The sequence below is a fragment of the Struthio camelus genome, chromosome 2, assembly GCF_040807025.1.
Source record: "Struthio camelus isolate bStrCam1 chromosome 2, bStrCam1.hap1, whole genome shotgun sequence".
Taxonomy (NCBI): Eukaryota; Metazoa; Chordata; class Aves; order Struthioniformes; family Struthionidae; genus Struthio; species Struthio camelus.
Window position 1 is genome coordinate 44,085,523 of NC_090943.1, and position 141,512 is coordinate 44,227,034.

Consider the following 141,512-nt stretch of genomic DNA (forward strand, 5'->3'; position numbering starts at 1 on the left):
GAGCGTCTTTAGTTTTTCACTTACCAAAATGAACAAGGCCATATTCCAGCAGGGGCATAAAAGAAACAGCTTACAGGTAGAATAGATATACAGTGTATATATATAGTATATACTGTATATATATATAGTGTGTGTATATATATACTTCTCCGTTTAAGCCTTTGGAATGAATTACCAGCTGTTTGGCTAAGACTTTAGTAAGGCCAAAACGCTCAGCAGGTCTGAAGTGTTTCTGCTCACAAGACAGTCTCTCAGCAAGGCCTTCAGAGACCTTCCAGGACTAGTCTTAAAAAAAAATGAAAGCAAGTAGCAAACAGCAGGGATCTGACAATGAGACCTAAACCTTTCCTCTCTGCGACTAACTCCTCTTTGGCACTGGAATAAGAGGAGAGGAAACAAGTCTTCTCCTGCTTGTGGACCCCTTCCTCCTTCTATAAGGAGTTGAAAAAGATACAATTCTAAGGATTAAGAGTCATATTGTTCAAGAGAATTACAGCAAGGGAAGTTGGAATGCATCATTAATTTATGGGAAGATAGTGGTAAGAAGGAAGCCATAGGGTAAGCCTGTAAGTTCACTACCCTTATGTCATAGAAATGAGCACTTGAGTTTCCTCTGTTACATTTTCTCTCATTTGAATACAGTTCCTCTTTTGTTCCCACTCAGAGTTTCCACCTAGCTTTATTCAAACAGCTGTGTCATAAGTCCTGAGCTAGTGAGCTAGTCATAACTTTTCCTTGCTGCCTGACATTGTATAATAGGGTCACAAAGAAAGGACAAAGTTTGTCATCACAAGTCTGCGCGAGGTATCAGTTTGTTTCAGGCATTCCTGCTTGCGAGCGTGACATTAGCAGCGAGCTGACTTTAGGAGACCCAAACAGGTGATTGTTTCTTTTCTGCTCTTCACAAAAGGCCTGATGCAAAACTCACTGGAGCTGGTGGAGAGGCTCACAGAGATGTAAGGGGCTTTGGCTCAGGCCCAAACAGACCAGCCAGCAATAATGCTGAGAATGTATCTGGAGTTGAGATAGTACAAAGGGACTAATCCTAGTCACCTTCCTTTAACAGCAGGCTCAGTGTGATTTGAATTGGCTAGCTTCTGCCGTGAATTAAGCTCAAAGCCCCAAAGGCAACTCGATTCTAGTCATCTAGCCTTGCAGCCTCCTCCAAATTTAATCCAGAGGGAAAATTGACTAATCCTATTCAGTTGCTACACTGAGCTAGTGCCATGGATTAAAAAAACTTGGGGCACAGGGAGACTGAGTAATCTGGGTCAGTTTTCCTTTGCAAGTCCTTTGCAGAACTTGACAAAGAAAAGGGGGGGGGGGGGACTGTTGAGAAGGAAAGGTCACTTGCTAAAGTGAACGCACACTTTACCAAAAAAAAAAAAAAAAAAGGCAGCAGGCAATCAGTGAGGTTTTGTCAAAATTCCCAAGATGGAAAGAGGTTGGATTAGGGGAGCTAGTCTTCCTTTTTTTCTGGAGTAAGGACCATGTCCTCGACTCTTTTCCGGTTCTTCAGTGTCCACGCAGGACTGAGAGGACAATCATGGGCTGGAGCAAGGCAAGCCGCAAAAATGCTTCTGGAGAGTGGATGGCACATTAGTTGGCTTCTTGGCTGCAGTCAAGAGAACAGCACGTTGGCTGATCTCTGAGGTGAGTCATGAAATGGAAGTTGCCCCTGTAACAGCTGCTCAAGTAATGACATTAGTAGGTGCTTTCAGAGAATGCATTTTTAGGTAAGCTTCAAAGTAAATAACCACTGCTGCTGGTCATCATTTTACTGTGAACAGGGTTACCCACGACTGTGTGCTGCAACAAAAGGTTAGTTTATTGATAACCCCCTATGAAGGTTATTAACATAAAAAAAGGAAAAAATGTGTGTGGGATTTTGTAATAATCTTTGCATTTTCTCTGCCCTCTATTACAGAAGTGGAGGGCTTTCATTATTAATCTGTTGTCTCATTTGACTTTGGTGCATGTTTCCTGTGATGACAGGAATGGACTGGAGGTTTGTTTTTAGTGAAAGTGAAGAATTTCTGTTTTTAAAAATTTGTTCCATAAGCAGTGAACTTTGTGAAGCCTGATCACCTGCTTTGTGTCCTCTTGTCTCCTGCGTTTGCTTGATACGTACCACTACATTCCCAGTTCCATCCTCCACTGCCTTCACAGGCTAGTTTGGAGAATGCTGACAGGCTGGCTGATTGCTGTTGGATATAAAGTAGCTGAATTCTGCGCCCCCCCCCCCTTCAGTGAGGAGCACTAAGTGATACAGCTCTCCCTCCTTTATCTAAATGCCAGTTTTCATGAAATTTATTTGCCTTTGAGGCCTTTGTTTAATGGCAGATATGCCAAAGCTCCAAAGTTATTGGGAGGAAGGATGACCACGAGTTCAAAAGCTTTGTTCCCATAGTTGAAAGTAGAAAGGTGGGCTCTGCTAGCAAGCTGCTTCTGGAGGCCAATTCACCACGGTCTACGTACTGCAGGTAACAAAGACTGAAGAGGAGGGTTAGCAAAAAACAACAACAACAGGAAATGTGAAATTGTAGTGGAATTCCTTATTTTGTCAGAAAGGACTCTTACAATGTCATTGGTGTATCCTCCTAATATACTGTGCTATTTAACTACACAGGAGAGTGGGCAGCAAGTTTGGGGAGAAGCTTTGGGAAACCCACGTGAAATGAGGTGCTGCTGAGTGGTGCAGAAAGAGAGAGGGGAAAGAGAAAGTGGAGAGGGAAACAGCACATGCACTGTACCAAGGAAATGGAGGGAAAGGTGACAAAAGGAAACACTGTCCTCACGTGGGTGTCCCTTCCAGGGGCGCCTCTGACCCAAGGATCACTGGATTGAAATGGTGAAAGGTCAGTGTCACGACCACAATGATTAGTTACAAACCTGTGAAGCCACGGCCTCGTGGAGGAGGGGCTCAACAGCCCCAGGCAGCTGTGCTTTCAGCTGGCCCAACACCCCTTTTCTTGAGGAAAATCCCCCAAAGTGCCCCCAAAAGAAGCCACGGGCGTTCTGCATCTGACCCAACCCAACATTTAGGTTTTCATCCCCGTTCAAGTCTGTGACCTCGCAAAAGGAGCAGGTGCCCCAGAAGAGGTCCACCGCCAGGGTCAGCTTCACATCGCCCGCCCCACCAGGGCGTCCTAGGGCAGCCCCCGCAGCAGAGCTGCCCCGGCCATTTCAACTTTGTGTTAACGCCGCAGGCTCAACGAGGCGGGATGCCCGTGCCGGCGAGCGGAGGGCTGGAGGGCTGGGTCTCGGGGGAGCCTGAGGGCAGCACCCCGAGGAGGCACCTTGCCATGGGGGGCTCCGACAAGCCGGGCGGCAGGGGGACCCACAGCGCGGGGGGCTCCTCAGGGCGCCCAACGGTCGCCCCCCCCGCCGCGCGCTGCCCCGTTAACGGCCGCCGCCCGCTGGGGCCATCTTGACGCGAGGGGGCAGGGTGCAGCACCTCCCTGCCGGCGGGGCCCGGAGCCGGCGACCGCGGCGCTGTCCCCGGGCTGGGCGGGCAGCACCGTGTCACCCAGCCGGGGTCATGCGGTGAAAGCCCGAGACGGGAAGGCTGGGTTTTCAAAAGTAGTCAGCGCCCGGCTCCCTTCCTCCTTCCTCTCCCCCCCCCCGCCCGGAGGGGCTCTAACCAGAGGTGTCCCTCGCCCCACGCCGCGCGGGGGGGGGTCGCGGTGTCCCTCCGTGCCCTGCGGGCTACGGTTATATAATGTAACCCCTTAGACTCCTGAGGCGTGACGTCGTCATGTCGCTGGCCGTGCTTTTGTCCGAATATCGCGCATTTCAGCCTGCAGATCACTTTGGAGGTCCTGGAAACCGAAAGAACGATGACAAATACGAAGCCCTATTCATTACGATGCTGGACGGTGGAGATGGTCATTATATTTTCGGCCACTAAAGATATCAAGTAATTCGATATGTGATCTCTTGATATGCTATGGAAACTGATGGCACTGAGCCAAATTTATCCCGGAAAAGTCGATAGGAATGCTCATTCCTATTGTCCCTTCAGGAATAGGTCCAGCACTTCAATTAAGAGCTATGGCAACCTACAAGGACTACAGGGAAAGGTGACCGAGTGTACTGTTCTTCTGAACATGTGGTAGGTATGGTGGGTCACTCTTGCCAAATTACTTTTTTTTCGCTTCGTGGGCAGAGAGTGAGCGAGCGACAGCAAAGATTTGGGGGAGAAGAGTAAAAAGCCTCGAAAATCCAGTACAACAGCACTCCAGTCGACTGAATGCAGCGCCCGTCATGCACACGGGCTCCCAATTTGGGGACTTAAAAAAAAAAATGAAAAAAAGAAAAAATCCCTATTACTTCTACCTTGGGAAAACCGAAGCAGCGTTTTTTCTTTTCTGTGGCTGCCAAGCCCCGAGCCCAGGATTTTGTTTTCTCTCCCAGCATGCGTTGATGACATCACGAAGTGCCCCTTCTTTGTGTGTCAGTGATGTCACCAAGTGCAGTGTGGGGGACAATGGAATCCTGAACTCCGGGCGAAGGCAAGTGGGAAGCGGCTGCTCCTGCTGTTGATCCAGGGCTGATCCAGGAGAGGGAAGGGAAGAAACAGCTGCTGCTTTAGGGCTGGAACAGGTGAGAGGTGGAAAAGCTGCTGAGGGGATCCTTTTTGGCTTGGTTGTGGTGGGGGGTTTGGACTGGGCTTCTTTCTTTCTTTCTTTCTTTCTTTCTCTTTTTTATTGCTTTCCAACTGAGACAGGTGAGAAGTTGCTGCTGCTGCTGGAGGGACAAAGCAGATGAGGAAAGGGAGAAGCTTTGGGGCTGAAACAGTTGCAAGAACAAGGGGAAAACAACCAGCCTCCCCCCCCCACACACCCTGATAATCGTCTCTCAGCCTTAAAAAAGCAGCACCAGGAGCTTGTCCCCTCTCCCTGCCACCTGCCTCGAGCTTGTCCCCTTGGGGCTTTCGCCCTGAAGCAGAAAGCACAGCCGGGGGCGGGGGGGGGAGGGTGTTTATTCCTCACCCCCCCTTCACACCTTCGCAGATTACTTTCCAGGGGGTCTCCATTACAAACTCACGTCCCTGCCCCCCTCCATTGCCCCTTTCCTCCATCGCGGCGGGGGGGTTGCGGCTGCTGGGATCCCCCCGCCAGCCCCGGAGCCGGGGCTCGGCCGCCGCCGCCGCCGCTCGGTTCCCCCTCGGCCCGGCCCGGCCCGACCCGGCTCCGTGCGAGGCCGCGGCGGATCGCGCCCCCCCCCCGCCGCCCACCGAGCCCCCGCTCGGTGTTGGGGGGGAAGGCAGCCAGGGAAGCCATTGCCTGTTTAATAGTTGCTGTTGCAGCACTTCCGCTTCTCTCCCAGCGAGAGAGACACGAGTGGCCAGGCCCAGCCGCACCGAGGAGGAGCAGCCAGACACAAAGGGAGAGGTAGGGGCACGGGGGACCCCCCGCTGCCCTCCCCGCCGGCCCGGCCGGCCCCCGGGGGCAGGGGCTGGCCCGGCGATGGGCAGGGAGGCAGGCAGGCAGGCGGCGGGCCAGAGGGATCCTGCCCGGGGCTGTCAGGTACCGCTGTCCCCCCGGCCCCGGCGCTGCCCGGCCCTGCGGGGCCCGCGGCCGGGGGGGCAGCGCGGCGGCAGCAGCCCCCGGCCGCCGGCTCCCTCCCCGCCGCCGCCCGGGTCGGCCCGTGTGCCGCCCCCCCCCCCCCCCCGCGCCCGGCCGCGGCTCGGCCGCCGGCCCCGCAGCTGCCCCCTCTGCCCGCACACGCTCCCGAGGCGCCGGCGCACCTCCCTGCCCCAGCACTTTGTGCCCCCTCTCGGGTAGGGACCTGCTTTCGGCCGCCCGCCGCGCTCGCCCTCCGGCCCTGTCCCCCGGGGGCACCGAGGTGCCCTCCGGACCCGGCTGTCCTCGCCCCGCTGCTCTCCTCGCTGCCCCCTGCCTCCCCCGGCCCTCCCCAGGCCCTCTGCTCTCACCCCTTGTAGGCCCTGGCCCTTCTGCTCTCCTCCCCCACCAGCACAGACCCTTTGCTCCCTTTCCCCTTTGCTGGCGTGCCCCCCCGGTGCCCTGGGCCTCAGTGGGTCCCCTCTGCGTACTCCAGCCCCTATTTAGCTGTTCCTTTTTTTTTTTCTCCCACCCTTCCCCCCTCTCCCCACATGCTCCTGACACCAGATCCAGCAGGCACAGGTTTCTTCCCCTGCAGGTTACAGATCCTCCTTTGGGGTGTCCCCCTGTTGCTGGTGATGCCCCACTTTTATTTTAGTGCTGGCAGCAGTGTCCTTCTTGTCCCTTCCCACCTTCCCCGCGTGCTTGCAGGGGACGCAAGAGATCGAAGCTGCTCTGTTTTTATTTCCTGCACCCCTAGGCTGGATAGTGGTGGGTGGTGATGGCTCTTCTTGTGTGTGCAGTTTCAGGGAAGATTAAAAGGAACTGCTTTGGGCTTCCCTGATCCTTGCAGTCCAGTCCCTTCTCCTCTTACTCCTCGTTTGCTTTCTGAGAGTCCCTTTAAAAGTCCCTTCCTCCTCAGTGTTGCTAGTGCAGGGGAGGCTACTGCTCCTCCTGCTTGGACTGTAGGACCTGAAGAGGCGAGGGAGACAAGAGGACCCTTTAAAAGGAACATGACCCAGACACAGAGCAAGATTGTCAGCTGCCTTTCTCTGTGTGTGTTTGTGTTCACTGTTTGTTCCCCACGCCCCATGGTGTCTCCTCTCCAGGTTGGGGTGTGTGGTGGGGGGGTCGCTATGTCGGATGACGATTCAAGGGCCAGCACCAGCTCCTCCTCATCTTCATCCTCCAACCAACAGACAGAGAAAGAGGCAAGCACACCTAAGAAGAAGGAAAGCAAAGTCAGCATGAGTAAAAACTCTAAGCTGCTATCTACCAGTGCCAAGAGGTGAGGCTGCAGCTAGATTTTTTTTTTTTTACTACTTCACTCTATCTTTTCTCCTTCCTCATTTTCTTTTGCTCCTTTTTCTTGCTGCTCCCTTGTTGCTCCCATTCCTCATCTCTAGCACTTATGTTCAACCTTTCCACAGAAAGCTGCCATCATCTCACTTTTTTCAGCATCTCTGTGCAGTAAGGAGTGTCTGCCTGACATTGCTGTTCTGTGATCTCTCTCCTTGCTTCTTCTTCCATTCCATCCCAAATATTTTTCTTTCTTTTTCTCCAGGCTGTTTTTCTATCCTCCAATTATTTTCACTGTCTTCTCCCTTTTCCTTAATAACATTGGATATAGGGATGTTTTAGGAATGACGTTTGGGAGCTTAATTCCTTTTCTGCTACTGGAAGCTATGTGGTCTTGAGTAGCATATTTAATTTCTATATCAGTTTCCCTCTCTGTAGAAAGGGGTTGATATATAATGGCTTTTTAGTTCCAGAACTACTCTGAGGATTAATTAATGTTTGTGAAGAATTTTGAGTTCTCTTAATGAAAGAAAGTGTAGATGAGTGCAAGTGGTGTAGTATAGTGCCAAATCTTTTCCACCAAATACATTACTATTTTCCTATCTGCTCATCACTTGTATTAATTTTTTTCTGTATAGCTGTACATTGACTAGAATAAATAATCCACAACACGTCCCCCTGCGGACATTCTGTTCCAAAATGTTTTTTTCTTACAAGGCAAGATGGCTTTCTTGAGGGGAAAATATTACTTTTATTCCAGAATAATGTCTATATTGGGGAGAGATGCCTGCATAGAATGCCTGCATAGTAGTAATTCCAGAACAGCTACATCAGTCAGTTTTCTTCACCTGGACAGACTGTTGGAGTCATTCAGTTAAAACGTTATTGCCCTTTCTTATTTACTCTGTGGTGCAATTTAGCACCATCCTGTTCCAGAAAGCTAAGCTGGCAAATGAAGTTCTCAAGCAAACTTTCAGTATTTCAATAAGAGTTAACAGTCTGTCTCACTGAAAAGCTTTGTCAAGCAGCACAGAAAGGTTATATCTGTAGATGTCAAAAATGACTGGGGTTTTATGCAAATGCTCTGCCATCACAACTAAGAGTTCTCTGTGGCTTTGTAGAATTTAGGCAGTTTGGTTATTCCACATCTCCATTCAGCATGTTTCCTTGGGAAACTTGTATAGATAGTGGCAAGTGGTGTTTACATGTGGTTCCCTTAGCTATTTTGAAAATAAGATAGTTTTAAAAGCCTGCTAATTGTGAAGTGTCTAATACAAAAAGACTAGGGTTCTTATTGCGTGTGACAGCTAGAAGAGAGGCAGAAGATGCTGGTTGAGTTTAAAGGGGAAGAGAGGCAGACTGAGTGCTGGGTGGGGAAATTTGGAGGGGAAGCTTGAGTGACAGTAATGGGACTCCAGGGAAGGGGATGATAGCTGGTTGGGCGTTTTGTGGCAAAAGCAGTGTGATGCTATGTGAGCCCAGAATAGGCTGGTGAGGGAGGGCAGGGTGTTGTCTGAATGTGGTGAAGAGAGGAGCGGCTGAAGTCTTGAGGGAAGGAACATGGTTGTTGTATGGTTTTTTGGAGGTGAGGAAAGGGGAGAATTGAAGGTGGCAGGAATATGCAGCAGCCGTGGAAATATGCAGATTTTCACCTTCTTTTAAGTGTCCTTGGGAATGGCTCAGTTATTCACTCCCCTGGGGCTGGTGTGTTTTCTCAGGATGGCAATGGAGAGGGGGGAAGCCAGTTTGGCAGTGAATGTTTCTCTCAATCCAGCAAAACAAAATTCCTTCTCAGATTGCAGTTTCATCCTAGCACCCTGTGTATCCTATTTGCAGAGGGTGTCCCTCATTTACAGGCAGATTGGCAAAAGTAAAGAGGACAGTCTTTTCCGCTGCACCTGTGTGGCTGGCATCTTTATGGGAGTGTTCAGTGCCCAGTGCCTGTCTGCTTTTCTGACTGTGTAATAGGATGCCTGTCCTGTTTAGTGTATTTGAACTAGTGGGAGGCTATAGCTGAGTGCACCTCTCTTACGCAGTGTTGGAAACTCATGGTGACAGTGTGTCTGGAAGGAGTACATGTTAACTGCAATCCCACACAGTGACTTACCTTTGTTCTTTCTTGCTTTTATTGCTACAGGATTCAGAAGGAATTGGCTGACATCACCTTAGATCCACCTCCCAACTGCAGGTGTGTATTGATTCCTCCCCTGGGGAGGGCAGGGGAAGGTGAGGGGCTAAAGCATGTTTTGTGTTAGTTGTAGTTATCCTCAGAGGCTCTGGAGAGAGCAGAGGAATGACCATTTAGATGGCTTAAAGTACTTTTGTGAATGCTTAGATGACATTAGTTTCCGGGGAGGTGGGGGGGGGGGGAGGGGGGGGGAGGACTGCAGAGTTGTAATGTGTTTTGATATGAGTTTTCTGGGGGTTGGGTTTTTTTCTTAATAACTGTCTTTGAATCTGTCATACTGCTTGCGTGTATGTTTCTGAAACCATCCTGTAAAGGAGAGTCTGACAACTTGCTCCTTGTCTGTTTTTTCTGGTTTATAAATCTAATGCTTGACTTCACTAATCTTATATATATAAGACTCATGCCAGAGAAGCAGAAAACAGTAAAATGCTAGGAGCTTTTTAGCTCAGAGAGTTCTGTTCTAAACAGTAGTATAGTTGGAAGAGAAGTGCGAGTTCATCACTCAGTGGGTGCCCTACAGAAGCACATGTTAGCTGATGAGGCAGGGATATGCTGTTGCCCTTTATGGAGGAGCTTGTTTTTAAGTATGTTTTAGAAACTTGTGCCTTTTGTTTCAGCATCTAGCAGGTTGATTTGGTTCACTGCCTAGTAGGCCCAAGCCTCTTTGCATTTGAGGAGGAGATTGGTCGTGTAACATCTTTGGTTGTGCCTGTTCATTCAAGAGGAAAGTTGCTTTCAGTCTAGTCTGTGTTCACTGTAGCTCCCAAAGCATGACTCTGTTCCTGTCTTCTTGCTGTGTCTGGACTAGGTTTGAGGCCTTTTGATGTTGGTAGCAGCAGCAATCAAAAGAGAATGCTGTTTTTAGATACGTTTTTAAGTTGATCTTTTCAGTATACTGAGTTGTCACCCACAAATGCACATAAACCTTTTTACTGAAGCTTTTTGCTACTGGTAGTCTACAGGGAAACGTTGGCACGAATTAGCTTAACAAGTCCCGAGCCACTCTTTCAGGACCGGTCCGAAGGATCAAAAATAATGGAACTAAGGAATGGGATGAGGCGTGTGAGTAGAATAGAAGTCTAGGCTTAAGTAGACTCATTAAAAAGCTCACCAGCTCTTCAAAAACTGCTGCAGATCTTTTGGCAGTGTTACTAGTGGGTGATGCTTAGGGGAAAGGAGAGTGGTTTAGGGTATGTTAAACTTTGACTTATTTATATAGTGAATCAGTGTCATAAAAGTATTTTCTATGGTGTATTTTAAATATTCCTCTAAATGAATTACAATGCTTGAGGAACTGGCTAGGCAAAACTGATTTTTTTTTATTTGATACTCAGATTTGGCACTATTTGGAAGATAACTAATGAGCCCTGAAGCCTTCAGTCATGACAATGTTGTTTTAGTGACAGTAGCAACTACCCTTGTAATACTGGAGCTTCCAGCTCTTGAGTTGGAAATGTTTGTCCTATCTGCATCCTGACTCTGTGTCAGGATGAAGTCCTGATGCTCCCCCCTCTTCCTCCCACCATACCCTGATTTTCTTTGGAAGAAAAAAAAAAAAAACAGCAACATGGATCAGAAAGGAACTGAGACTTGTAGTTACCCTAGTCTGGATGGTCAAGGGGCCAGGATTGCAGTTTGAACTTACCGGATCTGTCAAGGGTTGTGGTAGTGTGTAAGTATGTCAGATTGCAAGTTTCATCTGAAAGTTTGTGTAAAAAATATTAGAACCCTAATTTGTCCTTGTCTGAATTGGCATCGCTCATAGGTAAAATGAGTTAGCAGACTACCTGTCAAAATACGGTTGTGATTTTTTTTTTTTTGTTACATAGACCACTGAAGATAGGCGCTTCAAGGTGCACACAGCAACTTTGTGTTGTTTCAGCCTTTATAAATAGTTCTGGTAAAAATTAGTTCATAGTACAAGCAGTGACCATTAGTCTTTGCCCATAACGTAACTGCTGGTATTCCACCTTCCTTCCAACCTTCAAATGAACGACATTGATGATTGGCAAGTCTTAAAAAATAATACTGTGAAACTGGCATTATTCTTACTGTCTGTTAATATGTTGATAAGTAGGAAGAAGAGGACAGAGGTGTGTGTGTGTGTGTTTTTTTTGTGTGTGCCTGTGACCAAAGGTGTTTTTGGTATTGCTTATCTTGGGGTGGAAGTCATCCTACTTTATTAAAGTTAGTGGTGGGAGTGAAGGAGAACAGCTCTGCTTATGGCTACCCAGATTCAAATTGCCCAGTGGAGCACAGAAAGTTTACCTCTGTAGCAGTTGGTTTGTAAAAGGTTAGGCAGGTGCTGATCACTGCAACAGTGCGAGGAGTTTCAGTTGTTACAGTTACGGAGAAAGTTCACCTCACCTCTTGTAGAAGAAATAGAAATTGTCAATTTGTGAATGTGAGGAGATTAAGCAATTAAGAGACTCTACTTGCCAAAACTTGCTCTGGGGAAGCCTGCTAACAGTGTGACTACTTTATTCCCCCCGTCCCCCCCCCCCCCTTTATATGAATATTATTAACATGCTGTGAGTGAGATAATAAAAACATAGTTTCAGAACTTAGTTTCAATTTCCTTCCTTCCATGCTTTGCTTATCCTCACCTTTCCTCTGACCTCAGGCCCCTCATATCTGCTGTCTTTGTGCCTTTTGTTTTGCTCCTCTGCACGTTTTTTCAGGTGTTACTGTGGGAAGGTGGTGGGGGGGTTCCTTTCTTTTAGAGGAACCTCACTCCCTCCTGCAAAACTAATCTCAGCACTCACATGTTCAGGTGGCTATATAAGACACAAGGTACCCTCTATGCAGCTATCAACTTTAGGGGAGCAAAAGTCTCAAAGCCACTTTTGAAAATGAAATGGGCTCCTGCATTACTTAGGTACCTCTGAAACTGTATGTTCTTAACAGCAAACCTTCTGTGTTATTTTGGAAATGTAGGACTCCCCCCTGCCCCTTCCACCACTGGATACTTGGTCTTACACCCCTCACTACCATCCTTTTATTTTCCCCTGTTGTTTTATCCAGCACCCTGGGATTGATAGCAATCCAGTGTTGGTCATGTTTTAATGTTTGGCCTCATTGCAAAGTGCTGCTCTTCTTCCGTTCTTACTGCTGTAATGGGAGTTCAAGATATTTAACACATCCCAGAGCAACTCAGCATGTTGAACAAAAAAGCTTTAGGTTGTAAATGATTTTTGGTAAGAACTGTTTTCTATTTCTTATAAAACACCACATAGAAGATGCAATTACAAATAATGAAAACCACTTGGTATTTCAAACAAAATAACTTAAAAACAAATGAGTTTCATTTTTATTTTTGTAGCTTGCAATGACCATATTTTCATGTGTATATCCCACAGATCCTCTGTTTAAAAAAAAAAAAAAACCAAAACAAAAACAAACCAAAAAACCCCCCAAAACACACTAAACACCCTGTGACTGAGCAGCTGTGTGGGTTTTACACATGTGGGTAGTATGAGGGAAACTTATCCTAGAACTTCCTCTCCCCTCAGAAGTTTTTTTGCTTCTGATTTTCCATATCTTGCTTCTGTCCCCCAAACGCTCACCTGGTCCTGGCCTCTCATGGACTGCTTCATCATCTCCTGTAATCCCCTTGCTCCTAATATCTTCCTCCTTAGATTGTGATTCTGATTTTAATGCCGGCTAGTACTGTTATTTATACAGAGGCAAGGGTTATCTGCATGGAAATACAGCTTATGTTTGGCTTTCCTTTAAAGAAATACATTTTGTACTTACAGACTTTTTCTAAAAAATATATATTTAATACATTTCACAAATGTGCGGGTCCCTGAGGGAGACCGTGCTGTTCTCATAATGTCCTGGTGTAGCATATGTGTAGCGTTTGGTTCATTTTGAATGTTTCTTACTTCTCTTCTTTTTTTTTTTCAGTAGGCTCGCTTTCTAGACATCTTTAATTTTCTGTTGCCTGCAAGATGATTTGTTTCTCTTATTGGTGTTAAGTTATGAAAGTTAAATGTGGCTTTCAAATTCAGAAGGTGGTTAGTGGTTAATATGAATTGGAGAATAACTGTGTAGACCTAAAGTAATTCCAGTCTCTCAAGATGGTACCTGATTATTTCTCTTACTATTTTGTATTATAATGGAAAGTCATAGCTTTTGACTTAGAATTTAAAGAGGTTATCTAGAGACTTTGGACTTTTGGTTTCTGTATGTGTTTGTGATAGCAGTATATCATGCCTTTGCAGTGGATCTTGGAGGCCGGCATCCACGACTGTCCGCAGATGCTACGTTTGTAGATAACACTTGTGAATCTTGTGCCAAAGCTTTGGTTCTGTCACGATGACCAGGTTTCCAAAGCTTTAACAGGAGTTAATTAAAGCTTTAAGTACTGTTTATACTCTTTATGTCATTTATTTGACCTTCATATCTGTGCATCTCCTGATCGTAAGTCTGCTAATTGCTATGAGGTTATGAAATAAATGGTTTCTGTGTGCTGCAACTCCCCATCTGTAAAATGGGGAAAAACAAGTGACTTGTCCAAGGTCACACAGGAAGTCTGTGGCAAAGTGGAGAAATGAATGTAAATCTCCTTTGTTGCAGGCTGCCTTGAGCTTAGCTGTTGGGCTGGAACTGTGTGCATCAGTTGTGTTACGAGCAGGGCTTTGAGTTTATGCTTTATTGGGTGTCTGGTATTGTCTGTATGTAAGCACGGTAATTTAATGTCATTTTTCCCATCTGTGTAGAGGGACCAAAATGGATATTAACTGGAGTTAATGTTTTTTAATCTTTCTTACCCAAAGTGAAACAAGTTTGTCTCCACTTGGCTCATTTAAGGCCATATAGGCAAGACCAGCTGTTACTTAAGCAAAAATAATTTTCAAATCTTTATAAAAAGAGACATTTGCCTGCAAGGCTTACAGTCGCTTCAGAGTGAAATGCTATCACAAATTCATTATTTACATAATACCATACAGTTGTGTTTCCTGGCTTCTTCAGCCCAGTTTTTGTAAATTCACAGAATAAAGACCAGATCTCCCTGAGAGTCTTGTGAAAGTTAGCTGTCAGCACTTAATAAATATATGTCTGAGGGTAGATGGAGGGGAGAAGTGCTCTCTGCTCTAATATGTGGAATATTCAGAGTTTTCAAAACTTTGCAATGTGAAAGTAAGATTTCTTGGCTAGGGAAAGTCTGCAGAAAATGTGTGGCTCAAAGGCGGATTTGAACTCGATGGTTTATTTTTCTAATTAATATATTTCATCTGCATACTGCGAAAGTGTAGCATTTGTTTGGATTACAGTTGTTTTTGCAGTGCTTGGAATTTTTTGCTTTCCAAATGTACTTTCCAAATACCTCCAACTCTAATAATGCTTTAAGTGCTTTTGCTTTTAAATCTAAAGTATTATCTAATGATGTACTGTCATCATTAAACTATAATATCAAAAATTTTTTTCTTTATTTTCACACTTTGAAGAGACCTGAACATAGCCATACTCTAGCATAGACTTTCTGGTCTTATATTTTATGATTAAAAATCTTAATTTCAGTAAGACCTTTTTGTCTTTTATGTACACACTCAAATTATTAGATCAAAAATGACACAAAGGCGGGGTTTATTTCCCCATAAAAAAATAGGCATTTTTATCTTGTTACTAAAATGCAGATCATGTTTAATTCGAATTCTTGGCTTGTGAAAGTGGCTTTAGCACTCGTTGTTGTTTTTCTGAAATTGAAGCGTTTTCTGTGAGACGTTTCAAACAATAGGATAGGAAAGATCTTCATAATTAGTGCTGTGTGTGGTTGAAAAACATCTTTTGTCATATAAACTACCCGTGGTTCACCATTCTGCCCCCCCCCCCCCCTTTGTTTGGCACATGATCCCTGGAGAAATAACTCTTCCTTTTGAAACAGTGTATTAACCAATTTAGAGATCCTCAGCAGCTGCATATGGTCTATTTTGCAAACCATAAAAATAGTACTATTTATATAATTGGTGAATTCCAACTATATGTAGGTTGCAGTTCCTGCAGGCAAAGTCCTCTGCTTGATGTCTTCAGACAAGAGCTGCATAGAAGCCGCTTCTTTACTGTGGATTGATTAGTTTAATAATACAGGAATTCACACTTCTGAAGACAGTGAGCTATTTTTGTCAATTTTCTTTAAAAATCAGGAACGTTTTAATGGCAAGGCTTCTCGGATGCTGTGGCAGTAGCTGGCTGATTCTGTGGTAGATGTTGTTTGGCACGTCCTGGCACAGTAATTCCCCAAAGAACTGCATTCAGTGCTCTTGCATGCCAAATATCAGAACCATGAATCTTGAGAGTGGCTGTGAAATTGTATCATGACTGAGGACAAGGAGGATTGAAATCCCTTCTGTGCACACTGTCTTGTATACTACTTAATAATTATTATTATTTGACTTTAAGCCTTGTTGCTCTTGGAGGGCACTGCGCAACTGTATTTATTATGCTGCTCTATGTTTTAACAGACAGATATTCTAATATTTTGTTTTAGTTATGCAGTCTTTAATTTGGTTTAATTTTAATTGTGTTCCAGCTTTGCCTGTCTTGATTTTTATACTTGGATGCATACATAGCATGGGGTTATATGTCTGTTTTTGTTTTAAGAAATACTCATATGACATGTGCATGGTACTTTATAGACGTAAATAGGAAACACGGTGTGTGGCGTATTTACGCTTTAAGGGCTTGATTCTGCCTTGTCTTTTTATACGGAGACAAAATTATCCACAGAGAACTAAGAAGTCTAGGGGATTGATAATGTGATAGGGGAAGTTTTTGTGTTTTGAGGATTTCCACAAGGGCAGGCTGGTAGTGACTGAGAGTTTTATGGTTTCTGTAGAAGGGACTGGTCTCAAGGTCAGATAAGATGCAGTGTGACGCCAGATCAAGCATGGCCCCACTGGTGAAGGAGGTGCTCTGGCATGGAGACAGAACTCGCCTGCACCGGTGGAAGCATACCTTCATGGATTACGGTTATTGACGAGCTTGTGCCTAGCAAAACTTGTGCAGCCTCCACTTGTAGTTTTGTGTAATTTTAAGTGAAAGACCACAGCCTTCCGTATAGTACATCTCTAAAAGTATTTAATGTACTAAACAAGGACATATCATTTTATGTGAATGGCTTAAGAGATTATTGCACATCTATAGACTCGTACACCGTATACAAAGTTAAGGGCTATGCCTTCTCTGCCAAAGAAAGTGCTTTAGACTAAGTTAAATTAATGATATTATGTAGTCATTAGAGTAGAATCTTGCCAATCTGTACATTTATTTGAATGGAATAAGTTTATATGTATTTTTCCCTGTGAGGCTTAACACTGGAGGTCTAAATACTGACTTCATGACTTTACAAGATGAACTTGAGAACATGTATTGTCAAGTACTATAAATAAACTAAAACTGTCAAAATAAACACTGTACACTTTGGAATTCAGAGGGGGTTTCTCGATTCTCTTGCCAATTTGCAAATTTCAGCAACATGCAGTTGGTCTTCCAAGGCATTTGTGGAAAGTATAATGGTTACTACAGTGCATTTAATAAGTATTTCCTGTGCATGAGAGACTAATTGACATTACCAGGAGAATACAACACAGATCTAGATGCTTAACTACATCATCAAATGAACAGTATTCTTTTCTTTATTAACCTGGGCTCCTTGGGATGGGAAGTGGGAGAGAAGAGGAAAGCGGGACATGAGGATTGTAGCTTGTAGTAGATCTCGTGTTTGATTCTTCCCCTTCATGATTCATCCCCCCTGCATGATTTTGCATCTTAAAACGTAGATCAGGTAAGATTAAGTTGAGCTGTTTTGAGAACTGGGCCCAGGCCAAGTTTTGGCAGTTCATTTGTTTGAGAGAAAATGCAAAGTAATTGGATTAAAGAGTCTGTACCATTAATGATGTAGAGTCCTGTTAAATTTCTTTGCGTCTGTATTTCTGTGAAGCAGTGCAGAATTTAGAGCTTGATTCCTCCAAGGTCTTCAACTTTTAGAGTCAAAAGTGAGCGTAAACCAAATCAGGATGTCAGTCGATGTATTTTACGTTTTCTTTGTATGAGTATAAAAGATTGTCTGAGAGATTAGAGAACTGCATTTCTGATCTTTCCCTCTGGAGCTGTTGGACTCGCTGGAAACCGAGGCAATCTTGAACGGCTGCAGAGAATTGTAAAGGCAGTAGTAAATGTTACTGGCTAGAACAGAGGCACTCCTGTGGTGGGTGAGCTGCTACTATTTAATGTTCTTTCTGCTATGGATATCTGAGCAATAGAATTTTGCCAATGAAGCTAATTCCAGTGTGTGTTAAGGAGAAATCAGTGGTTTTTTGTCTTAATTTCTCTACTACCTGAGCTCCTGCTGAGAATGGCAAACAGGAGTGAAAAAAACCCCACAAACGTTAGAAATTGATTCTGAAGCCAGAGGTGGCTTTTCACAATAGATAAGTTGATTGGGGTGGGGGGCAGCGGATCCTTTTGGTATGGACGCAGAACTTTGTCAGAGTTTTAGGAGACGCCACAAGAGCTTCGGTGCAGTAGTGATCATTACGCAAGGAAGCCTGTCAGGGTAGCTGTCCAAAATGTTTTACCTGCAGACTGACTATCCCTGCTAAAACATTAAGGTCCTAATTTAGGTGATCACTGTTATGGATGTGTCATATGTTTGAAATTTTCAAGTGGACAACTTCCAGAAAGTTTTAATGTATTATTTGGTATTGTGAAAAAGCATAGACTATGGCTGCTCTGAGAAGTGACTTCTAAACAGTAAAAAAAAAAAAAAAAAAAAAAAAAAAAATTGCAGTATATTTTAATTAAAGCAGTGTTCAACTGTTGCAGGTGGTTTTGAAAGACTGCTAAAATGCATGCAGTTGTAATAACACAATTTTAAAGCAATTATATCAATACTGTAGTATACCACGAAAGGTCATTTCATCAGGAATTTCTGATCAATCAAGCTGATGGTTGTAATATCATATTTGCACATTAATTATTTCCTGCATGTCTTGGTAACCTTTTTAAAGGATATATATTAGATGATGCGTGCAAGCATTTATAGTTGGTGTCCTTCTTAACTGCCTTGTAAGTTGTTCATCAGCAAGAATTGCCTAGTTTTGTTTTTGGTAGTGTGTTTTTTTTTTTTAAAACTTGGGAATTGCATCATGTTTCATTATGTTCTGGTTTTTGAGAAAACTATTTATGTTACTTATACTTGGGGGGGGGAACAATGAGTGAGAGGGAGAAGACAAAATACTTTAAATGGCTATGCCAAATAAAATCTCAAAATGTCATGAATCTGATGACAGTTCTCCGCTGCATTAAACCTGTATTGATGCTTTCCCTCCTACTTAAAACTGAACTTCCACACCACACTATACTGATCTAGGAACTCAGGCAAGAAGATGTATAATAGTTGCAAGAATGACTTAGGAAGGCTGTCACTAGGAATGTAACCAGTGTCAGGTCTTCAGTTTATTCTTCAGCTGCCCTACTGTTTGCCTCTTAGTAGCATCCCAGGATTTAAGCCTCTAGTGAAATTTCAACCCTTGCTTTGAAATAACACCTTTCCAATATTTTTCCATCCCCTCACTCCCCATATGAGGTTAGCATATTGCTTGTGTTGATAAGACTAAGAGAATGAATGAGTTGCAGGTAAAAAACTGGAAAGGTGTGCTTTCCAACTGGAATTTGAGTGGAAACACAAAACCACTCTGGGCAGAAGGTATTGTGTCTTATTGTCAGCAAGACTGTGCATAGAAACATTAAGGGTGGATGTAAGGGGTGGCACAGAGAGATTGCCCATCAGGATGACTGAGACAATTTTGCACTGGTTGCAGAAAGAGATGGTTGTGGCAAAGGTGGAAGTGGAGGAAGACTGATTTTTTTTTTTTTTTCTCTGAGCTTCAGCACTTTAGCTCTGCTTTGTTACCGCTCTCTATAAGGAGCGGAAGAGATGGGATGTCCTCCTCCTGCATGGATGGAAAGGGCCATCCATGGGCCAACCTTTTCTTGGGCATGAGTGAGTTTTAAATAACAGGCAAGCATGCAAGCTGCCACAGTAGTTGTTGCTGTGTTGTTGTATTATACCCCCAGTTGGAAGGCAAAATATTCACATAGCCGTAAAGTCAACATGTTTATACAATCTTTAACCACTCACAATGCTCTGTAAAACAAGAAGGCACAACCTACTACACCTTTCAGAATGCAATGCATGTAACAGGTGCCCAACTGTATCTTTGCAGGCCTCCTCGAACTGCTGCATGAGCTGCGTGTGGCTCTTGAGCCATGGATTGTCTTCCTATATCTTTAGAAGCACATGAGTAAGAGCATGAGCAAGAAAACAACGGTGAGGAGTGGGAGAAGAAAATTAGGGGAGTGAGAGCAAGAAAGGAACAGAATGAGAGAAAGGCCAATGTAGAAATAGAGGGGAGGGGGAGGAAGGAGGAGAGGGAAATGAGTAAGCAAGACAAAAAAGGGTAGGAAAGTTCAAAAATGACTTAAAACTCAGTGGATACTTATCAATGTAGACTGGTATTAAAAGTAGGAAGCTGCAGACTTAACGTATTGAAGGCCCAGTGAACCTATGTCTCCTAAAGGAGCACAGCCTCCTTCGTTAGCAGCTGGAAGAGAAGCGTGACAAGAACTCTTACTCACTAAATCCTGTAATATTAGAAATAGGGATTATTCACTGAAAATGCTGGGGATCGCCTTAAAACAGATAAACACAGATTGTACACAATGGGCAGTGGAATTCAGGAATCTATTGCTGCGGGAGGTTGTGGAGGCAGATAGCATCAGCCCATTCAATAACGAGCTGGACAAATTTACGGGCACCAGATAAGCAGATACAAAGAGAAAAGTCAGGGATGTACGCTTTATCATCCCTAATTCGGTGGCTCTGGATGCTGTGGGATTACAAGGGGAATGGACTGGAGATGGTGGCCACAATCATGTATTCTCTCTAAATAGTATCTGCTCTTGCCAGTTAGGAACAGGGTACTAAAATTAGATGATGCAAAAGGGGCATTTTTACTTTATTAGTGGAGTACCCACCAAATACGTAGTTTCTGCACTCCTGTCCCCCTTTTCCCTGTTGTCCTGCTTACCCTCATTCTAGTCCACTAATTTTGGTCTCTCTTTTGTTACTTTGTTCCACTCGGTATTGCTTTTAGCCACACAAAATGTTCAACTTCTGCCCTTTATGGAACAGTTTCTGCCTCTTTTCCTCTCATGCTTCGCTTCCTAGAACAATCCCTCATTTCCTGTGACTCAGCCACTTCTCTTTGCCTTTGTGAAGGGTTAACCTGCATGCAGAACTGCTGAATTTAGACTGTAAAATTTTCAGGGCAAAGGACTTCTTTTCTTTTTTTCTGTTTGCAAAGCAGTATGTAAATTTCCAGCTATGTTTAAATATTCTTTAATAATAAAATAGGCTTAGTCCTTGGGCTTGTAGGTGTCTTCCTATCCTTCCCACCTCCCCAAAAAATTAAGTTCTGCTTATTTTGTGACATTGCATTTTTTTCCTATCTGATTGAAGTAAATAAGCGAGTTGTTTTATTCAGCAGCTATTATAGTATCTTGAATATGTGATTTTGTTATTTTCCGGTTTTATGCACATCAAGGTTATCACAGCTGTTACTTTGTGATATTACTATATTGTAATAGGATAATGTGTTTTGAGATATATTAGGTTTTTTTCTGGATAGTAGCAGAGAAATAATAAAGGTGTCCAACAGCTAATCTCTTTCTTTGCTGTCTTTGTGCTCCTACTTCACCTTCCACCTCAATAACTAGAAGGTCTGTAACTATTTGTTAGGGAAATATTAGTTAAATTGCAGAGCTATTACACGTGCTGAAACATTCCAATTTAAAGTACTTAGTATTCAGTGTGTGTACTTAACTCCTAATGATTATAAATATTCTGTTATATTTGAGCTTTTGCAATATATTGGGTGTCTTGTACATATTTTTTTCCACAGCAATTGTAGATTTTTCTAACCTGTAGATGATTCAAGCTGTGACTTCTGCATCATTTTACAAGGATTTTTGCTTTGTTTTTCGTAGTAGATTCTGTTCTTTATGCAGGGAGGTAAAGTTATGCATTTAGACCATTTAGCACTGAGATTGCTCAGGTACATGTTTCATTGCAGTGCCAAATATCACAGAACTAGTTATTGAGGACGTCTTCAATATCTAGTACTGGATTTTATCAGAAAAGATTAAAAAATAGGGATTGGACAGTGGAGCCTTGGGATCATAATGCTTCATACTGGAGATGCAATGAGCTGGCAGGGTCTGGGCAGGTAGAAGTGGAGTAAAAGGCTAGGGAAAGTGGGGATGTGCCATGATTTCTCTCTCACTGTGGTTGACTGAACAGCTAGACAGGATTTGTTCGTGATCAGTTTGGCTTAAAGAGAGCAAAAGAAGGAGCCTCGATTGGGATCTGGATCTGGGAAGGCGAATTGTGTGATGGCTAGTGAATTTGATTCAATTTGCAGTGGTCTTCATTGATTCAGAAAGAACAGAAAAAGAGAAAGGCACTAAAGCTGATGGCTGAACTATCACACACCGGGCAGACTGGGAATGTATGGGGTGGAGTCACATGCGGACCTTGGAAATGGAGAGCATGGAGGGGAAAAATACATTTTGCCAAATCCCTTTTCCCAGTAGCAAACCTGACCTCTTAAACAGATGCTCAGCTCTCTCCCAGGCTATTTCTTCATCGCAACCTAGCGTGTACCAAGTCACTGGTGTGGTTTAACCTTTGCAGAATAGAGCCAATCTGCCTGTTCTGGCCCATGGCAGCGGCCCTCTTCTGCAAACCATCACATACTTGTGAAGAACAGTATTAGTGTCTTCCTGCCGCCTTTTCCTGCTGCACTGATCGAGTTCTGGCCCCTTTGCTTTCCTGACACTTGCACCAATCTTTCTGCAGTAAGCCTTTGTCAAACTCTGCAGCCAGTGTCTTCCAGCAAGCTAAAGAGGCAGGGTTCTCCTGTCAACAGAAAGCAAGTGGTTATGAGGAATTTAAAAACTGAACAAATAAAATCTATCTTGTTTTATTAATTTATTTGCAAATGAAGTAGCAGTGATCAGCTAAACTACTGAATGTGTATATAGATCTTTGAATTCCGTTTTCAGATCATGAATCAGGAGAGCTTGATAAAGCAGAAAGAGAAAAGAGTGTTTTTAAAGTGCTTAAAGGGTCAATTGGGGTAATCCTGAGTGCGAGGAACACATAGGAATTGACATTTGTCATATTTACATGGTACTCTTTGGTCATTGGAAAAGTGTATTTTATTATCTTAAAAGGTTTCTGGTCAAGAGGATGCATCTAAACTTCACTTTGGGGTCATGTGAACATCTTTGTTGTGTGCGTTGGTGAGCCTATGTGAGCATTTACACAGCACACAGCTGTACACGAGGCAAATGCAACAATCCTTGGTCAATATTTTTACTAATCTTTCTCTTCTGTACTCTTTACATGACGCATATCTGGAGAATCATCTAGTTCTTCTAGCATGTGGCTTATTTTCAGAGAGAGAATCTGGTTTTCTGGATTTTAAGGTAGTAGTGGAATTGTGATGTTTGCTTAGATTGGCTTTCTGAGAAGATAATGTGTCATAAACAAGACGAGATCAAGTGCTAAATTTCTGCCCTTGCTGAAGATAGTGAATGAACTGCATCCAGAAGGAAGTGTTTGTATTTCTCTATGTTCATGTTCTTGGAGTTCAAGGTCACTACAAGAGTTGTAAATTTTAATGTATAAAATGTTTTATTTACCTATTCTTTCTTAAATGATGTTCCAAATTCATTATTGAACTGTTCGAACATCTTACTGTTTTATATATATATACAGTGGTTTTCTTTCTCTCGGCTAGTATATGCAATGAAAGTAAGCATTTTTTTTTTCTTTTTTTTTCATTTATTAATTGGACTGAGACAGCTGTATGGAAGACTGCATCTTGCTTTTGGCTTCTGTAGGAAAGATCTTTCTTTTTTTTTTTTTTTTTTTTAAATGTGCTGGGTTTTATATAGGATTATTTTCTAGTAGGGATTATATAATATGATTACGCAGTTATCACATATATGGCCCGCAGGAAGAGAAGATATCTGGTCAGCAGAGAGAAACTCGCACTTTTGACCTTTATGTCTCTTTGGACCCATTAGCTGCTGGACATAGTGGTGCTTCTAAAATTGCTTAATTGTTCCGAAGAGATCATTTGTGCTTACTCTGTTACTGCCATTTGATGCTGTCTCTGCCCACACTGCCAAAAATCTACTGTATATTAATTTTTTATTGTTATGTAAAGCAGCTGTAAAACCATATAGTTGTGTAAGTGTATTTGAAGTCTTTGCTATTGGCTCCTTAATTTTTTCCCTTTATTTCTCTGATAACTTTCATACTTTTGCCACCACAGGTAGCTAATGAAATGCAAATATATAGACTGTTTCATAATAATAATGCCATGCTCAGATTCATGGTGCTGCCTTTCTGATATTTGTTATCCTGTTACAAGTGTAAGAAATGCTCGGGCATGCTGTGTTGGGTTTTTTCTTTTGTTTGTTTGTTTTCTTTTTCCTCCATGCATTAGTTTGACTGTGACAGTCATCTACTTTTAGGAAACTTAAACAGTTGTAGAGTGAGCAAGTGCGTAGCAAACGGGGAAAGGAAGAAGACAGATGCACGTGCAGAAAGACGTTGATCTAGATGAGGGAAGGTCTGTTGAACTCTTAATACTTGCATGCCTGTGGCGAATCAGTGCCATGTGCATCCTGAGCACCCTCACAGGGATTATGAGAGGTAATTTGCTTTACATGTTGAAGTTTATCTCTTTACTTACTGAAGAAAACAAAGAGCTTAAGTTATCCTGTATTTTTTGATTCTTTCTGTAGCCGTTTCAGTCTGTAACAGAACTGCATGTCTCAGGAGTGAAATTATTAAGTGCATGTATTTATTAAGGGTCTGACTTTCAACATTAGCTGTTTACAGTAAGAGCACTTGTTGAGATGATGAGTCTCTTGATCATTCCTAGCCCTAGTGGAAAATGTGTTTAAAACCAGCACAACAGCCACTGGGCAGCCTCTGTTACTACTTTTCATCCACATTGGTCACAGCTGCTAAGACATTTTTAATAAAAAGATTGCCTTAGTTTAAGCTATTCTTCTGCTTTAATTGGAGCTTGTGTAGCTTAGATCTTGATTTCCACTCTATTCAGAAAGATATCTGAACTCCAGTTGCCACTGAGCTAACACCGTGTTCCTTCTATAGATGCCAGACTTCAACTTGGAAGTAGACTTTCGCTTAGATTTTATTTTGCTCACTCGTTCATTTTATTTTCCAGGGTAATTATAAGGTAATTATTAATAACTTGAAAATTTTAAAATCTCTATATATCAGCTGTACAACAGCTCTAAGGGAGCAGTGTTACATCTGATTTACTTTTTGTTCATAGTATGATTAGAGCATGCACATGTGTACACACCCCTTTTTAATCCAGTTATCAGAGAGCAGTTGAATTTCTGAGAAAGTAAAGTTATTTTCTGTTTACTTTTCCCATTATTGCTTTCTCCAAAATGTGCAAAAGCAGCTGTAATGGAAAATAATTGTTCTAGGATCAACTTTCCTTTTCTTTAGCATTTAACTTGACTTGCTGAAGTGGATGGAATACATAATTTCCTAAATTCTAAACATTGCATCATCCAGGAGAAGCACACATGGGAAAGTCTCTTACGTGTAGGCAAAACAGACTCCCAGGGTAATGTCGAGTTGCCACAGTTAATCCCAGAAGTATAAATGGTAAGGCCAAACGTGACATGACTGAGAGCAAAAGCTGTTAGCTTTGATTGGTGCTGCAATATTGTATATTCTGTCATCATTTTGTAGCAAAAATAAGTTGCTAAAGTGGTAATATACTTCTAGATGTGCCATCGTGGAAGACCAGGTAAAAGCATGTGTGTTCTGAACAAATACTTAAGTAAAGGGGCTGAAGCAGGCCAGTTTCATCAGTCTCATGTCAATCCTGGATGGCCTTTCTGCTTTCTTAGTGTTGTGACTGTAGCAGTAGCTGTTCATTTTAACTGTCACTGAGCTGAGTTACTACAGCTGTGGAGACATACTGATTTTGTGCGTGTTTGCGCATATACATATATGCATATTTAAACACATTTTTTGTATGAAATAAAGTGCATGTATGATCAGAACAGGATATAATTGTACCTTTATCACCTAAATTTGTTTAAAGATGTGTATCTTTTTTAAAAAAATCAATCTGAATGTCATCGCATTCGATTAAGGCACCTCTTTTTGTCTTTCACTCACCTGGGTTTCCTTTTTCAAACAGATCCTTCTGTCAGCAAGTAGGAACGAATTGTGCTCTTGTGCCCTTGGCAACTATCTGCCAATAATAGCAGACTGGTGGCTTTCCCACAGTCCTTGCAGAGTTTTAACTTGGAAAAATGGACTTCTTAACAGTGTAAAAGCTTACTTATTTTTATAAATTCTTTCATTGTCAAAAGCATACCTTTTAAAAAAATCTGGTCCAAATGACAGATATTGTCAACAACAGTTTTTCTGTTCCAGAAAATTGTTTTCAAATCCTGAAACCTGTTCACATCTAACTAATGCCTTTTTCTAAATGCATATTAATAATGCTGGTGTAAAGATCAAGGATCTCACTTTCTCCCCGGGGGGATTGTCCCATCATGATTTTGTTTCATGAAGGAAAAAGCAGACTGTGGTGGTGGTGAGGGGGGGAACCAGCACCACATCCATGATTTTGCAGAATGAAGGATTGTGACGAAAACACATTTTCCTCAAGTACAAGCTTCACGTCTCTAAACATAGAAAGAACCAGATTCTTCAAAATGAAGAGGTTGTAGTCCTCATTTAAGGAGTGTAACATAAAAGCACTCTGATCTCACTCTTCTCTGGTGCATTGGTTTTATATTTGTCCTTCTGGATTACTGCCTTCTCCCTATGTTTTTCAGTACCTGGCTTGTGAGAAAGTTTCAGCCAAACTAATGCGAATGTGCATAGAGCATGCTTGAACGATACTTGGCAGGTGGGTTAGACTTCATAGAGAAACTGCCACACTTCCTAAGTCACCTTTTTCTGTGTTCTGTGATTTTTACTTAGACAATTTGATGCTGCTTTGGATGCAGCTACCTGCAGCAGCATCTCTGTCATTGGAAGGCAAGGGAAGTTGGAATTGTGCTCGGTCAGCCACGCTGCAGGCTCTGATCCAGAGTATCTGAGAGTAACTGTTGTATTTAAGAATCAGTCCTATAGCTTAGGTAATGGAAACGCTCTGCAGTTTTTCTGACTCGTCCTTCTTTTCTGTCCTTCAATAACTTAATCAAGCAGGGTTTCCACTGAAACTGCAACACCAATGTCATCAGTTTATAATCCTATCAAGTCCCTCTGCAACCTCCTTCAATTGCTTTTGTAAATTCAGTGCCTCTCTGTAGAGATCCCTGTTTTATGAAATGTTCTGGTTGAAGTCATGCTTGTGCTTAGTGCAGCCTTCACCCTGATAATAGCAGTTACATGCAAATGCAGATATACACCCTTCCTGCAAGTTCCTTGAAATGTCATTGTAGAGTCGTGGCATCAATTCCTTTTAGACCACTCAGCCATGACGCTGATGATGGCTTCTAAGAACTTGCTAATGCTCACAAAGTGAGTTGGAACTGTTAACTGTTACTGCTTCTACAATGGGGTTTGAAATAGCATGATGAACATTGGTGGTGTCAGAGGTTAGGGTGACGTTACATGACAGGGTCTGTTTTTTAATGCTAATTCAGGAAGGGGTAGGAAGGATTATTGCCCCTCTCCCTCACTAGCATCTTCAGCCACACAGATGCTATATTTCATTTTGTTGGGGAGGGTTGTTTGTTTAATTATTTTTCAAATATAGGTTTACTAGTGTTGAACAGAGGACCATTTTTTAATGCTCCCAGTAATTGTTTTCTCATGTTTCCTCATAAGCAGCTTGCTCTGAGTTCGTAAAGTTTACCCGTTTTAGTTCCTCTATTTGTTCTTCTTTCTCAGATTCTACTAGTAGACAGGAAAGTTTACTCTGTCTGGAAGAACACAGCCAGGGTGAAATACTTAAGTTATTTATTTAACTATTTGCTTCGTACTGCATTGAAAAGTACTGTAAATGAAAATAAATTGGAAACGTGTGTTTTCCTTTTCTCATAACATAAGGACAAAGAAATGTTCTACTCAAATTAAAGGTGGCAAATACAAGAGTAGTAAAAGGAATGTATTATATGTGTCTTTCACACATATAATTAGACTGTGGAACTTACTGTCACAAGAAATTGAGGCCAAGAACATAACAGGATTTGAAATAGAATTGGGCAGACATTTAGATGTTATGAATATTCAGAGTAATTCTTATTAATTATGGTGACTTGGGAGAAATATTAAAACCGTGCTCCGTAACTTGAACAAGTTTATCTTGAGATATTCTACCAGAAGGGCAGATTTTTTGGTGTTCCCTCAAATTAAGCTTGCCTACAAACTAAAATGCGCTTGAATTCTGAACTTTGAATGGAAATCTCCCTTCCTTTTAATCCCAGCTTGCACACATACAAACATTTTCTCCTTCCCTTCCTCTAAATATACATGTATGCACTTGTGTTGCGTCTCTTTGGAGTTGGATATCCTCCTTAAATATTATCATTGTCCTTTTCCTAATAATGTTATCATCTCATCCCAGAAATGACCATTATGCACTGTGTCTGATCAGGTTGCACAGGAATGCCTGTGCAAATGGCCTATGAAGTGAGGGACAGAATCCTAAAATTGGCGTGATTAATGCCACCGCAGAGAAAGAGCCACAAAGTTGATTAAACTTAAGCACACTGTAATGAGTGAAATCACTGTGTTTCTGTAAGGGAAGTGCTGAAGGTAGCAGGCTCTTTACCATGTCTTGGCTTTTTAATAAGTGGCACTTTAAATTATGGAATAAATTCCACAGAGTGGAAAAATATAAGGAGCAAAGTAATAAATATGTTAAAAGGTTTGACTATTGTAGTTGACATTTATGCCTGCAAATCTCAGCAGGGCTTTAAACAATACAGTCCCTACTCAGGAAGGGGAGGGGGAGGTGTATCTTTTTGATATGCTGAAGTATATCACGAAAAAAGAGTAGTTGAACACAAATTTAATAGGAAAAAAAATTAGAAACCCATAGGAATTAGCCAAAATATTCACTGTCTTTATCTTTTCTTATTTGGAGTATTGGAAAGGACATTTGAATAAATCACATGATTTTATGATTTTACAAGAAATAACCTTAAAGTATCTCCCGTAGAAGAGCTCACTTTGCAGAGCTTTATGAATTGCTAAATAACGTTCCGCTGTTCTGTTGTTACCTAAAAGCTATGGTCAGATAGCGTTTAGAAGCAGAGCGTCAGCAGAGCTTGTTACTTATTTATAATATGGTCAGCTGCAGTATCAGTTGATCACAAACTCTTAGAGTTTATTCTTTCATAAAGAATACAATATTTTGTCTTTTAGAGAATGCAGAAGCAACAATGACACTTTTAAAGTGTTCTTTGCTGATAGTAAGAATGGGGGAATGACATAATTACGAACTGGGCTAAATGTGATGAAATAAACCCCCAGCCAAGTGCTTTGCAGCAATCTGGCTCTTACACTCACTGTTATTTCTTCCAGGTTCCCAAAAGAGATTTCTCTGTCCTGCATTGCACATGAAACCTTTGTTTTGCTGAATGTGATGGGAGTGTTGCCTTTGACTTCAAAAGGTCGAGTACTTTGCCTAGGCCAGCTTGATATGGAACTACTGGCTTCTAGCAACAAAACAAAAACCCTTTAGAAATGGATTTGCTGACAAGTCAGATCTTTAAAAAAGTATGGTTTGCTGCAAATTTCTTATTTTGAAAGTATGTAAGAAACTTACTCTTTCCTGGCCTAGTGCTCATAAAGGACACAGTTACGGTAATAAGCGTTCCCATTTTGAACAAGGAAGGGCAATGAGTGTTTCCAGCATGTGAATGAGTAAAAGGCTCAATGCAGATACATAAAAAGTAAAGTGTTATCTGCAAAATTTTGTGTAATGCTGCCCACTTTATCTCAAAAAGAATATTGCAGAAATAGTTGGATTTTGGAGAGGACAGATGGGAATGATAAAAAACTCTGGAAGAGTTCTCATGTGAAGATACAGAGATTGTTTACTTCATAAAGTAGACAGAATATTTTTCTTCCTTATTTTTACTCTCTACAGAAAATAGATGAGAAACTTATTTTCTTCTGTTCTGTGATGCAAGAACAAAGGCATATGGAATGAGATTAAAAGATAGAGAAATTTAATTTATTTAATTTTTGTGGCATGAAATTAGACAGTGGGATTCCATGTCATATTACGTTGCTGAAGCCAGGCATTTAGCAAGCTTCAAAAGGACTCAGACGTTTCTACAGAGAGCAAAACCAGACAGAGTTACTCTAGCTTGTTTGTAATACTCATTTCAGAAGAGAAATGTACGTGCGCGTTTAGTAACAGCCAGTTCCTGACGAGGCTGTTGCTAAGGTCGGGAAAGAAAACAACCTGGCACCAGCATTCCGAATCTTTGCGTTTGACATCCCCCACTTGACACTGGGAACCAGTCAGAGCAAGGCTATTGGAATAGGTGCGCTTCCGATCTGAACCAGCATGGTGATTCCTATGTTCCTTTTGATAAGCTAGTAGAGGAATGAAGTTTTGTGACAAAATCTGCATTTGCCTTGTGATCAGAGTCTTTGCAGTAGTACTGCTTTTATTACACTGAGTGGATTAAATAATTTTGGGGGTGTTTTGTGTGTGTGTTTTTTAAATGCTTAAAAGTCGACAGAGGAGGGAAAAATGTGTTTACAAATAATCTTATCTTTGCAAGTCATATTATAAAAGGTTTGTGCACTGTGGAACGTATATATGACAAAAGTGCCTTTAAAAGTGATTTCCAGAAACATTTTCCTTCAAAGCTTTGTTAAATTAGTATCTATCTCAAAGAATTCCGTTTTAAAGATGAAAACTGAAGTGTATCCATACTTCAGTTTCTTACTCCAGTATTTAATCTTAAGGGTGACTTTGCCTGATCAAACTTTGTTTCTGATATCATTAACTCATGGCTTGGAAATTGCATCAATGTGACATGTAGCTTTACGTATTTATACAGAATGAATAAAAAAATCATGTCAGTGTTGGTAGCTTGCTAATCTCTTAATGATATTACCATTTGGGTGATTAACATTTACCTACAATTTTTTTTGTGATCTGTTTTACCTTTCTGTGACAAGCACAAGCTCAGCAGGACAACTAGTTTCAGGTAGTTCGCCCAAACTGAAATAGATTTGTCTCATCACAACTTTTAATTATATTTGACTTAAAAACTCAATTTAAAATAAAACAGTTTATTAGAAGACTGTTTTAATGATGGGAGTGTCATCTGCCTTTGGAATTTGTCTGTTCTTACAGAATTATTAAGACGACTGCATGTGTGTGCTCTTGGGGTTTTGTTCTATTTACTGACCTTTTCAAACTGAGATCATGGTATGGAAACTTAAATGAAGGAATGTTTCTTATCATTATGTTATTTTTAAAGTTCAGATGAGATTGCTTAAACTAGCTAAGGAATTTTCTAACATGATGAAAATAGTCTAAATATATGTACATTGTAAACATATTGCTGTTTGAACATCTTTATTTCACTGAAAAGACTATTTGAAGTGTACTTTGTTTTGTCTTTTAGTGAGAAAGCTAAGTGAATCAGTCTTTTCAAATGACGCTGAAGAGACTGGAAACAAACTGTTCTGCTTTCTTCTTACAGTGCATTTTCTTACACTCCTATCAGAGAAAAACCTATGATTTGTAGCTAATGATAGATTTATTTCTCCTCTTGTGTTGATGTGTATGTAAAATTACGTCAAGCATGGGTATTAAGGCTGTCAGTTCTTCCAGGTGCTTTGCCATATTACCGTATATTATTTCGCTTTTTTTGTATTTATGCCTAGTTGTAAGTAGTGTACTCAGGTTTTCTTCAGAAAGCTAATAGTGTAAGTGCACTAATGACTAACTGCAAACTGCCGATCTATCTCTGTGTCAGTTTAAAAGTTTTATAGGCATACCTCTTCAGAAATTTCTTTTCTTTCATGAGTGTCTGTATGGAAAAATAGTTATGACATATAAAACTCTACACGCTCCTCAAAACATGCCAAGGAATTCTCTTCTAATCTTTTCACCATTGCCTTAAGGTGTTAAATGTAACAGTGGCTGGGTTATACTGTTAGAAAATGTGAAGTGCTATCTGCCTGTGTATGAGTGGTGCGCTTTCTTTCTTGTGTGTGTAATTATGAAATATTTAGGAATAGGAATAGGAAGTTGTAATGGTTACAAATTGTTAACGTTATCCAGTATAGAAATACGTGATTTTTTACTGAATGCCACTGAAGATCCTTCCCTGTGAAATGTATGGATTGTTTAGGAAGTTTATGAGAAAATAGGTATTTGTTGTGACTTGAAGAGCCTCTGGATTATGAGAGCATACCTTAAGTATTATTTAACATCCCTATTTTCAGCTGATTATAATGTACAGCAGTGCTGATGAGAATGCCTGAACTTTTTTTTGCTCCCTGGCGATTCCCTTTTACCCAACTGCCTGTGGGCTTCTGTTAGCAGAACTTAACTGCCATCCATGGGTATCTTGTTTCCAGCTTATTAAATTGTCGCTAAAGTCTTCCCTCTTCTGTGGAAACTGGGGAGGGACAGACCCCACGCTGGCTTTTATGTATGTGGTGCACTTCTTAGATGGGTGTAAGTGATGTAATGCCCTAAGTGAGTTGAAGCCCCTCTTGGCTGGCACTTCATTGTCTGTAATGTTTCCTTATGTTCTTGAGATGCTTTCAGTCAAAAACATAGTGAAATGAAGGTGTTGTGAAGTTCAAAAGTCAAAAAAGATGATTATCAAAGATGGCACTTTTTGTTTAGGGGCAAGTTACTTACCAACAATGGCTGAATAGGGTTCTGGAGAAAAAAGATAACTTGCAAAGGACTGTACCTCTCCTTTCAAGTTCAGGCATGAAAGTTGGCCCCAATACTGTATACTGTTATTTGAGACCATGGCTTAGTCTTCTTGTGACATTAAATGTGCGTTAAATTTAATATTCCTAATACTTTGAAGACCAAAAAAAAAACAAACAAACAAACAAAACTTCAGAAAGCCACCACAAATTCCTTGTCAGGCCATCCTTGTGAAAATACTGTCAAAAATCAGGAGCGTATTTTGTTTTTGAGTCCTTTTGAAAGATAACTTTTATTTCCAGCTTTGACTCTCAGTCAGCTTCAGAATAATATTTACATATGTTACTGCTACTATAAATGTTGATTAACTACAGTGATGTGGCTAATGCTTGGAACTGTTATTAATGAGAACAACTTGCAGTGGTATGTAAACAAATTTTAGTGACTGCTGTGCAACTGGCTGACAGTTGTGCTGTATTAAAGTGTAAGTAAAGTTGTTTTACTTAAAAATAGTAAACTTGCATCTCAGACCTCAGTTGGGCAAAACTTCTAGTCTTTAAATGTTACAGTCATGAAAGTCAGAGGTGGTGTTTGTCTTAAAACTGTTCTGCTGGGCAGCTTTGATAGTAGTTAAGAGCTGTGAAAATCGGTAGAGATGCTCTAGGCATTGCATAATAACAGATAATACTTTGTTGTTGTCTTGAAGAGTAAGCAAATTTTATGTTGGTATTGGGTGGTTTGTTCAATTTTGCTCTTGCCGCCCCCAGTGAAGTGGGTTAATCCAAATGCGATGATCTTGATTTGTTGAGTGAATGGCAAGGAAAAGAAGTTGATGTAGGGAGTTTATTGTAGATAAAAGAGAAGAAAACATCCAGATTAGATTTTTTTTTTCTTTCTAGGTTTCATATAGCTTTAAAATAAGTCCTTCAAAACACATATGCCATGTATTATATTTTGATTAGCAACATAATGTCATTGGTATCAGCATTGATACGCTGACTGGAAGCAGTATAGCGCCAAGATAATGTGATGACCTGGTTCTCTAGGTAAGTAATGATGATGCCACCTATCCCTGATCTAATGGGAAAGTGACTGTGTTGGTGTTCATTGGCTGGTACATTGTTTTAATCTGTAGTAGTTGCTAAGTAGTTTGCTAAGTAGTTGGCAGGACGATGGTGGAGGGATCAGTTTTGGAGCGCATGGTATATGTGACCATATATACTTTGGTTTTGTTCTCTTGGTAAGTTCAAGTTGCATATAAAGTAGTCATCTGAAGTATTGCATGATCTGGTCTGAATACAGACTTTCTACAGAATTGCTTCTGTTACAGGACAAGAGAGATTGCTGTGCACTTGTAGTCTGACAGTGCATTCTCTGTTCTCTTTAAAATAACCCTTTTCCCCCCATGGAGCTGTGACAGCTAGCTTGAGAAGACAGTTGGGTGAAGCTGCAAGAGCCATGTACTTACTAGTTTGAGGAAGTTTGAGAGTCTTTGCCTGCTTTCAATTTGCAGCGTAGCGGTGGCCTCTTGCCAAGTGTTACACGTAATTTTTAACTTTCTGGGACCATTTTTTGCAAATTGGTTTGTAGCTGACATTTCCTTTTCAGTCTAAGTTGTTCAGCATATGCATTTCTTGATCTATGGAATAAGTAGTTATAATGAAATGGACAGTGTAAACTGATGATACTGAAGTCTGCAATAATCAGGCCACTCTGTCATCTCAATGCTGGATGGGTAGACTTACTAAATAAATGGGATTCTTTTTTTAATAGAGCAAATGACTTCTGAAGAGACAGAAGCCTCCATGTCATGCGAGTCTAAACAAAGTAGTTAGCTTAGCAATTTTGCAACTGATGTGCTACAGGATATCTAAGTATTTATGATGTGCTGAGATTATTTATCTGTTTATCAAGACCACCTTTCATATTCCCACACTGATATGGTAAGACAGTAGTTTGGCGTGGCGGATGGAAACACAGATGTATGTTCTGGCTTCGTTCTGGAATGGCAGGTTAATTGTGGTGAATTTCCATTTTTCCTTGTGGATAAAACATGGTTTAGGGGAGAGCCCTCTGATTGTTTTAAAGAAGCACTGGACAGGCTGTTTCTAGGGGGAGGAAGGGGGTGACACTGGGCTGTTTTTGTTTTTAGAGGGGATAGGTTTTTTTCCTGTGTATTTAGGGACCTATTATGGCCCAGTAGGTAATAGGAGAAAGTAGAGCATTTGTTTTTGTTTTATCTCCTGAGGTGTACACCACAGCTGAGGTTAATGACCCAAGAACTTTGATATTTATTAGTAGTGTTGATATGCTGTTTCTAGGGGGAATTGATTCTCTTTGCTTGTCTCTAAATACAGGACTGTCAATTTGATGTTGGGCAACCGCTTTGAGAGTGTGTTCGCCTTGTGAAAACATTAAAGTTACGGGAATAAATATGTTTGCTAGTATACCAGCTACCAAAAACTTGTTGGAATCTGAGGTCCTGAGCAAGTGATGCAGTCACAAAAGTGTTGCATTTGTGAGAATGCTTAGTTTTGCTTACCAATTGTAAATTACACATCTGTGCCATAAATACTAAATTTGGAAATGAGGTCTGATGGGGACAGATATTCCTTCACATCATGTTGGCAGCTAATAGTCTGGCTGACAAATGGCAGGAAGGAAACGGATGGTAAAAATAACACAAGGTTAAGTTGGCAAAGCATAGCTTCTACTATCACATCTTTTTGTCATTTTAAATAAGCTACTGCTGATTATTAGCCGAGTCAGATTCTCTTCTACTCTTTCTCAGTTTATTTTATTGTTTCCTGTGCAGGGTATTATTTAGTGGGAGAAGCAAGGTCAAATATAAGCGAGTACATTTTACTTTGCAGGAGGGTAAGGTGTCAGGCAATAACTGTGAGGGGGAAAAGGAAAACAGATTTGCATACAAGAAAAGTAATTTCACTGACATTTTTAAAAGTTATGCATTTCATGTATTTGCATACTGTATATATTGAAACCGTAAACTTCCAGAAGTAGTCAGCCTCTCCGTAGTCAGGTTGGACACTTAGCGAATGTCCCTACATGTGGTGGGACAAAGTTCAATGCTTTGAGGCAGAGAAGGCTAGGAAGAATCCAGCTCCAAGGAAAGGAGCCCTTGGGAGCTGAGCCCACTGGATTTATTTTCAATTTTGGAACCAATGCTAAATGGATTAATTTTACTTGAACCTTTTTATGAGGACTTGCTTTTAAATTGAAGTGATTATTGTTAAACTAAATGGAGCTGCAGCACACTCCTGAGAATATTGTAAGTCTCCTTCTGACCTCTGCGTTAGCTGAGCTTTTATTTTAAATTTTTGAAGCCCGGTTTAGAAATCAAACTTTGCAGCAAAATTATTCAAGAGGGCTGGCCTTTTCACAAAGTTGTTTTGTAGTAACTGCCCAGTAATATATTGCTGAGACTAGAATATTTCAGGTGATGGTCCCTAAATTTGCGAGTACTCCTATTGTAATTAGAGCGAGTCCTTGGCAAGGATCAGGCCCTCTTGTTTGTGGTGTGATCTTGTTGCCAAATATTTTTGATATAAACTATTCTCACCTGGAAAGCCTACTTTATTTTTTTCCCCAAAGATTTCCCCTGTGAAACAGTTTTCCTGAAGTCTCATAAATCCCTGCATAGCACCAGATCAGATCCATTATTGGAAGTATTTAATTACTTAGTTCCTTTTTTTGTAACTTAAGAATGTGATTCACTGCACAGTTTACCATCCAGTTTAAGCTTTGTGCAATTGATGTGCAATTTTTCAAACCTCCCTGTTTTATATAATAGTCTGATACTTAAAGGAAAAGCTTTCCAGATACTAAACCAGAAATGCTGTGTGCTCTTCTCTCTTAGTAACATGGTGGGGTTTGTAAGGCGTTTACCCTTGTGCAATAATATTGTGACTGCCATTTTAAATTTAAGACAGGAAATACAATAACTATCAACAAGTTACAACAAAAATAATAATATTTACTACTTTGTATTTTAAAACCATATCCCTGAACATGGGTTAGAAAGAGAATTAAGTTTTGTTATCACAATTTTGTAGCTGGAAGTGCTATAGCAGTAGAATATTCCATCTTTGGTTACTTACCTCCCCTTTTGTTCCTTTGCTTCCTTCTTTTTTTTTCCTTTTTTTCTTTTTTTTTTCTTTTTTTTTTTGATTTAGAGCTAGCTGCAACTCTTGCCCTTACCCTCCTTTCCCTTTGCCTCTCATTGAGCTCCTAGGCATTTCACCCGTGGTCAATCCATCATTTTTAGCTAATCTTGACACAGGGGAGCAGCTTGGCTGTGTGTAGTGTCAGTGGGCAAAAATACTGCTCTGATTCACAGTCACGTGGTAATTCAGTATGTTGCCATTAACTTTCCATGGTTGCCTAGGGGAGGTTTTGTTGTCATAATTTTTTTTTCTTTTCCTTTCCTTTCTTTGACTGAAAATGAGAGGCAGAAAAGTTGTGCCTCCCATTTAAACTACTTGACTGAAAAGTCACAAATAAATGGATGGCCCAGGGTATCCTCTTAACTGTATCTGCTTGTCCGATCAAATTTCTTCCCAATAACTGTGTAATGTTTTAACACTTATTTTATAAATGAAAAATCTGTTTAAGTTGTGCACAAGTGTGTTTAGATTGCGTTGTAAGGTGCTTAGCATAGTGGGATCCTATCTGCGAATGGAGTGCCGCGGTGCTATAGTATTAGAAATAATTATCATCATAATACCCTTTAGTAGCTAAAGTGTGTGTGGGAGGTAACAATTATTTCTAAAATTACAGCTATGCCTTAATATGAAGTTTGTGATGTGACATTGTGGCCAAAGGATTTGATGCTTTTTTTTTTTTTTTTTTTTTTTTTTTAAAACTTGGCTTTGACATTCCCGTTTTTAACACAGCTTAATTAAGGGTCTGTAGAACAAAATTTCTTTGAATAAGGGATTTTGTAAGTGTGTATGTTTTCAATGGGTAAGCTAAGCTAGCTGTCCTGCTTTCTTCCAGGGACCCTGCACCTGCCTGTCCCAGTGAGTTAGGACTTCTGAGGTACCTCTGTAATTCCTGCCCCAAATTCATCCTCACAACCTAGCTTAGCAATCCTAGCATGAACCCTCTTGGTGGACTTCCAGAAAAGGCAGCATTTGTAATGTGAAGCGAGGAATTTGGTAGTTTAGGAGGGAAAATTGAGGAGCACCAGAACTTCACCTAGGGAGGCAGGATGACATCCTCATCAGCTACTAGCCAAACTCTGTTTCTAGTGCATTTTGTGCTTGCCTCTCTAAAAAGAGGAGGAAAAAAATGGTGACCTTCTAACAGTCAGCTAAATATTTCCTAAAGCTGCCTAGTAAGGTGATGACCGTGTGACCTTTGAGATGCAGTTCCTTGTTCAGTCACTCACTATTTCTAACCTACAAAACAACAAAAAAAACCAATGTTGCTATCAGTTTGTAGTGGAGCACCTTTACATTGGAGATCATTTAGGTACTGTGCTGCCTTGGCATTCCCATATACTTTTAGTATGTTCTTTCTTTCTAGTTTGAGCTATGTCTCTTGGAAAAGGTCATGTCTGCAGTGTTTTTGGAAATTACGTTTATTTTTCCACAAGCATGCAACTTCAAAACGGCATAGCTACTTACATCAGACTGTCCCTGTTCAGGACAAAATAGTCTCAAAAATAGAAGCTAGGGGTATGGAGCAGTTGAAATATGAGTTCGTAGTTTTGTTGCTTGTGGTTTTAATTGAAATGCTAGTTTTTCATTAGCTACTGTTTACTTCAGCAAACCATGAAATTGTCCTTCTCATCCTGACAGAAGGTTCTCTGGCATTTTAAACGACTCTGCTGAATTAGTTCCCTTTTAAAAGGAGCATACGCTTCTTTGGGTATCTAGTACCTATAGCGTTGACTGGTTTTGATTCATTTATCACTGCAGTGCTCTCGTATTGCATGCTTTCTGTATTTCACAGAAGAGGAACTGAAGTATTCACTGGGCTGTATTTTTACTAGAGAAGAGCTTGTGTTGTCATGGGGTCAACTCCTAGAGAGGACTAGGTAGTTTCCAAATGTATTAGCAAGCTGACACAAACAGCGAGCTCCTTCCTAGTCATTTTTTCCTGGTCCTTGCCCTGAGAACGTCAGCAATGCGTTCCCTGGCATTTTAGTACACGAGCGAAACGTGATGAACAAAAAAATCGCAGCATCTCTCCGTGACGTAGATAAACTTTGGATAGTTTTCCTAGGGATGTCTGGGCAGAGGAGGGCGCTGAGTTTGTGGGTGCAAAGTATTGGGTTTGTATCGAGTATGGGCCAGCAGTGGAGGTTGCATGTGTCGTGTTTACATGTAAAAGGCACAGGCTGGCTCTTCTTGTGCTAGACTATCCTATATGTCATTTCAGGCCTTTTTAATACATGAAAAAGTGTATGTGTTTTCTCCATGAATATTTAAGTCTCTGAGACAGAGTACTATGTTTACAACTGCTTTTCTTCCAGAGTATCAGCAAGGCATCTAAGTATGCAGCCTATTTAGCTAGGCTTTATTCCGCTCCCCAGCCTCTGCTGCAGGCATTTCTAATGCATCTGCTTTTTAAACGGAGAAGGAACACGGCATCTGCCAGCAAAGGGAGGCAGAGCAAGATGGGCTTTTTCCAAAGCAGCATGAGGCTGATTGGGACTTACCCCAGGCAGATCTTTGAACTTGGTCTCATCGCTGTGCCCAGAAATTCTCCCTGCCTTGCATTTACCAGCAGTATTCAGACTGCTGCTTCTAGACTTGAAGTTACATGGTCCTTGAATGAAAAACTACCTTTGTGCTGGCCATTTCCTAAAGGCATTAATGTTGTAGCATTTGCCCAGAGAGCAGGCTAGCAACAACTTGGGAAAGACAAGGAACAGTTGTTACAGTGGGTGCAGTGCATTCTCTCACTGAATATATTGGTGTGTTTCCAGGGAAGAGAGATGCTCAGCTGTGCTGTTGTGTAACACTGATACAATACTATGATAGTGGGTTGTGGTGGGATTCGGGTGTGTTTTTGTTGTTGTTTTTTAGTGGGGGTTGGTTTGGTTTGGTTTAGTTTTGTTGTTTTTGAGGTCATCTTTTGGTCTTCACTACCAGTCTTGTCTCGTTTCTTTCTTTGGAAGTGAAGAGGTTGTGGGTTATTGAGTTCAATACAGAAAGTTGTACCTCACATACTCTTGTCTTGAAGTGGAAAAAATTTCTATATAATTGGCTAAAATTGTCTTCACAGTGGTTGTATGCTGGGCAGCTTCAAAATGTTGCATTAGTAGATGTAGACACTTAGTATATACTGGGTAGTGGTGACACATATCAGGGAAGGTAGCAGCTGTGCCTGAGCCCTGTAACTATGTATCAGTGAACTTCTTTTTGAAGCAGATAATTGCAAGGATTTTAAACAAAGAATGTAATCTTTAACCTTTGGCAATTTTTATATCTCCACCAAAATACATGCCACTGCACTTGAGCTATGTTCCAGTATCATCACTTTTCTATTAAGTACTAGGTCGTCTTGAGCTGCTCGATGTTACCTAATCCTAATTTAAACCCGAGCAATATTGCGCTCTGAAGCTGACTTGCATCTCCCTCTTTCAGTCTTTCCTTTATAGGAAATCAATGTTAATATGTAAAAATTGGAAATCTACAGTTATTTCGCTTTGTTAATTGAATTATGGAAAGCTTAAAAGGTAAGCGTAGTACATCACTGTTAAAGCCTACTGATGTTTTACAAAGATGTTGCACCCTTTTAATACAGAGATCTGAAAGTATATTACTTGCATGCAGTGATAGCTCTAATTGGAAACCTAATAGGGTACAAGGGATTTCTAAGACCGTTATAAATAATAATACGTTATTTTTTTTTTAGTCAGTGGGATTTCTTTTATTGACAGTCCTTTGGGTTGAAGCTGGGAATAAAATGCAAAATGTTGAAATATTTCTCATTGCTTCAAAGGGCTGTATTCAGTGCTAATCGCACACTACATTTCTTGAATGTTGAAGTGCTCCCAGTTGGCAGTTCTTGTGATATAAATTCCAACAGTAAATTGGTACTAACAGATCTCGAGTACCTGTTCCATTCAGTAGCTCCATCTTTAGGGGAAGGAGGGGAGAAGGATGATCATTGGTGCAACTTGGAGTAATGATGGTGTCTCAGTAGGTTGCTAATACGTATATAGAGAGGTGATTCCTTGGAGTGGTGGCTAAGGGTGCCCAAGAGAGTCCTTTCCGGTAAGTTTTCGCAGTTAAGCTGGTGTCTTTCAAGAGCTGGAGCTTCCTATCGAGATACAGTGCTATTCCAGTCCATTGAACAAGTGGTAGCTGGAGAGTAATGAGTGTCTAAATATATGCACCTGTATAGGACATGAACAAGTCATTAAGGTGGAGGAGGATGCCAGGAATCTTCAGGGTGGAAAGGCTTTTACTTTAATTTAGTGCAGTTCTTGTGAGCGGTGGGAGGTTTTGTGTTTTGATGAGAGAAACCTTTCCCCAAAGGATGGTGCATCACTTTGCAGAGAACCTGTCTCCCTTTACTACCTTGCTACATGCTCTTTCTCCCCTAGAAGAATGCTTTTAGTCGTAGGTTCACTATTACTGACCTAGTTAGCATCAAAATATCATGAACTTTTATTTTCTGTGTTATCTGAAAATGAAATTTTAGAGAGATTTGATAACAAAACTAATTGTTTTTCTCTCCCCTGATTCCCCTGCTGTCAAGAACACCAGTATTACAAAGGGCAGGAAAAAATGGGTCTCTGATCCCAGTTGTTATGCTGAGAATTTATATTTTTGTAATTGTATTTCTGTTTGTAATACTATTACTAACACTAGCAAAACTAGCAATTACCTTGGTTCCCTTCACAGTAATCAAATGCATATTGTCATGTATATATTGAATTTATTGGATTGCCTTCCCTCTCAAGTGTTACCGCTCCATGCTTGTTATAATATGAGAAGAGCCTTTGTTTATCTCTCTGCCTCGCACGGCCTGGTTAAAAGAAAGGGGAGGGAAGAGGAAAGGCTGGCTTTCTTTGCATTAGGGATGTTAAAATCCAGCCCCTTGCAGAACAAGGAGAGAAGAGATTTCTGAAGTCACAGCACATCCATGATGGAAAAAGCTGCGTCAGCACCTCCCTTTGTGTAAAGGGAGTTTCCAGCTCTAGCATCTTGCTGATAAAATATTATTACAGCAGCACAGAAAGAAAAAGGTAGCAATGGAGTCCTAAACCGTTAATGGTATTATAGGTTGAGCTGCACTTAGAAATACTCAGAGACATATGGCACACTACAGGATGAAAGTGTCTGAGGATCTTAATAAAACTAATTTTCAACAAGCAGACATTTGTGTTCTGCAATATCTTTAGTGTGTATTGCTCTTAGAGAGGTGCTGGTAGGTTAGAGAGAATCTAGAATTAGACAAAGCTGATTTGGGAAAGCACAGTTTTAGTTTGACGGGATGAGTTTAATTCTCCTTACAAAAAGTAGTTCTGTAATGCAGACAGTATCAATGGGATCAGTCCATTTGGCTTTATTTTAGAAATCATTGTAGCAAACTGACATGAGTGAGGAAAATTTTGACATTTAAGAGTATTATCATACATTTGGATTCACTTAATTATACAAAGTGAGCAATGGTTTAGCAATAATGTAGTAATATACTTTTAATCTGATGTGCTCTTTTTTAGGATGAATAAAATCAATATCAGTCCCAAATTAATTTAATATGGTCTCTGAGGTGTTGCAGTTATAGTAAGGCTGAGCTAGAGCAGCCATTTCTAAAATACAGTAAGAATTTTTTCTTCTAAACTTTTGTGTTTGCTGTTGTGTTGAGATTGTCGTGTCGTAGTTTGTTTAGGAGAAGTTCTGGACGATGCTTCTTTTAGATGAGAGAAGCTGAAAAAAACAGCCATCTCTAGTTTCTCAGCAGACCTTTGCTAAGCAGCATGGAACACTGATTCCAGATGAGGCTTTTGAAAATTTTTGGAAGCGTTCATGAATGTCTACTTTGAATCACGCTCTTTACTCCAGGTGGTATATGAAGTGTAATATTGAAAACGTTCTGCTGTACTCGGATAATATATGAGGCCATATTTATTCAAATTGTGGTAATATTCCTAAACTATTTGGTTTTTATCTCTTAGTGCTGGCCCCAAAGGTGATAACATCTATGAATGGAGATCAACCATTCTAGGACCTCCAGGCTCAGTCTATGAGGGAGGTGTTTTCTTCCTTGACATCACATTTACACCAGAATATCCTTTCAAGCCTCCAAAGGTAAGAGACCTGTAGTTGGCATCTTACGTTATGCATGCTCAGCAGACCATTTAGTAGCAAGCAGTGTTAATGGGATTCAGCCCATTTGAAAGCCAGTCTGCTTTAAGAACAAGTTTAAGCTCTTTTCAGACACTACATTGATTTCTCTTAGCTAATGTGAATTGCTTTTCCAGTCCACTTGATCACTGTTTTAGAGCTTGTTCTCTTTTCCTTGTTTTGGTTTAAGAGAGCCTATACAATTAGTACAAGCATCAGGACAGGACCAAGAAACTGAAAAGTAAATAAATATGGGAAAGGGAGGTGAGGAGACAAGTATTTGTTTCTCTAATCACTCGCTTACTACAGACGTAGTATTTTTGTACGTTTTGACCACTAAAGCGGAATTTTTTGTTTTGTTTTTTGTTTTTTTAGGCACTTGTGGTGTTCATTTACTTGTGCAGTAGCAATCTTTTTCTGTAGGTGTATTATATGTTTGACACTCTTATTTTCCGTTGTTGTTGTGTTCTAATGCTACAAGGCAAAAACCAAGGCAAGTGAACATTATCTTGTGGTTCACGTACTTGGCCAGAGGAAGAGTGTTGCTTTACACGAAGAGGTGGTTGTACATACACTTCGTGTTTGCCTTGTATCTGAAAGCATTTATGTGCATGTTTAACTTTCTAATCAAAAGTAGTCGCACTGATGAGATAAACATCAATGACTGCAGCGTCTTCAAAGACCGTGGTCTAGTCTGGAATAGAAAAGACTTCCTGCCCCAGTTTAGGCCATTAGTCCATTTTAGTGGAGACATTGCTAATTGGTTGTAGCAGCTGAGTTAATACAAATTTCTCAAATGAAGGAAACCCAGTGTAAATACAGATTTTTTTGGTAGTGTCGAGATATTACATTCCAGCCCTAAGCTTAGGGCTCTTAATCACAAGCAGCATAGTCTACCTTGGGACATCTGTAGTGATTTCCTGCTGATACCTGTCCATCTTTCTTTGGGAGGTCTGCATGGATGGTTATGCTTCTGTGTCTCGGGTTAGAATTTAATTCAGTTTAGAGTATTTGTTCATTATTTTGTTTGTAAGTAGCTTGCATAAGAAGTATTAGATAATTTTTTGTGCAACAACATCTTATCATGTCATGAGCCCACTAAGTATTTAAAGAGGGATTTTTGGCCTTCTTGTGTGCTCTTCCACACTTTTGCCTTCCATGCTACAAGTTGGAAGCGCTTAGGGTCTCAGGCTTGTCCGGTCTGATACCTCAGCAGACCTTACTGTAACTACCAAAGTATTGAGATGGCCCTGTATGCTGAGCTCTCTGACACAGAACCAAAAATACAGTTTTGTCAGTCCAGCGCAGCCCTGCTTTAGGTTCTGGACCTCTAACTGGGATCTCTCTGTCATTATCTTTGGATCTCAATCTTCACCCAGACTAAAAGACACACGGGATTAAAAAAACAGGCATCACCTGTTAAGGCCTCAAGCTAGTTCAGTGGAGGTTCATTGTATTGTAGCAGAGTTGCATTTAAATGGAGTATTTCATCTAGCAGTGTCTAAGCTGGTTTACGAACCACATATATGTATTGCTTCAGTCCCATGGAGATGGGATGTAGGAGAAAGCATAGCAGTGATTTAACAGCATCTGCCTGTGCTACTCGTGTACTTTGGGTTCTGAATGAAGAACTTTTTCCTTGCTAAGAGCTAAAGACTGTTACAATGGCTCCTGTGCTAACATCTTTGCTGGTATTAATCAATGATAGTGTGGAAAATATAATTACCATATTAACGTGAAGCTTTTTACTCCTACTTTCTTCCCACTGATTTGTTGATTTTAGGTTGTCCAACTGCTTGGACTGACTGGTAAATATTATTTGTGGATCATTTGGAAGTTGTAAGAGTAATGTGTTTGCTATAGCTTCCCTTTATTTTAGGGCAAGAAGTGAAGAAGCAGCTAGTTCAAACAAATGCCAGTGTATCATATTGATCATAAATATTAGTAGGGTAGCAGAATGGTTGAAGGCAATTTCAAAAGCCTTGACCTCTGGAAAGATTAAGCTCACTAGAGTGAAAGGACTAGTTTCCCTTGAATCTTTCTTGGTTAAGCCTTCAAAGAGAGGTAGAGGAAAACCTGTACTGCCCCTTTAGTCCTCTGTAATTCTTAGGAGAACAGCGCTACAGTGGGCTTTCCTACGGCAAAGCGTCTATAGGAGAACACATTGCATAACTTGAAAATGAAATGTCATTAAAAGATTTGCCTCCTTAAAAGAAAAAAAGGAGGGGGGGGGGGAAGAGAGAGAGAGAGAGAGATGGAACTGGTCATCCTGGCAGGCTGCCAAGCCCTTAGGGCGATGAGCGAGAGAAGGTGCTGAAGTATAGCCACTACTGACAAATGTGGTTGACAAGAAATGTGTGGTGACAATATACAGGGTCCAGGCTTTGAGGACTGGTGCTAACTCCAACTGAGAGTTTAATACAGTCTGTTAGAGGATGTGTTGAGGCAACCTTTTGGGGGAAGATGTTGCCATAGAAGAGTCAGAGGGCCTGTGCTGTGAGTGATGTTAACAGATTCCTGGAAGGATAGAAAGAGGGACAGCTGCCTTCTGCAATGTTTTCCTCATGTTGTTTCACTTGCACAGAAAGTTTCGTTGCTGTTCCGTTGATGTCTCAATTCTTCTGTCTGCAAATAGAAAGAGTAGTTTGTCAACCTGCACTACTGTACTTGAGCCTGGAGAAGTGAGAAGTCTTAAAATTTGACTTTGAAATACATCACACAAGACAAGGAACTTCAGTGGGAGAGATCTGAAACAGGGCCAGATACGCCCTCTCTTTGTCCTAAATATGTATAATGGAGCTCTTCTGCATTCATTGAGCACTTCATACAGCACTTTGAAGATGTTAGTGTTACTCTGTTCTCTCTTTTTATTTTTTCATTTTATGTGGTATTCTGTTTTTGTCTTTATGTTTCAGATAGTGATTTAGGCAGGCATATGCTGGGGGGAGGGGGCCTGTATTCAGGGGTATCCAATAAACAAGTATAATGAGAATTTTAGAGTTCAGTATTTTGTCCTCAGGATGACTGTTACTGTTCCGTATTATTACATTGAATGCTTTCCCAAGTGTTGCATTATAGTTTGGTTAGATCTCATTTACTGAGGTGAAAACAGTAGCTTAGGTTGACCTGGTGTGTGCTTTGATCATTCATATTAATAACCTCTAACCACTTCCTTCCCCCTACTCTGATTTTGCTGGCTGTGTAAATTAACCTACACTGTCACTTCAGGATAAAGTTGAGGTTGGCTTCTTTATATCTTTTCAAAAGCTGTGCTTGACTTTGTGTAGCTACTGCATTAATGTAATCTCAGGTGAGACATTCCCAAAGGATTGTTCAGGTATTCCAGGACTGATTTTTCTGATATTCCACACAGTATTCTCTTGACCCTGAATGTGTTGTACTACCTTCTAAGTATCTCAATTTCTCCTGGTTTTGGTCTGAATCTGCTAGTTTTATGTGATTTTTTTTTCCTATAATGTATAATGAGCATTTACTCTAAACACTGTTTGTCTGTTTGTAAGTGGGCCTGCAGTTCCTCCCCCTTTCCCAGTTTCATTTGGGTTCCCTGCGCTGCTGGCTTTTGTACCATCAGCAGAAATTGTAAATGGCAAACAGCTGGACTTGCATGTGTCTAACACCATCCCAGTTCTGTCTTGCTGCTGAAGTGAAAACAAATTTAGATCTTTCCCACAGTCCTTTCAGTAGGCAGAGCTCCTCTAACTGGAGAAAAACACTTTTGGTGCCATGGTTAAAACCCTTAAGGTTTCACCAGGCTGTTCTGCACATATATGGGAGCTGTATTTCTTTCTCTTTTTCCTCTCCTTCCCTAAATAATAACAAAAAAGTAAGTCTGATTCTCGGAGGCAAATATAATTTGTGCCTTGTTATCGGTTATTAGTCCACTGGACTGAGAGACTGTCTAAAGAGATTGCTTTCTCAGATATCAAGTATTTAACTGTTGTGCTCAAATTAGAACTCTTGACCTGTCTGTTAATTTGGTCCTTATTGTATCAACTTGGAAATACTCCACACTTCCCCTCCTGGAAGTGTTTAATCTATTAAAATTATTACCTCACCTACATTTAGAAGCCTTCTTGGAAGGAGACCAAAGCTGTAGGTCAAATAGAGAAATAGTGAGCAAGCAGTGGGCTGGATTGAGGGCTGATTGGGAAACGGAGGCAAAGCCATTGCCAGCAATTGTGAATGCCACAAACTTCTCATTTGTCTTAACAGTAAACAGTGTGGGTTAGGGCAGGTATCACGGAGTCGCGTCAGCCCTCTATTCAGGCTGATGTACGTGGGCTTCCCATGTGACCGTAGAGAGCCCTTGCTGCTCTTCCCGTTGAGGATTATATGATCTAGGAAAGAAACACCATCCTGGTTTGTACAACCTGCTGTACCTCTAAGGTTCCCTATGTAGATAGCAGCAGGGGTTCTTATTTTTGGAGTTGTTGCAGCTTGTTGCAAGTTGGGGGGGGGGGGGGGGAAGCACATCTCTGGTCTCTCGCAGCTATTTTGCTGTTCCCACCCATAATGTGCAAAAAGGTAGGGATTTTTTTGCTTTTCTGTTTTAATCTAAAATCCAAGCAACTTGCAAGGAACAAAGCAGAAAGTCTCCCTAAGTGTGTACTGTGGGTGTCTCCTGTGTGACAAGTAGCTGCAGTTGTGAGACCAAAAATAGCTGGAGTGCTCTGTATGGCGGGAGCATTCTTGGAAACTTAAGAGATGCAGTACGTGGAAAACAAGAGGCGATAGGTTTTGTAGCTATGTAACCCCACCCCACGTCTGCTCCCAAAGCCTGGAAGAGGGAGGGTCCCAACCAACATTTTTGCATCAGAAAGACGATAGAAAAAATATGAGGGTTGACTGACTGACAAGTTTTATGTGTGGGCTGGTCTGATCTCAGGGGAAAACACTAGTGTGTTCTTCTTGTCATACCACACGCTTACCAAATGTGTGTTTCGCAAATACCCCTGTGACCTATAAACAGACAATAAAATTTGTGGGTGTGGATGGCTGACAAATTCTGAGGATTTAGGGCATGAACCCTACAACCTTTATTCATGCTGATAATCCTAATTCATGCAAGTTCCACCAAATTTGTTGTCACTGTTCATCAAGTGAGTCAGAATAAGGCCTTTCTACAGGTCAGATCGTATTCTTCTGAAAACAGTGTTGTCATGCTTTTGTTTCCCTTTTGGATAACTTATCTGGCAAGGTGCCCAGTTCATTCACATCTTCCAAATTTGAAAATAATAAAATCCAACTGAGTTGTATGAATGCTGAGCACTTAAAAGTGACAAGAGCTGCAATTCCAGAGTACCCTTGTGTATCCAAAGGTTTTTATAAGAGATTGGGAGCCCAAGGAGAGAAAAATGTTGGTGGATGGTGTTAAAGCGTCAGACCTCTTTGCTGCTGTGAGCAAAAGACATAACATAATAAAAAAGCTGGATTTCACAGTGACTGTAAGCACCCAAACTTGGAAAGTTGGCCGTAGTTTTGCAGTGAGATTGTAAATGTGTTGTCATTTATGACTCTCTCCTTAGACATGCTGAGACAGCACTGATTCATTCCGAGGCCTTTGATAAATCATTTAAAGGAAACTGAAATTTAGAGCTCACTTTAAAAGTGAAAACTGTAATGTGACCTTTAGTAGTATAAGCAGGGTGGCTGTTTATTAACACAGCTGAGGTGTATTGGGAGAGGCTGGAAACAGTATTGTCAGCTACACGCTTGTGAAATTTTTATTTATTTTTAGTTCAAATTAAGGCTCTTTTTATTTGCCTGTGGCTTCAAGGTTGTACTTGAGTCATATCTTTATATTTTACCCTGGAATTATCAGCTAGAAACTTCTTTTTAATAAAAGCTGAAAATCCCAGGTAATTATTTCTGTGCAGGCTCTGGGCCCCGCAGACTTCCTATAATGCATAGCTTACGGTAAAACTCCAAGATCTGACAACTCTGAAAAGGAAAGGCATTGAAAGCATTTATCAGCTCTTTGTTACTATAAATACAATTAACTTTAGCATATTAATCGCAACCAGAAACTTTTATCTGGTGGCCTTGGTGAAGTTCATGTGGCTGTTGCCTTGCCATTCCTAGTGAATGAGTAGGTACCAAACCTGGTCCAGACCAACCTGTGTACCAAACCAGCCTCAGTGATGTGGCCAAAATTTTAAAAGGGAATGAAGCGTTTTTGGTCGAATTGTTCCAAATCCTGATGGGAGGAGAAAAAGACACCCCCCCCCCCACTGATTTGACTCCTTGTTGCCAGTTCTGAGGGATTTTCCTTTAAGGGAGCAGAGGTGGCCCTTGGAGCAGGTAGCAGCAGGCCCCAAAACCTCCTTGGACAGGGGCTGGGAAGTGCTGAGGAAAGGCCATCTTGCCCCCAAGCGGAGATGCCATGGGCAGGCCCGAAATGGAGGCAGCTGGGTAGCAACAGAAAACCACCAGCGCGGCACGGGGGAGAGGGGGGGGTGAAGGGGGGCGCTAGCGAAGCGCAACCCTGGCCCCTTCCGAGTCAGTTGTTCTGTGCAAACAAAGATGTCGCCTTCCCGTGAGGTTTTTCAGCCGAACTGAACGGTCTTAAGCTAAACTGCTGGCCTTCGGGCCCGCGAGGGAGCCCGGCCGGTCCCTGCGCCTCGGCGAGCCGGGCCGAGCCGAGCGGGGCGGGCTGCCCGCGGCGGCGGGGGCGGGGCGCCGCTGCCATCTCGCCAACGGCCGCCAGAGGGCGGCAGCGCCCCGGAGAGCCCGCCCGGCCCGGCCCGGCCCGACCCGCCTCGCCTGAGGGGCCGGGGGGCGGCTGCCTCCGTCCCCGCCTCGCCCCAGCTCGGTGAGGTCGCTCTTAGCCCGAACCGAGAGCCCGCCTTCCCGTGTCCTGCCCTCTGTGACGGTGGGGTTGTTTTTTCCTTTCTGAAATAAAATTTTAACTCTGATCTGACGGTAACAATTTGTGTTTTATAACTGATGTCGTTTATCACCCTATCGCGTGTGACGTGTTAGCCCACTGTCTAATAGCCGTTTCTTGTAGGTAACGTTTCGGACAAGAATCTATCACTGCAATATCAACAGCCAAGGCGTCATCTGCCTGGACATTTTGAAAGACAACTGGAGTCCAGCATTAACCATTTCTAAAGTTCTCCTCTCCATCTGCTCCCTTCTCACAGACTGCAACCCGGGTAAGTCCCCTGCGCTGTGACAGAGGCCACCTGTAAGGTTATACCCTGCCTGGCATTTAAGTAACTCGGCCTTCCTCTACATCCTGTTGGTTTCAGCCAGTAGCTCTGGCCCCTGGCATGGCAGGTTTCTGCCCCCAGAGCAGCTGGTGAGGGGCTGGAGATGGTGAGTTTGATGCACCCTCCCTGCCCCTTGTTCACCTGTCCTCAGGCTGAGCTGCAAGGAAAGTGGCAGTGCCCCTCCTGCAAATTAAAAACCTCAAGTCAGAGTTGGTTTGGAAGGGAAGGGAGAGGGGTTAAACACTCTTCACTGGCCTGTGCCCAGCACAGGTGTGAAACTGTAGTAATTTGGTAGCAGATGGAGCTATAAAAGCCACACACACAGAGTTCTGAAAATGAGCAGAGTAGCTATTTACTTTCCACCATCTATTTAAATACAGTTATACCAACTATGCCAAAAGTAGTCCCCACCACTCCCCCCCCCTTACCCCACCCATTATCCATATCAGTTAAGAGGAATGTGTCTTTCTTTACAAAGTCAATTTTACAAGTTATATATCTGTGTCCGTAAAAGATGAGGGAAACATCAGATAGTTCATACAATGTTATGCGTATTAAAAAAAAAGTTTAGAACGATGAAACCTCTCCTTGTCATCTGATCAGTCCTAGAAGCCAGATTTGTATTGATACAAGTACACTTCGCAATAAGTATCTCCTGGAGAGTTTTGGAAAAGGTAAAATAAACCTGAAACACATGAATCAGTGAAAACCTTCATGCAAAATACGACTATTGGATTGTTGTCTTTTTTAAACTTCTTAAAAATTTAATTGATATTTGCCTCCTTATTAAGTAATGGATTAATACGGTGCCAGAAATACACACAAACCGATGAAGATAAAACAATCCAAGTGTACTAAACTGGTGTTCTGTAGTGTAGCTTACCTATGTGAATTCCTTTAGGATTATTAAACTTACACTTCAACCTTTATTTTTTAAGTTCTTATTCACTACCTTGTCTGAAATAAGTGATATATTTTTCTTTTCAGCTGACCCCCTGGTTGGAAGTATTGCCACTCAGTATATGACTAACAGAGCAGAGCATGACAGAATGGCCAGACAATGGACCAAAAGATACGCTACATAAATTGGATTTTTGTCAAACTCTTGCATTATTTGTCTGTGATGGAAAGAGCTGCTTATGATTTTGAAGGGGTGGGAGGAGGGAGGGTGCTGGTAAAGAGTAGGGTATTTCTATAACAGATTTTATTCAGTCTTTTATTTCCTAAGATTTTGTTGTTGTAACTTAAGGTATCTTGCTACAGTAGACCGCTAGAATTGGGAATAGCATATTTTAAGACTGTAATTAGTTCAGCAATATTAGCTCACATATAGTACCGAGAAGAATGTAAACTTGTTAGACTTTTTTGGTTTTCAGTTTGCTTGCAATATGTAAAAGAGTAAAACAGCTTAATTTTGTACAGGTACATATGTTGACATTTATGTAAAAGTCCTTTCAAGACTCTACACACTGTTTTTGCTTTTTTGTTTTGTTTTTGGTTTGGGGGGTTTATTTTGTTTTGGGTTGGGTTTTTTGTAAAAAAAAAAAAAAAAAAAAAAAAGTTGGGATTGTTTTCCCCTATGGACAGCACATTGGTATTTAACAAATCCTTTTTAAAGACTGTCATCTCATGATCTGTGATAGGGAGAAGTGGATATATGGCCTCATATATGAAATGAGAAGTAGTTAATGTATTATTTTATAAGCCAATCTATCTTTGTGAAAAGAATAAAGGTTTTAATCAGGACTTATGGCAACCTGTAATGAAATACCTTAAGCTGTTTAACTGTAAGGCGTGGAATAGGAGTCACTCAGTGGATTGGTTGTGTGTTGTGGGCTACTTAAGTCTGCATTTGTTACTGTGCTAATAAAAAGATGTTTAAAAAAAAAAAAAAAGGACGACGACAAGACTTCTGCTTAGTGCCCTGCTTTGTCATTTTACCAGAACAGTGCCTGTCAGTACACTTCCAGGATTACAATACGGGTAAGGACAAAGACAAGGGAGCTCTGCAGATGAGTGCACTGACTGCTTCTGTTTTGGGGAGATGTTTCTAGATAAGTATACAACGAATGGCAATGTAAGAATTTTTCAGTTGCTTCTTGTGTAGGTCTTGGGCAGGCCCACATGGCCCGTGAAGAGGCTGCCTGCTGCAGAGTCCTTGCTAGTTACTTCTTAAGTTACATTTTCACAGCATTAGCTTTTCAGGACTGATATTTTATTCAGAAGTACAGATGGAAAAGTGTAAGAGATTAGGAACTGTCAAGAAAAAAGGAAGAAGAGACTGGTTTTCTGATGGAGTGCTATTCTCAGCTAGAAGAGGAGTAAGGATAGTGTCCTGGGTAGCTAGCAGAAGACAGCTTAAAGGAGAGTAAGGGAGGCTGAATCTCTAGATCCTTTAACTAGCTACAAAGATTATCTCCTAGAGATACACTGTTTGCACTGAAGTATGTAGCAATAGCAAGTAGTTGTGAATATGGTATTTCTGACCACTCCCTTAAGGTAATAGCAGGAAATAAAGACTCATTTTTCACATGGCAGGTACTTCACGTTCCAACACACTTCTGAGTGCTTGTTCTCTGAGACTTATTTCAGTATTTTAAAATAAAAATCTGTATTTATTTGATTTACTTACTTCTCTATCTGTATATAGATCAGATCTAATTTAGTTCAAAATAACTTGCTAATTACAGGTGCCCTTCCTTTGCTAGGTGGTGGTAGGTGGTAGTATGTTAGCCTCGTCTGCTAAAATGCCTTTTTTTTTTTTTTTTTTTTGACACACACTGTGTTTTGGTGTATAAACTCCCTCAGCTGTCTGGCTCAGCCTAGGAAAATTAGCAGTATGGACCTGTATCATACCAAAAGCATCTTTGGTAAGGGACTTTCTCTTAAATTCATTTCTTTCTCCCCTTTACTGAGCAAGGATGTAAATGGCTTAATCTCAATAGGTTTTAGTCTGCTTCTTGCTTTGTATTACCGGTATGAGCCAAATAGACTCTTGTAACTGGCAGGGGGGAGGGAGCTGGTTCAGGTGACTAGTCTGAGCAACCTGCTTTCAGCAGGACAGAAGTTTAAGAGGAATGGAGAAAGAAGTTTGAATTTACTGATTTTTTTTTCCTCCTTTTAATAATCCTCCTTCTCCATTATCTGTGAAAGGATTGTTTAGCTGTGTAGTAGTAGGTAAGTGTTCCCAGTGACCAAGGACAGATTTTGAGTCAGTAGAACAGTAAAGAACAAAATACGTGTCCTGCCCTTTAGCCACTGGATTGTACAGTTGTACTTCACTTATTAACCCTTCGTAAAACTGTACTACAGAGAGTTTCACTTTGACTCGGTACAAGCCACTGCGTGCACATTGTTTGCAGGGAAAAAAACTACCATTTCCGTCACTTGTCTTTGAAATACTGTAGTATTTAGAAAAGGCAATTGATTTGAGTGCTTAAAAAGCAGCAGAATAAGCCTATGAAGGAAAACAATAGGTAGCGGTTGTTTATGTGAATGCCCAAAATGATCCTAGAATGTTGTTTGACTTTACATAACCCATTTGGAAACATGGTTGTAGTCACCCTAGAAGTTCCCTTTTCCTCCTGCCTTTCTTAGGTCATTGTCAAGCCCTGAGTGTCCAGGGAAGCAAGTGGGCAAGCTGATCTGGACCAGCAGATCTCGCACGACATGGCTCCCCCTGAATCCAGCAGCAAAGCATACAGAGATCAGTCTCAACAGGGTGATTGGCACTGAGCCTGTGGGGTGCAAAACTGGATAGGAACCAGTCACCTCCCTCCCTTCCATCTCTGCACGCTTTAAGTTAATCCTGACTGACTTCACTTGTCAACCTATGCTCCTGTGGCTCAAGTGTCACCCTAAAAGATAGCGTGAGGTTAGCAGAGGTCTTTGGTTGTTTTGACTGATCCAAAGCTGAATCAAGTCCCTTCATGAAGAAGGGTTCTGCTGAGCTGAAAAGGGAACATCACCAGTTCCTGGGTGAGAGGTTGTAGTAAGGAGGTGGTGAACCACTGCTACTCTGAAGTCACCCCCACTTCCCCAATATGCAGGCAGACACAGTGTCTTCTGGGTGGGGAGAAGGCTCTGAGCACATGTACATTCAGTAGGAAATGAGTGAGGAGGGAGTGTTGTTCTACAGCATCGTGTGGGACAATGACTGTTACTAGCCAGGCTGAGGGCGGTCACGCTATGATGGTTACTCAGCTCCAGTGTTGCAATAGGAGCAATGGTATGTTTCTTGCAAAACATTACAGGAGCTTGCTCATTCATAATTGCTCTCTTATCTTACTCCTTGGCCACAGCGATCCAAACTATACTGAGAAAAGCACATAAACAGTTTCGTCTGCCTCCATTGTAAAGGCAGGAATGCTTGCTTAATTCTTAGTGAATTGTACTGTTTCTCTGACATTAGTAACGCTGACAGGGTTTGTCAGTATTCAGGAAGGGCAATGCTATAAGCACACAGCTTAATTGTGCTCATTAAACACACTATTTAGCAGTTATGATATGACAGTGCAAATACTGTTTGTGGTTTTGCTGACTCACAATTAAATTCTCAATATTTTTTCAAAACAAGATTAATTTAGTGGAAAATTACGGAACTGGGTACCTCAGTTCACTACCTCTCCCCCATTCATATCTTCAAAAACAAAGAGAAGTGAGCACCAATTAGTGTGTTAGGGTACAAAAACTGGCTTCTCTCCTTCTCTCAGAACAGTCACCTTTTGCACTCTTTCTGCCTCTCTATATTCAGTTTGGCTTAGTGTACTGACAGGCTGACCTAGGACAGAAAATTTCTGCAGCACAAGTTTATCCATGTGGCGAGTCAAGTGCGGTATAGTGTGCTGATGCTGCTGGACAATGTGCTGCTTATTAAGGCCAAGAGATTTGTACAAGTATTTCTGGGCATTTGCTACAGGGATGTTCCCAGAAGACAGCCTCCTACACTCCCTAGTCCCCTCTCACACAGCAGTACCGTGCTTTGTACCAGTTGTTATCAGGCCTCTAGCTTTGTACAGATTGCGGATTAGGGCAGCTTCGCTCTGCAGCTGGGTAGGAGTGTTATGTAATGCACTAAGCGCTCTGATGCAGTACCTCCTGCTTACAGAGTTGTCCCATATAATTCCTCGGTAAAATTATCACCTATGTGAATGTGACTGATTTGTACTGGACATGCTGGAACAAAATCATATACAGGTATGTTGTCCTTCAGGTCGCAGTTAAATTAATGAACGCTCTGAGAGCTTTTCTGGTTTGTACAAATAAATTCCTAAATTGAAAGCACTGCTTGCCAGACTTTGCTGACAACCTTCGTGTCAAGGAAGATTTGTTCTGGGATTTCCTCCAACGTGTTTTTTTGTTTTGTTTTGTTGTCCTGTTCCCCCCCACCCCACCCCTTTGCCCAACACTAGCAGAGGCTAAATCTGCGGGCAGTTGTACCTCCTGCTCCACTCTTTTTTCCTGCAACAACGCGCTGACCCCAGTCTCCTGTAGCTCCAAAAATCACTGCGGCCAGGGGTGTCCCTGTTTCAGGTCAAGGTAAAAGGACTGCTACCGTTTCAAACATACGTCCTCCAGATTTAATGCTGTATTGGAGCCAGCACTATTTGTGACTAGAGGCTATAGATCTGCAGGCTTGCTGGGGGATTGCTTAATGATAAGCCTGCTGATCTGTCCCTCAACATGCTGTACACAAGGAAGTCAAACCCCTGCTACAGACAAGACTGCCTGCCTCTCTTCCGCTTCACCTTGTAACCATTGTTGCAAGAGAATTCCTGTCATGCTTTTAAGAGTTTGACCATCAGTGACTGTTTCAAGCCAAGCCCCCCAAAAAAGGAAAGATACCTCTTAGCCATGAGCTTGCTAATTTTATTGCTGAATGAGATTATTGCTTTAAGTGAAATTGTGAGAAGCAAATGGCAAAGAAAGGGCTAAGGCTGTGACCTTAGCAGCAGCAGACAATATTAAGGTGGCTCAGTTATCACAGTTATTCCCTTTGCTCTTCCTTCCAGGCAAGGGAAATGCCGATTTGTTCTGGGACTGGGAGAGTTTGCTAGCTAGGAAGGTGAATGGCTCAAGCAGTGTTTTCCGATCTGTCACAGTCACTTCCCACAGTCTTACTTTCTCAGCCCTTGCCCATTGCTGTGCTGCTTCTGTTTCCACTTGTCTTTGCTCCAGGAGGTCAGTTTTGTTTCCCAAGACAATAACAGTTACCTACAAACAAAGGAAAAGGATGAGGTTTATACAAAAAGCATCCACCACTCGCAGCGCTTTTAAACAGCAGGCACATAGCAACACAATTCAGACCTGTTCTTTAACTTAACCCTGGCACAAGGTAAGCTGCATATATTTTGGAAGAGTAAGCTGTGGATTCAAATCAGCCTCATATACATTTGCGAAATGGGAGCAGACTTCAATGACAGGACAGGCTGGAGTCCGCCCCACAGATCACTTCAAGGGAAACCATACCCAAGAGAGCAAAAGTTAAACAGCCCTTTTCTCCATTTACTTTGCAATTGAGCTGCCCTAGACAAATGATAAGCGCGTGAGATCCAGGTAGCTCAGAGTAGCAGATGCTTGAGAGATAGACTGGAAAAAAAAAAATGCATGGCAGCAAAGAAAGCCTGGCCCTAACAGTTGTGGGTTTTACCCAGCTCGCAGCATAAATGAAGCTAATCCCTGCTATAAGGGATGCCTGTGTAGACAGCATCAGGCAGCCCTGCAAGGCTGCGGCATAGGCTGAATTGTTAGCTCCTCTCCCAGCTGGCTACTCACTCCTGCAGGTATGGTAAGCCACTAGAGGGACCTAAGTGGACAGTCTTCTGTAGCTGAATGGGTCAGGTAAGCACCAGTACCATCCTACTGGAAGCAGTTTCAGGAGCAGCTAGTTATCTAGCTAGAGCAGCATAGCTGTATCAAGTCATTCCCTTAGTTGTAAGGATCAATCAAGTGACTTCTGTATCACCAAGACAGTACAGCAGAGCTGAGCTCCGTGGCCTGCCCAGTACTTCTGTTCTTGGCAGTACTGAACGTAGAATTACTGTTCCTTCATGCTTATTTTAAGTTAATCATTTTCTAAAAAAAAATTGTTAACAGTATCAGTCATTAGGGGTAGCCATATTGGTATGGCTTAGTCAAACTCTGGGATCATCTCTGTGCTCTGCAGTGGTTTGACGAAGACCTAGTGATAAGGTCCTCTCCTGCTGCGGATTAGTTTTTTGCTATGGACGCAGCTGCCTGCCCTTTCCTGTTCATCAAGCTAACTCTGGGATGTCTCCTGTTTCTTTCGCACTAGAGATATTTGACCTGTTCCTGTAAGATTTGAAGCTTCCTTTCTTTTCTATAGCAGCACATGGTGTTTAGATAGATGTTTCTCCCTTTGCAAAGGCTTTGAAAGAATCTGTCATCTTCATACGCACTTACCACATGCTCCAACTGAATGTTACCTATGGTTCAGTTCTGTCAGTGTGAGAGAACACAACTTCTATTTAGTATAGAATTTGGCCAGACTTTAAGGTGCGTGCTGGAGAACTGCCACAGCCAGCAGAGGCAAGGAACCAGTCATCAGTGTTTTCTGTCATCTGCCAAACAGCAGAGGACTGTGTCACTCAACAAGGTGAGGTTTTGCCAGCTCAGAGGCACCACCATGTGTGAGATAAAGCCTTAATTCTGTTAAGGAAACGTTCTAGCAGAGCCCAGGCCATGAGCCTGCTGATGTTATCTAAGGACTCCTGGCCTCACCTTCTACCGACTTCAAAGCTTGTTTTGTACGGAATGGAAATCTCAGTGATGAAACTAATTTTATCCAGTTTATTGTGAGCACCACTATTTCCATTATGTCATTCTTGGTCAAGAACGCAGCAACTTTCAGTTCTCACAAAGGATGAGCAAATTGGCAGTTTTCTAAAATACCTGCATGCAGTGAGAGAGAGAAGGCAGGCAACACACAAGAGCAGGGACACGCATCCTGTTAGGGCTGTGACTCTTGTCTCTCTGCACTAGAATATGCCCTAATGCAACAAGTCAGGGCCCTCGTGAAGCACACCGCCTAGGAAACATTTCCTGCTTGTCCACCTTTCCTTACCCTGCAGCGTAGCTATGACTGACTCCAGTAACCCTGATATACATGACAGTCTGCAGCTCCCGCAGGCCTTACCAGCTAACATACCTCTCCTGTGACTGCATGTTAGGCTTTATGTCAAACTATGAGCCTGCCTTCCTCCACTACCACCTCATGTGCTGTGAGTACTAAGCAAGTTGCATTTTGGAAAGTCTCTCCCTACTGCTAGCCAATTAATTCTTCATGCACCTTTTTTTTTTTTTTTTTAACAGCATAAAAGAGGCATTTGGAGAGCTGTAGGCTAAAGACATTTAGCAGGGAAAACTACTAGAGAGTATAAAGATACTGTAAGAAAAGCCATAATGGTAATGCCACGTGCAAGTTATATTTGTTTAGCTAAGCTGGAACACTGTCAGCTGAAAACACTAGCTGCTTTCTAAGGGAAAATAGAGCAGTCATTTCACACAATTGAATAGATTCAATATGGTTGTTAAAATACATTAAAGCCGCTTTGCCAATTGACTAATGTCTGGGAGACCCATTGTCAATTACACTAGTTTGTAAGCCATCAAGTACATGAAGACAAAACAAACAAAGATAATGCCCTTCGTTATATTATTCTGTGCACTTGACTTCCCATGTACAATATCTAAAAAAACATATCCACTGCACCGCTGCAGACCATATGTTTTATTAGTCATAAGTGTCCTGACTTGTGCATTCAGCTATTTGAATTTTAGCTGAAGCAGAGGAAGTAAGGGAAAAATAAACACACACACACACATATGCACACACACATATTCTTTTGCGCGATTTGCATGGCATGTGAATTAGGCTTCCCCAGCATGAGAAAGCTTCCTTTTGTTGGACTGCCCAAGGCTGTGGGCAAACTTGTTTTCCTTTGTATGCAAGTTTTACAGAAACCAAATTCATGCTTTGCAACCTTACTTCCTACCACTAATATACAAATAAGCCAAGCAGTTAAGGCATCGTGCGTTTACCTCCTTCTTGTCTCTAAAGACGTCGATCTCTTTTTTGAGCAGTTCAACCCTTTGGGAAGCTTCGAGGCTGGTCACAGCGTACACGAGAACAAAGCCATCAGCAACAGAGAAATAGTGTTTTGGCAATTCTACACCCTCCTGCAGACCCCTAGTGTCATAAAGCCGTAACTGTTCCTTTACGCCTCGATCTGTTTCCACCGAAGCCAAATACACATCTTCCATTGTTGCACCCTCTTCTAAGCCTGTTTTAAAACAAGCAGGAAAGTTCAACTGGTAGTACAGCAGCACTATAAGAATTACTCAGACTGCAGTAAAACTTTGCATGGTAGTAGCTTTCAGTGCATATTTTTCCAGGGGGACTTGACCTGGACTCAGCCTTGACTGTCATCCCCACTAAAGGACCATATTCATAGATCACCATGCCAACTATTTATGGTAGTGGGACCATGTAAATACAACCATCTAATACACAAGTATATGATTATGCCTGTAAAATTAATCCACATAACATGTAAATTCAGGATGGGATAAGATTATATATGGCTCTTCCCCCAGGTTTCCCAAATCCTAATCACCCAGTTTACCAATTCTGTGCCAAACATGTTGCAAATGGGCCTGCCCAAACATACCCTTTTGGAAGAACAGCCAAGGAACACCAGATAGTCAAGCACTAAAATCTTGAGCCTGCTTCTTTTCTTCACACTGAGCTGGATCGTACTGCAGAAGCAGGAGCCCAAAGAATAATTCCGGAACTGAATGTGTATACTGGTGGTACAACTAATCAACAAGTGAAATCAAGCCAGTAAGGGAAGGGGATGTTTGCATGCAAGCCAAGGTGCATGCTATATTTACTCAAATACAGAGTGCGCTTTTGCCATCCCTTAGGGATTTAAAATGACTCAGATTCGCTAATAGGAGCAAGCTCATTTACTGCAGGGTAAGAACATGCACAAGGGAACAAGCTTTCATATATATCACCTGCTCCATAGTAACTATCTGCACACTGGCTCCTCTTCCTTCCTCTCCCCCTGGTAAATGTGAGATAAATTCAAGGTAGCTTACTTTGAATTAATTAAAACTATTTTTTCCAAGCCAAATCTGAAAACAGATCGATCAGCTTAGCTTCATGGTCACCCTGGATGCAATCAGAGAGGGTTACAGATCCCAACAAAGTATCTATAGAGTAGCTGGGTCACTTTCAGAGTCAGCTTTAAGTTTTCAAACAAACCCTCTGCTAGCCATGTTTTTGCCTCCGCTGCACTCCTATATACATGGATTGTTTGCTGTTGTAGGGCAACTGATGAGTACCGCATTATTCTCTTTGTCTGCCAAAACGGGACCATATTAGTGCATTGTTTAAGAAAACACCAGGGATTATCTAGACTGTGAAAATAAGGATTTTTCTATATTCAATGACACTATTCAAAATACTTCACATTGACAAACAAGCTGAAGAATTCCACCCACGCTGATCATTTCCCATGATGTATGCAACATTCCTTTGCAGAGAAGTGGCACAAGCTGTTCTCTTAGCCCCTCTCTGTGCAGCCTTCGTAGATCAAACTCTTACTAGGTTTGCGGCAAACTAATTCATCTTGCTTCGCAATAAAGCCCCGTTAACATGAGAGACCAAAACTAACAGCAGAAGGGCAAAACAAAAAGGTAAAAAAGAGGAAGCGTGAACACAGTCTGTGTGGTTGTGGAGTGTGTTACAGGGACGTTCTTAAAGACCAAACTAGGTAATTGAGCCCTTTCTGTATTTTTTCTTCCTCTGCTTTACCTCATTGTACAGACAGGTCAAGGAAGTATCTAGCATGAGTAACTATCATGTACTGTACTCATAAGTACATAGGTTTTCTTTCTGGAAAGCAATGAATAATGTTGTACGGGTTTTTACCACCTAAACACTGCATTATAATTCAACGGTCTTTAATATATCTGCATTTTCCTGTGATGGTTTCTTCCTAACGGCATTAAAAGTAGCAGTGAAAATTCTGTCTTTTAACTTCCTACCTGAAAAAGAAGAGGAAAAATTTAGCCCTGGGAGGTAAATCAGCAGAGTGGAGCATCACGTTTTGACGTGAAATGGAAAAAAATGTCTTTGGAGGGAACTGGAAATTATGTGTCAGGGTTGGTTTCCAGAGGTGAAATTTCACCTACATACATCAGAGGACTAATCAAATGCAGATAATTTGTAGATATACCTACCTTATTATAGGTCCTGGTTCTAAAGCCCAGACCATGTGGTAGCTGAAATCTTGCTGACAACAATATTTACACTTCTTGTTAGTACACTCCTGATTAAATATTTTCCTGATCTCCATTCAAACATGTGCTGGACAAGCTGTTGTATGAGCAGCACAGCTAATTAGGAAAGGTCAGTGTCCTAGGAACATATCTTGTATCATCCCATCCTCCTCACCACAAGAAGCCCAGGTTTACTTTCCTTCACACAGTGCCCCAGGCGTCCTTCTACAACTGCGACCTGGGTCGGGCAAGGGCAGCTCGCGCTGGGGAGCTACACGTGCACCAACTGCAGGCTGCTGCCAACTCAGCTAGGTTTTACTTAGCAGAGAGCATTAACGTGGGTCTGTTCTCTCTATCCTGCCGTCAGTTGTTCTAAACTTACAGAAACATATTTTGAGATATCTACTGCTGCGACACAGACGAACAGGCTGATGGAATCAGCTTTCAGGTTCAGAAGCTATGGGGGAAAAGGGGAACTAACGGACAGTGACCAGTCTCGTGGTGTCTCTGAAAACTAGACTAATGATGAAAAAAGTTGGTGAGGGAAAGGAGGAATAGAGAGGAGACTGATGCCATTGTAGCACCTGACACCTCTGTAGCTCCTTCTACCTCAGGAGAGGCAGAAAGTCTTCATCTATGTTACCAACTGCTGCCACAAAGGAACTGCAAGGAGAAGCCTCAAACGTAGCTTGCATGATCCTTCAACCTCTGGTGGTTTCCCAATGAGGGGAAAAAAAGGCTCAATGTACTAAGGCAACCTAGGCAAGCTATTGCAGATATCAAAATAAAGACAAATTTCAAGACTGATGGAGTTTCAGAAGTTCCCAAGTGATGCAGAAAGATAAATGCAATGCAAATGTTGTTTCTCCTCGGGTACTTTTGAAGATCTCACACTTATATAATCTCTCCTTCTCCCTGCCCTGCAGGAATTCAGCAAAGACCTCCTAAAGGTTGCTATTCCTAGCATTTGTACGACTGTAGGACAACAGCCTTTACTTAGATCAAGTGACAGCATATTAGTTGTCCAGAGAGGTTGTGGAGTCTCCACCCTTGGAGACATTCAAAAGCTGTCTGGATAGGGTCCTGGGCAATGTGTTTTAGGTGACCCTGCTTAAGTTGGGGGGTTAGACTAGATGATCTCCAGAGGTCCCTTCCAACCCCAACTATTCTGTGACTCTGTGATATCAGAGGATTCCTGACTCAGAGAAGTGCTGGACAGGCCTTAACAGGAGTTGGTCCGTTTAGATCCAGCTACAAGATCAAGTTCTGGTCCTACCAGCCAGTAGCCACATTTGTCACCCTCAGTTGCATATGTTCACTTCCATTTTCATTAATTTCTAAAATAGAAAGCTGACTGCAGCTTTGTCAGGAGGTAGGTTAAAAAAGAAAGACCTAAGAATGCGTAATTTTGATTAATTAGCTTCCACATAGTTGGAGCTGTCAAAGTCTTTCAGCCAAAATCCCAAATCCCTCAAACTGAGACCAAGTGAGGCAAATTCTCTCTCATTATTGTGGTTCTACCACAATAATATATAGTGTTTCCATTCCCAGCTGGTAAGATGATTTGCAGTAGCTGCTAATGAATAACCTGAGCATACCGTCTATTTATGCCGTCAGGAGGCAGAGATAAGGAGAATAGTATTTTCTACAGGATGAGTTCTCATCTTCTCCTGCTTAGCTGATAAGCTTTACCACAAGTTGAGAGGTCAGAGACATTTTAAAGGCAGAAAGAAGACTTCTTTCTGAGCCTTCACTGAACAGAGGTACTGATTAAGAAAAAAGCCTACCATCTTTATAGACATCTCACATGCTAAAGGTAAGCCAGTAACTTTCGCATTAGCTCTCTCAAGAGAGCTCAGGCCAGCCAGTGGGGCAAGCTTCCCACTTGACGAGTTTCCCAAGACACTCAAGACAGTCAAGGACCCATTTCATGAGTGAGGAGAAAAGATGGGCCGCTCCTTCTTTGGGAGTGCAACAGAAGGTGGAGGATTTGGACAAACAAAACACTGAAGCCACAAAAAATGGGATAGTCCCATGTACCAGAAGGCCACATGCATGTGTGCAAGCTTTGCCCAACCCATAGCAATATTGCCCCTGCATGACTCAGAGATAAATCTACACCCATTTCAAACATCTGCATTCAGGTTTTGTCTGATTCCCTTCTCAACTGAGCCAGACAGGCTGCCATGCAATATGTACATTACTTTAAGAGGCTCTGACCAGCCTCTCATCTTTTTGCCCTCTCTTCTCACATCACAGGACCCCAAGGCAAACTACCCCTCCTCTGGTTTTAAAGCCCAGCATAAAGCCAAATGTCATCTTTTGTTGCTCACATGCTCCAAGGGCACATATCTTCCTTTTTTAGGGGAAGACCTAGTAGGTCCCTCTCTAGTAATTTTTCCTCTTTGACCTCAAGCAATCTTGGTGCCTTTGCAAGACCGCTAGTGGCTGAACATGTAAGCAACTGCCATATTTAGGGCCTTTATCCATTACAAGCCAGGGAGAGCTAAGGTGCAGATTTTTCTAGGAAAAAATCACGCCACTACTGGGTCTACACTACCACTACTCCCAAGCCAAGGGCTTTATATAGCAGCATGAAACCTCCAAGGACACGTAATCACTTCCCTGATAACAGCAGTGCCACCACTCCCTCTTACAGGAAAGTCAGCAGGAGGCACATTAGCACTGACATAGATTTATGGCTGATTTACCACCAGGAGGAGACCCCAACGTCAGTGGCTTGGACATCTCAGACGATGACACTGGACCTCGTTCTCTAAGCCTGCAACCAAATTCAAACACTCCTCTTGTCATTGCAAGGAGGATATGGATGCTGACAAGAACGGAGAGACTACGTGCGTTAGCTCAGCACTCTTCCCCACCGCATCCCATCTCCGCTCCCCAGCCCTCAGACCAGCAGAGAGCTTCTCCTGACGTCAGTCAGGAAGCACAGGTTTCAAAACAGCTTGTGTCCATGTTGCTGTACCTGATGAGCTGCGTTGCTAGCTGGCTCTGAACAGACGGGCTTTCAGCAAACACACTAGTCCTTTCTGCCTCCTGCCAAAAAGGCCAACGGCCAAGATGTACATGTCAGCTTTCTGGAGCTCACAAGCTTTAGGAAATGTGGCTCAAGATTTAGCAATAGTGCTTTAAATGTGAAGGGGCCATGCCTGTAATGGTAACACCAGCAATAGAGTTGGGCATTTCAGAACAGTTGAGGAGCGATCAAGCAGTTGCCAGTTATCAAACTGTTGTTGCCTTGTAGGAACCAAAGACCCTTATGTTGGTGTCCTGCTTCTGCAGTTTAATACCAGTTGGAGCAATAGCTAAGGATCTTCTGGAAATCTTTTTCACTTGTTCATATTTTCAGGTACCCTCTGGTAGCATTGCCCACGTGCTGAGGAACGTGCAGCGAGGAAAGCGACCATACAGCAGGGGCAGCACTGCCAGAAACACCAACATATCAAGCCTCTCCCCAAAATGTGCCTGGTGGCACACACAGGTGAATTCAAAAGAGCTGGGCACTGGCCGTTCATTCCCCTGGGGCTGCAGTGGCTCTAGATGAGCCTACTCCATACTCTGGTCTTGACTTTACTCTTTCATGTGTTTCTCTGAACATCTTAGGAATGAAGTCTGACAAAAAGCAAAGCAATGAGAGGCTACCTTCCTCCTCCCCGTCTTGCACCCCACCTGTGCTAGCAGCTGCTCCCTCCCCTACTATTAACTCTGAAAAATGACAGCAGAGCTGTGGCAAAGGAAAATGGATCTTTTCAAGAAGGAAGGGGAAAAAGTCTGTGTTGCACAAGTGCCAAGTAGGAGCAGAGCATTAAGGAGTGATAAAGGGACATTTACAGCTAAACCACTAACACGAGGCCTCTCTCCGGTTATGTCAGTGAGTATCCGTGACGTTATATAATCGCGTAACTGGCTGCTTCCACGAATAGCTCTGATCAGTAACACCCAAATAGCCTCCCTACCTCAGTTACTAATAGGAGCTAGGGGCAGGAAGGAATGAAAGGCAGTAAGATTTAAGCAACGTGGCTTTGCTCATGCTGCTTTGACAATCACTTAGTTCCCAGGAGATGAGAGGCAGGTTAGTAGCAAAGGAAAAAATCTTGAGTATACATGTCTTGCAACTTTCGTGCTGAAGTGCTCCAAATGCTACACGAGGCAATGTGCACAGGTCGTGGTAAGATGCAGAAAACAGATGTTGCTACAACATTAGAGGAAATCCTCCTTTTAAACAACGGTATTAGCACACAGATCTGTATCACACTCTGCCAGCAAATTCCTCCCAGCCACACATTTTAAAGGAACAGCGCTTGCAAAGCACAATTCAAGAAATTCTAATATTTATCCAAAAACTTACCCCTACACTTAATATACTATCCCAAACAAAAGACACTACTCCCTTGAGTAGACAGGCTCTGCTAAAGCCCTTAGCTTCATTCCTAGTGCCACCCCTTGTCAGGTGAGGCCCAATGAACATTGCCCCTCCTCTAAGGGGGCAAGTCATGTGGAAAGAGAGGGAAACGGGCAGGCTTTGCCTTCGTTTGGTTTCTTTGCAACACAACAAGTCTCAGCCATCCCATGCTCCTGTCTCAAGTCGCTTTCCATGGGAGGATTTCTTACGACAGCTGAGAAACTCGGCCCTTAAATTTCAGAACAGAACATGGAGTCTAAAGCAGAGTTGTTTTGCTTCCCAGCACTTTGATTAAATATTAGCCAACAACAAGCACAATAAAGTTTTAAGAAGGTTAAACAAAAGTCTAAACAGTCTCTCCATTTATCACATGATGTCTACTTGTTTTTTAGGTATCTAATGCATCTTTGAGGGAGCAAGATATTTCTTATGTAAATAGGCAGCAAGCACACGGTCTGCTTTTTGTGCTTGTTTCTTTTTAAACATTCAAGTATTTTAGAATTGGGAACATCAGGGAAAGAGTTCTTTTCCAAGCCACCTTTAAAAACTGCTAAATAAGTGACCAAGAATTTCAAGAACGGCCCAGAGACGAAACAAAACCACATTCATTTCCTTCTTCACCTCAGTGGAGTTAGCAGTCCTCAGCTTTGGGGCCCACACAGAACAAGATTTTGGAAAAGGAAACAATCTGAAAAAAGTAAAAATATCTCACCAACAGTATGTTTTCCATAGAGAAGCTGCTCCAAAATCGCAGTTTTTCCCACTGAGGCCATTCCACAAACCACCACCTTGTAGCCCTTTCCCATCTTTTTCAAGATGGCAGAGTCAGCAAATAAATCCTGTTCAAACACAGGAATCTGTTACACTTGCACGTTAGCAGAGCGCAGGCACAGACAGAAGCAAAGCCCCTGAAAGCCAAAAGGCAAAATGCTTAGCAGTGGGTGACGCTGAGGCGCAGCTCCCTCTCATGCAGTCATCAGCAACCCATATTTTCAGGACTACAGCTTCCTCCCACACCATTTTTAAGGTTTCAGGCTGTTGCCATTGGTACTGATGCTTAACTCCAGCCTCGACAACTGCTCCTTCGGGTCCAAGGAGGCTGCAAGTGAGCGTGTAAGCGCGCACGCTTCATTTCCAGCCCTCTGGGGCAGGGACCGTGCTTGCTGCTGTGCGTGCACCCAGCAAGTCTTATGCTATCGGGCTCCACGTTTTTGCTGCAGGCCTGATGGTAGCTGGCCGTAGCAGGGTGGCTTCTGGAAATGCGATAAAATAGCAGTTCCTTCCCTTTTATTTCGCACACAAAAAGTTTCTAGCTTTTACAGAGTAGAAGCTAGAAAACAGCAGCATTAAAGACAGAAGCACAGGAAAGCACCTGCAAAAGCGGAAGGTTTATTGGTCTGTTTTAAAGCAGTGGGGGACTTGGGGGAGGGCGGACTCCCACCTATGGATGGCGGGGGCTGGTTTTACCAGGAGGAGCTCCGGGAGCCAGCGGCATTTCCTTCTGCAAGAGAGCCATGGCAGGGCCCCAGACCCCAAACCTTCAGCTCCTGGCTGGGATCGGGCTGGCACACAGCGCGGGCGGCAGGAGTACCTTTGCAGGAGCGGGAGGGACTCGCGTCGCCCGGCTTCGATCCCCGCTTAAACCCAGCTCCGCTTGGCCAGCCGCGGTGCTCTCTGCAAAGCGCCCGTTTAGAAAAAAGCAGAAGGTCACCTCGAGCAGCACGCAGCCAGGCAAGGCCTCGGCCCCGGCCCCGTCTCGGGGCCCCGGCACCCGCCCGGCAGCGCCCGGGCAGTGGGCGCACGGCCGCAAAACCTTCCTCGGCTCCGGGCGCCTTCTCCGCCGCCCTCGCCGCTGCGGGCACGCGGATGCGCCTGCCCCCGCGCCGTGCTGCACGCTGCGGGGACGGGGACGGGGACGGGGATGGGGACGGGGATGGGGATGGGGACGGGGACGGGACCCGCTCGGGCCGGTGGCACCCCTCGGGCGCAGCCAGGGCGCCGGCCCCAGCAGCCCCCGCTGCTCCCGCTCACGGGATAGCCACAAAATTAAATGGCCAAGCCCGCTTTCAGACGGCTTTTAGAGAGGGTGGGGGGGGGAGTCTTTTTTTTTTTTTTCGGATTTATAGCTTCTTTTTAGGATTTTTTTGGTTCCGAGGAATTTTTTTGGAGGGGAGGGAAATTTTTTCAGGATTTTTTTTTTAACGTCCACCTTCCCCCCCCTCTCCCCCCCCGCTATTTCCTGACCCTTAGGCAGCTGGGGGAGGGGGGGTGCCTCGGGGGTGCCGCGGCCTGCCCGGCCCTGCCCGCGCCCGCGCCCGCGCACCTGGGCACGGCGTCCCCCGGCGCCCGCTGAGCCGCGCCGGCCTGGCGCGCCGAGCCCCGCCCCCGCCTCCCATTGGCTGGCCGAGGCGACGGGGGCGGGGCGGCTCGGCCCGGCCAGCCACGAGGCCGTGCCGAGCCGCCCGCCGCCTCGCCCCCGCCGGGCTGAGGACTACGTTACCCAGAGGGCACCGGGGCGAGCGCCGGAAGCCCGATGCGGCCGCAAAGGGTGCTGGGAGGCGGGCCTCTTCCTTTCCGGCGGCGGCCGCCATCAGGTGAGGGGCGCGCCCGGGCTCGGCCGTTGCCTCGATCCGGCCGCATCCCCGCTCGGCGGCGGCCATCCGCCCGCCCCGCCGCCGCCCCGGCCCTCGCGGGGTGGCCGGGCCCCTCCTGCGGCGCCGGGGGCGGCAGAGGGCCGCGGGCGGCGCTTGGGAGGGCCGGTGCGGGGCGAGTGGGCCCGGGTGGGTGCCGGGGGGTTGGGCCCGGGGCTGCGGGGTGCCGGGGGCGGCTGTGGGCAGCCGCGGGGGCAGGCTGGGCCTGGCTGGGCCTGGGTCGCACGCCTTAGGCTGACTCCTGGTTTTCAGTTTGTTCGTGGTGGTCTGTGCCACGGTGCAACCGTTTGAAAACACCCCGAGGGGTAGCTTGGGATCGCAAAAGGTAGCTGTGGAGGGGCTGATTCAAGAGAGAGGGTGTAAGCAGCTCGTGCGTGGACAGTTTCCGTGCAAATAAACTCAGCTGTGCATTTCTGGTGGTGATTTGTGTGGTCATTCGACCCAGTTCGCTTATATGTGCTAACTGATGGAACCCAGGTGGTACAGGTATGTCATAAGTGTACTGCAGTGTTTTTGTGGCGAAGTCACAAGTTTTTTAAGAGATACTTAAACCACACAAAGTAAAGAGAAGAGACCATTCTCACAGTCCCTTATAGAGAGAGTTTTGCAACTTAGATCAAATGTTAGCTCTCATTTTTGTTAGTATGTGAAATATGTGAGGCAGTGGCCTATCGATTGAAGAGCTCAGCATGTGGGAGCACGTGAAGAGGAATGAAACTGCCAAGGCTGGTAACTGCTGTATGCCCTGCTCAGTGCAGGCTGCAGAGTTTGAGCTAAGTTACCAGAGGTAGCAACGATGCAAGGAACCTTGAGAGTATGTTATGCCTCAGCAGTGTTACATCTGTGGTTTTGTGCAGTCTCTCTTTATTGGAAGCTGTTCAAATTTGGAAACAGATTCGGTGCTTGTTTTCATCAGTCTCTTAATTCAGCAGGTAGACAAGTATGGGTGCTTACAAGTACATCCAGGAGCTATGGAGGAAAAAGCAGTCAGATGTGATGCGTTTCCTCCTTCGTGTCCGCTGTTGGCAGTATCGCCAGCTGTCTGCCTTGCATCGAGCTCCCCGGCCGACCAGACCAGACAAAGCTCGCAGGCTGGGATACAAGGCTAAGCAAGGTAATGAGACAGAGGTGAAGTCCATGTGCTTAATGAAGGGCTGTCTGTGTTTTTGTCAACCTCATTCCATAAGTGGTACTCAGTAAAATAACAAGATCTGGATCTTAAATGTGGTGTCCTCCAAAAGTCTGGAGCGTCCTGGGTGAAGTAAACATTATAAATGTATCAAGTTGGTAGCAGTGCCTGCTGCCCAGAACTTTGTTTCATGATGAACTTTGAATTCCCACTCTCTCTTGGCCATTTTGGTAGATGGAGAGCAGAGGGATTTTGGATCTAGTTATTCTTCTGCTGTGTTATTACTGCAAAGTTGACCACTGCTTTTAGTAGGCAGAGTAATGGACGCACTGTGTTCAGGGCAGGGGGTTCTTCCTCAGGCCAAGCTTTATCATGAGTTATTCAAGCTGTATGTGCTCGAATAAGCACGATGATTTAGTTTGTATTGTCATCAGAAAACAGTTTCTGGTCATTAAAATACACTGAGGAAAAACGGCCTTCCCTCTGTAACTTGGGCAATCTTTGAAGCAGTATGTTTGTTTACCATGAAAATATGCTTTAAGCTTCTGTTCCTCTTTGTAAAGCTTGCCTGGTTTGTCATCTTCCAGTGGTTAGTTTGGATTTCAGCAGGGTTTACAGATGGCTAGTGCTTCAGTGCTTTATCAATATAACTGCCAGAAATGGGATTTTAGTTTTTGGGCGTTTTTTTGTTGCTTTCTCTTGGTTTTGTTTGTTTGTGGTGTGTGTGTGTGTTACAGCATACCTGTAACTGTCATTAGTCTATTTGGAACTGCCTAGTATAAAGGTGCCATATAATCTGTTTTGGAAATGAAAAATAGTCGTGACAGTATTTCATATCACTTCTATTATTCCATTGTATCGGAAAGAACAAAAACATCTTGTGCCATTCACCTCCAACTGTAGATTTTAATGAGGACTGATATAATTATTTACTTCCTGCAGCATTTAGTGTAAAGCTTTTGAGCTGGGAAATACGATACGGGCATCAAAATGGCTTTTACGGTAGTTGGTACTTGCTACTTGCTCTGTCTTTTAGGTTATGTTATCTACCGTGTCCGTGTTCGCCGTGGTGGTCGTAAACGCCCAGTCCCAAAAGGTGCAACGTATGGTAAACCTGTGCATCATGGTGTTAACCAGCTGAAGTTTGCCCGGAGTCTTCAGTCTGTAGCAGAGGTGACCATTTTGTTGTTATTGCTCAGAAACTTGGGGGAAGGAAGGTCGGTCTTAATGTATGACAGTGGAAGATACTTGGGCAAAAAGTCACTGGTTCATGTGTTATGTAAAAGATCTTAAATAGGGATAGCAAGAAAGCACCAGTATGTCTTAAAAAGTTGTGCTAAGACCAGCGAAAAACTATTCTATGAGGGGAAGAAAACTATTTCTTATTTGGCTTATTGAAGTGTGTAGTGTATGTTTATAGATGAAATATGCCACAATAGTTGTAAAATAGATACATAACTAGTATAAAACTGCAAAATAGGGAGTTGGGCATGAAAAATCAAATTTGAATATGTTAAGGTGTCTGACTTCAGTCATGACTTCTTTCTGTAGTTCAAACTAATCATTCCTGGTCTTGAATTTTCATAGTAACATGGGTATTTTAAGGTATATGTAGTAACACAATTTTGGTCTTAGTTTTCTGAAGACTTCTTAGTTTTTCTGCCTGTAGCTGCCTTTTAGCCTCTAGTTTTTCTGAAGACTGCAGTTAAAGTGCAGCTCAGCTTTCCAAGAAGTAAGGTCATGCATATGAAATGAACTCAGCATGGGGCATGTAATGAGGTGTGAATCCCAGAATACAAAAGATGGATACAGCATAGGAAAAAGAAATTAACAGACTGTAAGATCCTTAATTGTGGTATCTTCTAAATCCTACTTTTTTATTTAATGTTCTTACCACGCTGTTTGTGGTAAGAAACATTACTAGCTAGCTTTAGCTAATGGTCCCTTCACAGAGTTCAGATGAGTTCCTGCCCTAAATCCTATAGCACGTTTCTTACGGTAATAGTGCTGTACAATATACTTAGCTGGTTTGTAGGCTCTGAAAATAAATGCCAGTACCAGAAGGTCTCGGACATGTTATATCTGCTAAAATACTGAAAATAAAAACTTTCATTAGATGAGACCTTAGTGAAGTTTCATAATGTCGCAGTAGTAGTCAGGCTGAAGAGATATAGTTCTTATCTGTGGAAAAAAATTTAATCTCTTCCCATGGGTTAGGTTAATATTGTACTGGTCTGCAGACTCAAAAAAGAGACATTGTGAAATGATGGGGAGTGCTCATTGCCCTTACACCTCTTAAATAGAAGGTTTTTCTGTTTCCAGAACTTTGAAAATTTCTCCTTTTTAAGCATGCTTCAGACTTTGCTCCTGCGTTCCATTGATGTCTTTGTTGGCATGTGTTATGGCATACAACTTCAGCAAGTTGAATGTAGTGCTTATTTAAAAAAAAAAAAAAGGAAATGGGACATGTTAGTTAAACTAATCACTTGTTTCTTTTAAAGTTAAAAATGCGGTTCTGTGCTTTCAGTGCTCATGTGCTTAATATGTGGTATTCCCTGATGACTTTATTACATATGCAGGAAATGATCAATCTTTGTTTAGTGGAAGACTCTAGTAATAGTTTGGGTCGCACTGGGATAGAATATGGATGGGATCTGTTGGTTCATACCTTCCCATGATGATAAAGTCCTAGGGTTGGGCACGCTTGTAGTATTTAACTCTAAAATAAGGAGTATTTTTGACAGGAGAGGCAAGCTGAGTTACATAATCAATATTTTCTACTTTTATTTTTGTTTTCTAAACCAATACCACTTCTTTCCAGCCGCAACTGAGGATAGGAATAGCAAGCACTAATAGCAATGGAACAAACAGTGGAACCTGTTACATCAGCTGTTCCTTTTCTCCTATCAAATCCAGCTTATTCTCTACAGAAATGTTTTTCTTCCCTCTAGCTTTGGTTGTTCAAATTGATTAGTATTTCATAACTTCCCACAAAAGATTGTTTTATGGCCCCAGTGTAGCTTGTGCTCTTTATCCACATCTTCACCTTGAAGTTCTTGACTCGGAATTTACTTAGTGGGTGCTTCTGTCTGTGAAAGAGTTCTTTATTTTGTTTACCAAATGCTTTCCTCCTTATGTTCTTTTAAAAACCCATTTCACTTAGGAATGCTGGCAGTCTTATTTTGAATACAGCTTTCCTCTTAACTTCCCCCCTTCCCCCCCCCCCCCCCCCCCCCCCGCAAGGAATAGCTATCTTGGGGCAAAGTTAAATTTCTAGTGCCTCCTAGATTTTTAGGCTTGAGTTATTTATATCTTTCTGCATGAAGATTACCTCTGCTTCCATGATTTTATAGATATTTACTTTTATTTTTTTCATAGGAACGTGCTGGCCGTCACTGTGGGGCTCTGAGAGTCTTGAACTCCTACTGGGTGGGTGAAGACTCCACTTACAAGTTTTTTGAAGTGATCCTGATTGATCCCTTCCATAAGGCCATCAGGCGCAACCCTGATACCCAATGGATCACCAAGCCAGTTCACAAACACAGAGAGATGCGTGGCCTGACATCAGCCGGACGGAAGAGTCGAGGTCTTGGCAAGGGCCACAAATTCCATCACACCATTGGTGGCTCACGTCGTGCTGCCTGGAGAAGACGCAATACCCTGCAGCTGCACCGTTACCGTTAATTCTTGTAAATCTAACAATCTAATAAAGCTTATGCAGGTTGTTGAATTTAACAAGTGCTTCTGCTGCTTCTTTGTTTACATGGAGAAGCATACAGTTCTCCCGGAGTTCAGTTGTGTTCGTATCTTGATAAGCTGTTAAAACTGTAAACTTAATAGTTTGTGAAGAACGTAGACCCTGAGCACAGTTCTGTGACAATTTTCTCTTACTAAGGCTGAAAAGGTATGTGTGCAGTGTGCAGTTAACGGCTAGTCCTCATTCTTTTTCTGTTGGTATGAGGATGCTTCTTCACTTTCCACACGTGGGTGTGTCTCTGAATTGTGCTTACACTGAAGGCCAGCTTTGATCTTGTGCAATGAGATGTAAATCAGAAGTGCCAGATTATTTTTATAGCTGATTAAATGCTAGTGAAAATTTTATTTTCAAGTTCTGTTTTTTATCTTCTTCAGTGTGAAACTAGCTCTTGAGCCTGTATATCTGCAAATGCAGGCTAAATTGACTAAGATCGTTCATTAAAGTTCATAGTTCACGTTCATTAAAGTGCATAGTATTTAAAATAGGGACACTTAATGAAAACGACAATGTTTTAGGTTGTATAATGAGATATTTACTGTAGAGTAAGTATTACTTCATTTAGGCAGGATTTCAGGCTCTTTGCTTTATAGTAGTTGCAGAGCATCTTAGATGTGCCTAGGGGACCAGAGAACTTTTCTGTGATGTTACAGGCACTTGAGCCACGTTCTCACGCTGTATGGTTAGATGGTGGAAATAAATCACATTTGGATGCCTGACAAGTTATAGAGTATTTTATGCTGCATTTTGTAAAATACCCTGTGACCTTTCACCACGGAGTTAACTTGAACAAATTGCTGAGTGCAGAGTAACTGCAGTTTCTGGTTAAAGTAAGCTGCACAGCTCTCCTATGCTCCTTGGGTTTTCATAAGACCATGTAAGGGTAGGTATAGGAAAAGTATCAGCAGAAGGCCTGAAAAGCAGCTGTTTTCCCAGAGCTTCAGCTTGGGATATGGGAAAAGAAAGTGCTGGGGTTGAAATGTCCAAGATTTGCTATTCCACTGAAAAATTAGAACTTGCTTTGCTGTTTGATTGAAGCTCTTACAGGAGGCCTTTTTGGCAGCACGTTCTTCAAGCCGGGAAGAACACATCAAGAAGTCTCTTGTAAGCAATCCTTCCATGCCATGTTTTGTTTGAGTCGGGGGGGGGGGGGGGTGGAAATCAAAGCATTCTGTAGCTCTGTTAAGAAGTGCTATCTGCTGCTTTGAATAAGGAAGCTGGGGGGTTTTGTTTGTTTTTTTGTTTTGCTTTGTTTTTCTATTTACCTTTTCCATGAGGGAGAGGAACTGGAGTTAGGAAGAAGAGGATTCTTGAAAGCAGCCCATGCTATGATGTAGGACAGGAAATGAAAGTTTCTAAGTGCAGATTCAGTGAATAACAGCTGCTGTAAGCGTGGAGGGGAAGATGAAGCAGAGAGGGGGCTGCTGCTTGTTTTCTGTAGTTTTAAGGGCTTAAGTGGTGTATAGACGTATCCATTTCTTAAGGTAACAACTTGGAGGCTGATGGTAAATAACTTGTGCTGTACTAGCACTTATTAAGCTATTTAGGGTGCTTGCTAGTGATGAGGGAGCTGGTACCAGATGACTGGGCTGTCATCACTGAGGCTGTATCACTCACCAGTTCAAAACTCCTTGGGCAGGGCAGAGAGCAGGTTATCTTCAGTGAAACTTGCTTCAGATTTCCTCTCATGTTCCTGTGCTCGTCTAGCTTTAAAATTCGGGGGGTTGGGGGGGGGGGAAGGGTGTGGAAATACCATTCCCTTCAAAGAGTTCTTTGCTGTCTTATATTTTTGTCAATATATTTCAAGGTATTTATCAGACTAGCTAAGTAACTTTAAACAGATGGATTGAAGATGGTATTATCTTCAATGGGAGCTCTAGGTATTGCTCATCTCAAGTCTTGAGGAAATTGGATTGCCTTAAAAGCAACATCTTCTCACACTGGAAGTGTCTTATGCTCTGTTAAACTTTGTGGTTTTGGGTTGAAAGGAGGGGGGATTGCAGTAGATATTTGTGTGAAGAGGAAAGGTGAATTCCCCCCCCCCCCCCACACACACACCTTTTTTATTAAAGCCTGTATTTTAAAAAGGGGAAAACTGAGGGAAAACTTTTGTTTGGGGTTGTGTGCTTGGGATGCCAGGCCTAGAGAGAGGTTCTGTGCTCTCTGCCTTTCCTACTTGATTTTTCAACCTGTGGGGCAAGTTCAACAGAGATTACAAATCTGTTTGTGTTCTACGAATTCTGTTGAAAATCCGTCATCTGAGACCTATTAAGTAGTCCTAGTGAGAGAGGCTGTGATTCGAGTTCATACACCAGGGATCTCACTGAGACACAGATGTTAAGTAAGCTCTAGCTTATGGGGAAGGGAAGAGGGGGCAGCAGCAATTCCACTTGTGAAATTTAATAGAGACCAAGGAATCTGATAATCAGTTTCCAAGGCATCTACTTTGCTTGTTCTGCTCTCAAGATTACTTATTTCTCAGCTTGAACAGACATGTTTTAAAGATAATTAAGAGAAGCCGTCTGGTCCTTTCGAGGACAGACAAAAGTACCCCAGTTAAACTCCAGAGAAACATGGCTGTATGGTAACAGCTTATTTCAGGCTGTCAGCAGCTGTCAAAAATAGATGACTCTAAGCTTTTATTACATTATGGATTTTACTGTTATATGTGTGGGTAAATTACCTCGATTAACTAATCACTTAGCATTTGGTAAAAGATGGGGGCCTGACAAGTAATTCAGCCACTGTTCAAAACTAATTCTGTCCTCCCAAAGGGTAGGATGTGTAAAAACAGATTGTGTAAATCAGCGAATGTTCTTTGAATAAGCAAGTAGTAAGCTCCCTTCCATGTTGCTAATAGATGTGCTCATTACTTGGCAACACTGGGTAAGTGGAAAAATACAGGCCATACTAATCAACGAGTGCAATTGTTTTCTTTTGTTGTCTCCTAAGCATTGGGAGTCTTTCTGTAACCCAGCTGGGTGGGAGAGACCTGCTGACTGGCAGTGGTATGGTGTGAAGACCTGGCTGCTGCGAGTAAAGCCAGCCGAGTAAAGCCGGCGTTGTGCCTGCGTTAGGCACGGGTGCTGATGGAGGGGGCAGTTGGTGCCTTGCAGTAGAAGGTCACAGAATGTCATTGGTGATTTTCTGTGGGTCTTTAAAGTGCAGCAGTTAGCAATGGAGGAGAGTAATATCTAGACTTACCCTTATCTTTGTCCTTATAATGCAGCAGTTGTTCAATAGCCTTCACCCGAAAAGAAAAGTGATTACATATAAACAGTTCCATCTATCTAGCTAATGAATCAAAAAGCTAGACTCTAAAAAGAGTCTGATAGCCTAGTCTTTTATCTGCTTATTCTCCAGAATGGGTAAAACACCATCTTTCTGTTCTTGCACAGCTCGTTTCTTTTGCAGCACAAATAGGTGCAGTTCTGAGAGTATCAAGCTGGAATACCAAGACTGTAGGAAACACTGCTGCAGCCCAAACAAAGCAATTTGGATATGAATTGATCAGTCTTGTCTGGTCCTTTAAACAAGCACCAGCTTTTGGAGCCAATCCTTTTCAAGTAATTGCTTGACGCCTATAGCACTGTAAAAGGATGGAGAGTCTCTGTGCTGTTCGTATCTTCATATGTCAAGGTTCTGAATCAGCCTTAATTTAATAATTACATGCAGGGTGTTTAGGCTGCAAAGTCTAGCTCCCTCAAGTTAGGAAGTGATTGAGCTACATTTCTTGTGCAACATTTAATTTTGTGGCTATCCGTGCTCTTACTTAACACGCCAGAAGAGAGAGGCCTCTGGAAAGCCAGGTTTGGAACGCAGTTCTTCTGGGCCCCTTGTCACTGCCAAAAATTTAACAGAGCGTTCTTTCCTTCACTATCAAATCATATTCAGTCATATAATTAAAGGCTCTTACGTAAAAAGAATGATGTTTAATCCCACTAAATACTGTAAACTCCCCACCGTTCAGGGAAATGGAGAGTTGGGGTACCCTGGAGAACAGGGAGCTCATGTGTGAGCAATTAAGTTAAGCCTGGCTATGGTAAAATCAATGCTGCCTTGGAGTTCTCTCTCAGGTCAAAGCTAGCCCCTTTCAGAGCCTGGTCAGGTCTTCCCGCACTGCCTTCCTCGTACCAAAGATTAGAAAAATACTTACTGGTTAATACGGTGGCCCCTAGCTGGCTCCTCAAGGGCTGTGCAGCCTGTGCGTGGCTCTGAAAGGGCTGTAGAGGCATGACTCCAGACCCAAGGGGACTGTTCACGTTCAAGTTGAGAAGTTCCCCTGGAAACAGAAGAAACGACAGGCACACTGAGGAGAAAAACCGAAACCAGGAAAAAGGGGAAAAAAAGGACTTGTGGTGCTGTGTAGCCCAGTTAGCAAGGTGCTGTCCCTGGATTATAAACCTGGCCGAACTGAAGCTGTCTCAGCACTGAACTAGCTTGGTGTGTCTGCATCTGTGGTGGCGTTAATCTGCAACCTAGATAAACTTACAGGGTGGCTGCACTTCATCTCACGCGAAGCAGAAGTATTTCAGCAGTGGCTCTGAGAACAGCGTGCTGGGGAATGCGCTACGTCCAGAGCTGTGTTTGCTCAAGTCTTCCCATTTTCCAGGCCTCGTTAAGAGGCTGTACGTCAATAGCCAAGACAGCAGGCAGAAATTAAGACCCTACGACGCTCTGCGTTGTGCTCATTCACAAAATAAAAATGTGTCCCCATCCCCCAAGAGCTTATACACTAAGTATAGGAAGTAGCTTATTAGTGTAGTGTTCACTCATTCATTTATTCATACAAGCATTTTTCTCTCAGCATTGTTTTTCTGTGACTAACAAGCAATTATTTGAACCCTTTCCTCGTATGAGAATCACAGGCATTCAACTCATCCACTGTTACAATCCATCTGCTTTTCTCACAGGTTTTATTATTAGCCAGATGACTTTAGATGGTGAGTTACATAACCTGCATAAATCCACGGTATAGATAATGTCTTACAAGTCTTGCTGTGTTGTTTGTGGCTACAAACAGTTCTGTCAATGCACAGAAAAAAATAAAGTCATAGTAAAGCTTTTAAGCAAAAAAGAAAAATCCTTGTTATTTTCACTCTGTTTACAATTTATTGCTGCAGTTGTTGATGGAGAACTTTTGGTTATAATCTTTTTGATAGAAAATGATACAAAATAGGATTCAGCTATACTCAGTAAAAATCAAGGACAGAGGTAAAGTAGATAATACTTCTAAATTTAGGAAGAAAGGTGGAAATAGAAGGAACTTCCTTGATTGATTATTTACAGAAATAAAATACATAATTCAAGTGATCCTGTTGATTTTGCAGAATCTAGTTTCCAGTCTTAATGTAGGTAATTTTATTTCTGGTAGATGCCGAGTTGTCCATTCTTTGTAGAAACAGACTAAAAACCCATGTTAACTGACAGTGAGATACCAAGTTTTTCACGTTCAGGTCCACGATTTGTATGGGAAAGATGATAGCTGCTCTTGAGGAATGATAAAACATTTTAGATTACACTTGATGCTTGGACTTAGAGCCCTGTTCCACCCAAACAGCAAATTTAAAGCAACAGTTATAGCTTATCCATGGGAAACAGTGGGTTTCACTGGAAACCCATTTCTCAGCTTTATGATTTATATTGTTGAGAAGGGAAAAAGAGAAAAGAAAGCAACCTACTGTGAACAACTGAAACATTGTTTTGAATTGTGCAGCTAGATGAAAAACTCTGCTATGGCTATTATGTTCATTCACTGGTTAAATAAACATGCAAAAATCAAAAAAACTATGGAATACAGAAAAGCTCCTTTCTCCAAGGATGGTCCCTTCTGGTCAGGGCTGAAAACTTTAAAATACCTATCTAATAAACAATCTTGTCTTCTAGTATGTGCCATTCTGGCAACATTCATAAATTTTGACTTGTTTTAAGAAAGCTAATTTAAAAATAAGGAAGTAGATTTTTTTGAGTCTGAATAATTATTTTAGCCACATTATGACCGTGCACAAATGACCTGCAGAACTGGGATTTTGTCCAGATTATAATGAACACCGAAAACTGATGTTTTTGCAGACTCCTTTAATTGTCCTAAAATCATATTAATTGCATTACAGTTTGAGTACTGAATTGTGTGGTCCTTTCATAGCAACCTTGTAATAACAAGGAAAGGCTGAAGCAATCCCGCTCTGTGCAGAGGAGCAAGACAGTGAAGGAGAATCAGAGAAGTGATTGCCTTCATTCTTTCCACCCTCTAGTCCCTGCAGTGGTTGGGGAGCCTGGCCTGGTGTAACTCAGCGTTAGCTCTCTTTCAGCACGTGTCAGCCAACCTAAATTGCCTAATCTTGTTGCTGCCAGTTTCATTACAGCCCTGTGCAACTGGGTAATGGTTGCTGCTGACTCAGTTGTTTTTTTTTTTTTCAATATGAGTGAGATGATTGTCAAAATTTTAACCATTCAGTTTTGTAAAAAATGAGCTTCTCAACTTCGTGTGCCAACACGGTTGTCAGCACGGTGGACTCTAACTGTGCACCAGGCACCAGGGGAAGGAGAAGAGGTCGGGAGCCCAGCTCGGAGCCCAGAGGTCGGGAGGTCTAAGTGCCCAGCTCTAAGGCGGGAGATTTCCTAATCCAGAGGTAGATAGACCTTGTGTAATGTGTCCCTCTGAGATCTATGACCCTGGACTGGATTAAGATTTGGCATTGCCTTGAAAGAAGCAGAAGTGTGAGCTGCGGAAGGCCCTCGCTCTGATGACTGTAGTGGGTCCCGAGAGCTGGGTCAGTGCTGGGTCGGTCCAGAGGCCTAACCAACACAGTAGCCCTTTTTGATGGGGGCCAATAATGGGTCTTTGGAGAAGGAGCTTGGTGAGTACAGAGCAATCCCAACTCCCGGTTTAGCATCTCTGAGCGCCTAAACAGCAGCACAATGATTTCCTCACGCCGCGGCGGCGTTGGGGCTGTCACGTTCAGTAACCGCACGTGGACCTGCACGCCGATATCCGCCCGGCCAGCGGGAAGCCGCGGCAGCCGCAGCCGCTGGGAACTCCCACGGAGTTTCTGGCTCAGCACGAGCACACGCTGGGCCCGGGTGCAGGGTGGAGTGCGAAGGCAGATGAGGGGAAAATGACTGCCCTGACTCACTGGTGCCTCCTGTAATTTGAAATTGGAAGTGGAAATATAACCTGTTTTGATGGTCTGCTCCTGGAAGCTCACGGAGCCAGACACTTTGCCGATGACTCAGAGCAAGGCTGTCGTGCGCTCAGGACTGCTGTATCAATGATTTGGCAGGATTATGTAACGAGCCATTGTCCTTCACCGCTGATGAAACCAGCCACTCTGGGCCTTTTGTACAAGATTTATGCTTACAATTGACCATTTTTGAGGAACTGCAGAAAAACAAAACGGCAAGTAGCTGGATGCGTTACAGGAAGCAGTTGACCTCCTGCCAAGCACAGACCTATTACTTGTTTCTGGACGTTGTGCTGCATTTGTTCAGGAAGAGAAAATAAAGTTTCATTGCTAGCCTCACGATGCCCACACATTCCTTTGTGGAGGTCCTGCTTAAGTTGCGTTTCAAATGGTGTCTCTCTCTCATTTGGTAAAAGCACCAACGTTGCTTGTGCAGAATCTACCTGTTTCTTTGCACATAAAGTGCTAAGATTCCGAGAGTGAAGTTTTTGCTTTCTTGGAGCCTGAGCATAGCTGGCTTCTTCTGTACGCTTGAATTTTGCCATGTCTTTTTCAACATCCCTCCTGAAAATGTTTGTACTGCGGTGTTGGTGAAAACTGTGTTTTAATGGGAGGTTAATGAGATCCTTTCTGTCCTCAGAAAAGTCTTTGCCTTGTCCCAGGTCAGGAGAAAGAGAAGAAACAGGAGCGCTCTTCTTTGTTAACATCCAATGTGTTATTTGATATTCCCTTTTGGAGAAGATAAGTAATTGTGGCAGTGAACTCCAAAAGTATTTTGAATCCTTGGAGTCGTGCTTTAGACCCTAGCTGGGAATTATATGCATTTGCCGGTGTTCATGTAACAATAGATGAAGTGACCATGATGATTTTATTAAAACAAGTGCCTCATCGGGAGGTTTTGCTGGGACACCCATGATCCCTTGAAAACAAGTGAGAGAATCTGCTTCATTTGTCCTTGTTTATAATGCCTCAGAGAATAGTTTGGACCAGAAAGCTCTTTTCTGGCTTACTGTAAGAAGCCAGTTTTGCTGCGGGTGAGGCTGGTAGATCAGTCTGAGGAAATGTATGTCATACTTTATTCACTAGGCTGAAAATATCCAGCTCTATGTTTCCATCACATCAAATATGGTTGATCCCTTAATAGGCATATCGTTGTGTCAAGAACAATCTGGGCAAAGTCACTGAGGCATAATGCAGATAGGCCCGTGATTCAGGACAGAAAGACTAGCCGGAGATGTTAGCATTTCCACTGTTTGTACAAGTGCCAAAATTACAAGTGTTGATTAGTCCGAACCCACAGCAACGTTTGGAAAGCCAAATACCAGAGATATCCCACAAACATATTTCTAAGACCCTATGAACACAATTTTGATCTTACGCTGGCCTTACATGATTATAACCCCATTGCTTTCAATGGAGTTATTCCAGATTTATCTGGATTCCAAGTTATTTTAAGATGGGGCTGCGTGTTTGCAAAATAGTTTGAATACCTACGGTTTGTTTCTAACAAGCTTTGACTCTTACTACCAACACCTTGCATAGAATTTTATCAGAGAAATTACATTTGTTTTAATGGTTAAGTTTTTATAGCTGGAAGCAATTTTCTTTAGTGTAACATTTCAGAAGCCCTTTATGGCTAGCAATATTTCATTGAATGCCTGAAGATTGAGACCTACTGCATGACTTTATCATGTATAAAGCTTATTATCTGACATAATTTGGTGCATAGCAGGCCTATTTATTTAAAAGGTCACACAATCATATTTCACCATTGGTAATGGCATTTTTATCCATTTAATAGGTTTATCCTAAAGCATATTTATTTCTAATGCATTTTATTCTGAAGGCAGTTAATAACTTTAACTCTTCAGGCTCTTAGTAGAATACAGAACATAGCATTTCAGAACTAGCATTTTCCCTGTTGGGTCTAATCCAGCAAGATACAAGGTCTGATAAAGTGTTTCATGCTTCATCTCCCGATAGAACTCAGCACCTTGAAGCATCAGGCCTTAAATCATCTTTCTGACCTCCAAGTGAGCCAGGTTGAGACAATGACCAGGAAAAAACACTGCATTAAATAGAATTGCTAAAACTCTGAAGCTATCATGGCCCTTAAATTGCCAGCTATCCTTAGGGTAGTTATATACATATATATATATATAAAAAATAGTTTTCTGAGCAAAACTATGTCTTGTTTATTGGTTCATTCCCCAGAGAAATTTCACTGATTTGAATATAGCCGCCTTTGTTCTGTCTGGCTGTAATAGGGCAGTCATCTCTCTCTGGGCCAATGCTCAGGAACGAATAGCACTTGTAATTACAGGCTGCCTGTTTTCTACAGTCTTGGGCTACTTGGGGCCCCGATAGAGATAGCATTTGCCTCTGTTCATGACTGAGCTAAGTTTTGTCTAGGATTTCCCTTGTAAAATATGCCAGTGATCATCATAAGATTGTGCTGCTCCAGAGGAGAGAAGCAAGGGTCACATGAGGAAGAGCAAGAGCTTACAGGAACTTTGGGTCGCATTTCTGAGTTTGTGTCTGCCATAAAACCTGCAAATTCTCTGAAAGAAGGGAAAGTCATCATTTACTTCTGTGTTCTGCCCAGGACTCAGATTTATATTTGTGTTACTTCCCATCCATCTAAGGATTAACACAGTTTACGAAGAGAAAAAGCAAAGTGGATTTGTATTTCGACGGCCAGAAGGGTTTAGAAGGGAAATACCAAAAGAAGGTGGAGCTGCACTGCACAAATGCTGAAGCAATGATTTTGGTCCGGTGACAGCAGTCTTACAACACTGGGGATTTCCTCTCCGCACGCCCGATGGCCAAGCAGGGCCCTGGGTGCTCCCCTCCGGTTTCCGTGTGGGTGCAGAGAGCCGGCGGGTGCCGTGGCACTGTCACCCCGTGCAAACGTGATCACGGGCAGCCTGCAGCTTCGGGAGCTTCCCGGTGCGCGTCGGTGCTGCGAGAGAAGGTGCTCTCCAGGACACGGTGACATAAGAGTTTGAAAAAGTCAGAAGAAAATCTAGCTTTAGAAGATCGCTTGTTACAGAAGAAACGAGAGGGAGAAATAAGTTTGCCCCCGGAGAGGATTAAGCGGTGGGGGAGAAGGAACTAGCAGCTGTTGGAGCCCCGCTGCAAGAGGTGGTGGTTGTATCCTGCCCCTGTGCCTTCAGTAAAACTCTGTTGGTTTTTTTTCTCAGAGGCAGTAAAACGTGTTGTTAGAAGTCAGCTGCTGTAAGTCACGTAAGTCTCAGGGTTTTAGTGAAAGTTAAGGGCAGCTTTGCACAATCCATTCTGCTTCCTCTCTCCCCCAAATCATGATCAATCTAGTCAAGCAATAAATATTCTCATCTTTGTTTCATTAGCTGGCAATTTCATTTCTGGATAAGCAGACGATCAAGCAACTTATTACAGTGGGAAAAGGAAAAGGTGGGCAGTGATATTACTGCCATATGACATAGCCTTAACTATTGCCAAACTAACGTTTTGTCTTTCTGGAATAAAGGTCCAAGTCCTCACCTTCCATTAAAACCTGCAGGGGCAGCTGAGGCTTGTTGTAACGTGCAGGAACTTGACGGTGCTACAAGAGCCTTCCAGTGTGGATATAGTGTGGCGGGGGCCACTACTACAAGACAGAAAGATTAATTCCCTTCATTTTGACCAGCCTTGCAGGCCACTTGTATTATCAATTCATACGAATAAGCAGTGTATCTGCATTAACATTAGGTAGGATGGAAATGTGTAAGCGTTATGTGCTTCAGGCCACAAACCTACTGCTCAACAGCTGAATCAGAAGGAAAGTTCCCCTATGGGCAAGTTGGTCTATAAGCGTCTATTACGAGCTTTTATAGCTTCCTCCAAGCCTCTGATACTTGGCACCGAGAGACAGGATGTGAGACGGAGTGAACAAGCCGTGAGCCAGTTCCTCTGCTTCGATTACGCTTCGCTCCCTGACTGCAGTGCTCCCAGCCCCTACGCTAGCCGCGTTGTGCTGTGCAGACATGCCCTTACTGGGTAGGCTTTACAGGGCTCTAGATTGAGCTTTTGCTTCTTCCTGAAGAATTCCACACGCTTTCAGTGTCGGACGGGATGCGACGACAAGCCGAAGAACTGAGACCTCCCCCCGCCCCCCAATCAGGATTTCACTCCAATAGGGAAAAAGAAAAAGGGCAACGATCGAACAGTTAGATGCATACGTAAAATATAAACGGCAAATGAGTGCAGCAAGGGGTCGGAAACACTCTTGTAGGGCTTGACACACACCTACCGTAATCAATAGAAACGTTTCTATTGACTTCAACTGGCTGAGATTAGTTAAGTGAGTTATTGCTCATTGCATCACTAACGTAGGAAAGAAGTTACAGGTTACAGCTATCATAATAACTTTCAGAAGGCAATATTAAAGCTAGTGACTGAGGACAGCAAGCAAACATTTGCTTTAGAGAAGCGGGAGATGAAAGGATAGGTTTTCTTATTGGTTGCCTCACTTGAGAGAAGCGTACTTGTATAAACTAGTCCCAAATGCAATCATGGGGCACAAATTACTCAGAAAAGTTAGATTACTGAGCATTTCAGAAGGATCTTGTGAAACCGACCTAAAGACGGAACAGTGACGAAGCATTTTATAGGGGGGAGAATAACTTTCATTATATGTAAGCCAGCGTAAGTGGTATAATAAAAACATTACCAGGAAAGAGAACTTGGAGTCACTGTAGATCTGTGAAAATGGCAGCCTAGTCCGCAGCGTCAGTCAAAAAGACAAATCAGAAGTTAGGAGTTTTTTCCTCAGTTAAAAAGGAATAAAGAAATAAAAAACACCATGAAATGCGGAGGCTGGAAAAGTTGCTGCTTCTTGGCATACTTAATGTAAACATTTTCTCTCTCTTTGCAAGGAATATATTTGGAGATCAAATTAATATCACTATAAATGTGCTAGGCATTTAAGAAATCCAGCTCATCAAAAAGCAGGCAAATGCCTGCTGATAGGTACTAACACATTCCTGGCCGGTGCGTGGAAACCTGCTAGATGTTTATCAGGTTCAGGGTGGCCTCTCCACGTGGACGCAGAGACGGACGCAGGCATCCTGGCGTGACCTGAGCAACCACCAGCATTTCAGGCCTGAGGAAAAAAGAGTCATCAGCTCCGCATACCTCCAGTGAGGTGGCTAAAGTGCATCCTGTCCCACCATGCAGCTATCAACTGCAGGTAACAGTTAAGTCAGCATTAGTTGCTGCAACACTCTTGTGCAGTCTCCCACCCTCCCAGAGGCAGGGGACTATTTAGCACAGGTGGGGAGTCACTTGGCCATCTCTGCAATTTAAACATGCAATTTGAGCTGCTCCACGTGTTGGGGTGGGGGGGAAGGAGGGGGGGGAGTTTGTATGCTTTTCCCAGGGGCAAGAAGGGAGTTGTTGAAGCTACAGGTGAAAGGTTTCTGTCCCACTTTGTGTGCTTTCCCCTCTCTATTGCCCCTGCATGTGTCAATGCCTCAGTTCAGTCTCTTCCCAAATCCACGCGTCTTCTCCAGAGAGCAGCGCAACCTCTCCCTCAGCAAATGGAGGCTGAAGGGTTCAGAGAGCTGAGCAAACCTGGGGACTCCCCATCACCCTTCATCTAGTCCCCCTGCTTTGGGTTGGAGAGATGCCCCACCTCAGGAACACCAGCGCTGCACCGGGTCTCCATAATGCCCGGGCTTGTCTTGTCTTTTGTGGAGGGGCCAACAACACAGATGGACTGGAGCATCCCTCCTATGAGGAAAGGCTGCGAGAGCGGGGCCTGTTCAGCCTGGAGAAGAGAAGACGGAGAGGCGATCTGATCAATGTGTAGAAGTACCTGAAGGGGGGGTGTCGAGAGGATGGGGCCAGTCTCTTCTCCGTGGTGCCCAGCGACAGGACAAGAGGCAACGGGCACAAACTGAACCACAGGCAGTTCCGTCTGAACGTGAGGAAGAACTTCTTGACTGCGAGGGTGACAGAGCACTGGAACAGGTTGCCCGGAGAGGCTGTGGGGTCTCCCTCCCTGGAGATATTCAAAACCCGCCTGGACGCGATCCTGGGCAATATGCTCTAGAGGACCCTGCTTGAGCAGGGAGGTTGGACTAGATGATCTCCGGAGGTCCCTTCCAACCTCAACCGTTCTGTGATTCTGTGAAAGGAGCTCCCGAAGAGTGGGGAGGGCTCCAGGGCTGAAAATGCACAGCGAGACCAGGCTGGAGCTACTCTAACGACTCCCAAAGTCTCAAAATCAGATGGCAGAAGGTATTAAAGGCAGGAATCCCACAGAGACCCAAGGGCCAGGAGCCTGCACTCCGCCCTGCAGGCTGCCTGAAGGCCGCAGGGATCTTTGGTCCGAGGGCCTGTGTTTGCAGACTTCGAGGGTCCCACATGGGGCGGGAGGAGGAGACCTGGGAACACGAAGGAGGGCAACAAGCTTTTGCAGGAGGTGTGCGGAGCTGCACTTTTGGGCTGCTTGTTCCCTTTGTGGGGTGCTCCCTCCCCCCGCCCCTTACCGCCCTCGTGGGTTGCCTTTTGCGGCTCCCTCCCCTGCCCAAACGCAGCTGGGGGCACCCGGTGCACGCCCCGGCCCCGCTGCCTTTCTGCCAGACTCGAGTGGTCCCTGCAGCCACGCCAGCTCGGGAGCCTCTCGCGGCTTTTCCTTCTCGCCCGCGGTGAGAACACCAGCAGCGCCCACGCGGGACGGCGCCCACGCGGGACGGCGCCAGAGCAGCGCCTCCCCTCCGCGGGACTCGGTGCGGCTTCCCCCCACCCCCCCTACCCCGCGCGGCGCGGCTCGCCCTCCCCCCCCCTCAGAACGAGCGGCGCCCACGCGTGACGCGCGGGCGGCACGCGCGCGGCGCACGTGAGGCGGCGCGGGCGGCGGGAAAGTGTGTCACTGGGTGAGCGGGCGGGGCGGGGCGGGGCCGGGGGCGGTCGCTCGGCGGTGCCGCACTCTGCGCGGCCCCGGATCGCTTTTGTTGTAAAGGGGAGGGCGCCGCGGCCGGGCACGGCAGCCGCCGCTCTCCGCCTCCCGCATGTAGGGGCTGCGGCAGGGCCGCAGCGAGCGCGCCGGCAGCCGAGCCGAGCCCAGCCGCGCCGCGCCGCGCCGCGCCCGGCGGAGCCTCCGCTGGGGGACGCCGCCATGGAAGTCAGCGCGGGTAAGCGCGGGGCGCCCGCGGGAGCGCGGCGTGACGGGGCCGGGGGGTGCCGGCGGGCGCGGCGCGCTGCGGTGCGGGGGGGCGGGAGGCGCCGCTGCTGCCCCCTGCCCACGCCGACCCCCGCGCGGGGGCTGCGCGGCGGCGGCCCGCGGCGCGCCCCCGCCCCGCCCCCCACCTCGGCGCGCGCGGGTCCTGCGGCGGGTGCGTGCCCGGCCTCACATGGACCCGCTGGCCGAGCCATGTGCGCCCTGTGTTTACGTTCCGCGCGGCGTGCCCGCTCATTGGCCGCGCGCGGCGGTGACGCGCGGATTGCATAATCGAGCCGGGGCGGCCGCGCCGGGCGGCTGCCGGCGCGGACACGTGAGGCCGGCGGGAGGCCGCTGTTTTGGTGACCTACATTCGGGGTGGCGGCGGAGGGGCGCGCCGGGGACACGTGGGGCCGCGCCGCTGCGGCGCCGCTGGCCACGCCCCCCCGCTCCTTCCCCCCCCCTCCCCGCGGCGCCCGGCCTTGCGGCGCCCGGGCCCCGCCCCTCCTCCTCCGAGGGGGGCCCCGGCCCCGCCCCCGGCGCGCGGCGGCCGTTGGCGGAGGGGCGGCGGCCGTTGGCGCGGGGGGGGGGGGAGCGCTGCGGCGGCGGCGGCGGCGCGGGGTCCGCACGGGTGCGCCCATGTGCGGGCGGCGGGGCCGCCCGGGCGCCCCTCACGTGGACGGGCCCGGTGAGCGGAGGCGGGAGAGGCGGCCCGGTGTGTGAGGGAGGGAGGCGGAGGCCCTCCCCCCCCCCCCGCTCCGCCGAGCCTCCGCTCCCGCGGCCGGTCGCTCTCGGGGCGGCTCTGGCGCGTTGTGTAACGGGGCTGGGGGTGCCCGCTGCCCCGGGCTGTGAAAGGGCAGGATATTTTAAAAACCAAATGAAACGTCATTCGAGAGAAAACCGAGCGGGTAAGCAGCCGCTTCCTCCTCGTTTTGGCTGTGCGTCCGGCATTCCCCCCCCCCCCCCCCGCCTTCGTCCTGGAATAAATGTGCTTTATGCAGGGTGTTTCCTTGGCGCTGCGGTAATATCTTCCTTCTTTTGGTGGCGCCTACTTCTGGCCTGGTATTTAGTGGAAAATAGAAAAGGTTAGATAATCTTTTTTTTAAATTTTTTTTATTTTTTATTTTCTGCCCTCAGCGAGGGTAGTACAGGAGATTGCAGGGGGAAACATGTTGTTGCAGGGGAGATTGTAACAACACGGTCAGGTTCGGAGCAAAATGGAAAGCAGTAATTGATTAACTTTTTTTTTCTTAGTCTCTGCATTGTTAAAACTTTTAATCTCTCTTGAAATTAAATATCTGTATGTTACAGTACTGCCTGTAATGGCCCCCTGTGTCACTGAATCTCTAAGTACACAGAATTGTTAAGTACCAGAATTCCTTGTAAATCTGGTAAAAAGTGTGTTTGCACAGTTTATCGTAACATAAAATTGCTTGTTCTAGCACACTTCACTAGACTCACTAAGCGAATTTTGATAAGTTTGTAGATCCAGGGTTGATTTACCCATGTAGTATCAAGGTCTTTTTCTTCAGGAAAGTTGCATGGGAGGAGGGAGGTTGTTGCGTGTCTGCCATTTGCTTTATATGGTTGTTGATCTGTGCTACTTATGTGCTACTTTCCTTTTCAGCTTTTAATGAAAAACGGATTCATGGGGTACTATTAATATGATTTTGTTATTTGTAGGAATTATTAGGAATCTTTAATGTGGCACAGACAAGACCGGCAAGATCTCTAGGGTGCAGGAACAGCTTGGCTGTCCGGTGGCTCTTGAGGTTTTCAAAAGAGAAGAAAAAGCCCTGTATATTTAAGGACGCTCTTTCCCTTCTCTCTGGTGACATTAGCGTTACCATTACGGGAAAAGAACATCTTCTTTTATCACACAGAGTTTAAAGATACTGGGGCAAGGTGCCAATGTGGAGAAACAAGGACTTTCCTGTAAGCCTCATAGGATATGTTTGTGTGTTGTTCTCTACCTGTTACAGATAAGGAGGGTGCTGGCTGGGAAATTCAGTTCCTTCCTGGGTCCAGGTGAACTATGAGCTTTGATCTAATACCTGACAGAGGCATATAAAACCAGGGCATAGTTGGATCTTGGAAATAGGTGACGTTAAGCAGCAGGGGTGTCAGATCCGGCACTGGGTTTTGACGGTGTCTTTTTCTCAGACCGTGACAGTGACCTGTGTGTCCATTGCAACTCTTCTTTCTCCCACCTGTGTAGTACTAAAAATCTGATCCTGGATGAATGTTACACTGTGTGGAGATTTTCTTAAAAACCTGTGCAGCAATACCTATTGTAATGAGGTATATAGGCACTGGTATTCAGGAATGTGAAAAGTAGTCCGCGGAATGATGACTTGGTCTGACTTCTGCTTCAGAGAGGCTTCACCAAGGCGTTTGCCGAGGGAACGCTCCTAGAGTGCCAGTGGGGGGTTTTTTGGCAGAAAAAGAATGAAATGTTAAAGAGCAAAACTAGCCCAGTAAAGCTCCTGTGGAAATGCCGAGAGGATCGTTATGGCTGATAAAAGGAAGAAAGTTTGTAAGTTAGTATTTTTTTTTTTTCTCCTCTCCTCTCATTTTCAGCCTGCAAGCACTGATATTTCAGTGTTCTCGGAGTTACATAACACCACTGTCTATTAGATCAGACTAACAGCCTTTATCTGTGAGGAAGCTATAATTATTACAAGGGGCTATGGCCCCAGACCTGCCGTACCAGCTTAATCAGTTGGTTAGGGATTTTGACACCAATGCTTTTTACCTCCAAAGGAAGCCACTGTGTTGCCATTTTTAAGTTTTTAAGTCTTTCCGATGTGTGGAATTCCTTGCTCCAAAATAGTGAGTCATCTGGGAAGCGATTTTTCCGGAGTAATATGTGTGTAAAACAGAGAAGATACAGGGTATAACTTATTTCAAATAGTTGTGCGGCCTTTGCTGGTTAACTCTCTCACGTTATGTGTTTTTTCTGTGAAGTATCGAATGCTTTTGTAGTGGCTTTTGAAATACTAAGTCTTAGAAATTCGAGTGAAGTGAAAATAACTTATCTTGCTTGTAAGCTAGGAGAAGGAGCCTGTGAAAAACCAGAACTGCTTCCATGGCTGCCTGAGGACAAAAAGCTGTTTCATCTGAAAGATTCTCAAGTGTGTCAGATCGTGAACAGTCTCTGTTCTGCAGAGTCTTGCAAATAGCAGCCCTGGCAGTCAGAGTTTAACTGCTGTTAAAAATGCTAGAGGCTTGCAGTAGGACAAATGGTATTTAATAGGCTAACCAAGCTGCGAAGCTACTTCTTTCCCTTTCTTTCCTGTTCCCCTTCTGCATCGTTGTGACCTTTCTGTCCCCCCGGCTCATAGTCTGCGCAGAGTCTTTCGCTCTGCTCTAGGTTATCCGCAGTCTGACCTCACAGTGCTTTAAGACCCTTTCTTTTCTCTACCTTTGCTATGCACTCCAGCCAAGGGCTGCTCAGAGTGCTGCTGCTGAGACCCCCTCTGGGCCAGGCAGAGCCTGCTCCTGCCTTATGCGATTCCTGCTGCCCCTTCCTGTCAGCACCATGGTTTCTTGTTCCGTCTTTTGATTCTGACCTCTTATTTAATCTCATTCGCAACTGAAGGGGACTGATAAGAGGGCAGAAGTGGGTGGGGCAGAAGGGGTCAGTCTTTGAAAACTCGTGGAGAGAAAGGAGCTTGAGGAAGGAATGGAAAGGAGTGCCTCCAAGAACACATGGCAGCTGGATCTGGTGGTGCTGGGTCATGGCATGGCTCACGTGGCAGTGGTGTATGTCTGCTTGTTATGTCACTACATGCTGCCTTTTTTTCTTGCCTTAGGGGGTGTGATAGCTTACATCAGCTCTTCAAGCTCGGCATCTAGCCCAGCCTCATGTCACAGCGAGAGCTCAGACAGCGGTTTCCAGTCATCCTCTTCGCCTGTACCATCTTCTCCGAACAGCTCCTCCTCTGAAAGCAGCTGCAACAGTCGGAGCAGCGAGGGCTCTGATGGTGCACCAAAGAATGATCGGCTAGAGGAGACTATTAAAACAAACCAGTCAAGTGTTGCTGGTTTGACAAAGGGCCATAATGGAGTCACAAGTATGTTTGGTGCCAGTTCCCGAAACCACTGCATACCCCCTTCCATCCCTACAGTTTGCAACCGTACATATATGTTACAACCAGATCTTACATGTAGCTTCCTTTCTGGGCACATAGCCAAGCCTCTTTTTTTTTTTTTTTTTTAAATGCATTACACGTATTACCATGCATATTGTATGGTACGGTACTGCCATACTGATGCTAATAAATGGAGGTCCCATTGTTACTAGCTTCAAATACTTAATACAGTCCTATACAATTCAATACGTAAATACAGTTCCATTTTTACTTCAATTTTCACTGGTGGAAACTGATTTAAAAAAAAAAATCAAGCCCTCTGTTAAAAGAGCTAGATTTTAAAGATGCCATCAAGTAAAAATAGTGGTGGTCAGTGATTGCCTTCGGTAGTATTTATGGAGGAGTCTCAAAAGTCTAACTTCTGTTTTTAATATGTGCATGTGCAGACTCACAACAAATTAGAGGAATAAAATAAAGTTTTGGGAACTTAAATTATATTTGTGTTGTTGTAGCTGGGACCTTTATCTTTTTGATTTTCAGTCTAATTTGTAAATGTAAAAATGAAGTAACTGTAAGCTGGAATGATAGTATAGCCTTTTAAAATGCATGTAAGGATCTAGCTACAGTTTTTTTTTTTTTGGTTCATTTCTGCTTTATACTTTTTTCAGTAATCACAAAAAATCAACAATAAATGCATACATCGGAACAGTTTTGGAGGGACAGGCATCACATTGAATATGGCTTGAATATTTCAACAAACATTCAGTTGGAATTTAGATTAGTCTTTTCTTTTGAAGGGTCAATTGTTTTATTAGCAGAAGTGTTTTATCGTTTTGAATTGTTACAAAGTTAGAAATAGTGTCCAAGCATTCTGCCTTAGAAAGCTGTCAAATTAACGTTTTAAAGTGTTCCTAGCCTAACTTCTTAGTAAGACCCTTTACCTCCCGTTGAATTTGTTAGCGTGTTAGCATATGGATTTTTGGTATCAGGGCAGAAGTTCCTGAAAGTGAAGCCAGTTATAAACAAAATAGATTGTGGGGTGGGATTTTATTATTATTATTTTTTAATTAAGCTCAGTACTACCTCTAAATGTTGTGGCTCAGTTTTCTGTGTGTTTTGTGGTTGGTTGGTTTGTTTGTTTGTTTTTTGTTTTGTTTTGAAAAAGTTTTAGTTCCTCTTACAAGTGAAACCCAAATCTCAAAGAAATGACTTTTTTTTTTTGGTAGAATATGGTTCTGCTGCAGTACTTCTAGCTATTTCTCAGCCTTAAGCTAACTTGGGGGTCACTAAAGTCACTGATAAAGTTCCCATCAGCATCACTGGGACCAGTGTTAGGCCAGCACTAAGGATTTGCAGGAGTTCCTTATTGACAAGCTGAAATAAAATGTGGGGGGTTAACCTTTAAAAACTCAAACCATAGGCTTATTTACTGGGCAATGAAAGTATTTTCAAGTTTAAGTGTGGACAGCTGTCATTCTGGAAACGCACTCAAATGAGTAAACTTTATGTATGTAGATGTGGCCCAGTTACCAGTCCTAAATTGTTAGTAAATATGTGAAGTGTATGACTTGCTTGCGATACATGATAAAGTTGAGCATCCTTTATTATTTCTGTTCTTTAAGAAAGGATGTTTGTTCTCTGGTAGGGAAACCGCAATATTTATGCGGGCTTCCTTTTCCTGATGGAAAGAAAGATTGAGACCAAACTTTGACCTAGTTACCTAAATGATCCTTTTAGAAAATACCTAAATGTAAGCAGACTTTCTTTTTTACTATTGAGCACAATGACACTGTAATTGAAAGCCCAGTGAATACATGCGCTCTCCCTATTCTGCTGAGTGTTCTATGTTTGTTTTGGGTTTTTTTTTTTTTCCTTTGCCTTAAGTTGGTACCTTCTGAACAGTTCAGGGTTTTTGTATGTTCTTATTTTCTGTTCCCTCTCTGGATTTTTTTTTTCTTTGTATGTTGAACTGGTGTATTTTGCTTTTAGTCATTTTGAAAAGCTGGAAGTGTGTTACTGCAGCAGTCATTGGTTTTCTATATTCTTGACTTTTCTGTTCTGATTCTAGAATTTAATGGCATGGTTCTTCTATGCAAAGTCTGTGGAGATGTCGCTTCAGGATTTCATTATGGTGTCCATGCCTGTGAGGGCTGTAAGGTGAGCCATGTTTCCGCTCGCACTCCTGCTGGTGAAATGCTCTAGTTCTCTCAGTAAGGGGAAAAGGGTGATACTGCTGAAAAATCATTGGTATGCTTTTCTGTTAAAACTCAATTCAAGAAACTTTAAACAATATACAACTTGTATGTGAAAGACAAGCCGCTTGGCAATGCAACAGTATTTTCAAAACTCTGCAGTACCTTCTGTCCTTGCCCCTTCTCCATTCCTGCCTGATTTGGAGAGCATGGGGGAAAAACAAGAACTGGAGAGGTGGTAAGGACCATATCATGCAAGACACGTGAATATTAATGCATTCGGAGACAGTGGGTGTGAGTGGTCCCCTGGGACGGGACACAGAACAAAATAGCTTTGGAAAAGCAATGCCATCATTCTTTGCCTTGAGGAAGAGCTAAACTGGATGCTTGGATGTTCATGCATTAATAATAGAAGATCTATATTTTCTGATATTACAACACTGCAAATACTGTATTCTGTGAAGGTATTTATCAACTTAAGGGTTATGTGAAAGAGCCATCTTTGAAAGGCAAATGGTGCAAGAGGAGGGTTTTGTTGCCAGAGTATTGAGGTTGAAGGATCTCGTTTTGGCTTTAACTTTGCTATAGATGCCAAAGGAAGTTGAGGGCAAATCTTGTAAATTGTCAGTACAATGCTGAAGTTGATACTGGAGATATTTTGCTCGTAAGTGCTGACTATGCAGGCAACAACTTAAAATCTCTTACAGTTAGAAATTGTAACCAGTTTGCTTTATACACAGATGACATGCTGAGGGATAGTAAGTCATGAGGAGTTGCATGTTCTTACAGTCACTGAGGGCTGATGGCTCTGAAACAATCTAAAAGACACTGATATTCTTTATGCTGGCAGAGGGGTGAATCTTGGCAGAAGGATTTGACATGTACTGTAATAGTTGTGGGTTTCTTTGTTTACAGGGATTTTTCAGAAGAAGCATTCAGCAAAATATCCAGTATAAGAAGTGTTTGAAGAATAACAACTGCTCTATAATGAGAATGAATAGGAACAGATGCCAGCAGTGCCGTTTCAAAAAATGTCTGTCTGTTGGAATGTCAAGAGATGGTATGTTCCTGTGCTGAGCAGTGATCACCTGAGAGTGAATGTTACCCACCTCAAAACAGATTGTGAGGGGTCTTAACAGCAGAAAAGGCAGTTGACCCTATTATCGGAGACAGATTCCCTGTCAGAGTATGTTTAGATGAGCTTGTCGTCTTGCCCTGTGACTGTCTTGAACTGGTAGCATAATACTCACCAAAGATCTGTCTTCCTGTCCCTGCAGATTAATGCAGTGGGTACACTGCAGTGGTATGTTAGGGGGACAGATGTAACAAAAGACTTAATCTTGTTTTACTGAGTTAATATTTTAAGCTGTATTCTGCCTGGGACAAGATTGCTTCCCCCCGCCGTCTCTCTCCCTTTCTTCAATAAAAGGGAATTCTGTCCAGGCTAAATGGACTAACTAAATGGAACAGCTTTCTGGAGCTGAACGAAGCCTGTTGGATGGAGTTCATGCAATTGTAATAGCCTTAGAGTAACCTTTATAGTGTATACAAAGTGTTTGGTTGCATGGAGCAAGGATATAACTGCATAACTCTTTGTTGTTTTTTTTTTTTCCTTTGCTTTTTTTTTTCTTTACTTTTGGTGCAGGCCAGGGGAAAGGCTCAGATGAGTCTCTAGCCACCTTTCTGGCAGTCTATTCCTTGTGACTGTTTTATTGGAATGCTGAAAGTATATTTTGATAGTCTGCGAAAACTTACTGTCACAAACAGTACTTTCTTATATTTCACTTTTCAGTTTTCTCTAGCTTTTTACTTCATAAGAACTAGGAATCTTGGGCTGTTTTTAATTTAGTGGGTAGAGTGTTAAAATGTACTTTAAATAATTGTTCTGGGCTCTTGTCGTGCGTATGAGTTATTTCATCCCCTAGGTGCTCGTTTACACATAAGGTTGCACCTCCTTTAATGAAGGAGATTTAGTTACGTTAATAATGGACTACTGCTTGAACATAATTACATCAGTCGAAACTGGTTATAAGCCTCTGTAAGGCTGTGGTTGGACAGGATGATAAAAGTAGTCGTAGATTCCCTAGGTCAGGGTTAAAAGTGCTGCAACCACATGATGTCCGTCCCCTTGCCAACAGAAAATGCCCTTGTCAAGGCAAAGTTATCAGAAGAATTTGCCAAGGTAAGTCTCGTTCCGTATTGGTTCTCCTCATTGTTTGGCGAGGTACATCATTGGCCCATGAGGAACTGTCCTGTAGGACTTGCATTCAAATATGTTATAAACTGTGTTTAAATTCAGCTAACTGTCAACACAGAAAGCTGTACTGATTTAATTGAACCAGTCTTAAATCCTGCCACGAAATTAAGCTAACACAATTCTGTATATAATGCATAGCCAAGTTTGGAGCAAAAAAGGCAAAGAGGTTTTAGAGCTTGTTTGTGCTTCAGAGCTGCTTCTCTGTACATAAACAGCAACTCATGCTTATCCTATGTCCATGAAGGTCTTTGACTTTGGTGATACTCCCTCTGCTAGTAGTAGTAATGACAGCAGTGTTAATGCCTTCTTTTAGAAGGCAAGGTTATTGTTGTGTGTAGGGTTTTTTTGGTGCTTTTTTTGTAGTTTCTTTTTTTGATGCTACTTTTTGCATTTTGATTTGGTGTCTATGTCTACTGCTAGCGCTTTCAGGGTTGACCTTTTTTTTTTTTCTTTCTTTTTCCTTTTTCTCTCTCCACTTTGGTAGCTGTTAGATTTGGCCGCATTCCTAAACGTGAAAAACAGAGGATGCTGATTGAGATGCAGAGTGCCATGAAAACCATGATGAACAGTCAGTTCAGCAGCCACTTGCCCAATGAAACATTGACAGAACATCAAGATCAGGCACCTCAAGAAGACCTTTCCTCCAAACCCAAGCAGGAGCGAGAAAACATCAAGAGCCCTTCTCCCCCTCCTAACTCTGACATTGCTAAGGAAGAAGTGATTGGTATGGTCACTAGGGCCCACAAAGACACTTTCATGTACAACCAAGAGCAATCTCAAAACCCAGTGGAAACAATGCAGTCCCAGAGCGGGGAGAGAGTTTCAAAGAACACTGAAAAATATGTTTTGAGTAGCGAGTGCTGTCCTAGTGGGCTCAGTGGCCCTCAGTACCCTGAAAGTGAGCAGCACCTTGGTGGACAGTACACAGGGAGAAATACAATGCATTATCCAAGCGGGCACACCATGTATTTCACAAATGGCCACTGTATGAACTTCACCAACGGTTATACTCAGCGGATGTGTGATAGGATCCCAGAAGGTGACTTCTCTCCAAACAAGAATACCAGTTACTCTTGCGGTACTGGAGGAAGATTGCATCTGGTATATTGATGTGAATTCTTTGATTTGACTTGGTGAAAGGCTTAGTGATGATCTTTTAACATTTCTTTTAACTTTTTTTTTTTAATTGTGAGTGTGTGTGAGTGAGTGTGTGTGTGTGTGTACACACACACACATATTTATATATGTATTAATAGATCCAGGTATGCCCCTTTAGTCAGTGAAGCTGCATACAATTAACTGGCACAACTGCTGAAACTCAAAAATAGTAGGGCAGTTTGGTAGCACAGACTGTGATGAAGGAGAATAATACCTGGAGCTGTATGTAGGACTTGAAGTCATAAAAACATTTTTTGCTTAGTTATTAGCTAACTGAGAATAGACTAGCTGACACCAAAGGGTATTGGTTGAAGACAACTTTTTTTTTTTAAACTGGATTGATTTGTAAACAAAAATGGATTTTAGGAGTTCATAGAGTCCCTTCTTCACTGAATCCCCTGGAAGGATTCAGTTTAAAATAATCTACACTGGCAGATATGTTATATTTTCCTTGAAAGAATATTCAGAATGTCTAGGGTGAAACCTCAGGGCTAGGATTTTAAGTTGGTCTGTTGCTGTGCCTTAGTAGTGTCTTCTAAAATCTTTCTTGCTTGGTGGGGGATATATATATATATATGTGTGTGTGTGTGTGTGTGTGTGTATGTATATTTGTTTATTTCCCTTCAAATGGGGACAGGCTTGTTTTCTTACAGGCCACAAAATAGGGGCTGAAAAGGATCTATAAGGTAAACATCCTTCTTCCCCAGAACATATTCATATCTGAACAGAGGCAGGAGTGAGATATGCTGCTAAAATCACTTGAGGAAAAGTTCAGTATCTTTTCTGTAGCACTTAACCTGGAAGTGTTGAGAGGACTTCTATATCCTAGAAGACTTCACTAGAGGAGCAGTTTCTCACTGAATTCTTCTTATTTTCTTACCTTTTTTTTTTTTTCTTCTCTCCTCTTAACATTTCCCTCCCCTCTGCCTTGCACCTGCTGCTTCTCTGTTATTTGGGCAACTGGTTTTGTAAGCCCCTTAAAATAGATTGTCCTTCTCTTTATCACTGTAACCGCCTGGGATGAGAGAACATAACATCCTTGTTCTCGTCCTGCGTTGCTCTCTAGAAGTGGAAGCCCCTGACCTTTCTGAAGTACTCAAGCTGCCAGTTTTTCTTCCTCCTTGTTTGTAAGGTTTCCTCACAGTTCTCCCAGGCTTCTGAAAATTGTCTGTGTTTTGAGGGTTATTTGTTTGTTTTGACACTGGATTGTTTTGTTTTTTCTGACTACTGCGTATTTGGACCATGCCATCCGTAGCAGGCTCTGATCTCTAATTGCAGACTCTGGACACCACAGCATTGCAAATAATAATCATTCTCAACCTTTCTTCGTTGCAGGGAAAGTATGCGGAGTCATTACAATGGCATTCTTGGCACTCCTGAGAAGCAGAGGTTAAACCTGTCAGTATGGGCAGATGGAGTGGCTGGGCCTGTGGAGGCCTTGCCAGTCAATTTGACCTGTGTCTAGCAGCTGTAGGGAGGTTTAATGTAGCCTGCCATGAGGAAACAAAACCAAATCAGAGCCCTGCAGGCCCCTGCTGTATCCCTGATGCGAATAAGAGTTTTGCCAGAGAATTCAGTGATAGCAGAATTTGACCAAAATGAGTCAGTAGCAGTATATGAATTTAATTAGGCTCTGATCCATTACAGAAACAGATGTTCAGGAGTTGTTTGGTGTGTGTGTGGTGTGTTGTTTTTTTTTTTTTTTTGGCTAGTTCTTCCCACACCTGATAAAGCACTGCTTACAAGTTGCTCCTGAAAAGGTATTTCTAAAAACAGCTAGCGACTGAACAACTTTAAAATCTTTTCCATAGGAATTAGCCTTGAGGGTTTAGAAATACTACAAATAGGAGAGAGAGCTGTCCTTCCCCTCAGGGCAGGTAGGCTGGGGGTTAGGATAAACGGGTGTAGCATGGGAAACTGAGGTGGTTCTTGCTGCCTGATTCAAAACAGGGTGCTGAAACAGTTTCCTTATTTTTGGCGAGTACTATATATTTGATGATACCTTTGCAATATCATAGACAAAGTGGTGATTAGTGTCTGTCTTGCTTTTTGTTATTTGCCTAGGCCTTCCCTTTTGTCAGAAATATCCCCAAACAAAAAATGGTTTGGTTTGACTCAGAGTGATTTTTGGCTTATGAAAAAGATCCTCCTCCTCCCAGCAAGGTAATAACTTGGATTTGGAGGTTGTGCGCAGACACAGAAGTGATGTCCTGATTTGCAGCTGAACCAGGAAGTCTGTAATTCCATTCTTTTCCCCTTTTGGGGAGAGAGAAAGGCAAGGGATTTCTACATATTGACTGCCCAGTCAGTAACTGGTATGTGGTGGGAGGTACAGAAATACATAGATGCTTTGTTTTACCTGGCTGACTTCCCATGCAAAGACTTGCAAGACAGTTCTGGGATACAAGATGCCCAGCAAAAGGAGCGTAGCTCTGAGGAGTTAGTAATGTATCTTACTGTTTTCTGTTTGCTCTGCTGGCATCGTGCAGAGTTATATATACCATCTGGCGGAGGAATTATTGTCCTTGTTGATGGCATATTAAAATTGAAATGAATATTGAAAGGTTTAAACTTCATTAAAAGATGTGATGTAAGTTTTAGAAAGCAGAACTGAAAGCATTTGCGTGGCTGGTTGGGTTTTATAGAGTGAGTTTAGTGACAGTCAGCCTTTACTGATGTGTCCGATTTCTTCTCCCCCCCCCCCCGTGATCAAGATTCCTTTGTAATGGTTTCAGACTTTCCTACAAAAAGATAGTTTATGCTTGTATGAAGGAAAGAGCATTTTATCACTTCTGATTGTTCGTGAGCAAAACTGAAATACCAGATCTTTAGTTGCCTTTCTGTGATATAAAAAGAAGGCAAATACTTAGGAAAGGAAGATTTGCCTGGTAATGAGGGTGTAAAACTGTGACTCAGAAAACCTAGGTTCAGTTCTTGCTCTGGTGCTGATGTCTTTCACCTTGACTGAATCACTTGACATGCCTGCAAAACAAGAAAGATCTATGAGAATAAATGTGGTAGAGATTGAGAGATTACAGTCAAATGATTGTGAAATCACAATTTATTATCCCTGTAATCTCCCAATTAAAGTAAGAGAAATCCAGACATCAAGCATGAATGGGATCACGGAAGAATCACATAACTTGGATTCTCTCAAGTATTTTATTACAAACAATGCTGGAATTTCCAAAGTCAGTAGTTTTAGCAGGCTGGTAATGAACCTCTTCCCCCCCCCCCCCCCCCCCCCCCGTGTGTGTGTTTATGTGCTTTTTTTTTTTTTTTTTTTTAAAGACTCCAGTAGATTTAGGAATTGACTGAGGAATACTGGATTATCTTTGTATGTCATTATTGCAAAGTTTTCTTCAACAATAAACCTTTTTCTTTGAAATATTTGTCATTATTTGGCATGATATTTTTAAGAATTGTTTTCTGTCTATGTTTTGAAAACACTAGGTGTGTCCAATGAGTAAGACTCCTTATGTGGACCCAAACAAGTCTGGCCATGAAGTCTGGGAAGAGTTTTCCCTGAGTTTTACCCCTGCAGTGAAAGAAGTGGTGGAGTTTGCCAAGCGCATCCCAGGTTTCCGAGACCTCTCCCAGCACGACCAGGTTAACCTTCTGAAGGCTGGGACCTTTGAGGTGAGACCACTGCACGTATACTGTGGACTTGACAAGCTGTGCATCATCCCAACCCTTTTATGAACAGAAATAAATAGAACAAGGTTATGTCAGGCCACACTAGCTTGTTCATGGATGCCAGCTCTGAGCTTTCCTTTAGCTGACAGCAGCCAGATTTTGTTGAGCTGTCCTTCTGCTGGCTAGTTCACAAGCACTAAGTCCCTTTCCCTCTGCCTCTTTCCTGGGTAGTAATAAATGACTAATGAGGAGTTTCTTGTTTTGTATCTCAGTAGTTATTTTGATAGCTATCTTTACTTGGCCTGGAGAGAGGCAGATTGTGTCTGGAAGGGTGGATAGCTTCAGAAAGCTGTCTGCTAACTTAAAAATTTTGTTGGAGGAATGTGTTTTATTGCTCTGTTTTTCCTTTTCCTGGCCAAAGCCAGAGCACCCATCCTGACCCGTGCTGACTCTGGTGGCAACTGGGGATCAGTGAAGCCTCCGTGTCCAGGGCGGTAATGCTGATAGCTAACTGTCTTGCTGCAGCTCTGTAGATACTGTATACTGTCTGCAGCCTAATAGTTGGGCAATTACTGTAGGCTTTAATCCCACCAGGGCCTCATGATTAATTTCACCCACTTGCAGTCATGACATATATGTGAACTGGTGATGTTAAATTGGAAATGCTGCCAGAGTGCTCTGTGCTGTTTTATAATTGGTGACCTTCACCAATTGACCTTTAGTTAAAGACCTGTTCTCATCTATTAGAGAGCATGGACATTTTGTAAGTGTACAAATGTGAAGTTTAAGCTTAGAGGGCCAGAGGAGATGAAGACTTAAGAATTCGAGTTATTGTGCTTTTTTTTGGAAAGACAGGAATGGTGATCCTTTTTAAGAGGAATGCTGGACTTTATATTTACCTGAACTGGAGACACTTCTCTTGTAATGTGTTGGGTCTGTTATCTGCATTTCCAAAGCCCAGTTCTAAAATGGATAATTGTTGGGTCGAAAGACGCAAGTTTACACTGCAAGACTTAGATCTGGTGCCTTAAGTGTATCGGTTTGTTTTTGACCATTCTTCCTTGCATTTTGCTGTTATGTATTCTTTACTGTTCTGCTTACTCTTGACCTTTTAATATTCATCCAGAACTGTTCTGTAGCTAAGGGCTGTGTTCTTAGGATGTGAGCCTCAGCCTCTTAAGCTGTTGTTCAGATTATACAAAAATGGTCCCATCTCCTGCGAAGGGGCATACTGTCCAGTGTGCTCAAAGGAGGGTTGAAAACTATGCTTGAACCATTCGCATAACTTAAAGTCAAACCTCCGTGTTTGCAAGTGAGGTGTTTCGTCTTGGCATTTCTTTACTTGACTCTTAGTCTTGTTTATATGCCTTTTTGCTGGTCACAAGCGCCACTGATTGAAAGGTTTCCATATGCAGGGGAATTAATAATGATGTCTGGCTGTATGCTTATTCCTACTTCCTTATTTATATGAAACATTAATGATTTATGTCAGTGAACTCTTACCTGTAGTTAAAGGCCTGTGTGGCATCTTAGCAACAGAAAAAATTAAACAAGATAAGTGCAGAGCAATAAAAAACAAAAACCAAGATTAATGAAACCGTTTCAATAGAGGCAAAAATATCTTCAAAGCCTTTTGTCTACAAGGTCATTTCTGTCTTCTGGGTAACGAAACTAGGATAGCCAAACATCTGCATGTTAGTAGAAAAGCCTGAGTAAAACTATTGCCTCTGAGCCTGCATTGGCTCCCTCGGGCACCAGTGTGTGGCTTTCCTGGCACTGTGCTTCCCAGCAGCTCTCATTCACGGGGGGATTGTTTGGGGGTGAGCAGTCCTGGGCAGATGCATGGAGACAACGTGTCTTCCAAAGCAGCATAGATGATTCCCCCCCCCCCCCCTCCAAATGTGGCAGTGGAGCTAACAACCCCCTTGCGTCTGCTGGGCTAGTGACTCAATTTATCCACAGATTCTCAAACTTGATAATTTGGCTGCAGTAGTGGGCAAGTGAGTAAGCACTTGCCCGTGTGGAATTTTTATGTGCTTCCGTCGCTATGGTCAGATGATAGGATTGGTCAGGCACATCCTCAGCATGCACAAGTAGGACTCTGTCTTGAAGTGAAACAGGAAGAGTTATGTGCTGTTCCATCGTCTTAACTACTCTTTGTTAGATCAGAATGTTAACATTAAAATCTATAGGCTGGGTTCCTGCCCTAGAATAAATTAATGCAGCTTCATGGGCTTCAGTCTTGAAGAGCAGCATTAATATTGAGTTGCCCAAAAGGCAGTGCTCATTATTTCAAGTTAAGTGATTCCATGCTCCTAAAGCCCAGGTCGGTAAAGGGATTAGCGTTTTGAACTGGAAAGTTGTTGAGTACCTGGTGGGTCCCTGCTAATGCACAAGGTCAGCTTCAGCTCTGTCTACCCTTTTGGTCTCCTTTGGCTGTATTCTGAGGGCTTCCCTAGTGCCTAGTTTTCTGCTGCACGTGGAAGTAAGTGTCATCAGAGGACATATAGCTTAGGTAGCAAAAGTGAATAATATATAGTGCTCATGTTTTCATCAAGATTGCTGCATGTCATTTGGCTGTTTAAATTTAGCAGCAGGTCATGTAATGTGCATGAATGGTATGTGAATTCTCAAACATTTGTTTTCCCTGAACCTACCTTCCTTAAGCTTGTCAAAGGCACTAGTCTTTGCTGGAAACCTGTTTCTCCTCTCATCTGTAGTAAATGCCATTTAAATTAATGTAGTTATGTAGGGTAAGTGAGAAGAGAAGACTGTCACACCAAGAGGGTGCAGCAAGTCTCACGCTTCAGCCGATACCAGTTCGTTCGTTTTCTCCAAATAAGAAGGCTGTTGTGTGCAACTTAAACCTGGAAAACGTAAATAAGGTTGTTGAACATGAGCAAATGAAACTTTACAAGCCATTCCACAGGGAAACATTTCACAATACGGCTGAGAAACCACAAGAGAAATTTCAGCCTAGAGGGGTAAGTTCAGCACATCCCAACTGCTCCAGCCCAGGTGCTTATACCAAAGGGGTATTCTCAGCTGCAGCTACAGACCAGGTGCGGTTTCAAGCCCTGCTGCCCTAGCCTTTTGAAGGCTGTACGTGTGGCTCCTTTTTACCAGAGCGCATTAACATACCTGTGGAAACAGGGATGTGGCATGGTACTTTTCCAAAGAATGCTTACTGGGCCAGATCATCAGGTGGTGTAAATCGGCGTTGTTTCAATGGAACTACTCCAGTGTACACCAAGCAAGAATCTGGTTCAGTACCTTTGTTGTGCTGCTTGTGACCAAGGAAACGTTTCTTTTAATGCTCTGTATGCCTTTGGCTGTCCAATGGCTTAAGCAAGTTGTCCTACTGGCATATTTATGAATGGCATTGTCTTCATGGCTCAGGCTGTATGATGCTTAAATTTTCATTTTCCTCCCTTTTGTGTGCTGTAGCCCCTCCCCTGCATTTGTTCCCTAATTTTTTTGTTTGTTCGTTTCACCCAGACTGCTGGGGCAGAGCTTGCATTGTTTTTTAGAGCTCAGTAGCATGCTGATATTTCTATACAAAACGCTTGTACAGTGGGTAATAAGAATAAGCCAGTTTGAATGATGTTAAATTGGTTTCTTTTCTCTTTGCTTTTTCTAGAAATCCACCTATATTACTTTTTTTTTATTTATTTTCCTTTCACCAGGTTTTAATGGTACGGTTTGCGTCTTTGTTTGATGCAAAGGAACGTACCGTCACCTTCCTCAGTGGAAAGAAGTACAGCGTGGATGACCTACATTCGATGGGAGCTGGTGATCTGCTCAACTCGATGTTTGAATTTAGTGAGAAACTAAATGCCCTACAACTTAGTGAGGAGGAGATGAGTTTGTTTACAGCGGTTGTCCTGGTATCTGCTGGTAAGGAGAGGAAGTTATCTTATGCCTATGCCAAATTTTGGATAAGGTTCTCTATCAAAAGATTTCTGTAAAATTACATTTTATTGTTTCCAGTGTAGTAGGTTTCAAGCTGTTAGCAGCCTATAATGTATTTTTTACGTATCTGTTCTATTTAATACTGTCTTTAGGAAAAACATGATAAAGGGGTTTTCCTAAAACTTCTTACGGAATTCAAAAATACATTTAACAGTAGAAAAAAACCCTTTTTTTTTTTCCACTTGGAGGGGTTGGGAGCAAGTTGAGGAAGGATGGAACTTACTGCCCAGTAGCTATTTAGAAGCCGTTTGTCTGATGCTTCCCTAACTCATAAGCTTCACAGGACAGTGTCAGTGAAATTACTTGACTTACACAGCCCAAGTCTTGGGTAAGATGGTATTTTTACTTCCAAGTATCATCACCGAAGTCTATTTCATATCTTATTTAAGTTTAAATCCAGCAGATTGATCTCTCTGTCAGCGAGAGAGCCCTCTTCATGTGCATCATAACTTCTTTCTCTTAAATGTCTGCCAAACCATTAACATCTTCATCAGTCTCATATCTTGTTTCTGTCCCTGGAAATGCAGAACACCCTGGCCCAGATTCAAGGAAGGATTAAGCAAGCACCTACTTCTGTAGTATTATCTAAAGCCCAAATTAGGCATGTTAGCTCTGCGTCTAATGCCTTGAATACAAGATGTAAAATCCCTGCTTGCTGGGTAAGGAGCGCTCTGATGACAGCAAGCAGGAACGCTGATGGTGCCCGTTCCTCAGGCAGTAAACCAGTGTTTGGGACCACTCACCTCAGTAGTGTTCTTCAGCACAAGTGGTTTACACCCATGTTTGTCTCCTCGGGGAAAGAGCACCCCAGGAGTTAGGTTGTAGGCACTTGAAGCCTCTGTAAACGAGATAGGACAACTCGGTCCAGTAGCCGTGTGTGGGGCCTACCTGAAATTTGGTAGTACAGGATGGAGCAGCTGAAGCCTCTTAAATTTGTAAGCGGCAGTGGTGGTAACGAGAGGGGTGGTACACAACTGGCAAGACGCAAAAAAGGAATGGCAGCGTGAAGAAAGTACAGCACTGTTGTCTGTTAGTGAAAATGTTCCAGTAGCAGAGAAGAATCTCGGGTTTTAGTCTCTCTTCCAGACTCTGCTTTACATAATGTAAAAAATAAAATTAGCAAGGAAAAAAAAATTGACAAGAACCAGGGCACCTTCAAAATAAGGGCTGAGACCCGCTAGGCGTCTTCCTTCCTTTTGCAATGTCATAACGAGGCTACAGCCATGCTTCTTGTTTGGTTGTTCATCTGCGGGCCCAAGAATATCACAACGTTGGCACCACCTGTTTTAAATGTAAGTGGCTGTATCTGCTCTGTTGTGTTAAGTGTGCTCATAGCCCAGACTATGTAGAGCCCCCCAGAGCCCTATGAGTTCTGCCTCATGTTGTCGCTGGATCCCAGTAGGGCTTATCCTAGAGGTGGTACGTAGCGTGAACAGTTCTAGGCATGTACAACACACAGTGTCCGAGCCGTGGAGCAGGACAAAAAGAGGTGGTGTTTGGTATTTAGGCTTCTCACAGCTGCTGAGCAGGGTTTTTCAGATCATGGCTTTGGACATAAGCGCTGCCTGTCTTAGCTTCCTTTGTGATTGGACTGCACACCAATCACAACTGCCAAAACTTCTTGACAAAATACTTCTAGGGTTTCATAAAGCACAACTTTATTGGTCCTAAAATGCATAAGTATGTGGGTTTTTAACATTTGAGGGATATTCAGAATATGCAGATTGAAAGATAAAGCCTGGTAGCAGTGAAGAATGTATAGTCTCTGCCCACTCTTTTTGTATCATACGGCAAGGAAAGAAAAAGCAGGGCATGTAAGAAAAAGTGAGCATGTAGCGGTGTTTCTGGTGGTGTTCTGGAATTACCTTGGTACCATTCCAAAACTAAACACTTTGCCTCTGGTTTCATTTTGCTGAACGTGTTGAATATGGAGAGGAAAGGGCAGGATGGATCGTGGACACTGGGGTGTGAAGAAAGAGGAAGCAAGATGGACAAAAATCCAAAAGAATGCAGGTCTAGAGACGAGATAATCTTTTGCCAAGGTGAGGGTGATGCTGTGTGGTTGCAGGAGAGAAAAACGCACAGCCTGTGTTATTCTTCCTAGTTTGGATGGTAATAACAAAGATTTCAGCTGGACACTGGGAGCAACCAGAAGTAGCGTGAGAGAGGGAGAGAAGAAAGATTTGGATTTACTGAACAGAGGAGGCCACAACAACTCACCTGAGGCAGTCAGAGATTTTTAGGATTGCATTTTTCTTCCAAAAGAGACCAGGAAGTAAAATTGCCACTGTACAGTTCTTGAGAGACCTCATCTCACATATTGCATGCAAATCTCATCAGCCCAACTCAGGACAGAGTAAAACTAAAAGATTTTTTTAGAGGATGGCAAGTGGGATAGTTACTTCAACTAAATAAAGGCTGAGAGGCTTGTTCTCTTGTTCTGTCTCTTCTCTCTGACTCATTCTTCTGTTCTCTCTATCTTAATACATAGACGTATACATAGAGTGTGAACACCCAGAGAAGGAGAGTAGCTATCAAACCTAGTGGACAATGTTCACAGAAGAACAAAGACATGTGAAGTGTGTGTGTGTTAATAAATATGAATTGACATTAACCAAAATTCCTAATTGTTAGGGCAGAAATGTTCTGGAACAATCTTTCTACAAAAACAGAAAAACTTAACTGCTGTAAGATAGATCCTTAAGTGGCGTATATAATATCTTTTCCCATAATGGTAGAAAATTGCACTGAATGGTCCAGGAGGACTTTCTAGATGATGTTCACCTGAGTAGTCTGATTATATTGACACTGACAGCATAAGGAAGGATTCCCAGCCTGGCTGTAAGAATTGGCTCAGTGCTACTCCAGAGAGCTGTTGTCATTCTGTGTCCCAGTTCTGCAAAGTGCTTAAGTACATGTACACATAAAAGCACATTGTTCTCCGCGTCAGTCACTTTTGTATGTACATGCCCTGCTGAATTTGCATAGAGTTTAGAGATATTTTGCTTAAAAATTCAGCCTTTTAAGTCACTTACTTAGGCTGCAGCTGAGGATAACAGGTATATGCTTAATACAGCTTTAATAGATATGTTCAGACGTGGGGTAAGTGCAGCGTGTAAAAGTGCAGTATTTTTCTTGATATTGAAATTCTTTTCTTCTGCAGTTGGGAATTTTTGGGTGCATCATTCTTTGGTGTTCTCTCTCCCCCCCCTCCCCCCCAGTGCCTGCTGAACACGCTTAGAGATAGGGCCCAGTCCGGTCAAGGCTTGTGCTCCCTTTGTCCCCAGGGGTCCTGTAGTGCAGGTTAGAGTGTGGGTGTTGGTTTTGGGGGGGGGATGTTTGTTTGTTTGCTTTTTTTTTTTGCCTTGAATGGGAGTTCCTCACACCTCCTCCAAGTGTGAAGCTCAAATTTAGGGTTCTACATCCAACCTTGAAAAATATTTGAAATACTCAATTCAAAGTGCCCAGGCTCTCACCTTGTATTGAAAGTTGTGATTCAGCCGAACATTTTAAGTGCGTGCTTCAATCCGGCCTTTTCTGGAAGCATGGGTGATTGCAGAAAGGGTGATTGAGTGCTGCCAGTTCTGCAAGAGCTTAATACTTTGCAAAGTTGAAACTAAATAACATTTAAGAGACTTCAGGTATATGGGTTTGCAACTTCTGACATAAATATTTTAATTTGTTATTCTGCTAGTTTGGGAAGGGAGGTGTTGGTTGGTTGGTGGGTTGGTTTTTTTTGTTTTTGAAGCAATTCTTTCAGTGGCTTTATGTTGCAAACTACATCTGTTTAGTCCTCTTTCCCACCCCCTCCCCTCATTCTTCTCTCCTTAGATCGATCTGGAATAGAAAATGTCAATTCTGTGGAGGCACTTCAGGAAACACTAATCCGTGCATTAAGGACCTTAATCATGAAAAACCACCCAAATGAAGCCTCTATTTTCACAAAACTTCTTTTGAAATTACCTGACTTGCGTTCCTTAAACAACATGCACTCTGAAGAACTCTTGGCCTTTAAAGTTCACCCATAGGCCTTTAGGTCTCACTTGTACCTGGACTTGCCTCGTGTTAAAACTGTTTTGTGCTAAAATATGTATTTATACAATTGTACCACTTGTTGGAGAGAGAGAGTTCACAGGCTGTGAACAATTGATAGCCGTTCCATAACCATGCAATAATGCTTCAGCAGGTGCTTTCAGCTAACAAGAGCACAGCTTTCGGCGTCCTCAAAGATGTCTAAACCCAGCTGTGCTGTACTTCTGCAGAAGAGGTTACAATGAGCCTGAGTAAATGTTGACTCTTTTTTTTTTTTTTTTCCCCACTTGGAAAAAGAACTGCCACTGCCCTCTGAAGTAAATTGAGTGCAGAATAGCAGTGTCTGTGCATATGGAACATGGAATTGGGTGGGAACAATACTGTGTTAATAGGAAAATGGAAGAGCTGATTTAATTGGTCTTTCCTTATCTAATATATGTGTGTCTGTGTCTCTTAATTCACTCATGGTTATTCCATTAAACCTGATGGAATGATTTCGGCCTACACCAACTCTTCACTGAGTGTGTGTTCATGCCATCTGTATATAATATAAATAGTTATGTAATGGGTGTTTATGACTATATAAAAGTACAGAGTTGTGTGTATATATGTGTATGTATATAAATAGTTCTATACATAAAGTATACATATAATTTCTTCACAATATTTTAAACTGTGAAGGAATTTAAACTTACAAAAGAAGGTGATCTATGGAAAGAACCAAATAGATGCACTTTGCGTATTGCTGAACTAATTATCTGAGCATTTCTAATTTTTAGAAAACATCAAATTTGCATTAATATGCTGTGTTTGTTAATTTAAAAAACAGAGTGGCACCAAAGGAATGGAGTTGGATTCAGCCTTCATAACAGTTCATAGAGAATCTGAAGTGGAGATTGTTGTTTGTGGTACTAATTAGATTGGTTGTTCATTGCCACTAAGGTTCTTATGTTCTGATAATGGTTAAAGAAGCACCAGATGCTCTTTGAAAACTTCAGCACAGCCAAGAAGAAAGTACTACATGAATAACAGCATCTATTAGAAAAGTATGGGAAAAATGTATCCATGGTTGCATTTGCGTGTGTGTGTGTGCTGTGACCATTTATTTCTTACAATACAGCACTTTGCTGCGTCATTGCTAAACGAGAATCAAATACAGAAATGTGAGATTCCCCATGTCTCTTCACAATTTGGGCTTTGTGGTTCCCATGCCTGTTCTGGAGCTCTCCACTGGTGTGTGTGTGTATGTGTATGTATGTGCAAAGAAGGTGCACTGGAAGGTCTGGATTTTTTTCTTTAAAAAAAAAAACCTAAACAAATGGGACTTCTTTGTTTTGTTTATGCCAGTAGCAAATTACAAAGCAGATCCTCAAGTTCTAAGAGTCTGCTGCTATTTCATCTAGGAAAATGATTCTCTGTTTTTTTTTTTTTTTTTTTTTTTTCCATTTGTAGCAGGACCTGGCACCAGAAAAGAGAGATTCAAAAAGCCAAAGCAGTTGTGCTAGAGTTAGTTATGTTTCTTTAGCTAATGCTGGAAGAAGATGGTCCATTACCCTTGTATTTAGCTAGCTTTACCTTAGAGGTAGCCCTCTAGCTCTTAGCGTTTGGTAACACTACCTGCTCTATGGAGAGACGTCTCCATTTGTTACTGCACGTGCATTTTTGCAGTAGGTAAGGCCGCAAGCCAGAAAGCCGCTCGACTGCAGAACTCCTGCTCACCTCGTAGGAATAGGTCTCAAGCAGTGGCATGTCAGCGGGAGTCCCAATGCCTGCAGTAAAAGAGTAGCCCTAGGCCTCTGCCTGCCTGTAAGTGTTGGGAGAAGCCCTGTCCCAGGGCTGGGAAGGGGAGGCTTGTACCCCCTGACCTCCCTGCAGTGCCTTGGGTCATCTTCACACTGGGAGATTTCCTCTCAGGAAGTGCTTAGGAGCTCTGCCCAAAGGGGTCAGAGCAGGAGGTGGCAGGTACTTGAGTAAAAGGGAGCTGAGGAACATCCAGCTTTAGCCTTGGCGAAGAAACAGAGGAGCATACCCCTGCCCCCCTTCGTCAGCTGCTGCAGGGAGTGTTGTTCTCTTTCAGGCTACTTTAACCACTGGATATAATGGCCCCCTAAAACATACAATTTTGCTATCCAAATATGTTATCAGGGCATATTGTCCTAACTTATGTTAATGATCTGTATTCTACCAGTATTATTTGTATGAGAGCTTCACTGAATTTTGCATTGAACCATTCAGATTTCAGAAAGGGCACAGTCACATGTTTTGTATTATCTAGGAGGTGAGATGTCTTCTTCATAGACCCCATTTCAAATGTGGGAAGTAAAACTAACCCTTGGTTATTTGGGGAGGGGAGGAGGCTTCTTGCAGAGGTTGACACCCTACAGCTGTGTTTTTTGTTTTTTGGTTTTTTTTTTTTCCTTTTGAAACTGTATTAAGCCTTTAGGAATGTATAACCAGGACTGAGTAATTACTGCTTATTAAATTTTTAGTTAGATTGACTATGTATGCCTATAGATAGATATTCTAACTTGTGCAATTACATTTGAAATAAATCTTCCTGTACATAACGGAAAAACTCATATATATAACAGATTAAAAAAAAGCCCCAAACAGATTGACTGAACAAAAAAGGTTGATTACAGTAGTGTTTAAAAGTGACCCATACGCTACAAACCCTAGCTGGACTCTTAAAATCTAAACTCATCGTATTAGCCATGTATCGTGAGCTCTTCTTTTACTGTGTCACTGGTTATACACTTGTTAAATGCTGAGATAATAGACTTCATGCCAGGCATTTGAGTACTGTAGATTGGGTCATTGCTGAAAGATTAATATAATGTACTGTATGACTTAAATGAAATTTTTATTCTTGATTTTATTCTTGTTTTGAAAGATTAAATATGGGCATTATGTCAGCAAGCTAAATGGTGTTTCTGTGTTCTTTTGTGTTTTTCTATGTGAAAGCGGAAGGGGAGGACAGCACATGCAGGGATGAGCAGAGCGGCGGTAATGGATCAGAATATCAGTTGCTGTAAGGTCATTGAGGCTGCGCTGAGGGCCTGTATCTCACTCTTTGTGTAATACTGGTCCTTTTAGCCAGGTGGATGAATTGCTTTTTCCTGGTGCACTTTATTCCCTACAGTTAGCAACAGGCTTTTGGGGGGAGGGAGGGGGGCAATTTGCTTCATTAAAATAGGTAGTAATTCAAACACCTTCATTACATTTCAAGAAAATAATCTTGTAACTGAAAAAAATGTAAGTCATTTAGGTTTCAGCATAAACAGTCTTAGAGCAAAGTTAGAAGAAAGTCAGCCGGACAAATAGCATACAAAGGCAAAGTTATGGTTGCTTTTTTTTTCCTGTTTAGTTTCCTAGTTTGAACTGTTTACTACTTCAGGAGATAAGCTTCTTCAGGAAATGCTGTATCTATTGTTGTTTAAAAAAAAAGACAAAAAAACCTATGACTATCAATACAGGAAAAGCAACAGCAAAAAAACTTTCCATCTTCTCTGCATGTTTTCTGTGGTGGCATTTTTGTCTTTCTGAACCCCGGGTGAGCACGGTGTGCCGTGAGGCACAGCCGTGGGCCGTTCCAGGGCCCGGGAGGCTCCTTTGGAATAGCCCTTTGCAGCTTTAGCCACAATGCGTTGCACAGGCCATGGGTGATTTTTTCCTGATTTTTCCCTCTCTTGCTGTGAGAGCTTCACCATAGCAAATGGGGGAGAAAAAAGCTTTCAAGTCAAAACGTGATTGCATTTCCGCGCCCCCCCCCCCCCTTCACTTTCCAAGCCCACACTCCCTGTTTGGAGTCGATGTTTTAGGGACAGGAGTGAGAAGTATTTTTAACTAGTTGTATGAAGCTGACTAGACTGAACGGGGATCTTGTCCTCACCAGAATACCTTCTCTCTGTAGTGCATGCTACGAGGAAATGGTGCGTTGTGCAAGGAAAATAAAAGTATTAGTGTAGCTGTGTGGAAGTATAAACTGATGAGGGTGTGGGCAGTTCCCTCATCCTCAGGTCTGGTGAACCACTGGCTGTATGTGGGGTGGGAGGGAATAAACATTGACAACAACCACAGAGCACTTTGATTGCAGAAACAGTTGGTAAAAGGAAATAATTCCTTTTCTTTTATGAGTACAGCAAGCAGCTTCCAGAGCCTTAATCATTGAATACATCTTTTTTTTTTTCTTCTTTTTTTAAGATTGAAGTACAAACAGATTGTAGAGCGGGGAGGAAGGGGGAGAGGAACATCCTGGTATTTATAGAGCCTAGATTTTCTATTTATAGAGATGCCCACCTTTGGCAACAGACTCAGTGGCAGAGGGCAGTTTGGAAAACCTTTGTTTAGTCTCTTCCGGTCTGCAGAAGAGCCTCTGTGCCTGCCTGGGGAAGGGATCTCAGGTGATTAGGGGTAGAGCTACATGCTTCAAATTGGGGGTGTCTAGTTTTGAAGGTCCCTTCTCTCTGCCTACCCCCAGTATCTCAGCTTGAAAAGATCGTATCCTGAATTATTTTCATGCAAATACATCAGGGCCTACTTACCCAGGGGTACGAAGGTGAAAAGGCAATTACAGTGTGTTAAAAGCCCACTTGACCCAGAAGTTGCAGCTCAAAATGAAGCACATCTACAGAGGCCTCCTGGGTTACTGTGGTACAACACCTCTTTTCCTTTGTGTGTGATGCAGGCAGGCAGGCAGGCAGCCCTCAATTAGTTACAAGACAAGGTAGTTGCTGTCTTGTTTTTTCATTTGCCTAATGGAGTTACTCAAAACTGTGTGTGAAGCATTAGAAGCAGTGATGCTTTTTAAAATGAGGCTCACACCAATGCCCCGTTGTATGCCACTTTGGCAGTGTCAGTAGCCTAGCTACGTTAATCAAGCTGGTCCCCTTCACACAATCACAGAACGGTTGAGGTTGGAAGGGACCTCTGGAGATCATCTAGTCCAACCTCCCTTGCTCAAGCAGGGTCCTCTAGAGCATATTGCCCAGGATCGTGTCCAGGCAGGTTTTTCAATATCTCCAGGGAAGGAGACTCCACAGCTTCTCTGGGCAACCTGCTCTGTCACCCTCGCAGTCAAGAAGTTTTTCCTCACGTTCAGACGGAACTGCCTGTGTTTCAGTTTGTGCCCGTTGCCTCTTGTCCTGTCGCTGGGCACCACGGAGAAGAGTCTGGCCCCATCCTCTTGACCACCCTCCCTTCAGATACTTGTACGCATTGATCAGATCTCCTCTCAGCCTTTCTCCAGACTTTCTGTCTTGTCTCCAGCACCTGGAATTCCTGAAGGCTGGCCTTAGCAGTAAAGATTGAAGCAAAAAAGGTACAACAGCCTTTGCGTATAAGCTCAGCCAAGCCAATGCAGAACTCCTGGCCTGGGTTATTTGCCAGCTGAGGGTACACAGAGAAAGCTGCAGAGCTTTCCTCTGGGTCTCGAGGGGGCCTTGAAAGCAGAGCTGAAGGGTGTATCTGACATGCTGGAGGCTGGCTTGGTTGCTGCATAGCCCCAGAGTATGAGAGGATCTCCAGGAGACTCTCAGGTACTCCCAGATCCCTCCCTCTGCCACTGTGGCCCAAATGCAGGTGCAGGAGCCCCAGGAAGCAACCCAGGTCTGTGCACAAATGTGACAGCCTGATGGCCAACTTCTCCTCTGCACAACATGCTAGGAAAGAGAAAACACGTGGCCCAGTGGCCACTTAACGTGTGCACCAGCATCCCTAGTGGCAGGTGACACAAATTATCCAGCTACACATTTCCACGGAGTCTGAACTAGCACTTAGGCTGGATCCTTATGGTGCTTACCTAGAGCACAGATGGGTCCCTGCCACATGGAGGCTTTTCTCTTTTCACCTGTTTATCCTTGCTCCATAGCAACAGCCATAACCTCCTCACACAGTGTTTAATGGTGTGCGCATGCGTGCGTGTGTGTGTGCGCGCATGCACGTATGTGTGTGGCAGCCCTGTTTCCTACTGCGCAGTGTGTGTTTGCCCCTGCGTGCCTGCTCACAGGCTTCCTCGTGTTGCTGTTTTGGCACATGGCCAATCCGATCCCTGTAATGTCTGCAGGGGAGCATCTGTCCTGTTAGTCCCTTTATAAGAGTATAAGCCAAATTGCTGCGTTAATGCATCAGCAAACAAACAAATGCTAGTTCTTACATTTTACCAGGGGAATTTAGTCATAATTATTTACTTACAGTCATTTGCTGTGTGCCTAGCAAAGAGGCAGCGCTAAAATAACGACATACCATGAAACCCAGTTCTGTCACTTAATAGCTACTTTTTTTTCCCCCATTTATCGGCACACAGCAAGTTCTGTGGTAAATTTGAGCACAGGAGTACTGTTTTTCTTACAGATGCTTCACCACACAAGATGTTCCTACCTTGGTATCTAAGATGAAGCGTGGGGGGGGGGGGGGGGCACTTTTCAACTCCGCTGTAAATAAAAATTTGGAAGTGGCTAACTTCCTGGGAATTCTGCATAGGGCTGTTCTTACGGAGGCGCCTTGCATGAACGTGGGTGGGCTGCATTAAAATACTGCTGCAAATAGGCAGGAATTACCTGGCACCTGCAGTCTAAAAATCCTTGGCATAGCCAGCAGGCCGCAGGGAGCAGGGCAGAGCTCAGCTTTTGTTCCTGCGCTGGGGGTTGTTAGCTTCCTGCAGCTGCCCTGTGGTCCCACAAGCCTGGTGCAAACTTAAAATTTAAGAGCATAACTCTGGCCCTGAAAAACCTTCTGACGTACTTGAACCTCGACAAAAAAAAGCGTCATTCATGTTCACAGGGTTGGAGGACAAGACAAACGTGGGATGGGTGGGGATAATAGGGTAAGGTGATTATCACTGCAACTAGTAATTATTTTCAAATCGCGGGGAAGATCCCTGTCTTTGCTTCTTCCTAGCCTCCAGGTTTCTGGAAGTATGTAACCAGGTCAGAATCTTTAAAAATAATTCTGGAGCTGAAGAGTTAAGTTCTCACAAGCTCTAATGTCCACGTTGTGCTTTTCTGTGATGTGCCTCTCCAGTCGTGGCTTGGCCTTCAACATACTCGGCACAAACCTCTGGTAGTTGCTACACTAAGCATTTGCTCTGCTTGTTTGCCCCATCCTGCCAAAAATGGCCAGAAACATCCAGTGCTATTAGAATTATAGCAGGGCTAAGCTTGCCTTAGTCCAGCAACAGCTACCTTGCTTAGTCCGAGCATTTCTTTAGAAGTAAAACAAAACTACAGCACCCCTCCATACTAGGGCACAGCTTTGCTTGCTTGTCCACATATGTATGCAGCCAAATACACTCATTATCACATGTTTACTGATAGCGGCAAGTGCCTCTTGTCTTTGAAACCTGCATAATTGAGGCTCTGTTGCTAGTTCAGACAAGTGAGCTAGCTATAATACTTTGCACTTGACAAACCACCTGATGTCTACTGACTGCTGAGGTTTCCATGGAGTCCTGCTGGGGCGCAGCTGTATTTCTGTGTTGGTGCTCTCCCAAATCAGCCGCATTACGGATACTGTAGTGCACACTCGGGCTCAGCACTGGTGTTGTTGGCCTGGGGATTTGGGGGTGCACTCAGGGGTGCGTTGCTACCTCAGGCAGCAGCATCACAGCCTTGGAGCCTGCAGTATTGTCCTGACTAGCCAGTCACGGAGTGGAAAGACCTGACCTACGGTGACCACATTGTTATGGGTTGCATTCCCAAAGCGGTTGCTGCTATGGCCTAAAATGATAAACTTGTCTTACAAAGGTGAGGCCTAGAACAAAACAGTTGAGTGGTATTCTTTGTTCTGTCCTTGACTTGCTATGTGCTCTCGGGCACGTCGTGTACCCATGCGCTGCCTTAGCTTCCCTTTCTGCGTAACACAATGCTTCTCACACGTGAATACTGTGGGCTTTCATTCAGCTATGTCAGTAAAGTGCTGAGAGAGCCTTTACAGGAGCCTTTATACTTTCCGAAGTGCTGAAAAGCTGCTACATACTACCAAGATACCTTCCAGTGCTGGAACCAATAGCAAGCAGTTGGGGTTTTCTCTCCTCTGAGAGAAAAGATGTAACAGAGAGCAAGACTCCAGTGGCTCAACTTATTACAACACTAGGAATTTAATTCAGCCTAAAAGAGAAAGTCTTGGAAATGATGCTTCTCATACGAATAAAGGCTAATCATAATAACAACACAAAAAAGAAGGGGGGTTGTGTAATTTGCTGACTTCACCTTAACCCTGATGTTACGGTTCTGAATGAACCATTTGGGTTTGTACCTCCCTGGAAAGAACCACAGACAGTATGTTTCCGTCACATTTCCTCTTAATACAGGTATGACCACAGCCTTCCCCATGTTGAGACTAGTTCTTATTCAAAAGTCTGGTTCAGTGTCTGTGTTCTAGCTTTGAATGGGTAAATGTCTCCCAAAAGAGCCTAAGAAAGTGCTATATACAGATAGCTGCTGGCCTGAATTCACACATCAAATCACAGCTCAAATTCTTGGAAATTTCAGTCTTACAGAAACCAAATCATTTGTTAGGACCTCTTTCAGAGCATGTTGACAGAATAAACACTGTTGAGCCTGCACATGGCAGGTTAAGAGAGTATCATACTCCCTCCTTCCTTCCTCCTCCTCTTTACCCAGCAGCTGTCCATTCTGCGTCTCCACCAGACGTTGCTGTCCCCACAACAGAGACACTGGGCTCCAGCGCTGGATGTGCCTCCACTGCGTCAGTACAAAAGCCAATAATCTAGCTGAAACCCATCTTCATCCACCAGTTTAAACTAAGCAGCTGGATGTTGCTCCAGCGTGGCTGAAGCTGAGGCTGCAAACTCGATCCACTCATTCCATTTGGCTGCTGCTGCGAGAGAGGCTTTTCTCTCCCTGAGTGGGTGACCTGGCCAGCCTGGACCACAAACATCTTTAACCACGGAGCAAGATTTGTTAATGCCTGCTAAAGCCCAAAGTCTAGAAACTAGCTGCTCAGGGCTGAATAAACTACTTCAAAGGATAAAATACTTGTCCGCAGGTAGGCCACCTGCCTCTGCACAGCTGTGCCCCATTAGCTGACTGCGAAGGCACTGCAGAAGACCACACTTTGCCCAGTGCACAGCGAGGCTCTCTGCTCAGACTCAAGACTACTGTGGCAGCCCCCTTCTGCAAGCCTCTAGGTGGTGGTCCAAAAGTGAGTGTGACAGAGGAAAATACAAATACCAGGGAGCGAGCAGGGGCAAAAACCCAGCAGATAAATGGCATTCCCTGAACCTCTAATCTTAAAATGTAGATTCCAGAAACTTAGCTTCATGATGTGTCGGGGGCGCTGTGTACCAGAAGACGATATGGAGCAGCAACAAAGTATCCCCTCAGTGCCAGAAGCCCTGGGAAAGTGCGCATAATATGAAGACTTGTGTCAGTGCCAAGACGGGCAGGTGCCCGTGAGCTATCAGAATGCAGATATTGAAACTAGGACAAGGACGTGAGAGAGGGAAGATAATCTTAATGCAGAACGCGGCTTTTAGTAATGTAGCAAAGCAACTTTAATCAGTAAACACAGCTGTATTCTTACATAATAAGGGTCCGGTATATAAGAGAGGACGAAATATGAAATAAATAATCTTGCTTCACCATACGCAAGGTTCGTGTCTTTCATCCCCACAAATGGCGCCCGAACAGGGACTTGAAGAGTGAAATCCGGTGGGGAGCCCAGCTGAACTCGATAGAGGCTGCGCAGCATTTTTTACAATCGCCTTCACGGAAGGTAAGCAGCTGGGAACATGGGGAATTCTGTATCAGCAGAATATAAATCTGCGTACAAGGTTAGGCAGCGTTTTTTAGAAAAACGGCAAGTAACTGTAAAGGAAGAAAAATTAAAGGAGCTTTTAATTTGGATCTCGGCGCATGTCGAAGAAGCTAATACAAGTAATATGTATAGTAAGGGGACTTGGGATACCATTGGGGTGTGTTTGTGGAATGCTGCAACCTCGGACGATCCCGTCGCCCCTTCTTTGTTAACTACCTGGCGACCTATATTTACCGCGTTAGATCAGAATCACCAAGAAAGTATGCAGAAGGCGGCTAAGACACCTTCTGCTCCTCCTATGCAGGGCAGTGAATCTGCGGACCCATTTGACCCTGGCCCTGTAGACCCTGAGAAAGAACCAGATCTATTCCCTCCGCAAACTCCTGAACCTGTTATACCAACGCCATACGCAAGGTTCGTGTCTTCAGTCCCCACAATGATGCACCATCTGCACCATCATCCTTTTTAGCTAGTCTCATCTACGTACGTGGCCATTAACTTACAGTCAAACACTGAGCCACAGTCTCCTTCCTGTTTTTTTGTTAACAGTATTTTCATAACTGAGAGGAGCCTTGCTATTCCCCAGTATTTCTGGAAGGGGGCACTCTGGCACCAAGATTACCAGCAGTGAGCTGCGGTCTGCAGGCAGGGCTTTTTTCCTGCTAACGTTTGCTCCTCAGCCCAAAAGGAAAGCTGTTAGGAAAAATAAACAGTTTATATCCAGCTTTGAGACAGAGACATTAGCAGAGACAGATAAACTTCAGCTCTAGGGACAAAGATAATGTAGCAGTGAATTTATTGAAATGTCAGGGCAAATGGGAATGACATAACCAAATAATCAAAAGGAGAAAGGAAAAGAAAGTAAGAGAGATGATAAAAAATTAAAATGGCAAACACAGCACGACAAGGAGCAATTACCCCAGGCTGGAAGAAAAGAAAATGTACAGCACAGAGATATACTGAGAGTAGTGGTAGAACAGAGCTCGAAATGAAAACAATAAAACAAAAATATAATTAAGAACAATTCAAGCCACCCAGATGCATTCAGAGTTCAGCTCAGATGCCAAATCCTGCTAATAACTGCTTCCAGCTGCTCAGCGATGCGCAGCCATTTCTCACCGCAGTGCCTGGGTTGCAACTGGGGAAAGCATCAGCACACCAATCAGGCACCGTGTGGGTGACACACGCAGCCCTGGACGAAGCAGCAGAGCAGGAAGGAATTAAAACATGGAAATAATGAGCATAATGCAGGCTATGATATAGGCTACTGTTGTTGCTGGGGTCTGGAGGAGTGCTGTAGCTTTAGCGCCTGTACGTGAAAGTGAATTCTCTGTCTGTCCTCTGCCTCAGCCCACCACTCCTGCCCCACACCTCGCCTCGCACCTGGAATTTCTTCCAATGTGAGAAAGAGCACGGACTCAAGAGTTGTAAGAGAGAAACCCTTTTCAGAACGGAGCTCAACACCTGCCTCCGTGCTTTCTCCCAGCTGGGGGCCTGACAATATCAATGCCGGATACCCTTAATTTTCCTTTTTTTTGGTGGTTGTTATATTTTCAGCTGAGCTAGTATCTGCCTTTTTAAAGTTTTTTCCTCCCAAACTAGGACTTACAATTTAACCTTTCTTGTTTAAATACAGAGATTTCCCAGCCCTTGCACATGTAGGAGCACACCTACATGCGCATATGTGTAGACACACACACACACACACACACTCACACATTCTCTCTCTCTCTCTCTCTCTCTCGCTCTCTCGCTCTCTCTCTCTCTAATATGATTCCGGGAGCTGGGACTTGATGGAGAACTTCAATTGCAGGCATGTGAGCATGATCCTGTAGTGCTAGAAGCTCTTACATTTCCCAGGGGCTGATGTTTGTCCTTCAGGATGAAATTGTCCTACTAGAATCACACAATCTTTTTTTCACTGCTGGGAGACAAGGCATGAGGAGCACCAGCAAGAGAGAGTTGGGAGAAAGCAAAGACAGAATAGACACAGAGGGAAGGAGCTGAGTAACTTTTTTTCCTCTCTGCCCTCTTTTTTAATTAGTGGAAAGTGTAGCCTGTCATGCTAGAAATGGCCTGTGTTTGTTAATCATAGCTCATTTGGTTGTGTAGGAAGACATAAACAGAGCTTCAAGCACGACTGATCAGAGCTGCAGAGCCACCCCTACATATTAATTTCTCTGCTCCCATCAGCGGTAGTCCCTTATGTGCTTGTGTGTGGCCCTGACTCCAGAGGGTGCTGCTCCACCTCCCTCAGGCTCGTTTTCGTCCTTCTGCGGTAGGGCTGTAGGTAATTGAAAAGATGAGCTCAGTTATGCTGCCTCTACCCTCAAGTCCCAGCTGTGCTGTCCCACATCCAGCAATACTTCCCATCCTTCCTAAATGAAGCAACTACATCTTGTCTTCTGCTGCTTACTTTGTTCCTGCTCTACCTACGTGCTATTCAAAGAGCAGAGATCTCTGATCTGATCTTCTAGCACCTCTGGTCATCTAGCTGCTGCTTCCCTCAGCAGCTATGCATAGCCCTCTGCTCACTTGCCTCCCCAAAACCCTTTGGTGTCCAGCTGGCAGGTGTACAACCGGCCTCAGTAACCCCCCTCCCCCACCATATCCTTGTGTCGTCTTGTGCCCTGCCTGTCTGGCCACCTCGCCCAACTCATGTTGCCTGACTCAGGGCTGCTGGAGCTTTCTCCCTCCTACTCCCACTTGTCTGCTTGCTGCTGATCAGCTCCATTTTCCTGTCTTTAATGAACTCAGTCTCCCTGCAGCCTCTCCCATCTTACCACACCCGAAACACAGGCAAAGTCAGCAACAGAGGCAGGACTTGTGTTTGCACTGAGCCTGGCTTATGTTTGGGAAGCCCAATATAATAGCAACAAATGGTATTTTATTAAAGACAAAGTGACTGAAGATGGGAAGAGAGTCAAGTGATGACTTTTCATAAGACCAAAAAAACCCAGGATACCAAGAATGGAACAGTATATGACTGGCAGCTCTGTGATGCCATAGACCCAGCTGTTTCAGGTACTATTTTTATGCTGAATCAGGAGTTTGAAGTGCTTTGGTTTCTCTAACCATTGACTCAACACCAGGCTAGTTGATCTATTAAAGATCTAGGGGCTGGGTGTACTAGGGAACTCTGAGACTATCTATTCATGTGGGAAGGCAAGAATCCAGTTTTGCTGAATTTAACTCATGCCAAGACAGGAGCTCTGGATGATGGCAAAATTTTAAAGAAAGTTTTGTAAGTGGTTCCTCAGGACAACTGTTGCCTCTAAATTCTTCAGACTATATCGATCTTTTGCTGCAGAGGAAACCTGGTTTACTTTCTTCTTTGCTTACATATAATCCTAATTCAGGTTGGAGACGAACAGTAGTAGCAGATAGGATCCTAAGTCTGTGCTCTAGACCTTGCAACACCAGTATTGTCCCTTGGGCCTGATTTGCAGTTCAAAGATGGCTTATATGGCAATATACCATACGCGTGACACAGGGCTGTTCTGGTTTTGGTACTGCTGGATAACTTGAGCCTTCAGCTGCAGAAGACAATAAGCCAAGAGGGGCTTTCAAGGCAGAACTCTTTGAGACCCTGCCATACCTTCTGCTCACCTTCATCCCACCTGCGGGGACCTGCTCTAATCTCCTGCTTCGGAATTACTACCTCTACTTACGGCTCTCTGTGGTATATCTATCTCCTGTGGCTCTTGGCCACCCCAAAGATTTTTAGTGTGTGCATTATAAAGTCGAGAAGATTGACCCTCACCTTCCTGCCCTACAGCAGAGTACAATTTCTGACTACATGTAAAGATGACTCACAAGTTCCAAAATGATTCACAAAGATTTGAAAAGCTAGTATTTACCTAACTTGGTCTAAATTGGCACAGTGACCCAACCCCACCTTCCACATGTAGTTTATCCAGGCTGCAGATTAACTGTGCCATGGATGAAGAGGTATGACATAGGTCCCGTGCAGAGCAGCTCAGCCTACTTACTTTGTGATTGTGGCAACAGCATTTCCAGGGCTGACTCAGGCCCAGAATCAATACAACCTCTACTCCCCTGCTCCTCTGCTGCCTCTTACACTACCACGCTGTCCCTCACATTTGCAATGGGGTAAACCCCAGCAACCGATCAACTTCCATACTTTTGCTGACATGCAGCAATTCTCTTAAAAACCAGGGATATCCAGGAAACTAGAGTCTCTTGTCCCTGAGCTATTTATGGTTAACCTGATTCTTTGCATTCAGCCCCACTTTAACAATCACAAACTGAGGGGTGGTCACCAGGAGACTAGTTTCAGTGCAGCAGAACAGCGGGTGAGCAAGGTCCCTCTGCAGATAAGATGTCAACACTGATAGGGCTGGGAATGTACATATAACCAGAAGAATTTAAAGGGCCTGTCAACAATGAATTGTTGGACTCAGTCTGGGGTTTAGTGACTGAGTTGCAGGACTCTGCCACTGAGGCATGCTCAGTTTGTGACACTGGAGGGTGTGACACAAATCCAGCGGTGTGGCGCGTGCATGGCAGTGCATCCACTTCAGCAGCACCCTGTGGTATAGTGGCGTGCCCTGCGTTTCAGTGGTACCCTGTGGGATGTTAATGCTGCTGCACTGTGTGCACTGGTATGACAGGGCTGGGCGGGTCTCTCTGTGGCTCAGCCATTTGTCTCTTGGGCGAGCACAGGAAGACAGCCAATCTCAGACACTATCTGCAGACCACACTCCATGGCAACATGGACACTCCACTGCTGTCAGCCTGCACTGCAGTCTGCAAAGTGTGGCCTTCCCACTTAAGGTAGACATTGGAGCTCTAAGAACTGTCTTATTCTTACTAGGACAGCTATGTGTCTCTGCCAAGCCAGCTGCATTGCTTTGCTGCTGATGGTGAATGAAGGCATGTATCTAACCAGACACAACATTTTCAACACCTCTCAACAGAAGATGGGAACAGAACTGAATAGGCTTTAGTGGTAAAGCCGCTATTTCTCATTCACTGTCAGACCTGGGCCCACCACAAAAGGTCTGGCTGGTACAGGAGAACTGGGAAGCAACCACCGGATGGCTGACAGATTAAGAATTTAAAGATACACAAGGCAGTCTTCACATAGATGTTTGCCAACTTGACCCTTCTCTGCTGAAGTGGGTATATGCTGCACTGGTGTCTACTCAAGCCTAAAGAAGTGTCTTCGTCTCTTCAAACCTAGCAATGCCCAGCTACTGCTGATGCGTGGTCAGTGAGGGCAGCATCCCAAAGTGAGCAGCAGGAGTTGCTGTATGGGATTATAAAGAAGGTTATCTAAATTCATACTCATTGCAAATGAGTATGATAAGTCACCAAAGGTTTTGCATCCATGGGTTTTCCAGCTGTGCTGCTGTGATTCACAGCATATCTTCATTCTATGCCTTGCAGAGATTTTGCAACAGGAAGATTTTTCCTCCGTCATCCTAAAGCCATTGTGGACTACCTTAGACATTTCAATGTCCGCAGTGATAGACGGTCATGCCAAGGAGACGACGCTTGGCTATTTAGCAATAGGCGTATGTGGCAATATAGTTGTACAAGGCTAAGAATTTCTGCCATATACTTTTCATCAGCGTAATACAAAGAAAGATCAAGTCAACCAAGTCTAATAGTGATCGTGCCTCTAATTTTTGTTCAGCCAAAACAATGCCAAGGACAAGCTTTTCAAGAACCCTTGATTATGGCAAAGAAGCAGTAACTCCTTGTTTTGGCTGCTGCTCTCATTAATTAACATGATTCGCGCTTCCATTGTGATGAGAAGCACTTAAGAAGGATGCCAAATATAAATATAAAAGTTAACAGCAAAGAAAGATCAAGCCAAAAGATGCTGGCTGGGGGAGACACAGCTAAGCTTTCCCACACCATCACTTTATTGTATTCTTTCTTTGGCTAGCCTTTCCCTAAGGAGATCATAAATCCCACAGAGAAGAGTAAACCTTACTGTTGAGACTGCTAATGTGAATAAAGATTGCTGAACCATGCCCCTGGCCTTCTTACCTATCTGCAAAACATCTAGAACACTTCAGGAGCTGCGGTAAACTAAGGAACAAAATACAGTTCAGTTTTAAAGCTCTTCAAAGGTAAACTGCTTCTCTGAACCTCTTCAAACCACAAAACTGTGCAAGAATAATATTTAGATAGAGTTGAAAAGCATTCAAATCACACTTCAGACACCAAAGCCTACCACTTGGCTGCCCCACAGCCTTCAAAACCACCACACAGCTGCATGGGCCCATAGATCACGTGCCCCTTAGCATACCCAATAGCTAATAGTTCGAACCTTTGGAGGTGTAGTTCATCCATGAATCCCTCTTTTTCTAAACATCCCTGGCAGTCCTTGTAACATTGGGGTGCGGCACCCCTAAGTAATGTAAACAACTCACATCAACCTAATCAAGAAAGAATGTAAATAACAAATTTAGTGTGAGACCTGAAGCCTTAAAATAACTTGTTAGCCTCCTCTTCCTTTTCTCCTTCCTTTATCCCCTCTATAAGCTTATACCTTCATCTTTTCAGTCCAAAGGCCTTAGAACTAAATTATGTGCATTTCAGCTGATCTTATTAATTGCTGCTAAAGAACAAATTTCATGTTTGATAATAAGAATATATCATGGGCTGCAAAAAGTGCTGAGCATTTTGATAATGATTAGGTAATAACTTCACGGAACCTTTAACTGAAGAATTTCCTATAGGCATTCATTTACTCTCTCACGCTTTCTCTCCCCTGTGGAAGTCTTCCTGTCAGATAAGCACTGAGCTCATCCTATACCCTAGTAAGAGGAAAAGGGTTTCTCCTTTACTTTGAGGCTTCTTGCCAGCTATCCCTGCGATCTCTTTTCCTTTAGAAAATACCAAGAATCAAAAGTTATTGATGGGAGGGAGCAGTCAAGAGGACAGAGATACACAAAAACAGAGAAACACGCACATACACAGAGCATGACTGCATAAATCTTAAGATATTGGGATTAAAAAAATAAAAAAAAATCTTACGGATTTCATTTCTCTTCTTCATTTATTCAAAATGGTTATGTCCCCCCATCTCCCTGAAGGTCACCCATTCAGTTACCAGTTGATACCCTACCTGTAATATTTCGGCATCCTCCAACCCCATGTGTTGTCTCACATCATGCATGAAGATGCCAGTCTCTTAAGGAACCTAATCTTTTCCTGAGCTAAGGCAAGTGACAACAATTTATCCAGGCTCTTGAATGGCAGCAGAGAGAGCTCATTCTGAGATCAACCCTTAGATTTCATCCTGCCAGCACTGTCAGCCATCACCTACTACAATGAGAAGTTCATCTTGAGCCTAAAACTTCCCGTTAGCATTTCTTCCTCAGCACTTGTACACGTTTGTTAACGAAGTAGCCCAAGAAGTCACAAGCAAAACGTCTGTGGAATTTATGACTTCTGGAAACAAAACACTCTTCCACATGACTGGTTCCTAGTAGTAAGACATGCCAGTAAGACTGGAGCAGACTGGGATGGGAGAGCTGGAGGAGTTCAAGATGCTTCTGTCTGCTGCAGACATGACACCTGTTACAAAGTGGCTGGAGAGCAAGGGCTAGACTCCTCTCTGCCTGGAAAACAAAGGCCTTTTTAATTTCATCATTTCTGTTCCTCCGACAGAACAATATACCTTACTTGCAGAATACCTGTATGTGACAAAAGGAAAGGTCTTGCCCTCCCGGAGACTCTAATGAACTGCTTTGTTTTATTAATTTTATTAACACCCTTTGGCCCAGTCCTTGAGTCGCCAGCTGACACTGTTTCATCATGGCAAGTGTTTCATAATACGAGACATGCTTTGTGTGTGCAGCTATTAAATACCCTGTCAGAAAACTCAGAAAAGCCCAATAAAATGAGCTGTACTTAAACTACCATCCAGAGAAATTCATTCAGACACGCAGACCTAATTCAGATGACTGTAGGGAGTTTTGCTAACAATGTTATATCCATTCACTGTGGCGCATATGGAAGAAACCAGGCTATCCCACACTGCACTTAAAAGGTGCAGTCTTTAGATTTCATGAAATCTAAAGAACGAATCGGCTGAGAGGGCGCAGAAGGGTAAGCCTGAGCAGATCTTTTCTAAATCATGGTTGTCATACAGTCTGGCAAGCTCCTTGTCCTGGGGTTTGCCCTACTTGAGGTTAGCTGGAGTTTTCTTCTTTTTGTGACTTTTCTGGTAGTTTTGGCAAAGTAGTTTGGAAGCTTTCAGTTCCCCTCCCCCCCATAGTTTACCCTGTCAGAAACGCCAGGGATGCTTCCTAGAAGCCAGTGGAGCGGGTGCTGCGTGTCCCTTTTCTCCTGCACAGACTGGAGTTGTTGACCTTGGAGCTCCCTCGACAGTCTCTGGCATAGCGCAAAGAGGGCAGATGATAAGGCCCGAGAGAGGCAGTCTGGCTAGGGAGATAATTATCTACGAGCTTCACGAGCGCCCGTGGTTCTACTTCCAAACATCCTTTTTGGTTTGCTGCAGCTGCAAGTGTTTGTGCCCCAGTTTTTTGTGTCCCATGCTACAGTCCCAGGAAAAACTGCAGTGTTATTTCTGAAGAAGAACGCCTGAGTTGCAGAAGCAAGATGGTAGCTGGAAAGAAGAAGTTTTTACCAAGCGTTTAATTTGGTTGGAAATACTACTCTCTGTCTAACCCGGTTTGAAACATAATGTTCCAACCAGCCCAACGTGCGGTCACAAACAAAGATTCAAAGGAAACGATGTAAAAAATCCCTGAGCTTCTCACTGCACTTCTGTGCCTAGAGTCCTCAAAGGGACAAGATCAGCTGCCATCCTGCAGTCCATGTCTAGAGACTGTCATCCCTCTCCCCATTACATGTTGGCTCAGTAACAAGAAACCTTCCAAGGCGATTTATTAGACACACAGCATTTTGCAACAGGGCCATCAACCTATTATGAAGCATGTAACCAACATTTGTATTGTGAATCCACGTAGGCTGATGTTTGGCTGACAGGGAGGTGTTGATGCCATCAGGTCTGGAACAGATATCGATATGGTGATGCTGGGTGCTCAAGTTGTCCATCCTGGGTGTTCCCTTGCTAGAAAGGGAATGCATTCCAGTCCTCCTGACTGTGGAAACAAGTCAGACATGCGTGGTATGGTCAGAACAACAGGTTAAGTTTATCATCCTGCTCCAGGCTGCAGTGATAAAAGGCAGGGCTGTCTGACTGGTACCCAAGGACAGCCCTGATGATTTGCATCTACTATCCCTTCTCCTATGTCTTGACCCTCCCTTTCCCACCCCATTCTTCTCTCAAGTAATGAATTTGTACTTTACTATTTTTCCCCTTTGATCCCAATTTGGCTACATTCACACCCAGATCTGGTATTTCTGATAACATTGCCTAGGTAATCTTGGCCTTATATGGTATTATTAGTACACTTACCTAGGCACGGTTGGCCTTGCAAGATTCCACTCCCGAGAAAGTCCCTTACACTTCTCTTCAGTTATCTATGAAGTTTGATCATTTCTCACATAACTTACTTTTAACTATCTGTGAAATCCATCCGTTCCTCATGGCACTATCTGTAACTTTTGTTGGCCTCTCACATTGCTAGTTGTCATGTCTGGAACCTGCTCATGTCATGCCCAGCAGTTTCATGTCCTGTTCAGTTAGCTTAAAGGCAGGCTAGGGCATAGTCATCTTCCTGGAACCTTAAAAAAAATACATGATTTTCAAGCAGCCTGCCGTGCCCACACCAGCTGTGTTCTGCAAGAATCACTGAACGGCCCGAAGAAGTCTAGACAGAATCAGACTAAAATCATCCTGGACTTTATGGAAGCTCTGCAAGGAATCCAGGTGCATCAGGACTCCCAGCCAGGCTGCATTTCTCAGCAGGGAGGTTTTAGATGACTAATATGTTTCCCTCCATCAGTATATTGGTATGTCCATCAAAAAAACTATCGCTGATGCTGCATCAGTGCAAAATCAACACTCACAGCATAACACACCAATGATTCTATATGAGAAGAACATTTTGCATGACTGAGGTGCAAATACTCTGCCTCATCTTACAGTTGCCATAATCTGACCAGGCACCTGAAAGAGGCAAAAATTACAGGTTGGTGTCACCAGAAAAGTAGGGCTCAGCAACATCCACACTTGTACTTCGAGTTTTTGAAAAAGCAATAAGCAAACTCTACTACTTCTCATAGAGAATAGACGCTTTTTAATTATAGCACTTTTAGACTGAAAAAGGTTTCCTTTCTGTAAAGAGCACAAGCATACACCCAGAATAGCCTGCTCTCTTAAAAACTTTGGCACTGGACCTCCCATGTGAGTGCAAAAGTTGCTACCCTTTGCTGAGAAAGAAAACGCCCAGGAATCAGCACACGTGTAAGATGCAAGAGTGAAAGCTAAATGGTTAACAGGCAAGTATTCCCCCATGGATCAACCTCTCTGCATAGAATTTGCATCGAGCAGGAGGAGAGCATTTCATGTGCAGTAGACAGTACAAGAAAGGATTCCTCCCTTCTTGTGCCAATTGTTACTGTAAATCTCAAGAGCTGAGATGAGCACACCTGGCTTATCTGTCCAGCCTCTTGTCCTATTCTAGACATCTATCTTATCTAGGCACTTCCTGATTAAGATCCTAATTACCACCTTCTTTCCCACCAAAAAAGAAAAAAGGGGGAAGATTGCTAGCTGTATTCTGAAGTTAAAAAGCTGTCATCATCCCCACTTCAGTAAAAAAAAAAAAAAAAAAAAGTGACAAGATATAATTAACACTGGCTGATAATTTAATTTCAGTATTGATTTTTTTTAATAGAACTTTAAATAAAAATGAAATTAAGAATATCATGCCTAGTTCCCTGAGTGGTTGCTGTGTGCGCCTTCCACACTGAATTCAGATCAGCAACCAAGTTCCCACGTCACTGCTAGCAGGTACCTGTAAAGGCTCCTGGCTCACCAGGCTGCATGCCTGCAGGCTGCTAAAGGCATGTGGTGATTTCACCATGGATGTTCACTTCCTTTCACTGCAGGGCAGCCCGGGATCTGAAGTAGTCCTTGGCACCCAACATGAGCAATTAGCCCCAACAGGGCTTTGATTCAAAGGGGAATCAGAAAAGTTTTCACCTGTTTTTCAGTGCAGGTTTTTTGTGACACGGATTGGATATGGATCAGCCCAGTAGAGGTTATTAGCCCTGTGTCCAGCAAGTCATTGTGCAAATACACACTGTGCAGGGAGCAAAATCCTCTCCTGCCCTGGCCAGGCCTCCAACAGCTTTTCCTTCAGACTTCATCATTTCTCCCTGGGGTGGTCTCAGCAACAATATTCACAACTTGCAAATGTCAGCAACGGGATACTTCTGAATGGAGCACAGGCAAGTGAACGTGGGATTACTATAAGAACCAGATGCCCATTTTAATGCTGTACACTCACGGCAAAGAATATTTTGCCCCTGGGCTTTAAACACAAGATTCAGAGGCAACAGCTGTCTTCTGTTATTACCACCTATTCTCCCAATGCAGACCTTTGGGATTTTCTCTCCAGCTCTACAGCTCTTGGCTCATCCCCCCATCCTGCCTCTGCTGTCAGAATGACTTACAGGGAAAGCTAATGTCTCTGGGGGACATTTCTTTTGTACACGTGCTGCATCCAAATAAAGTGGTGTTTGCAGCACTGACTCTGGGACTTGCCTTCAAAGGATATCTAAGGGAAGCAAGGGCCTGTTTGTCCTGCTGCAATACAAAGAAATTGAAGTGAGAGGGGGAGGACATACCAGGGAGAGAGTAGCATTCCCTCTGAGAGGTGCAAACTGCCATTTCTCCTGCAAAGTGCCTGACAGGCCTTGTGCTCTTGAGGACTGTCCAGTAGAGAGAATCCTTGGGTGCCAGGGGCCAAGAAGACACACAGTCTCTCACCATCCTGCAGAAGAGGCACTGACTGTGCAGTGGCAGAGAAACCTGCTCTTCCCTGACAGGATTGAACTCCGGCAGAGAACAGTGGCTAGGATAGAGATGATCACAGAACGGTTGAGGCTGGAAGGGACCCCTGGAAATCATTTAGTCCAACACCCCTGCTCAAGCAGGGTCCTCTAGAGCACATCGCCCAAGATTGCGTCCAGGTGGGTTTTGAATATCTCCAGGGAAGGAGACCCCACAGCCTCTCTGGGCAACCTGTTCCAGTGCTCTGTCACCCTCGCAGTCAAGAAGTTTTTCCTCATGTACAGACATTTCCTGTGTTTCAGTTTGTGCCTGTTGCCTCTTGTCCTGTCACTGGGCACCACGGAGAAGAGGCTGGCCCCATCCTCTTGACACCCTCCCTTCAGATACTTGTACACATTGATCAGATCTCCTCTCAGCCTCTCCAGGCTGAGATCTGCTCTCCAGTCTAAATAGGCCCAGCTCCCTCAGCCTTTCTTCATAGGAGAGATGCTCCAGTCCCTTCATCATCTTAGTAGCCCTCCGCTGGACTCTCTCCAGTAGTGCCATGTCTCCCTTGTACTGGGGAGCCCAGCACTGGACATGGCACTCCAGCTCAGGCCTCACCAGGGCTGAGCAGAGGGGAGGATCACCTCCCTCCACCTGCTGGCAACACTCTTCCTCATGCACTCCAGGAGACCATTGGCCTCCTTGGCCACAAGGGCACACTGCTGGCTCCTGGTCAACTTGTTGTCCACCAGCACTCCCAGGTCCTTCTCCACAGAGCTGCTTTCCAGCAGGTCAGCCCCCAGCCTGTACCAGTGCATGGAGTTACTCCTCCCTAGGTACAGGACCCTGCACTTGCCTTGGTTGATCTTCAGGAGGTTCCTCTCCAGGTCCCTCTGAACGGCAGCACAGCGCTCTGGTGTGTCAGCCACTCCTCCCAGTTTTGTATCATCAGCAAACTTGCTGAGAGGGCACTCTGTCCTTTCATTCAGGTCACTGATGTTCAATATATTGAACAAGACTGGACCCAATACTGACCACTGGGGGACACCGCTAGCTACAGGCCTCCAACTAGGCTCTGTGCTCTGTGCTGACTACAGCCCTCTGAGCTCTGCCATCCAGCCAGGTCTCAATCCACCTCACTGTCCACTCATCCAGCCTGCAGTTCATCAGCTTGCCTATGAGGATGTGATGGAAGACAGTGTCAAAAGCCTTGCTGAAGTCCAGGGAGACAACATCCACTGCTCTCCCCTCATCAACCCAGCCAGTCAGCCCATCAGAGAAGGCTCTCAGATTGGTCAAGCAGGATTTCCCCTTGGTGAATCCATGCTGACTACTCCTGATCACCTTCTTGTCCTCCACGTGCTTAGTGATGGCCTCCAGGAGGAGCTGTTCATGACCATCACCTTTCCAGGGATGGAGGTGAGGCTGACAGGCCTGTAGTTTCCTGGCTCCTCCTTGTTGCCCTTTTTGAAGCTTGGAGTGACACTGGCTGCATTCCAGTCCTCAGGCACCTCTCCTGATCTCCGGGACCTTTCCAAGATGATGGAGAGTAGCCTAGCAATAACATCTGCCAGCTCCCTCAGCACTCGCAGGTGCATCCCGTCAGGGCTCGTGGATTTGTGGGTGTCAGGTTTGCCTAAGTGATCTCTAACCCAATCCTCCTCAACCAAGGGAGAGTCTTCCTTTCTCCAGACTTTTTGTCTTGTCTCCAGCACCTGGAATTCCTGAAGGCTGGCCTTAGCAGTAAAGACTGAAACAAAGGCGGCATTCAGCAACTCTGCCTTCTCTGTATTCTTTGTTACCAGGGCACCCACCCCATTCAGCAGCGGGCCCACATTTTCCCTAGTCTTCCTTTTGCTACTGATGTATTTGAAGAAACCCTTTTTCTTGTCCCTGACATCCCTTGCCAGATTTAATTCCAACTGGGCCTTAGCCTTCCTTGTTGCATCCCTGCAGACTCTGACAACGTCCCTGTATTCCTCCCAAGTGGCCTGTGCCCTTTCCCACGTTCTGTATACTTTTCTTCTGTTTGAATTTTGTCAGGAGTTCCTTGCTCATCCATGCAGGTCTCCTGCCCGCTTTGCTCGACTTCTTACTCAGAGGGATGCACCGATCTTGAGCCTGGAGGAAGTGATGCCTGAATGTTAACCAGCTCTCCTGGACCCGCCTTCCTTCTAGGGCCCTACCCCATGAGATTCCTCCAAGTAGGTCCCTGAAGAGGCCAAGTTAGCTCTCCTGAAGTCCAGGGTTGCAATCCTACTTATTGCCCTGCTCCCTCCTTGTAGGATCCTGAACTCCACCATCTCATGGTCACTGCAGCCAAGGCTGCCCCCAACCTTCACATCTCCAACCAGACCTTTTTTGTTTGTTAGTACAAGGTCTAGCAGCGCACCTCTCCTTGTTGGCATCTCCACCACCTGTGGTCAAGAAGTTATCAGCAATGCTCTGTAGGAACCTCCATGACTGTTTGTGCCTAGCTGATCTGAGCATGATGGACCAAGATGGCTTGGACTGAATGGAAAAGGACCTTGGTCACTGTCCAGGCAGTTATGAAGAGAGGCTGTCCCTTTAGGAGATCTGGCTCTGCCAGAGCAGAGCTCACTCTGGAGCGCTGTCCTGCAGATGAGCCTCAAGGCCAGCCCCACCACTGGGGGGCAGATAGCAAGAAGCCCAGTGTGTGAAGCATGAGATGCCAGCTGTTCTTGTATGCTCTCTGTGACCCAGGAGGCCAAACTAAAGTCCTTCCACCACCACAGTCTCCCAGTACTGAGACATAAGTCAGACCCTCCAAGGACAGCCAGAAACATCTCGCAAGGAATCTTAACATCTCAACATCCTGATGGAGTCAATTCCTCATTTCTTTGCACTCCATCTTCTGACACACAGGGACACTGGCAACCTATCCACTGTAGATATCTAGCAAGATGTCCGTAAATAGTATTTGCCATGCTGAGACATGCTCTTGGAACTGGTGGTGGCCTTTCACGGTCCCTCTTGCTGCTCCTCCAGCTGCAGCAGTTTTGATACCTCTGCTCAGCTCCTCCTGCTGGAGCTCGGGATTTCAGCCTTCGTGCCTGGCTGCAAATGAGGCAGCCAGTCTCTGCTGGCTTCCCTTAGCCAAGCTGTCGGCAGGCACAGGTACTTGGCAGTGCGTAGCACAACACTCATTAGCTGCCCGCTGCGTCCCTCTGTCCTCCCTGTGGCCAAGCAGGTCGAGGCCACATTTCCTTTCGCAGGAGCCCCGCGGGAGCGCCTGCCCTGGCTTTTCTGAGCGCTGCAGCAGAGCCATGATCGGGCCAGGGCCTCAGCTAGCCGAAATCCGCGCTGCACTGCTGAGGTCTGTGGTGCCGTGTCAGTTCATGGCAACCCGAAAGCTGCCAGGTGAAGGGAAAAGCTTCTGGGCAGCGTGGCAGCTTCACTGGCATCCAGGCAGCCCTCCCTGAGCAGATCGCCATCTACCACACGCCCTGCATCTCCATCAGCTCCTCAAGACTCACACACAGAAAGCGGCCAGGGTCTTACCCGTCAGCACAGCCTGGCCAAACAGCACTCAAGGACAGTCCTTTTGACAGATGGCAGGCTGCGTCCAGCTCTCTGGGGCCATGCTGCAGAGAGTCAGGCTGCAGCTGCGTGTGGCCAAGCAGGTCACGATGCACCTTTGCTACCAGAGACTGCTGACCAGCCCTGGCTAGAAACACCCCAAGCCTTTGCTGATGTCCCAGAGCAAAGCACTCCTGGGCACACTTGGTGCCACCAGGAGCTCAGCAATGAGTGGTCCTGCTCGGCCTCGTGGCTGAAGCAAGTCTGGTGGTGGTGGTGGTGGTGGTGGTGGTGGTGGTGGGGATTTGGTGTGCAGGAATGAAATGGCCAGGTTTATGGAAAAGAAAGCCATATTGTCACTGGGACTACCAGAGTCATCCAAAGAGCAGTGAAGGAGCCTCCAGCACACCATCAACTGCTGCCTTGCCTGACTCCAAGCTCCTGAAGCTCAGCCGGAGCAGCTCTTTCCCTCGGGCTTAGCCGAGGTCCTGCTTCTTGCCATGGCTGGGACAGGCCTGCTTAGCTCCCCCTTACAAACCAACACAAGGCACCACCCAAGGCCCAACTGTATTCACTTCACTTCTTGCATTCTCAGGTGCCTTTAGCTGCACACCACAGCCTCTTGGTCCTGCTCTGACACCCTCCCAGAAGCCCCTGGAAGCCCCAGACACGGGCAGGCAAAGCTGCCTCTTTTGCTTGTTAGCAGCAGGGAGGAAGGCAGCAGCCAAAGCACAAACGGGTGGGAGCTCCAGGCTGCTCAAGCCATGCACGCAACAGGCACTGAAGGGTTAAGGCCTAGTGCTCCTTGCTGCAGTACAGACTCTGTCTCCATAGAACCCACAGGAATTTACCAGCTGACTTGAGGACTGCTCCTGCCATGCACGTCTGCAAAAGCGATTACGGTTGGGCTGCCCCGCTTCTCCCGGGGCACAAGGTGGAGGATTGCTGCCGAGGCAGCACACAGGCATCAGGGGTACGAACCCTGCCAAAAAGATGACAGCAGGTCCCTGTTGCACAGATGTGCGCACAGTGTAAGAGCAACTCAGCTGAACTCTTCCTGGGAGTGATGGGCGAGGGGAGCATCACAGACAAATTCCTCCTCTGCTCTGCGTGCCGGCTTTTGTGGCAGAGGCTTTCCTACTTGAGTGTGTGCATGTGGAAATTGGCGATCAGGTCCTGCACAGCCCCAGGTACCTCCAGGTTAGCAGCCAACATGAGCTCCAGCCCCAGTGCTGCACCCTCCATCGGGAGACTCGGTCATCTCGGAGTAAGACTTCAGGCCTGCAACGTGGAGCAGGGGCTGACTCACAGGAGAGGTCAGCCAGCCTGGCCCCTCTCGCTGGCACCCACACAGGTGCTCTGGCAGCTGCTGGGCTCTCCAGCCTGGAGCCATCGCTCCCATCAAGAGGGCCTGAGGGAACTCCTGGTGACACAAACACACAGCCAGATCGACCCAGTGCCTCTTTTTCTCAGGCCCTTGGCATTTACACGCTTTTCCATCTTGTAAGCTCTCCATTGCTCATGCCCACTGCTTCTGGCGAGTCTCTTGGCTTTGCCAAGATCTGCTCTTTTCAAACCCAGAACACTCTTTTGCACAGTTTGTGAAAGACAACACCTGTGAGCTCTCCTGCGCCTCACAAGAACGAGGAATGACTTCACCAAGACTGTAGCTGTGGTCTCATATTTTGCCATTATCTATAGTGCTGCCTTCTGCATGCAAAGGCTTTGGCTTCTGAGACCCCTTAGTTATTTTCTCAGGCTTTGACAGGCACCACACAGGCAAATGTGTGACTCCAGATGCCACAGCCAAAGAGGAGGCGTTTGCTCCGGGGTGCTCCCCAGGAGTTAACAAACTCCAGGTGACCCCAGCCAGAGCCACCACACTGAGGTTGCTGTAACTTAGGAGTGCACCCTTCAATGACCCTATGATTGACAAGTGCAGCCAAAGGAGAAGTAACACTATACACCCACACCATAAACATAAAAACATTCCCCACAGAACCACCTTTTAACAGGCATATTGTTACAAATGAAGCAGTGCTGTGGGCTGAGCACTGGGTCATCTGTTGATGAGCACACTGTTATTGACTGAGACCATACTGCTTCCGTATGACTATGGGCTGGCACTGCTTTGACGAGCTATGGAAGAGAGTAAGCCACATAGGCTCATGTGGACTCAGACCCACTGTCAGCTGGCCTGCAGACCCAAGCACCCACTCATCATAACAGCATGGTGAGGAGAAGCCAGGGGAAACTACATTAGAGGGGTGGCCCATTAAGGGAAGAGAGCACACTGTACCGTGCACCTGCTGTTTGAGAATCCAGGGAAAACTATACCAGAAGGGTGGCCCATAAGGTGCAAGAGCAGTCCCTGTACTATGCACCTGTTGCTTGAGGTTCTGGGTAAAACTATGCTGGAGGGGTGGCCCTTGAGGAAAGGGTGAGAATGGTGGTTATACTGTGCATCCATGAATTTAACTATAGAGCTCTGATATGTATATCTATTCTCAGTTCTGTTATATTTCTACCCTTGCTGTACTTCTAGTTTTGTTATAACCTCTTATCTCTAATAAATTCTCACACTTGACAAATGATGATCTCTCTAGTTCAGTACAACTAACCCTGGAATGCAAAGCAACCCCAGACACCCCTCTAGTGGCTCATTACAGGCTTCCCTCAGTTTAAGCTTTTCTTCTGGTAAAGCCAGATCTAGAACTCTGCAGTTTGCTTCTACATGCTTCCTCTGCAAGAAGCTGTTGGCTGCAAGAAAACAATATTTAGATGTGACAAAACAAACAGACATCATTCAAGTGTACAAAAATCTGTGATGTAAGAGGTTTAAGCATCTTTTCCACTTTATATTCAGGATCACCATTTCATTCATTTTGAGCCCTTTCTGATTTTTCTCTTCCATTAGATCACTTCCTTTGAGTTCACTCACTCTTTTTAAACAGCTTTTTCAGGTTTGACAATGTTCTACCTTTAGAAACATAAAAGGCAAAGAACACATTATGCTGGCATAGTACAGTGCTTCCCAATGCCACAGGAAAGGGCACAGACAGGCAACAGCAGAACTCATGCATGCATTTTTACCCACCTGTAAATTACACCCAGCAGCAGCTAAATTACCACTCTCATGATCCCTGACTGATTATCTGAGCATCCTGAAGTCTCCGCAGGCCCACTGGGAGGGGGCAGCAGCAGACTGCAGCCATCAGTGGGGCCTTCGCCGGGAGAAAGCAGGAGACCACCGTGAGGGCAGCCGGCACCCAGCTCCTTCACTCGGGCAGCAAAACCTCCGCACCCCCACCCTGCCCCTCTGCGGGGGACAGCGACCGGCCAGCGGCCTCTCCTCGGAAAGGCGTTGCCTCGAGAGGCGCCTCCCACGCGCGGCCGCGGCTGCCCGCGCCCCGACGGAGGCGATCCCGCCCCGGCCACCCCCGAGCCGTTCCCGGCCGCGGCCCAGCCGCCCGCCCTTGCCCCACCGAGGGGAGCCCCGCGGCCGGAGACCCCCCTTCCCCCCGGAGGGGCGGGGGGCGCCACCGGCCGGAGCCCCGGCTTGCCTGGCGATGGCGGCGATGGCGGCAGCGGAGCGGCCTCGCGCGCGGCCGGGCGGTTGACGGGGGCGGCCGCTTCCCGCCGTTCAAAACCCGCCGCGGCGCCCTCGCGTTGGCAGGAAGCGGGGAGCGGCGCGCGACGTCACAACGCGGCAACCGCCCCCATCCGGGTCTTTGGCCCCAGCCTGGCCCCGCCCCCTGGGCGCGGCCGTTGGCGCCCCCTCCCCCTCCCGCGCGTGGCCGGCACGAGGGAGAAAGTTCTAGATTCGTCCTGGCCGGGGCCTGGGCTGCGCGGCCGTTATTTCTCCTGTATTTGTTTTCTTCTTGGTAGTAGCGCTTTGTCTAACTGCACCATGACTAATCCTTGTTCTCGAGGCGGATAAGAGCCACAAATGAAAAGTCGTAGTTTTTCAAAAATGTAGCTCCAATAAGTATGTCCTTTAACAAGTAGTGCCAAAGCCAGGTCTTAGAGAAGGTTGTTCATCTCCTTAAAACAAGATGAGCATTATCTTCACCTATGTTGTTTTGTAACAAGCGGGCCAGCTGATTAGTGTATCCATGTGCTTATTTTTGAGCATAGACTGTTGAATTTTGATTAAATTCTGATTAAGAATAGGAAAATCAAGTAAGCAAAACTCATTAACTGTGGCATAGATAATTTGTATTCTTACACTTCAGAAGTGAGCACATTCAAGCTACTTAATTTTTTCTAAAAGGTTTGTTAGAATTCATGCTGTTTTCTTTTTGCTTGTTTGATCAAATTCCTTACGCCTTGGCTATGATGTGTCAAGCTGAATTCAAACTGGAAGAACTTTTATAGACTGTGAATGGAAACCGTGGTTATGGTACATATCCGTTCATGCTTACCTATATTCTGTATTTTTCATTTCTCTAGCTCAAAAGAGCTACTTTATCTGCATAGCTTTAACAGTGGTGTAAATTGGTTTATTTATTTATTTATTTAACTTACTGTTAATTTGCACTGGTAAAGTTGCACTAATAGGCTGCACTGATAGGTTTCGTTCTATCAAATAGATTGCTGTGGAAACATTTTTTGTTATCCAGTGCAAAGATCTCTTTTTGAGATACGAGCTGACACCATGCAGACTCATGATTTCTTTAGGATTCATCGTGAAAAATGATGAGCAAATTAGATAACTAGAGCCTCTTTTTTTCAGTTTATAATGCCACACAAAGCCAAAACAACATTTTAGTTTTCTTTTTTGCTCCTTTCTGACCCCCTGTGTACCTATCCTAGCTCTTACAAGCACTACCAACCTCCTCCAAACAGACCTCAATCCCCTCCCGCCCCCAAATTTCTTTGGGAAGCTTGAGAAAAAAGAGCTCTACTGAATATTAAAAATCATGTGCTCAACAGAGTGGTGGTTTTATGGTACTGTACAATTATCCTTATACTAACATCCTACAAACCTATCACTTTTTTTTTATCTCAGTAGTTAGGCATACCCTTCCATTCAGTCGGGGCTAACAACTTTATCTGATCTCTTGCAGACAGCTCCCTCTAAAATTATCTAATTGATTAAGAATTAAATTAGACTCAGCTTTCTGCTTTTTTTTTTTTTTTTCCAGCCAGACAGCAGTTCGTCTAACCAAAAAAATAGTTTTCTCTATAAACTTTGCCACACTTATGGCTAACACATTTTAAATTTGGCCAACTAGCAACTAGTGGTTTACAGCAATGCTGACAAAGTGTTTTAGCTATTAGTCATTTCATTTGCTTGACATGAATAACATTAAGTGAGCTGTGTTTGATTGAAGAAGAATGCTTTCTTCTTCACTATCCAGAAACCAGTCGTGGTTACTTGCTCTTTTTCTTCCTGAGCATACTTGTGTGAAGATAAAATAATCTCTCATCACTTTTTTCTTACTATTGCTTTTAAGGCCACCGAGTTTGTTACAGCTCTCAGAGAAGCACTTCTGAGATGTTTCCATAGATCATCCTTTCCTTCGAAATGTCTAAATTCTGTGTTCTGATAATCTCCTCTTCCTTGTAACTGTTACCAAATTGTGCTCCTTTCAGCATTACTCATATCTTAAACGTTTGTATTTCTTTGTTACTGTATTAGCTTATCTGCAAGCTACATCCTCTGTATTATTTGGTACTATTTATAACGTCTGATCCCTAGCAGAGAATCTTTCTAGCTCAAATGAGTCTTTACTGTAAACAATTTAACATCTTTCTCTATGCAGCTTGATGCTCTCTCTATTCTGTCTAGATTATTTTACTGCTAGCTGATGTATTCATGTGGCAAGATAGTTGTTAGAGTGACTGGAGTTGGTGGGGTATTGAAAGGTGTACCTCCAACTCAGGCTTGAGGTTTCCCTGTGAGCATGGAAAGTGTTACATAATATAATTACATTACCGTAAAAGAATAGAGCCACTGAACTGTGGTTCAGTGAGTAGTCTAGATATTTCTCATCAGATGTCCAGTCTGCCTGTGGTGTTACATGCTATTACCCAACACGTTCCGCTAGCAGTCTAAGCAAAGGGCTTGTAAATCAGAAAGTTGTTGTCTTTCCCATCTAAGCAAGTAGCCTGATATGAAATACCCTATGCAATGTTCATTAGTTGCTGTGGGTGTTTCTGTGAATAAAGTTTTCAAGTAAATGAAACTTTAATGTTTTTATTGGATGTTTGTAAGACAAATTGATAATCCAGCCCTTGCTGAAAAATGGTTTAAAGATTCCTACTGATTTCAATAACAAGAGTAACGTATATGGCTTTGTAAGGTCAGCTGATTAGACCTGCTGTATCTAGTTTTGCCAGCTCATTTTGGTGATGCCTATCGGTCATGCAGGGAATGACCAGGGCAGAAGGGCAGCTATACTTTCAGCGATGACCCCTCTCAAACCTTTATTGATGCAGGCAGCTGGGTACCTTCCAGAAACCCAACGAAGACATCCCACCTCGGCTGCAACTGCCCCCGGCCAGCTCGTGCATCTGGCAACCACAGTGATAGTGTGGAAACATCAGGGTAGCTCGGCTTGGTCGGGATAGTGGATATAACCCATAGATGACTCCTTTTATCAAAGCAAGAAATGGGTTGGAAAACCATAGCAAATGCAGTAAGGTGCATAGTGTGAGGCTGGAGAAAAAAAGTAAACATCATACGCTATTGTATGTAGTATCAAATATGATTGTACTGCAAAGTGTGCACTGTGTTCCTGTCCTTAGTTGGACGGAGCTCTTGCACATGCTTCCCTCCTTTGGATGGAGGGAGAGAATGGCACACAGGGCTGTTGTGCTTTGGAGTTCTGGAATGTTATCTTAGTTCCTATGGCTAAAATATTTATGAATTTTTTTAGACTTTTAATTTTTTTTCTTTCAATGAAATACTTTAGAATACTTGCAATTGAAACAACACATATAAAATAAAAGCAAACAAGCATGAGTTAACTGAAGCACGAGACAACATGTCTCATTAAGGTAAAATTCATATGCTCTAAATCACTGTAGCTGCGTTATCAATGTCTTTTTGATGTACAGATTTTTTCTAAAACGGTTTCAATTATTCACCAGTTTGTCATATATAAGTAGGCAAAAGATTAATAAACATTTTGATCTGTTTATGGGAGAAATTCCAGAGAAGGAAATATATGCACTGGTTATTATACAGGTCAGATACAGCAGTCCCTTCTACTACAAGCATAATTTGTTATTAATATGTTAACATCTACTGGTCTAAGTTGCCACAAAATCTTTCACTTTAGATTCAAATAAAATCTAGAATCCCAAAAGGGTATCTTAATCCCATGGTACTATTACAAAAGTACATTTACCAGTTAGTAACACTGATATCATACAGATATAATAAGCAAAGAGGGAAACGTGAGTCAGTAAAATGCATATTAGCACTTCACTTTTTCTGAATTTTTCTATTGACTATATATCTTAATTTCATTATATCATATGTCAGTTGACTAGACCCCAGCTTTCTCCATTACACAGCAGTAATAAAGCATGTAGTCAGAAGCAAGCAAACAAAATATTCCCAATATCCTTCAACTCAAAGCAAGCCCCCCTGCCCACCCCACTGTTGTTCCCACATGACTGAAGCAAGAGTTGATGGTGGTTCTCAGTCTTCAGGTAGTT

The 141,512-nt window shown here is 43.7% G+C and overlaps 4 protein-coding genes and 2 long non-coding RNA genes across 18 annotated transcripts; 4 read left to right on the forward strand and 2 right to left on the reverse strand.

Annotated features, from left to right (window-relative positions):
* Positions 1-671: 671 nt before the first annotated feature.
* LOC138066336 (uncharacterized) lies at positions 672-4,157 on the forward strand. The gene is made up of 4 exons (XR_011139683.1): positions 672-879; positions 1,520-1,653; positions 2,630-2,858; positions 3,800-4,157. It is a non-coding gene; the product is annotated as an uncharacterized lncRNA (long non-coding RNA).
* A 275-nt stretch (positions 4,158-4,432) lies between these two features.
* On the forward strand, positions 4,433-51,544 carry LOC104142713 (ubiquitin-conjugating enzyme E2 E1). 9 transcript variants are annotated; one of them, XM_068935423.1, is made up of 7 exons: positions 4,476-4,605; positions 5,312-5,396; positions 6,677-6,855; positions 9,004-9,054; positions 42,232-42,364; positions 49,431-49,578; positions 50,623-51,544. In XM_068935423.1, the coding sequence occupies exons 3-7, from the start codon at positions 6,704-6,706 to the stop codon at positions 50,718-50,720; spliced, it is 582 nt and encodes a 193-aa protein (XP_068791524.1). In that variant the 5' UTR covers positions 4,476-4,605; positions 5,312-5,396; positions 6,677-6,703; the 3' UTR covers positions 50,721-51,544. The 9 variants fall into 9 exon arrangements, with proteins under 9 accessions (XP_009671139.1, XP_068791530.1, XP_068791524.1 ...); XM_068935428.1 differs by having other exon boundaries at positions 4,480-4,605; positions 6,767-6,855; XM_009672844.2 differs by lacking the exon at positions 5,312-5,396 and having other exon boundaries at positions 4,433-4,605.
* Positions 51,545-55,482: 3,938 nt separating this feature from the next.
* On the reverse strand, positions 55,483-67,768 carry NKIRAS1 (NFKB inhibitor interacting Ras like 1). 2 transcript variants are annotated; one of them, XM_068935419.1, is made up of 5 exons: positions 67,689-67,768; positions 66,957-67,039; positions 66,078-66,204; positions 58,696-58,937; positions 55,483-55,848 (listed from the first exon to the last, which is right to left on the reverse strand). In XM_068935419.1, the coding sequence occupies exons 1-5, from the start codon at positions 67,759-67,761 to the stop codon at positions 55,609-55,611; spliced, it is 765 nt and encodes a 254-aa protein (XP_068791520.1). In that variant the 5' UTR covers positions 67,762-67,768; the 3' UTR covers positions 55,483-55,608. The 2 variants fall into 2 exon arrangements, with proteins under 2 accessions (XP_068791520.1, XP_068791521.1); XM_068935420.1 differs by lacking the exon at positions 66,957-67,039 and having other exon boundaries at positions 67,689-67,761.
* RPL15 (ribosomal protein L15) lies at positions 67,766-72,883 on the forward strand. 3 transcript variants are annotated; one of them, XM_068935430.1, is made up of 4 exons: positions 67,766-67,959; positions 68,946-69,130; positions 70,182-70,318; positions 72,524-72,883. In XM_068935430.1, exons 2-4 carry the CDS (start codon positions 68,959-68,961, stop codon positions 72,827-72,829), a joined length of 615 nt encoding a protein of 204 aa, XP_068791531.1. In that variant the 5' UTR covers positions 67,766-67,959; positions 68,946-68,958; the 3' UTR covers positions 72,830-72,883. The 3 variants fall into 3 exon arrangements, with proteins under 3 accessions (XP_068791531.1, XP_068791533.1, XP_068791532.1); XM_068935432.1 differs by having other exon boundaries at positions 67,779-67,959; positions 68,949-69,130; XM_068935431.1 differs by lacking the exon at positions 67,766-67,959 and adding an exon at positions 68,168-68,502.
* A 14,215-nt stretch (positions 72,884-87,098) lies between these two features.
* Positions 87,099-111,532, forward strand: NR1D2 (nuclear receptor subfamily 1 group D member 2). 2 transcript variants are annotated; one of them, XM_068935434.1, is made up of 8 exons: positions 87,099-87,240; positions 91,082-91,342; positions 93,429-93,517; positions 94,468-94,612; positions 96,294-96,910; positions 100,421-100,606; positions 104,290-104,500; positions 108,407-111,532. In XM_068935434.1, the coding sequence occupies exons 1-8, from the start codon at positions 87,225-87,227 to the stop codon at positions 108,601-108,603; spliced, it is 1,722 nt and encodes a 573-aa protein (XP_068791535.1). In that variant the 5' UTR covers positions 87,099-87,224; the 3' UTR covers positions 108,604-111,532. The 2 variants fall into 2 exon arrangements, with proteins under 2 accessions (XP_068791535.1, XP_068791534.1); XM_068935433.1 differs by lacking the exon at positions 87,099-87,240 and adding an exon at positions 87,986-88,174.
* A 15,729-nt stretch (positions 111,533-127,261) lies between these two features.
* LOC138066337 (uncharacterized) lies at positions 127,262-137,567 on the reverse strand. Its single transcript, XR_011139684.1, has 3 exons — positions 137,405-137,567; positions 127,910-128,080; positions 127,262-127,494 (listed from the first exon to the last, which is right to left on the reverse strand). It is a non-coding gene; the product is annotated as an uncharacterized lncRNA (long non-coding RNA).
* Positions 137,568-141,512: the final 3,945 nt, after the last annotated feature.

Bases quoted from the DNA above. Each gene is read 5' to 3' on its own strand.
- LOC104142713 (XM_068935421.1), top strand. From the start codon at position 5,472: ATGGGCAGGGAGGCAGGCAGGCAGGCGGCGGGCCAGAGGGATCCTGCC. The intron at 6,856-9,003 runs GTGAGGCTGCAG...TTATTGCTACAG, and splicing joins CTATCTACCAGTGCCAAGAG to GATTCAGAAGGAATTGGCTG. The intron at 9,055-42,231 runs GTGTGTATTGAT...TTTATCTCTTAG, and splicing joins GATCCACCTCCCAACTGCAG to TGCTGGCCCCAAAGGTGATA.
- NKIRAS1 (XM_068935419.1), bottom strand. From the start codon at position 67,761: ATGGGAGGCGGGGGCGGGGCTCGGCGCGCCAGGCCGGCGCGGCTCAGC. The intron at 58,938-66,077 runs GTGAGATATTTT...GTTTTAAAACAG, and splicing joins CTATGGAAAACATACTGTTG to GCTTAGAAGAGGGTGCAACA. The intron at 55,849-58,695 runs GTAAACGCACGA...CTTTGTTTGTAG, and splicing joins TCTTTAGAGACAAGAAGGAG to GTAACTGTTATTGTCTTGGG.
- RPL15 (XM_068935430.1), top strand. From the start codon at position 68,959: ATGGGTGCTTACAAGTACATCCAGGAGCTATGGAGGAAAAAGCAGTCA. The intron at 69,131-70,181 runs GTAATGAGACAG...TCTGTCTTTTAG, and splicing joins GGGATACAAGGCTAAGCAAG to GTTATGTTATCTACCGTGTC. The intron at 70,319-72,523 runs GTGACCATTTTG...TTTTTTTCATAG, and splicing joins GTCTTCAGTCTGTAGCAGAG to GAACGTGCTGGCCGTCACTG.
- NR1D2 (XM_068935433.1), top strand. From the start codon at position 88,144: ATGAAACGTCATTCGAGAGAAAACCGAGCGG. The intron at 88,175-91,081 runs GTAAGCAGCCGC...TTCTTGCCTTAG, and splicing joins TTCGAGAGAAAACCGAGCGG to GGGGTGTGATAGCTTACATC. The intron at 91,343-93,428 runs GTATGTTTGGTG...TTCTGATTCTAG, and splicing joins GGGCCATAATGGAGTCACAA to AATTTAATGGCATGGTTCTT.